Source organism: Arachis stenosperma, chromosome 3 (genome assembly GCF_014773155.1).
Source record: "Arachis stenosperma cultivar V10309 chromosome 3, arast.V10309.gnm1.PFL2, whole genome shotgun sequence".
In the NCBI taxonomy this organism is placed as follows: domain Eukaryota; kingdom Viridiplantae; phylum Streptophyta; class Magnoliopsida; order Fabales; family Fabaceae; genus Arachis; species Arachis stenosperma.
The window spans coordinates 326,330-468,080 of NC_080379.1; the positions used below are offsets into that span (position 1 = coordinate 326,330).

General features: G+C 33.0%; 18 protein-coding genes and 1 non-coding gene across 27 annotated transcripts; 12 read left to right on the forward strand and 7 right to left on the reverse strand.

The window, feature by feature from the left end:
- Positions 1-7,487: 7,487 nt before the first annotated feature.
- LOC130970861 (histone deacetylase 9) lies at positions 7,488-12,120 on the reverse strand. 2 transcript variants are annotated; one of them, XM_057897065.1, is made up of 14 exons: positions 11,894-12,120; positions 11,498-11,610; positions 11,250-11,367; positions 10,652-10,726; positions 10,337-10,556; positions 9,858-9,921; positions 9,600-9,692; positions 9,417-9,525; positions 9,214-9,263; positions 9,042-9,132; positions 8,850-8,920; positions 8,550-8,648; positions 8,046-8,112; positions 7,488-7,960 (listed from the first exon to the last, which is right to left on the reverse strand). In XM_057897065.1, the coding sequence occupies exons 1-14, from the start codon at positions 11,928-11,930 to the stop codon at positions 7,878-7,880; spliced, it is 1,290 nt and encodes a 429-aa protein (XP_057753048.1). In that variant the 5' UTR covers positions 11,931-12,120; the 3' UTR covers positions 7,488-7,877. The 2 variants fall into 2 exon arrangements, with proteins under 2 accessions (XP_057753048.1, XP_057753049.1); XM_057897066.1 differs by having other exon boundaries at positions 11,250-11,296; positions 11,894-12,023.
- Positions 12,121-16,249: 4,129 nt separating this feature from the next.
- LOC130970189 (uncharacterized) lies at positions 16,250-17,682 on the forward strand. Of its 2 annotated transcripts, none has more exons than XM_057896181.1 (3): positions 16,250-16,397; positions 17,119-17,275; positions 17,422-17,682. In XM_057896181.1, exons 2-3 carry the CDS (start codon positions 17,120-17,122, stop codon positions 17,467-17,469), a joined length of 204 nt encoding a protein of 67 aa, XP_057752164.1. In that variant the 5' UTR covers positions 16,250-16,397; position 17,119; the 3' UTR covers positions 17,470-17,682. The 2 variants fall into 2 exon arrangements, with proteins under 2 accessions (XP_057752164.1, XP_057752163.1); XM_057896180.1 differs by having other exon boundaries at positions 16,282-16,405.
- A 1,421-nt stretch (positions 17,683-19,103) lies between these two features.
- On the forward strand, positions 19,104-22,099 carry LOC130969917 (uncharacterized). 2 transcript variants are annotated; one of them, XM_057895837.1, is made up of 5 exons: positions 19,104-19,410; positions 19,965-20,224; positions 20,472-20,582; positions 21,203-21,283; positions 21,826-22,099. In XM_057895837.1, the coding sequence occupies exons 1-5, from the start codon at positions 19,401-19,403 to the stop codon at positions 21,898-21,900; spliced, it is 537 nt and encodes a 178-aa protein (XP_057751820.1). In that variant the 5' UTR covers positions 19,104-19,400; the 3' UTR covers positions 21,901-22,099. The 2 variants fall into 2 exon arrangements, with proteins under 2 accessions (XP_057751820.1, XP_057751821.1); XM_057895838.1 differs by having other exon boundaries at positions 19,106-19,410; positions 19,828-20,224.
- Positions 22,100-23,087: 988 nt separating this feature from the next.
- Positions 23,088-26,670, forward strand: LOC130967660 (tRNA dimethylallyltransferase 2). Of its 2 annotated transcripts, none has more exons than XR_009081403.1 (10): positions 23,088-23,382; positions 23,457-23,536; positions 23,637-23,705; positions 23,966-24,038; positions 24,132-24,253; positions 24,451-24,525; positions 24,829-25,239; positions 25,735-25,810; positions 25,888-26,067; positions 26,423-26,670. XR_009081403.1 is itself a non-coding variant. In XM_057892617.1 (10 exons), the coding sequence occupies exons 1-10, from the start codon at positions 23,166-23,168 to the stop codon at positions 26,552-26,554; spliced, it is 1,419 nt and encodes a 472-aa protein (XP_057748600.1). In that variant the 5' UTR covers positions 23,088-23,165; the 3' UTR covers positions 26,555-26,670. The 2 variants fall into 2 exon arrangements, 1 of the variants encoding a protein (XP_057748600.1); XM_057892617.1 differs by having other exon boundaries at positions 25,904-26,067.
- Positions 26,671-29,298: 2,628 nt separating this feature from the next.
- On the forward strand, positions 29,299-30,369 carry LOC130970001 (stress-response A/B barrel domain-containing protein At5g22580-like). Of its 2 annotated transcripts, none has more exons than XM_057895937.1 (3): positions 29,299-29,394; positions 29,726-29,865; positions 30,009-30,369. In XM_057895937.1, the coding sequence occupies exons 1-3, from the start codon at positions 29,392-29,394 to the stop codon at positions 30,199-30,201; spliced, it is 336 nt and encodes a 111-aa protein (XP_057751920.1). In that variant the 5' UTR covers positions 29,299-29,391; the 3' UTR covers positions 30,202-30,369. The 2 variants fall into 2 exon arrangements, with proteins under 2 accessions (XP_057751920.1, XP_057751919.1); XM_057895936.1 differs by lacking the exon at positions 29,299-29,394 and adding an exon at positions 29,491-29,654.
- An 860-nt stretch (positions 30,370-31,229) lies between these two features.
- LOC130969942 (uncharacterized) lies at positions 31,230-33,327 on the forward strand. The gene is made up of 2 exons (XM_057895865.1): positions 31,230-32,021; positions 32,104-33,327. Exons 1-2 carry the CDS (start codon positions 31,310-31,312, stop codon positions 32,190-32,192), a joined length of 801 nt encoding a protein of 266 aa, XP_057751848.1. The 5' UTR covers positions 31,230-31,309; the 3' UTR covers positions 32,193-33,327.
- A 2,506-nt stretch (positions 33,328-35,833) lies between these two features.
- On the reverse strand, positions 35,834-37,770 carry LOC130967986 (uncharacterized). The gene is made up of 2 exons (XM_057893058.1): positions 37,233-37,770; positions 35,834-37,148 (listed from the first exon to the last, which is right to left on the reverse strand). The coding sequence occupies exons 1-2, from the start codon at positions 37,480-37,482 to the stop codon at positions 36,388-36,390; spliced, it is 1,011 nt and encodes a 336-aa protein (XP_057749041.1). The 5' UTR covers positions 37,483-37,770; the 3' UTR covers positions 35,834-36,387.
- Positions 37,771-46,009: 8,239 nt separating this feature from the next.
- LOC130966583 (probable 2-carboxy-D-arabinitol-1-phosphatase) lies at positions 46,010-49,066 on the reverse strand. Its single transcript, XM_057891396.1, has 9 exons — positions 48,693-49,066; positions 48,256-48,361; positions 47,920-48,136; positions 47,695-47,813; positions 47,459-47,557; positions 47,192-47,245; positions 47,025-47,123; positions 46,737-46,844; positions 46,010-46,609 (listed from the first exon to the last, which is right to left on the reverse strand). Exons 1-9 carry the CDS (start codon positions 49,031-49,033, stop codon positions 46,238-46,240), a joined length of 1,515 nt encoding a protein of 504 aa, XP_057747379.1. The 5' UTR covers positions 49,034-49,066; the 3' UTR covers positions 46,010-46,237.
- A 3,851-nt stretch (positions 49,067-52,917) lies between these two features.
- On the forward strand, positions 52,918-58,626 carry LOC130966584 (nucleobase-ascorbate transporter 12). The gene is made up of 10 exons (XM_057891397.1): positions 52,918-53,691; positions 53,793-53,890; positions 54,052-54,222; positions 54,437-54,537; positions 55,253-55,388; positions 55,515-55,565; positions 55,688-55,975; positions 56,661-56,895; positions 57,203-57,489; positions 58,040-58,626. Exons 1-10 carry the CDS (start codon positions 53,184-53,186, stop codon positions 58,259-58,261), a joined length of 2,097 nt encoding a protein of 698 aa, XP_057747380.1. The 5' UTR covers positions 52,918-53,183; the 3' UTR covers positions 58,262-58,626.
- Positions 58,627-59,191: 565 nt separating this feature from the next.
- On the forward strand, positions 59,192-60,882 carry LOC130966585 (arogenate dehydratase 3-like). The gene has a single exon (XM_057891398.1). It carries the CDS (start codon positions 59,445-59,447, stop codon positions 60,726-60,728), a length of 1,284 nt encoding a protein of 427 aa, XP_057747381.1. The 5' UTR covers positions 59,192-59,444; the 3' UTR covers positions 60,729-60,882.
- Positions 60,883-66,917: 6,035 nt separating this feature from the next.
- Positions 66,918-68,803, forward strand: LOC130969594 (54S ribosomal protein L51, mitochondrial-like). 2 transcript variants are annotated; one of them, XM_057895384.1, is made up of 4 exons: positions 66,918-67,077; positions 67,545-67,707; positions 67,865-67,971; positions 68,088-68,800. In XM_057895384.1, exons 2-4 carry the CDS (start codon positions 67,628-67,630, stop codon positions 68,258-68,260), a joined length of 360 nt encoding a protein of 119 aa, XP_057751367.1. In that variant the 5' UTR covers positions 66,918-67,077; positions 67,545-67,627; the 3' UTR covers positions 68,261-68,800. The 2 variants fall into 2 exon arrangements, with proteins under 2 accessions (XP_057751367.1, XP_057751368.1); XM_057895385.1 differs by having other exon boundaries at positions 66,956-67,077; positions 67,515-67,707; positions 68,088-68,803.
- A 6,932-nt stretch (positions 68,804-75,735) lies between these two features.
- On the forward strand, positions 75,736-76,443 carry LOC130968942 (uncharacterized). Its single transcript, XM_057894462.1, has one exon. It carries the CDS (start codon positions 75,736-75,738, stop codon positions 76,441-76,443), a length of 708 nt encoding a protein of 235 aa, XP_057750445.1.
- Positions 76,444-77,674: 1,231 nt separating this feature from the next.
- LOC130965275 (uncharacterized protein At4g22758) lies at positions 77,675-79,131 on the forward strand. Its single transcript, XM_057890014.1, has 2 exons — positions 77,675-78,373; positions 78,472-79,131. The coding sequence occupies exons 1-2, from the start codon at positions 77,965-77,967 to the stop codon at positions 78,657-78,659; spliced, it is 597 nt and encodes a 198-aa protein (XP_057745997.1). The 5' UTR covers positions 77,675-77,964; the 3' UTR covers positions 78,660-79,131.
- A 1,050-nt stretch (positions 79,132-80,181) lies between these two features.
- On the forward strand, positions 80,182-82,336 carry LOC130967604 (histone deacetylase HDT1-like). Its single transcript, XM_057892537.1, has 9 exons — positions 80,182-80,362; positions 80,502-80,578; positions 80,653-80,861; positions 81,022-81,065; positions 81,158-81,199; positions 81,283-81,461; positions 81,594-81,653; positions 81,749-81,842; positions 81,980-82,336. The coding sequence occupies exons 1-9, from the start codon at positions 80,350-80,352 to the stop codon at positions 82,114-82,116; spliced, it is 855 nt and encodes a 284-aa protein (XP_057748520.1). The 5' UTR covers positions 80,182-80,349; the 3' UTR covers positions 82,117-82,336.
- Positions 82,337-87,840: 5,504 nt separating this feature from the next.
- LOC130966197 (splicing factor U2af small subunit B-like) lies at positions 87,841-90,534 on the reverse strand. Of its 3 annotated transcripts, none has more exons than XM_057890976.1 (3): positions 89,918-90,533; positions 89,172-89,628; positions 87,841-88,084 (listed from the first exon to the last, which is right to left on the reverse strand). In XM_057890976.1, the coding sequence occupies exons 1-2, from the start codon at positions 90,448-90,450 to the stop codon at positions 89,190-89,192; spliced, it is 972 nt and encodes a 323-aa protein (XP_057746959.1). In that variant the 5' UTR covers positions 90,451-90,533; the 3' UTR covers positions 87,841-88,084; positions 89,172-89,189. The 3 variants fall into 3 exon arrangements, with proteins under 3 accessions (XP_057746959.1, XP_057746958.1, XP_057746957.1); XM_057890975.1 differs by having other exon boundaries at positions 87,841-89,044; XM_057890974.1 differs by having other exon boundaries at positions 87,841-89,628; positions 89,918-90,534.
- A 70-nt stretch (positions 90,535-90,604) lies between these two features.
- On the forward strand, positions 90,605-90,687 carry TRNAL-UAA (transfer RNA leucine (anticodon UAA)). The gene has a single exon. It is a non-coding gene; the product is annotated as a tRNA-Leu (tRNA).
- A 1,056-nt stretch (positions 90,688-91,743) lies between these two features.
- LOC130966196 (glucomannan 4-beta-mannosyltransferase 2-like) lies at positions 91,744-95,754 on the reverse strand. The gene is made up of 7 exons (XM_057890973.1): positions 95,184-95,754; positions 94,972-95,070; positions 94,602-94,854; positions 93,282-93,529; positions 93,095-93,208; positions 92,527-92,954; positions 91,744-92,392 (listed from the first exon to the last, which is right to left on the reverse strand). Exons 1-7 carry the CDS (start codon positions 95,517-95,519, stop codon positions 92,239-92,241), a joined length of 1,632 nt encoding a protein of 543 aa, XP_057746956.1. The 5' UTR covers positions 95,520-95,754; the 3' UTR covers positions 91,744-92,238.
- A 16,711-nt stretch (positions 95,755-112,465) lies between these two features.
- LOC130968957 (AT-hook motif nuclear-localized protein 7-like) lies at positions 112,466-121,830 on the reverse strand. Its single transcript, XM_057894482.1, has 5 exons — positions 121,452-121,830; positions 113,978-114,045; positions 113,785-113,907; positions 113,543-113,707; positions 112,466-112,855 (listed from the first exon to the last, which is right to left on the reverse strand). Exons 1-5 carry the CDS (start codon positions 121,828-121,830, stop codon positions 112,466-112,468), a joined length of 1,125 nt encoding a protein of 374 aa, XP_057750465.1.
- Positions 121,831-128,568: 6,738 nt separating this feature from the next.
- On the reverse strand, positions 128,569-136,175 carry LOC130968969 (AT-hook motif nuclear-localized protein 11-like). Its single transcript, XM_057894502.1, has 5 exons — positions 135,797-136,175; positions 130,085-130,152; positions 129,892-130,014; positions 129,652-129,816; positions 128,569-128,958 (listed from the first exon to the last, which is right to left on the reverse strand). Exons 1-5 carry the CDS (start codon positions 136,173-136,175, stop codon positions 128,569-128,571), a joined length of 1,125 nt encoding a protein of 374 aa, XP_057750485.1.
- Between the last annotated feature and the right edge of the window lie 5,576 nt (positions 136,176-141,751).

The window sequence follows — 141,751 nt, forward strand, 5'->3', positions numbered from 1 at the left end:
AAACGTGGTAACGGCAAAGAACACTGCACCAAAATCCCGGTCGGCACACAAGAAAGACGCCAAGGTTCTGGCGATCTCATCTTCACCAGTGCAGAGTACCAAAAAACCCCGTCCATTTCTTTCGGCCCAGAAGATCAATGGTTCAGCGACGCCCCGGAAAACCCTCCCATGGTCATCACGGCCAGAGTGGGAACCGGCCTCGTCAAACGGATCCTTGTCGACACTGGGGCCGACTCAAACATCATGTTCCGAAACGTGTTCGACGCACTGGGCTGAAGGATGCCAACCTGACGACCCACCACACGGGGTTATCGGGTTAGGCGACCACTTCATCAAACCAGACGGAGTCATTTCCCTACCGATCTCGGTAGGACAGATGCAAGGCCGAAGATCGGCGATGGCCGAATTCGTGATCCTCCGAGACTCCACAGCCTACAATATCATCTTGGGAAGGAAGACAATCAATGATTTTGAGGCCATAATCAACACCAAGCTACTAGTTATGAAGTTCGTCACCGATGATGAATCCATAGGGACCATAAGAGGAGACCTCGAGACGGCGGTCGCCTGCGACAACGCCAGCCTTTCCCTCAGAAAGAAGTCCAAGGAAGCATCCGGCGTATTCCTAGCCGACCTCGATGCCAGAGTAGAGGACAACCCGAGGCCAGAACCAGAAGGGGACCTGGAGAAATTTAGCATCGGTGACGAAAGGGAAAGATTCACATTCGTTAACAAGAACCTCCCGCATGAGTTGAAGGAGCCTTTGATTGAAATGATAAGGGCCAACAAGGACTTGTTCGCATGGACGCCAGCCGACATGCCGGGCATTAATCCACAAATCATTACACACCACCTAGCCGTCAAGCCGGAAGCACGCCCAGTGGCTCAACGAAGGAGAAAGATGTCGGCGGAAAGAGCAGAGGAGGTAGCCAAGCAAACGGCCGGCCTCCTAGAAGCAGGCCTCATACGAGAAGTGGACTACTCGACGTGGCTCTCAAACGTGGTATTGGTAAAAAAACACAATGGCAGATGGAGAATGTGCGTGGACTACTCTGACCTCAACAAAGCATGCCCCAAAGATTGCTTCCCCCTCCCCAACATAGATGCACTCGTCGACGCCGCGGCGGGGTACCGGTATCTGAGTTTCATGGACGATTCCACGACCTCATAGGGAAAACGGTCGAAGTCTACGTGGGACGACATCCTGACAAAAACAACACGACCCCGACGATCTCCTAAACGACCTGGCAAGTGTGTTTGCGTCCCTTCGTCAACATGGTATGAGGCTGAACCCCCTCAAGTGCGCCTTCGCCATGGAAGCCGGCAAATTCCTGGGATTATGATAACTCAGAGAGGGGTAGAAGCCAACCCGGAGAAATGCCAGGCAATACTTCAGATGAAGAGCCCAGGCTGTGTCAAGGATGTCCAAGGTGGCAGGGCGATTGATCACTTTCCCGGTTCTCGGAGCCTCGGCGAGCAAGGCCCTGCCATTCTTCAACCTCATGAAGAAAGGGATGGCGTTTGAGTGGACACCGCTGCGAAGAAGCCTTTCAACACTTCAAGGAAATCCTAGCGGCACCTCCCGTTCTCGGGAAGCCAAGGGACGGGGAACCACTGTACCTGTACCTCGCTAGCCCCTACAAGGAGCAGAGTTAAGATATAGCAAATGGAAAAGCTAGCCTTAGCACTCCGACTTCCTCGAGGAGATTAAAACAGTACTTCCAGAGTCACCAAGTGTCGTCAGAACGGACCAAGGGATCCGGCAAGTTCTCCAAAAACCCGACCTGGCGGGAAGAATGATGACTTGGTCCATCGAACTCTCCCAATATGACATACGTACGAGCCCCGGCAAGCCATCAAGGCGCAGGCCATGGCGGATTTTTTGGTTGAAATAACAGGAGACCCAGGCGAAGACATCGGTACACGGTGGAAGCTCCATGTAGACGGAGCCTCCAACCAGACCTTCGGAGGAGCCGGATCATCCTAGAAAGTCCGAACGGGTCGTATACGAACAGTCGTCAGATTCGAGTTTCCCATCTCGAACAACCAAGCAGAATACGAAGCCCTCATAGGAGGCTTGACCCTAGCAGCAGAGGTCGGCGCAAAAAGGCTGGAAGTATGCAGCATTCCCAAGTCGTCACTTCCCAAGTAAACGGCAGCTACCAAGCCAAGGACCCTTGTTGCAGAAGTACTGGAAAAGGTCAAGAGCTTGAGCCAAAAGTTCGACGAGGTCACGGTCCAGCATGTACCCAGAGAAAGGAACACACGAGCAGACCTCCTATCAAAGTTAGCCAGTACGAAGCCAGGGGAGGGAAACCGGTCTCTCATCCAAGGCATGACAAGGGAACCTGCAATTGTACTACACACAACCCTAAGTTCTTCATGGCTAGACCCCATCACAAACTACCTAGAACACGGCCAGTCCCTGCTAACGAAAAGGAAGCGGTGAAATTAAGGAGGAAGCGGCCAAATACCCGTCATCCAAGGACAGCTATTCAGAAAGGGGCTCAGCCAACCCCTACTGAAGTGCCTGCACCCCGACCAAACGGACTACGTCCTCAGGGAAGTCCACGAGGGCTGCTGTGGGCACCACATCGGAGGAAAAGCCCTAGCAAGAAAGTGATCCGAGCTGGGTACTACTGGCCGTCGATGATGGCAGATTCCAAAGAGTTTGTCAAAAGTGCATAAAGTGCCAACAGACGCCAACTTTGCCAAGGCACCGGCAAACGAGTTGAGCTTGCTGACGACCTCCGGCCGTTCACACGTGGGAATCGACCTCTTGGGGCCCTTCCGTCGGCCCTGGGCAGGTCAAATATCTCATAGTGGCAATTGATTACTATACCAAATGGATAGAAGCCGAACCATTGGCTAGCATATCCTCTGCCAATTGCAGAAAATTCATGTGGAGGCAGGTGATAACACGGTTCGGGATACCAGAAGTCGTCATCTCGGACAACGGCACACAATTTGCCGACAAAAAGTTCACAGAATTTCTCAACGGCCTAGGTATAAGGCAAAAGTTCTCTTCGGTAGAACACCCTCGGACGAACGGACAAGTGGAGTCCGCCAACAAGGTTATCCTTTCAGGGCTAAAGAAGAGGTTGGACAACAAAAAAGGGTGCTTGGCGACGAGCTGGCATCAGTTCTCTGGTCTTACCGAACGACCGAGCAGCCCTCCACCAAGGAAACCCTTTCCGGTTAACGTACGGGTGGACGCGGTAATACCCGTAGAAATCGGAGAACCGAGCCCACGACTTCTTTTGAAAGGGGTGGAGGAAGCCGTAGAAAGGACCTGATAGAAGAAGCCCGAGAAATGGCCCACTTGACAGAAACGGCGCTAAAACAAAGAGTTGCGCTCCGCTACAACACCAAAGTGCTCAAAAGGGAATTCGAGCCAAACGACCTCGTCCTGAGGCGAAATGATATCGGCCTGCCGACCCCCGGGGAAGGCAAGCTGGCGGCTAACTGGGAAGGCCCATATAGAGTCAAGAAAGTGATGGGAAAAGGAGCATTCAAACTAGAAAGGCTCGACGGCAAGGAAGTCCCGAGAACTTGGAATGCGGACAACCTTAGAAGATTCTACTCCTAGAGGACGGAGCGACCTGCCGACTAATCTAGCTAAGTAGTTAATTTGTCGTTTGAACTTCATAGTAACTTGCAAGTCTTTTATTGGATACCGAATAAGATACACTTGTGCAAATTCCCATTCTATTTTACCTCCATTTTTTCAGATAAATCACCTTGTCGCGACTGACAACGACGTGCGACCCGGGACTGATCACCCCGGGAAGCCGTCAAACACCGTTGTAACAAACAACTACACGAAAGGCCACGGGCCGCCGGTCTAAGCGACTTCAAACCAAAAACGGTTAATAGGAACGATAACGCGAGCATGCCGGAAAACGACAGATATAAACCAAAACGGTTAAAAATGATAACGCACTCAGATAAGTAAGATTTATATCGACAACACGGGCAAACGACCAAAAGGTCATTGTTCACGAGCCAAAAGTAAAACGGCTAACATCAAATAGTTCAAAAGCCAAAAACGGCAAAGACTAAAATAGTTTACAAGTCAAAAGAAAGCGGCTAAACAGGAACTGAAGGGTCATTTCGTGGAGGCATCAACAACCTTGCCGTCATGGATGACCTTGCGGACACCAATCGCCGACGTATCGAACTCAGGGCAATAATTTTGACTTGTGCTTTAAGGGCTTCCTCGGTAGCCAGGATCGCGCCCCTGCCCTGTTTGACGACGTCCTTGTACTTAGCCTTCCATGTCGACAGTTCGGCCTCCACGGCCTGCTTCTCTTTCTCAACTTCGGCCACGCGCTTTTGCGCCTCGCCGACCTGACCCTCCAGAGCCATTTCGCGCTCGGTTAAACGTTCAACCGTCGCGACCGACTCTTTCAGTTTCTTCTCGGCATCGTTGCCTTCTGTTCGGCGGCAGTAGCTTTCTGCTCGGCAGTGGTGGCCTTCTTCTCGGCAGCATCCAGTTTTTCCGAAGATTGAGTCAATTGCTGCCGGAGAGTTTCAACTTCACCTTTTAGTTCACTATTTGCTCTCCCGGCAGATTCCAACCTTCGGCGGAGGGACTCCATCCCGGTTAGCTCAAACTCGGCCTTCCGGGCTATCACGGCACCGCGCAAAAGGGTACGGTACATCCACCTCGCCTGCGCGGCAAGAGAAGACTCCTGGAAGTACTCCTCGGTACCAGGGATCAATTCACTATTGCTCTCCCGGCAGATTCCAACCTTCGGCGGAGGGACTCCATCCCGGTTAGCTCAAACTCGCCTTCCGGGCTATCACGGCACCGCGCAAAGGGTACGGTACATCCACCTCGCCTGCGCGGCAAGAAGAATCCTGAAGTACTCTCGGTACCAGGGATCAACTGGGAATCTATGAAGTCGCTTGCATTAAAATTCCTCTCCATAACAGTAAGGGCTCCCTCAGGGCTAGACGACGCCGTGGAAGCCTTCTTTCTTTTTCTTGGGTTGGGGACCTCTTCCACCTCAACGTCCGGACCAGGAACAGAACCATCAGTTCCTACCACCTCGTGGACAGGGAGGCATGGACGGCCTTACCACTCTCGACCGCGGCACCCCTGAGACGAGGTACCGATCCCATCGGTTGCGGCTTTTGCTCGGGAACGTCTTTGTCCTCCGGAGCATCAGGTCCCTCGGGGGCAGGTTGCTCGTCACTCTCCTCATCACCGCCGCCGAGGAAAGTCTGGAACAAGTCGGGAAGACCCGTCACGGACGCAGACATATCCACTGCAGGAAAACACGGAAGGTCGGTTAGTCGTCACATAATACCAACAAGAAGGAAAAAGAATAAAGGGTAAAGTAAAAGCTTCTCACAAATGTAATTACGACCGGAATCCCGATCACCCATGAGGAGGTGGGGGTTTACTGGGTTCTTCCCAAAACTGCGTTTAGCACCTCGGCAATCTGCTGATCTTCTGCCGACATGTTTTTATAAACTACCTTAATAAAACTATTGGCTCCTGCCCCGAAGCTCCATAAGTCGGGATGAGCCGTAACCCCTTCCAGGGACAACCAAAAGGGGTGACGACCTTTGGCCGGACGGACCTTAAATACTTGTCCTTAAACCCGTGGTAAGAATCTTCGAACAAGCCGAAAATCTTCCGACCCGAGCAGCCCGGAAGACTGAACCCTTTCCTATGTTTTCCCCTGCTTGGTAGGGTTTGTAAGGGTGAAGAAAAAGAGGAAGACATCTACGGAGACCGGCAGGTCGAGATATTCACAAACCATCTCGAAACAGCGGATCGAAGCCCAACTGTTCGGATGCAACTGCGACGGTGACACAGAAATTCGGTTTAAGAGCGCCATCTGAAAGGCTGAGAACGGAATACGAACTCCGACTTGAGTGAACATGGCCTTGTAGAACCAAATCCAGTCGGCGACCTGGCGGGTTGGAAGTTGATTTCATACAACCGCTCGTGAGCGGCCGGGACGAAGGCGTCATAATTGGCCTCCTCGTCAGTCCCGCCACACAAGTACCCGGCTTGTCGGAACTCGTGAGCTCCTCTTCGCTCATTTGGTTGGGTGAATCCTTACATCTGAGACGACCCAAGCATACTGGTCGTAAGCCGCCGGGTTAACGGATGCTCGGGAGACCGTGCGGGCCATATCTACATGGGGGTACCATCCAGTTAGTCTAAGAGATCGGTTACTCAGGCCGAAACAAACACCACCCCCCACGACTTCCCAACTAACGACAAAAAGACTAAAGGAACGAGAAAAAGCCTACCCTAGAATGGTACTTTCCCCCTAACACGTCTACTCGCAACTAAGGCTATGCAGTAACATCAAAAGAACCAATAACAAGCATGCAGAAGTAATGCATAAAAGGGAGGATGATCAGAAAAAATTACCTGAATTGGTGAGAGGAAGATGGGGTTGAATCTGGTAAAATGCAAGAAACCCGAACGGAGGCACCACAGCAAAGCCTTGTAGCAGGGAGGGAGAAGGGAGAATAGAGGGTGCGGAAAAAGTACATAAAATGAAGAATACCAAACCGCTCGTTTAAAAGCTGCCTCCAGAGCGCGAAACGCCTGGGGGCAAAATGGTCTTTTCAAACGGGGTTTTTCACCCCATTATGAGCATTCAATGCCCGGCGCAGGAAACGAGGCGATGAAACGGTTGTTTGAACAACCAAGAGACGCGCCTTGGGGGCACGTCCTCCCCACGAGCAACCGACTAGACGAGATACGAGACGACACGCCATTGGTAGCTCCCACGACCACCATTGGCGCGTGGGGGCACTGTTACGGCCCGGCCCAGAACCAGCTTTGGGCCGACCCGACCCATGTAACACCCGACCCGGGCACGCGCCCTACAACCGACCCGGACACACTTCCTGTACGGACCGCACACGTGCTGCAGGACAGCGTCCTTGGGAATATGGGCCTGTCACGTAAGGGGCCCACTACTGACATGTATATAAGGGGAAGATTGGCTCTTCCCCCGAGGTACGTCACTTTCTACATCACTCCCCCTGCTTGTACGATTTCTGACTTGAGCGTCGGAGTGTCTTTGCAGGTGGCACCCCCCCTCGTCCGTTCACCAACTCAAGTGCTCGCCAGCTCGGCAAACCCTCGATCAGCGCATCCAGGACTAAGACACCCTCATCTATCCACCTTTGCATCTTCTGTCCACCCGACCTGTTCAGAAGCCGACTAACGAACAGATACATAATCCTCGAGTTCTTTCGAATGCCAAACTTGTTCAATTCTTGATACTCATCATAATGGATCATACACGTATGTGGAACATGCCCACTCCACAAAAAATAGGCCTTCGCTAAAACAACGGAAACAACCCTTTTAATAAACTTTTAGAACATACACAAAAGACAAAGCAAACAACGTAAGGGGAAGGCAAAGTATATTTCATTACAATTATACTCTTAAATTTCATTTCGTTATAATTTTATTCCAAAAATTTTCAATTTATATCAAATATATTCTTAACAACTAAATTAATTTAAGACAAATTCAACAATAATACATGATAATTATATTTGATTTGCTAGTGTTAAAGATTGTTCTTGTGAAATCGTTGAATTAGTCATAAATTTTTTGAAAAATTAGTCGCTGGAAATATATTTGATGCAAATAAAAAATTTCTGGAATAAAATTGAAACAGAATAAAATTTATGAGTATTTTTAAAATTTTTAACTAACTTTAAGAACAAAAAATATACTTTACCCAAAAGAAAATCAATGATTTGGGTAAGTTCAACTATACTGCTTCGTTGATACAGCTAGGGTGTTTCTATCTAATTACATTTTCCTTGTCTAGTGAAGTTGTCACTCTACCAAAAAACGGGGAACCACATAGCTCAGCCCATCTTCATGAAATATCCATGTGATCATTATCATTGTCACCTTCATAGTATTCATCATCACGCTGTATGTGTTTGTCTTGTGTGTGTTCTGGAAAAAGATAAATTATCAAAATCAATAAACAAATGATTTGGCACCAAGTCGTGAGGGAATAGGAATATATTTTTCTGCTTACGGTCAATGCGTTCATCTGGGTTCTGCTCATCTTCATCAAAATCAGGAATGTAGAAGTCAGGTGGAACCTGTGCAACACAAATCGTTTGCATTTTTGAAAAAAATAAATAAATAAAAAAGCAAATAAATATTACTAATTTAGGTAAGGAGAACCAAAAAATTCAAACAAAATAAAGAGTGCCTCCAACATCAAGGATTGACTAGATATTCCAAGTTTACACGCATGCATAAACCTTTGTATTAGATTAGTGTCGTAGGTAATTTAAATGTGAATCAGCCTAGCCATATTTACTGTATAAATTAGAACAGCCTATAAGAAAGGACTTATTTATTTCAATTACTTGAACACTAACCCTCAATCCCAAGAAAAATTAATTCATTTGTAACCACATTCATAAGAACACTGCATCTAAAATCATAAGACAACCAACAGAAAGAAATGAAATATTTTTCAAGAAAATTAGCTCTCAACTAGATGAATGTTCCTGTTTCAGGGGAAACATACCTCCTGCAGTTGTACACTTGGCGCATGTTGGATGCAACGAAGATTTTCCAAGACTTGCATTTTTATGGTGCTGAGATATGACTTGCTATTTAAGTTTTCCTGTTCATTTCAAAGCAAAAGATAATAAGAACAACCAGTTGTATACCAAAAAAACATTTTACTGCACACCATATGCACATAAGTCCAAATTAAATTGGTATGTAAATTGGCAATGTGATGTGCCAAAACAGAGACAGTGCAACCAAAGTCAACGAAAAAATACAGATTAAACTATTTATCAAAGGTTGAGAAAACACATACGATGTGCCCACTAGGAATCTTCAAGGAAAAGTCTGGTGCAAAATATTTAATATAATCATTATCTGGGATCTCTGCATGTCAGATCAAGCAGGTAACTCTATATCAACAGTTTTACAGTGAATAAATAAATTAAAATAAATACGTTTACAAGCTGTATCAATTTAAGAGCAGGATAAGGCTGATTAAGTGTACCATTAGGAAGCTCCGTATCTAGGAGAACTCCAGTTTCGACAGCCCAACACCGAGCAACATTTTCTTTTGTGTATCCCCCACCTCCAGTGACCTGTGGCAGAAGTCCACTCATGTATATGTGAATCAAAATAAGAAGTGAATTTAAGGCAAACATAAAATGATATAAACCCACCAGCAAGGGCAAATTGAATCTCTTTACAAATCTGACGCACTCAGCATGACCTGTAAAGAAGCATCAAAAGTTAATCTTTCAATCAAGCTAAGCCACCAAATAATTGGATGGGTACTAGCATTTGTATAGATGAGCCAACACACAAACCCGGCAACAGCAATGACACTTTCAACAGAAAAGAAAATTTACTGGGAGATATGCACCATCAATAGAGAGATTGAAGCAGCCCAGGCGATCTCCAGCAAGTGAATCAGCTCCACACTGGAGAACTATTGCACCAGGTTGATATGTTTCCACTACTTTAGAGATAATCTACAGCATAGAAATTTCCAGAGTTTCAGATTACACACAATCAAGTAAGAAATAATGCAGAGAGTTGGACTTACAGTCTTGAAAAGTCGAGTGAAGCTAGGGTCATCTATTCCATCCTTGAATGGGACATTTATGGCATAATACTTGCCTTCTTTTTCTCCTATTTCCTTCAATACAGTAATATCAGTTCAAATCATTCAAAAATAGAGCTTCAGAATGTTTCAAAGAATAAAAATATTCAATTTTAACAAATATGCAACTAGCAACGTGCCACTGTCAAGTGGTGCCTGAAACCATACAACTTACAAAAAATAGAGAGTAAAGAAAATTACCTTAGCATCACCAGTACCTGGGAAGAACATATCTCCATACTTGTGAAAACTGACAGTCATCACCCTGTCATTAAAAAATCGACCATTCAACAAAAAATAGAGAAATCCCAAGCAGAAAATTCACATTCCACATAAGGCCAAGCTTATTGAGAAGTGTGCTAGTTGTGACCATAATATGAAGCTTGTATCAAGATTCATGAATACATGCTTGTCTATAGGCAACATAAGAGTAAAGATAAGTGTATAATATTTATAGCCATCATAAGATTAAAGATTGTCTATAGCTATAGTCCAAAAGTCCAAAGACAAACTTAAAGAAAACACATGAGAAGGCTGGCCAGTATTTACCAAGAAACATAAATTCGGCTCACTAATTAACATAAATATTGCCTTGACAACTTTACATTTCTCGATAATAATATCCTCATTTATAACTATCAAATAATCAAATTTGCAAAGACATACAAAAAATAGCTAACCTGTCAGTGAAGTAGAAGGCTTCTTCTACACCATCACCATGGTGGACATCTATATCAATATACAGAACTCGGGCATGGTGTTTGAGAAGCTCCAAGATACCTAAAACTAAGTCATTGATGTAGCAAAATCCAGATGCCTCGCATTTCTTAGCATGGTGTAACCCACCTGCCCAGTTTATAGCTATATCACACAATTGATTGTTTAGTCGACGGGCAGCATCTGCAGGTAGATGTCAACTTGTCAATCATTTTTTATACAACAAAAAATGGCAGGACAACAAAAAATGAAGACAATCACTAGTACAAACATGTTACCTATAGTTCCTCCAGCATAAATCTGACAAAATTCAAACAAGTTGTCAAATACAGGACAGTCTTCTCCAAGATTATCTGAAAGATGAATAACATAGACGAAACTTGTTAATTTTTTTGGTATATGCCACTCAACAACAACAACACCGCCACGCTCCCTTTTTCTCTAAAGCAGCAAACCAAAGGCATAAGCTCATTTGCAAGTCTGGTAGGTATAAAATAAAGAGCAGCAACAACAATGACGACGACAACAATAACAACACAAAAAGCTAAGCTGTTTCCCTACATGTAGGTCTACTTCAGGGATCAGGCAACACTGTAGTATGATAGAACAATAAAATAAAAAAGAAGAGAGAAATAAAGAAAATGGTAACAATATGAAAGAGGCTATCCCCAAATATGTCAGCCTAGTTCTAAAACTTGACTTTTTAACACTTGCTACAAATCAATAAACCTACTACTTCTACCGCGGCTGCTCTCTCATGTAGACAATTCAACAAGCAACAAGAAACTCATTTACTGTTCCCCGCATTAGTTTAATTAAAAAAATTAAATAAATACGCACTCGAACTAGATAGTATATTAATATGGAAAGACATACATTTTGCCAATTCTGTGGAGAACAAAGGCTGAGTGTCAGGTGTAATCCTGTGCAAAAACTCAACATAGTCAGCTGAATGAAACTGGGCAAGCTCAACAGGATATGCTTTGTGTGGGCGCTGCATCATACATTGAGGAAATCATTGTTTACGCAATGAAGCACACAATATTGAACAGATGAGGTAACAATATGGCAACAATAACCCCAAATACATATAAAAATTTGAACAGAAAGTGTATGTAACTAACATAAATTTCCATCTTCTTGTGAAGTTCGTATGAGAGAACAAGATGGTGAGTCATGCATAGCCTGTGAGGCTTCATCGGATGGTTTGGCCCGAAGTAAACACTACCAACATCCCCTGCAATATTAAATTTTAAGCAATCAATTTCCTTATAAACACACAACCAAACATGGTCTTTGGGAGAGGGGAGGGGGGGGGGGGGGAACTACACACGAGAAAGTTAGGGTTTCGTCATGCGATGGATTAGAAAATCGCGTCGTTGCAAAAAAAAAAAATCCTAATCAAAGTTTGGCGAATTCAATTCCACCAAACAATAATTAGGGCAAGCAATAAAAAGAAAAAGCAGAGACGAAGCAGGTGAATTATAAGTTTGTGGAGTTGGGAAGTGAGGAAATGGTACCGTCGTAGAAATAAGCTATTCTGTCCTTGGAGCGCATGTCGTTCTGGTTGCAGAGAGCGTTTTTGAAGAATGAATTTGAGAGGAATGACAATATTATATGGAATTATAGATTTTTAATATTACTGTGCTGCGAACGCCATTGCTATCGAAATCAGAGTTTCAGTTCTGTTGTGTCTCTCGCTTGCTGAGCTGAAAGCCTGAAACAAACCGAACTGGAGAAAACTGTATATAATGCGTCGTCGTTTTACGTTTACCTATAACTTATAGTCCCCACTTTTTGAACTACAGCACTGAAATAACTTGGTTATGAATTAATGATAGTGTTTTTTTTTTTTTTTCATTGGTATGCAAAAGCATTTGGTAATTCGGCTTTTTTTTCATGAAAATAAGTTGAGTGATATAATTAAATATTATAATTTTTTTTATTTTAAAATTATAGAAAGTTCATAAATTAAAATGTCTAATTATTATATTTTAAATTTTTTAATTTTTTCAAAACAAAAATCGAACTATTCAATTTTATAAATTAGAGGGATTGATTTTTATACTCTATAAATCAAATAGTTTAATTTTTATATCTCCTACAAATTAAAAAAAAAAAGTTTATCTCAAATTAAATGATATCACATTTAAAATTAATATTTTAATAATTTGTTTTTTACAAATATTATTATCAATTCAATATCAGCAATAAAAAATGTTAGTGATACACGTTGGAAGAGATTTATATGGAATAATTATATGTATGTGAAAAAACGTAAACTCATATATGTCTAACATTTTTTTGTTTTGTTGCCCAAAAGGATAAGTTAAATTTTGTGTTCTTTCTATTCTATTTTATTCTTTGTAAAATGCAAGTTAAGTTTTTAGGATTCTTTTAAGAAAAACTCAGGTTATAAGTTGCTTCTGCTTTGTCTTCTAATAAGTTTATTTGCATAAATTTTAAGTTGCATTTTAATTGTTTTTAATTTTAAAAATTTTAAGTATAAATATCATTGTCATCTTTTTCTTTTATTTTTGTGAGCTTTTAATAACTATTAGTGGTGTTAAATTTTAAGAGAGTGAGATTGGAGTTTTTAAAAATAATAAAAGGTACTACAAATTTAAAAGTATACTAAAATAGTAAGATTATATCACATGTAAATGAGGGCGTGACATTTGTATATAAATTTTTTTTTCTTAATATTCTGTATATCATGATATTTGTGGAGCTACAAAATGATCTATGTGATTAAATAGAAGTCATATTTTAAAAAGAATGAGCAATATTTTATCTCCAGCATACCTACAACGAGCCATATGTCGTGAGTACTCTTCACCTGCAAATTGCAGCTCTATCATACTAATACATTGTTTGGAAGGAGGGAATTTGAAGAGAAAAAAAATAGAAGAGAAAATGAATAAAAAAGTAAGTTTTTTTGTTGTTTGGATAAGAAGAAAAAATAAAGAGAAAAAAAAATAATGTGAGACCCACTAAATTATTTTCTCCTCACAAATGAAAAGAAAATAAAAAAAAATGTAGTAATATGAATAAAATTACATATTTATTTCTTATCAATAATAAATTATAATTTATATATAATATAGATAAGGATATTGATATAATTTTATACTATTATGATTTTTTTTTCATTTTTTTCAATTCAGATGAAAAAATAAATTCTTTCTATTTTTTTTCTATTTATTTTCTCTTAATCCAAACAACATACAAATAACTCTACTTTTTTTTTTCTCTTATTTTCTTTCTTTTTGTTTTTCCTTCTTATATCCAAACAAAACCTAAAAATACACATATCTGCATATCTTACTATTATTCAATATATTTGCATTACACTAGTTTTCTTTCTATAATAAAACTAATTTTTAACCGAGTCTCTCATTCTACTAATCATGACACGTGTCATTCTAAAAAAAAACACAAATTTGTGTTTTCCAAAACCGTTATCACTTATATGTCAGCACATGCAAAATGTAAGTTTTTTCAGAAAAAAACAACAAAACAAATGGTAAAATTATAGTTGGTCTTGTCTTCTGTATGTCTATAACGAGCTACGTGTTTGTTATTTGAGCGCTTTTTCATCTGCAAAATGCAAATAATCTTTCTGCCAAATTCAAGTTGCATTTTATAATTCTGTCACATTGATAATCCACATATTTACATATCTCCATAAATTATTTTTAAGATAAAATATTAAATTAATTCTCTACATTTCGATGTAATTTTGTTTTAGTTTTTAAAATTTAAAGTGTTTATTTAAATTCAAAAAATTTTATTTAATTTCAATGTAATTCTACCGTGAAGTTAAAATTAAATAATTAATAAAATATCCTACATGACAACGGTAACAAAAAAAAATTGATAATTTGAAGAATAATTATAAATTTTAAAAGTCCAAAATCAATTGTAGATGTATCAATACACTTATTTATCATTTTTCTTGCAATTTAAATGAAATATTTTCTATAAAATTAAGGAGAATGATAAATAAATGTATTAATGCATCTACCATTAATTTTGTACCTTTGGAGTTTGTACTTGTTCTCTAGATTATCGACCTTGTTCTTGTACGGCTGTCATATAAGACATTCCGTTAATTATTTAACTTTGACCTCACGATGGGACTAAATTAAAGGTAAATGAAATTTTTTTGGATTCAAATACGACACTTTAAACCTTTAAAACAAGATTATGTCCAAACATAGGGGACCAATTTAATACTTTGCCCCTATTTTTAACATGGAGATAAAAATAGTGTTTTGGTTTAATATTGATATTTGAAGTGTATTATAGTATTGTGGAAGTGCAAAAAAGTTGTCCAACACGCATCTTGTGTTTTGTTAGGATGATGACATGTGTCGAACACAGCCTACATGTTGCCAAAATGATGACACGTATAGTTGTTAGAAACGAACCGGTGATCAAATCTAGGTCGCTAATTCAACCGGTGGGTTATTGGTTCAACTGATTAACCCGGTGTCACATAAATAAAACACATAGAATAAAAATTTAACAGAAATCAACAAGTTATAAACTTATAATCAACTAAATATAGTCAACATAGATAATCAACATCAGTAATCAATTAATTCTAACAGAAGTACTAAATTATTGAAAATTTTAAAAATTGAATAACTTAAAAAAATTGCATACCTTATGGCTAATGCACCGCTGGCAAGGAAGAGGGAGACCAGAGAAGAAGCACGACGCCAACGCCAACAACAAGGATGATTGGACAACCGAACCAGCAAAAAGAGGACGACAACAGACATACAGTGGCACAGGACAGGAGGCGACGAGTCGAGCTACACTGGGACCATTGAGACGACGACTCTGAGCAGCAGTAGTCGACAATGTCGCACCATTCGGTGGAGGTGGAGCTAGTTGTGGTCGAGACTGTCGAGTGGTACAAGAAGGGTTGAACCTGAACAAGTTTCTCTTAGTCTCAGTCGTTTGGAGTTTGGGACTTTATGTGTGGGAATTGGGAATCGAGTTAGGGTTTCAGGCTTTTAGGCTTTCATTTTTTTTAATAATGAAAATGACGTCGTTTCACTTGAAAGGGGAAAAAAGTTCGAAATCGGTCCAGATTTTCTCAAATCCAACGGTTTGCCAATTTTTGTCAAATTCGGCTGGTTCAAACCGGATCTTGCCAATTCTCTTTCATGTTCGGTCAACTAGTTCATGCCAAACCGGCTTTGTTATTGGTAACGGTTGTTGATCCGACTTGGTGGGTCAGTCCAATTCTAATAACACTGATGACATGTATCTAACACGCATCTTACATGTTGTAATACGCATTTTACATGTTAATTCTCCATCTACAAAATCTACCCACATAAAATTACACTAAATAATTCTATTTTCAACAAAAGTATCAATATTTTTTCTATATATATAAAAAAAATTAGCCACATATCCCACCACTATCCAATTTCTTTGTGATATATTGCTTTTCTTTTTGTAACAAAATTAATTTCTAATTGGGTCTCGATTATAACCCTATTACATTGCTAATCCACATAATAACTCTTATTTATAACTCTATTTAATGAAAGTATTTTTATGAATGTGTTTAATAAAAATATTTTTTTATAATCGTGTTTAATAGAAATATTTTTATAGATATATTTTTTAGATGTATTTCTTTATATATATATTTAAAATATAATAATTAATTATTGTTAACAATAAATTATCAGATAATATATTGGTACCCTATACTTTTTCAATCAATTTTGCAAAAATTGGATAAATTTATCCTCACTCCTAATAAGTTGTTAAAATAATAAAAAATGTTCTTTTTCGTATTTAGAAAAATAAAAAGTAAATTAATAATTCATGTTCGGATCGGGTCAATAGGATTATAGCAGAATCATCAACGGAGCCACTACAATAAAAAAGTTCCACTTGTTCACTTCTCTCAACCCTCCCGCATTTTGAAGTTGTTTCTCCTCCATTTTCTCTGCATCAATCTCAATCCCTAATCACACCTTGCCTTCACTCAGAGTAAGCATGTAACCTATTCCAGATCTCATTGCTTTCTCAATATTAAAATATATAATTAAATTAGTCTAATATTTTCTATCCCGAATCTCTGTTTTTATTCGATTTTATTTTAATTTGTATCCATCCCTTGCATCTAAAACGTTTGCTTTCCCCCATTTTAGTACATTGATTCATTGTCAAAACATTGTTCTGTATTTGATTATGATCTGGTTTTTCTTTGGGGCATTCATTTGTGCTGTGTTTTGCTGAATTATTAAGTAAAGTTGTTATTTTCCCTATGCAATTTGACTCCTTGGATGTTACATGAGATTGGGGCTAGGTTAATGAACTTACGTTTGTTGTTGTATTGTTCATTTTGAAATGCCCTCTTTTGTTCATGGAAATCATCGATTATGGTGGATCATTTTGTAGCTCAATATCATCAAAATATGCCTCCTCGTTTATACATTTATTGTATTTATTTTGTCATGTTTGTTTTATCCCCAATTTGTTATATTCCTCTTATTAGGGCATTATTGTAAGCGTTTCTAGATTCTGTTATGGTTATGAGACACATGGAGAGTGATTGAAAATTTTATTCTTTGTTTGGTAGGGAGGGTGACATTTTCAGATCATGATATGAATTTTATGTTGTTCCACTCCATTTCATGGTGCCATGTTTTCTTCTTTGTTCTGCCCCTTTTGTTTACGTGTAGTTGACGTAAACATTCGCCTTGTGCAGGATGTCGGAAGCACCATTTAGACCACGTGAAAAGCTTTTCGAGCAGCAAAAATATTACCAGAGTGTTCACAAGTACACACACTTGAAAGGATCATATGATAAGATTACATCTGTTGCAATACCGCTTTTTCTGGCAGGAACTTCAATTTTCATGATTGTAAGTTTGCTTTGCGACCAGAATTCACCATATCATATTTATCAGTCTGATTTGTCCAGAGTTGAAGTTGTTTGTGTTGCTTTAACTCTGTATTTTGTTTGTTGCAAGATTATTAATAGACATTGTTCTATGACTAAACTTTTCAGGGACGAGGGATCTATAATATGTCACATGGAATTGGGAAGAAAGCATGACTTTGCAAATTATGATTGAGGAAGTGGGGTGTTTTGCCTCACAAACTTTTAAAGAATTTTTTGGTCAAAATGGACCAGTGATTTTCTTTGCATTCATGATTGTTCTCTTAATAAATTGCTTAGTTGCATACTCTGATCACTATTAAAGGTTTATAACTCAAATGAAAATGTTTCTCTTTGTTTGATATAATCAATTGATTATTCAGATTACAATTTTTTGGATTCTGGGTTAATACTAGTTCTGTCATGATCTGCTCATGTTATTACTACCTAAACATTTCCATTTTGCATTTGCCGTTGGTGTGGTGGATAGAACAGTTTTGGTTCCAAAGCTCTAATGTACAATGGTGACAATGGGCTGGCAAATCTAGCATGTCTAGGATTAAAGCAATCGCAGTGGTAATAAGATGACGAATCCAAGTGCACTTTGGATTTCCAAAGCAGTTGCATTTATTTTCACATCGTTATAATCATGAAATTCAGTACTTCAAATTAGTCATTCGGAAGTAAATTAGTTTATTGGTCTGGTAATGCTTCGAATCTTCCAAATACAGTAAAAAATTTGCATGCAGACAATATAAATCTGAATATTACTAAGGTCAATTTATTTTGGTCAGCAACGCACCTGCTCCTAATTAACGCTAAGGTCAAAGCCTCCCTAGTTGTCCCCTTTATAATATGGTGTATTTATTTGCTTCAGTTGGACCCATTTTACCTGTTGATTTGGAATATTTATGGAGAACTGGAATGTGTTATTTGACAGCTGAATAGATTACGTTCTCGTTTATAGTTGACAAATGCATTAATTCTCTTAATGGTGTTGTTGATATGAGCGGCTGAGAGTAGAAATGACATTAGTACAACGTACTCTCTACCTCCAGTGGTTGGTGATGCTTGACAGTCAACACCTGCAACCACTCAGCTGCAAAACACTAATCTTTTTGGCGTATAATATTCAATTCCACAATGAGCATACCTTTGCTGATCTTTGAATAGACGCACTATGATTGGCAAAACTAGATTAATCTTTTTCTTTCCTGCTAAATACAAGTATTCAAGTGTATCATTAGCTCAAAGATACTAATTATTAGTATACATTCTCCAACATGAACCTATGGTGATTGCTGATTACCAGTTAGTAACCAAAACGGATGGTATGTCAGTTTGGAAAATCGTTGCTAACTCATACATTTTCATGTGTTGTCTTTGTCCCTACTTAAAATCATTACGGTTATGAAAACTTGTTAAAATTAATGTTAAACAACCCCAAATGCTTTTCTTCAAGCAAAAATCAATAAGAGGGCAACACATGTAAATGAATTTGATTTTTATAGATTGTCAGTGTATAAAAAATAACACTATACAATATTCAATCATGAATTAATACTCTGACAAAAGTATTCAAAATTAATCACAATGTAAATAGAATTTTAAAATTGAATTTGATTCTGTGATAAGTGATAACCCTTTTTGTGTTGTCACACCTATGCTCATTGTGGAGTCAATAATGGTTGGTCCAACAATGCAAAAGACCAATAATTTGGAACACAAGTTGGAGGTTCCTTTCTTGCATAGCCAAGCTGTGAAGGGTATCAAAAACTGTGTTCTAAAAAAAATGCAGGCATATGGGCAATCAATGATTTGTCATAAAGGCAACCTCATTAGCTAGCAAGCTAGGTGCTGCCAATTCTCCTACTCTATCTTGTTTTCTAAGTCTCTACTCTTTCTGTCCACTCCTCAACCAAAACTTCTTCTCCAAGCACCTTTCTATCTTAAAGAAAACAACACCTTATGTATTATAATTACAATATTCCTTTCGAAAACTTTCAAACAAATTCACCTATATTTATACTGTATTTCCAACTAAACAAAAACAATAAGCAATTGCCATATTTATGTCAACCATAGGATCTGATTAGCTGGACTAAGGCATGGTGGCAGGTAATATAACTATACATATATGTCATGTACTCATGTGTCTTTGGCAAAAAGTTCTGGTCCATACATAAAAACTATAGATACCATTGTGGAAGCAGTAGTTAGCTGAATTAGCCAATATACCAACTTAAGAAAATAGCTACCTAACCAAAGAATGCTCATCAAGATTATTCTTCACTAAGTCTTCAGTTAAATAAATAAAACAAAATGGTAATAAAGTCTAGGCAAAGATTTAACATTGTTTATACTTTCAATTTCAATGTATAAAACCCATTTAAACTCTATACTAGAATTTTGATGGTGCTATTTTTGAGTAAAGTTGGCAGAGAAATTTAAATTCAGTGTTAATTAACTATTCATAACATAGTTTTGTCACTAGGCACTTTCCATTTGTTTGGGCTTATTCTATGGTTTTGTTAGTAAAATAAGCATAGCCTTAAAAGCAAGTGTTGCTTATAAGCACACATAAGGCAAAGAGAAAGAGAGTTATTATTCCAAAGAAAAGAGAAAGAAGAAAGAAGAGGGAAAGGAGTGAGTGCTGTGGCTTTGTGGTGCAGCAATGGCATCAACACCAAAACAGTCTTATGAACAGCAGCCACTGAATGCGCAGCAGCGAGCTAGGAACTCGGGGATGATCAACTCTAGCCAGAGTCCAACAGGGGATGACAGGGAAGAGGAGATGTCGAGATCAGCCTTGGCAATGTTTCGAGCCAAGGAAGAAGAGATTGAAAGGAAGAAAATGGAGGTGAGGGATAAGGTTCATACTTATCTGGGAAAAGTTGAAGAAGAAACAAAGCGCTTGGCTGAGATTAGAGAAGTAAGTCCTTTGATACATGCATTCTTTAGTTAGTTTTGCTCTTAATTTTGTGTTTGTGTGTTTGCTTAGTTTGAAATTATGCATATTAGTGTGTGTGATAGAACATGTTTAATTAAAAGGCAAAGTGTTGTGCCATGTGGTTGTTCTGAAACAAGTACAAACAAGTGTTTCTAAAATGGAACAAGGTCTGTTTCATCAATGTTAAAGCAGTAACTGCTTCAGAAACTGCATATCATCATTGTTTCAGGAGCTTGAATCTCTCACAGATCCATTGAGGAAAGATGTTGCAGTAATTCGCAAAAGGATAGACATTATTAACAAAGAATTAAAGCCACTGGGTCAGACCTGCCAAAAAAAGGTGACATAGCTTAATGTTGTTCTACTACATTTTCAAACAAATTACAAAAAGACATAATTTCTAAATATGTTATATTTTATGAAAGTTACCGAACAAGTTCTTAATGTTTGCTACTTTTTTCTAAAAATCTTTACTTAAGCCATAGGATTTGGTTCAAGGAGGCAAAGTGATCCACATAACAATAGTTACACAGCTTTTAATACAAAACCACTTAAGCATTGGGTATAGAGTTTAATCAAATTGACCATATTTTGCTGCTTTATTCAAGTGGCCTCATGTTGCTTTCTTGGCCCCATCTTGTCTTATCAATTGGGAGGCAAATGAACATGATTATTTCAGTGGTTATGGTGATAATTCATAATAATTGTGTTCAAATATCCACGTAGAAAATGATAGAATTGGTTCAGTGGGAGATTCCAAAATCTCCATGCAAGCAAGCTTCTTTACCATCATTATTCATTATGACTATACCATTATGTATATTATTCTACTAGTAAAATTGTTTAATTTAATTGAATAATAATAATAATGTAAAAAACCTTGTTACACTTTTGTATAACAATGAAACTCTTAATTTATTTGTTTACTCTTTTCCTTTTGAATATTTTTTGGGGTCACAGGAGAGAGAATACAAGGATGCCCTTGAAGCTTTCAATGAGAAAAACAGAGAAAAGACTCAACTAGTTACAAAATTGATGGAGGTTAGAACTTCTATTTATATTTTCTACTATTATAGGGTGTATTTGGCAAATGCATTACAAAAGAAGAAGCACGTTTAGCCCTTTTTAAAATTTCAATTTTTGGTTTTGGCAAATTTTTTATTCATGAACGCAGAAGTGATTTTGCTTTCAAAACCATGTTTACAAGAAGTTACAATTTTGAGCTTCTGTGTTTCACCAACGGACTTTTAGCCATTAATACTCTATCTTTGTTTACTTTTTACTAAATTTATCCTTTATACATGTTATTATATTATTTATGAAATTCTTATTATTTTTGTTGAATTGAACTCTCTTTTTTTATTATTAATTATTTTTATTTTTTATTAATTATTTATTTGATATTATACACTTTTATAATGGTCATTGTTAGAATATAATTAGGATCAATTAGAATTATTTAGTATATCTGAATTCTAACCGTTACTAAATAAAAGAAAACAGGATAATTTTCTACATATAATTTGATCTAACTAAGCAAGTTACATTCTCATTTTTTTTTCTTTTTCCTTTATTCCTTTCAGCTGGTGACCGAAAGTGAGAAGTTGAGGATGAAGAAGCTTGAAGAGCTAAGCAAAAACGTAGATAGCCTCCATTGAGATGCTAATGAATATAACCTTTTTGTATTTACTTCAGTGTGCTTTTGACTAGAATCATTATTTTTACTCCTTCAATGTGCCATATTTTGTGATTTCGTTTGTTATTTTGCTGACAAAAAATTAGGAAATATTGTCCATGAAAATGTGTGAAATTAGACTCTTGAATTCTGAATTGCTGCAAAAAGTTCTTGTCGTTTTATTATGAGGTGTGCTGATTCTGTCATCAAATACAAATTGAACACTAGAAAGATGCAATTAAACTAATCCATCCATTCAACTTACCTAATTAGTGTCAGCAATACAATATTACTATTGTAAATATTGAGACAGTTGTGATATCCTTGAAAAAGTTACACCTAACTTATAATACTTTGTGTTTACAATGATGTTTATATCATTTAAAAGTGAGAATTTAAATGTTGAAACAGGGTTTATACCAAAATTTAAGAATAATGGAATAAATGTCAAAATGGAATATAATACTTTACTTTGAATATTTAAAAAGTATTTCCCCTGCAGTTAACAAAACATCTTTGAGAAAGAAACATACTACTTTCCAATGTTCAAACATTCTTTTCAACTTGGACAAGTCGAAGGATTAGCTGTAAAATACAAGTTTGGAAAACAATTGAACTCTTTAGAAGACACCATTTACAAAGTTCATTTTATCTTCGTTTATACTTTAGAAATTCATTTTAACATATCGAAAGAAAAAAATTTGCCACGAAATTAACATTTGAAGTTATCCGAACAGTAGCTAAACTAGTTTAGTTTTAGGACATTCTGCTTTGCTTTTCTGGTTAGATAAGAGTATATCTCCTAATAAGTTGCATATTGGAACTCCCCCCCTACTTGTTTAAGCAGAGTAGTGAATTGACTACTGAACCAATCCAACTTTTGTTTTTGTTTTTTTTTTTGGTCAGAGGATCCAGGCCAAAACAGGCCCAGACCCGAAACAGAACCTTAAAAACAAAAAGGGGTTGGCTTAAGTGCCACTGATTTATACATAAGCCCAATTCAATTGAGTTGGTACATATATTGGGTAAAGATTACGAGCTTATTGGGCTTCAACATTTTGGGCTTTTTTGTTTGGCGATGTTAAAATAAACTAGGAAGCAAAGTAAAAAAAAAGGTAAAGTAGTAAACATAGGAGGTGCTTGAAACTTGAGTTGAAAGAATGAATGAAGCAAGTGGTGAGCCACGAAGTTTGAAGTTTGAGGGGCGAAAGGGAGGGTTGTTACTTGTGAGGTTACGAATTACGATCGATGAATAACAGAGACAGTGAAACTTCAAACCCTATCGATGGCGGAACAAAGAAGCCCAAGGTGGTTGTTATTACGGGCCCCACCGCCTCCGGCAAGTCCAAGCTCGCCGTCGATCTCGCCTCACACTTTCCCATTGAAGTCATCAACGCCGACTCCATGCAAGTCTACTGTGGTCTCGACGTCCTCACCAACAAGCTCCCTCTCTCCCAACACAAAGGTCCTCCCATACTCTCTCTCTCTCTCTCTCTCTCTCTCTCCTGAAACTTCCTTCTCTTTTCTGTTTTGTTTTAGGGGTGCCGCACCATCTCTTAGGTACCGTAAATCCAAACGTTGAATTTACAGCTAAAGTGTTTAGGGATTCTGCTATTCCGGTAAGTTTTCGCTGTTGTTTTTAACCATGTTCTTTCAGTGTTTCTAAGCTGACTTTGAAGTGAAGAATGAATATTCATGCATTTTTTAATTAATTTTCAGATCATAGATGAAATACTAGCTCGCAATCACTTGCCTGTTATAGTTGGGGGTACAAATTACTATATCCAGGTTTGTCATTACATGATTGTATTTGTATCTTTATGTATCATGTTGTGCATATTGCATATTTTATGTATGATTATCTAAGTATGCGACCATTGTTGTCTAAATTTACCAGCTCATTGCTTTGGCAAGATAGTAAGTTTGAAATTATCAATTAGAGTTGAGTAGGAAAAATAAATTATATTCCACTAATGCTTGTGTATTCAAGTTAGCGAGTTCCACATTTTGTATCATATTTTTACACTCTTGTCTGGTATATTCTTCAGGCTCTTGTGAGTCCATTTCTCCTAGACGATTTGGCAGATGATATGAACGAAGGCTGTTCTGATGATCCATCTGGTATTTTGACATTCAGTGTCCTAAAATATTTTCTTTTTTCTTTTCCCATTCAGTTCCATATTTTCTTAGGATACTATATCTGTAATTTTTCAGGTGCCACATGGTCTGATACGAGTTTCCCCGCCAATAATGACAATTCAAGTAATGGTTATGACCTGCTTAAAGAGATCGATCCAGTTGCCGCAAATAGAATCCATCCAAATAACCATAGAAAGGTTGGATTGTAATATCAGTGCATGTGGGCCAGTTTATTTTTACAGTGCGGTTACACATTCAACTTTTCCATGTTATTTTATGTTTTGTATGCAATCCTTGAAAATTCCTGTTCAGTACATTTTTTAACTTCATAAATTCTTATTGATTGCCTCACTGCTCATAACACTGCTACACTATGTTTATTTGGTGGTTTCAGATCAATCAATATATTAATTTGTATTCACGTACTGGTGTTGTTCCTAGCAAAGTATTCCAAGGAAAAGCAGCAGAGGTTTGTCATCTTCTTTGACACTCATTGGTTGATTGCAAATTCATATATCCTTTACTTCGTCTATGTTATTATGACATATAATGCCGTTTCTCGATTTATAGTCATCTTGGTTGATTACCCAACACTTCCATAGTCACCCCTCTCTCATATCATACCTTTTTGTTCTATTTCTACTGGTCAGTTGGTGTTAGACATGAAGTGGAAAAAGGACACTTAATTGGTGATGGTTTTTGTTGCAATACATATTTTTATTCTTTCATTGTTTTCTTGTAAATAATATCAGTATTGCTTGTGGCAGGGCAGAAGTGGGGTCAAGTTGATAACTTAAGATATGATTGCTGTTTTATATGTGTGGATGCATCTCTCCCTGTGCTGGACAAATATGTTGAGCAGAGGATAGACTGTATGTTGGATGCTGGATTACTCAATGAAGTCTATGATGTTTACAACGTGAATGCAGATTATACTAGAGGATTGCGGCAAGCCATTGGTATCCGAGAATTTGAGCCACTTCTTAGAAGTTGCCTTGTTGAAGACATCTATAAAAGAGAGAAGGAACTGTTAAACGGTTCCAGAATAGAAAAGGGTTTGAAATTGTTTGATGGTAACCTGATGGAGTGGTTGAAATCTTCCTCTGATACTAATACCATAATTCTTTTAGAAGAAGCAATAGAAAAAGTGAAGGTTAATACCCGGAGACTTGTTCGACGACAGGTAAATATATATTATTATTTTTTCTGTGACTTACTTAAACAAGCATTCTTGACAGGAATATATATATATATATATATATATATATAGGCCTAGTAAGGAAACAAAGGTCATTTTTCTGATTTATCCCACTCCATGCAATTCAAAATTACCCCATGATACTTGAGTGGATTCTTATATAAAAGTTTGATTTTTTCTGATTTGTTTCACATGGCATAAGTTTGTAAAATATCAAGATTTGGTTGTGTTTAAAAGGCTTTAGCAGTTCCAAAAAGCTGCTGTTGATTTTTCTTTCTTGTTGGTACTTGGTTCCATCTAAATTTAATGCATATTGTGGCCAGAAACAATGTTCATTCAAGATAAATTGATATAATGGATCAAATTTCAAATGTTTCGTATGTGACATTTGTCTTTGCCTTTCTACATTGATATGACTGGAATTAAAAGAAAATTGAATTTTGAAGCCTGAGATTGATAAAGCAGCTATGATCATTGCAGAAGAGGATGCTCAATAGGCTGCAAACACTATTTGGTTGGAACATACATTTTGTTGATTCCACAGAGTCAATATCAAGTATGCTGCGTTAATAATATTCCCTCTATCTTTTCTTTGTTTATTGCCATAAAATAACATTTTAAAGTATTGATTAGGTCACTTTTTGTTTAGGCAAATCAGAGGATGTATGGTCTGACCAAGTGGTTGAGTCAGCTACAAAGGTAGTTAGTTCCTTCTTGTGTGAGAATGGAAGCTTGTCATCCACTTGTGGCATGTCAAATGACACCAACTTGAAAATTAATCAAAGGGACCTCTGGACTCAATACATATGCAAGGTCTGTTATGCTTTTTAGAATCCGGCTAGCAATTTTTAATTTTAATTTCTTGAAAACTGCATTCTTTGCTTACTTTTTATATTTCAGTTCTATGTTGCTTCTGTATTCTTGGTGTATACCACAAATTTCAAACATTTACTTACAGAAAAGCTTTTTGGGGAAACAGTTGGTTTTAAACTATTAAGCTACCAGAAAATCCATGTTTGGATGCCGAAAGTATTGCAGTATAAGTTAAACATGTAACTAGTGACGTGCAATGCGTCACTTTTGAAGCACTTGCAAGTGCTGCTTGCAATATAGAATTTTTGTGGTTCATAAAAATTTGCTTCTTGATGATGTACTTGCTTTTTGGCAGGCCTGTGGAGACAGGGTGCTAAGAGGATTACACGAATGGGAACAACACAAAAAGGGTCGTGCCCACAGGAAACGTATTTCTAGTCTCAAGAGCAAGGCACAAAAGTCTTGGTACCTTGGACAAAATGTTTGATTACTATGAATGCAAATAGTTTTATGTATTGTAATTTGCAACCTGCTCCAGTTTTGAAACATATTCACAGTAATATTGCCACTGAATGACTAATAGTCTTTCAGTATATTTCTTTTTGTTTCATTTGTCAAGACCATCATAAAAATCCAAAAGAAAATACACATAAGTCTCTCATTGATTTCGATCATAATCACCTACGAATGAGATATTGAGATGTGTGGTTCTTGTTTACTATATCATTTCATTGTTTTCATAAACAAAATGATAAGCAGCACGTGTATGTTCGAAATATTGACTATTGAGGGTACCACTGTACCAGTCTTTCAGCACCTTCTTGTGAACTCGAATTATTATGAACAATGCACTTATTCTCCTTATAAAGTTGTACTATCTACGAAATAAGTTGTTTCTTTATTAGATAATTAAATATTTATACAAAATCCTCTTATATAAATTACTCAAATTCATTTTGCAATCTGTATGGTATTTCTCTTTCATACTCATGCGTGCACCATAGGTTATTTTCTGATTTCTTCTTAATTCTTTTTAGATTTATAATGAATTTTTTTTATTAATATTTTTTTGAAAAAATTTCTATATCAAACATATAATATTAACTATGAAATGTAAAAGTTGAAACAAACTCATTGGAAAATAATCAACCTTATGAGTTGATCAAGTAGCAATAAAAATAGGTTACAAATAATAAGAGAAAAGAAATTCTAATTCTAAATAAACGGATTTTGTCCTCGTATCAAATTGATATTTAAAAATGAGATTAATTGTCAGTGTACTATTAGTATGAAAGAATTTTATAGACAGACAATCATGCATGACATGATTATAATTAAACTCTTTAAATAATTCAGAATTATAATGAATGCTCATAACCCCTCCATCTATGACATGACATGATTTTTTGGATAGCATGGCTAAGGGTTTGCTTATAACCCCTCCATCTATGATTAGGGCAATGGATTGGGATCATCAACATGGACATTACACTGCTTCTTCTCAAATACACTTCAATCTCTGGACATACTAAATTGCTTACCATTTGCTACATCAATTATTATTCTTATTGCTGATATATTTGGGGATTTTAAATTTCTAGTAGGTACATCACATGCCATATGCATTATATAAGTTTAATTACTATGTTAGTGTTTATATTTTTATTAATTTTATAATTAAATTTTTACAACATTTTTTTTAGTTAAATTTTTATATTATTTTTTATTTTGTAATTAAATTATTTTTAATATAAAAAATATTGGAATTAATTGAATATTAATCCGTTAATTGAAGATATATCACAATTAAAATTCTAATGAGATCTTTCATCGTATATTTTTTAGAAGAAATAAATTAACATTTTTTATATAAAAAAATTAGTTACAAAATTAAAATTAATATAAAAATTTAATTAAAAATAATAGAGATCTAATTACAAATTTAGTAAAATTATAATAGCTAAACTCATTATATATAGTGTTGTTGGAAATGAATTTAAAGGGGGCTATTGGCTATTGCTTGTTTGCTTAGGGTTGGTTATTCTGTATGCTCTAAGGTTAATTTAATGGGTTATGCTAGGTAACCAATGAATTTTTTTAACAATATAAACAATGGACTTTAAAATTGGTCTAATTTAAGTAAAACACACTATACTCTAAATTATCACTTAAATATTAATATTAGAATAACCATCTCTACACCTAATCAATTAAACATCTGATATTTTTATTATCTACCTATACTTTTCTTAATTTAATTACTTTAATTCTAGCTCCGTCAGCAGTCAGCACAAATAATGCATGGTCATAAATGTCTTTTTGCTCAATATATATTATACATCACATATAGTTAGTGACTAAGACATATGATTATTGCCAGTTTCATTATCTTAAAACAATCATTAGTTATTCAATACTGATATTGGAAACGGGACTTAATTACTTAGTAGCTAGGCAACTTTTCTGAAGAAAATTATGAGAAATAAAAAATGGTTGATCATTAATACATGGTTGGTTGAAGGCTTCAAGCTTTGTATACTCCTTTAATTTACTTTTGTTACCATGCTGCTTTGTTGGTTAAAAATGAAAGTTGTCTAAACTCTAAAGCTATATTTCATTTCTTCTTTTTAGTAAAGCTGTTTTAAAGCTTAAAGTAATTAACTCTTTTAATTTATATATTTACATCATGCACTATCCTTTTATTTTGACTTGTAGTTTTTGAAAATTCTCAATCATTACAGTATTGTATATATTTTACTTTCCTCGCAATGTGCAGGACTTATTCTAGTAGTTGTTATAATAATAGATAATATATGAAGATAACTCAGACATCATTATAGTTTAACTTATTCACCTGATAAAGACCCTTGTAGGTTGTAGCTGGTGAGGCCAAGTTTTTATGTTTTTAAATACTTATATTTATTCTTCGTTAAATAATATAAGTAGTTAAGTACGTTACATCATGTGATGGATGGAGAACTCAAATTATTATTTCCATGACATTATGCTTATCTCATCTCATTGTATAATAAATAAGAAAAATGCACATTTTAATTAATATAATCCTTTTTTTTTTCGATTTCCTGTTTCTCATGTCATCATCAATATATATTACAAGTCCAATAATTTCCTCATGCAAGCAAATAGAGAAGAAAGCTAGTATATGAAGCAATAGGCTTTGGCCTTATATTATCATAATGTTCTGTGTATGTCTCGAAACTTGATAGATGGGAAAAAGACATCGAAGGGTCACTGCCATATTCATGTGCAAAGGATTGAAGCATGACAAATTTTACTGTGTGATTGGCAGAAGAAGTTGCTCAAATGGTGGGTCTATAGACATATATGAATTCAGTAGGAGATGTTGTCTCCTAAAAGATTTTATGTTCATTGATTGATATAAAGAAAATGGTGAAATGAGTCACTAGAATCTGACACTGGACAAAAATTTGGAACTGTGATGGTTGACGACCAAATTGTGATAAAATATTAGCTGCATATCTTATTAGCTAACTTTGATATTTTATATCAAGACTTATAAAACTAGTTATTACATCATGGGATTTGAACATGGAAAAAGGACAAAGGTACCAAAAGAAATAATTCATTTTTTGCATATCTATATATTTGGCTACTTGTGACTGGTTTTGCTTCATAGGTGTGGTGTTGCAGAGACATGATGGGGGGATTCAATCACTATGTTGTTGTGAAGTTCAAGGATGGTGTAGCAGTTGAAGAACTCACTGAAGGGTTGGTGAAAATGGTCTCAGGGATTGAGCATGTTAAGTCCTTCCAATGGTATGGTTTTTACTTTTTCTGAAGATTTTTATGATGCCTATGTATAATCCTTTGGGCATCATAGAGAGCATAGAATTCCTATTAATTTTTGTTTTGCGTTTTGGACATAGAATTCTCATGTAATTTTGTTTTTGTCTTAATAGGGGAAAAGATATTGGAGGACCTGATTTTCTGAGACAAGGCTTCACTCATGCTTTCTTGATGACTTTCAATGGGAAAGAGGAGTTTGATGCATTTCAGAGTCACCCAAATCATGTTGAGTTTTCCAAATTATTCTCACCTGCTGTTGAGAATATTTTAGTGCTGGATTTCCCACCTACCATTGTCAAAGCATAAGCATATGATATGATCCTCAAGAATGAAGGTTTTTCAAGCAGTTTTTAGAGTCTCAGCCTTGGAAGTGTATGCTTAATGATAAGCACTTTTTTCATTTCCCTTCTGTTTTAACTTGATGGTAAGAAGGAGTACTTGATAATAACAATGATTCTCTTCCAGTTTCCACTACCTTCTGATGTTGTTCCAGCACTTTTTCTAGGCCTCCATTGTCCATGAATAAAAAGTAAATCAATCACACACACATAAACATATTATTGTAACAGAGAAACTAGTAAAAAATAAAAACAGTCTCTTACTTTAGAACTAATTCTCTTTTTATTTTTCTAGGGAGAGGAGGCCTCAAATTGCAGCTTCCACTTTTCAGTTCTCCACTAGATAATTAATAAAAAAAAATGACATTCTGCATAGATGTTGAATGATTGCAATTCAAAATAGTGTTAATTAAACTGCAATTATCATATAACCATCTAAGTATCTAAATCATTGCTGATAAATTAAAAGAGAATACCATAACAATTTTTGGTCAGGACAATCATTCACTGTGGGGTGGCTAAAAAAGCCTAAACATAAAAGCAACTCTAGGAAGGCAAGAAATGATTATCAATGGTTAAAGAAATTGAATCATGCATGACCTGATTTGAAATAATTAACACTACTTTATGAAGGATATGACCTCAAAAGTTGCACTTCATGTCAAGGAACGGCAAATAACAAAGAAAAAAGAATTTAACTTTGTTGGCCAAAGATATACCAAAGCAGTGTAACCTTTATTTCTGGTACAAACAAAAGAAGGAAAAGCAAAGCCATTAAACCAAACCATTCTGCCACTTGGAAAGCAATTTGGAAGTAGCAAATTGGGAGTTCAGTGTTTTGATTTGCCGACAAAAATTATGATTAGATTGTATTTTGAGTATGCTTTTAGGTATTAGAGCATGATTAGTGAAGGCCAAGAAAATTAAGTAGCTTTTTTATTATTTTACAAGAAATTCTGTACACTATAATCCAAAACATGATATCAGAGCTTCTCTAGTCCTAAACTTTATGCCTACCTATCTAGAAAGAACTCAACACTACATAATTTCATAAGAATCAAGAAAACAATTTTTACATGAACATGAACATGAAGGCATCCAAGGAACTACACCTTCTTTGTTGTTTTCTAGTATTATGCAGTGTCATGTTAGGTTCTTCTATAGCCAACCATGATCAGAAAGACTACTACTGTGGTAATATCAGAAGAGCTCAAACACCTTTCTTGAATCCCAATCCTTCAATATTAAGTAGCATCACCTTGTGCAGATCTCAGAACCTCTACTTCAAAACTTCCCTTGGCCTTTTCCAAGTTTCTTCAGTTGATTTAAATGGTAGCTTACTAACTATCTCTCACTCACCTTGTACTTCTTCTCTCCAATATCTTTCTCCTCTGGCTGTCACAACAGGTTTACCTTCTCCACCAGAACCTAACTCACTTATTCTCTTCAATTGTTCAATCACAAGATACCCCTTTTTGCCACTCTTGAAAAACTGCACACACATACATAAATGTGGAGGTGCTGAAGAGCATGAGAAAAGTCCTTATTCATGCTTAGTTATTGAAGACCTTAAGAAAGTGGGTCTGGGTTTTCATCCTCGAAATTTGAACTGCTCCCATTATACCTGGGCACATAAAAGTTCTTCACATGGTGAAGATCATGGAGAATTGAAGTTTGGAGCAAGGATATCTTTCAACACTCATGTGCCAGATATTTGTAAGGGGTGCCAAAAGCCTAATGACACCTGCGGTGCCGGGTTGAATTGTTTATGCCATGCAAAAGAATGCAGTAAGTCCTACCTTGAATGATCTTTCCCATGTCCAAATATTCTTAATTTTGATTCATTTATTGGTGCTATATGATTTTGCAGAAGACAAGGTCATATCCGAGGTTGGATCCATAACATTTACTGGTACCGTTTATTTGGCTTTGCTAGTTAGCTTTCTCTCATTGGTTTAGTAGCTTTCTTCTTATGGTATGTCTAACCAAGATTATATGTAAGGAGTGAGTAGGGAGTACTTAGGTAGTTAGGTTGGAGTGCTCTGTTCGTATATAATTATTTGCTATATCATACTTTAATCTCATCTATTGAATGTAACTAGTACATAACAGAATTTAAGGGTGACTAGGAGGGCTTCTATTACCTGCAACTGCAGTTTAAAACCATAATAACAGCTCCAGTGCCACTTCCTCTCTTCATCATGCATCATATTGATCCTTTTTTCAGTTAGATGATAATAAGTGGCATAAATGATGCCATTATCTACTTGACCAAATTCACATACATGTAATCTTTGAAGTAAGCCCATCCTTTACATAAATGCAGCAAGGACAGAGTTATTCAGTGTTAATGACAAGTACCGGGAAAAAAGGGGATCAAATTGTTACTTGTAATCCTTTATTAGCAGTGTCTCTTGCTGCCGCAGCATCTCTGATAGAGTTGTTGCATCTTGCAAGGAAAAAGTGACCAAGCCTTGAAGGTGCTTCCACTATGTTTGGTTTAAAAAGATGTTCATTCATTTCAACAAGCATGTGGTGGTCATTTAAGGTCCTTGTAAGTTGTAAGTAGCTTCAACAACACTTTGAAGTTTGAATGAAATGTGCATCGTACCATGAGAAACATCATTGAATATCCCTTGGTCAACATTTTGCATTAAAGCATTCATATCACGTCATAAGTTGCTTGGGCTTGGGCTTTGATCCATTACCCCCATGGAGTCATGGACCCATCACTCTTTTTTCATATCCCTATTTGGCCCAAGCAAAAGCAAGAGTGTGTTATATTGGCCAATAAAAATAAAATTAGGTTGATTGAGTGGTAAGCTTACTTGTCCACCTAAATAAATGTCAAAAGTAGGGGTGAGCATGGTCCGGTCCGGCTCGAAAATCCGGTCCGGTCCCGATCACTTTAGGGACTAATTTGGTGTGATTTCATCGGGTTTAGAGCCGGGTAAGGGTCTCAAAAATAAACCCGGTCATTATTTCGGGTCGAGTTTGGATCATAGTTCGGGTCACTCGAAATCGGCCCGGTGGCCCGGTCACCATACACAATAAATATTTTGTATTATTAGTGATGGATGATGGCTATTATTATGTGGAATTTAAGTATTATAAACCTTAATATTTTGTGTTATTAGTCATTATATATAAGACTACAAGTTAATGTTTTATATTTAAAATGCACAAAACTTTAGACTAATACATAATATTGTGTTATTTGTATTGATTTAAATATTTGATGTTATTATGCAATATTAGTATTTATTATGGTTATGCTTTAATTTTAGAGAAGAGTTGGTTCTTGTTATATTTTTCTAAGTGAATTTTACCATGTCAAATAATGGTTTGAGTCTTGAAAATTTAGATATTTTTACATGTTAACTTACAAGAAGGTATCAAGGTAATATAATATTAACGGTCCGGTTTTCATCCGGTATAGTTATGGCCCGAAAGGGTATAGGTTTCATCGGGTCTATGGTCGGGTTCGGGTCTCAAAAATGGGCCCGATACATATTTTAGGTCGGGTCTGGGTCACATCAAACCCGGTTTCACCCGGCCCATGCACACCCTAGTCAAAAGTTTAACTAAATTGGATTTGTCTAGTGGTTAGCTCACTAGTCCGCTTAAGTAAGTGTCGGGAGTTCGAATTCCGCCTTGTGCATGCAGCAACTCATTGGCTAGTGGTAAAACCTTAAATGAAGCTCAGTATCGTAGCGAATTAGTCTTTAACCTGTCGAATTGGAGGATACAATAATCTATAAATAAGTGACAAACTCTTAAATGAAATTCTCATTCGCGATGAATTAGTTCTTGAGTTTTGGGGTTAAGAGCTATGTGATCGTGAGAGGAAAATAAGAAAAGATAAAAATGAAATGTGAAAATGAAAGATATATATAGATAGTAAGACACAGTCCATGCTCTATTATTGGCATCATTAATAGACTGAAAATCTCACATCACCTTCACATGCCATCTAATTTGAGCTGGAAAACAGATACACAGCCACGCACGCATTCATCCTCTTCCGTACTCTCTCACAAATGCTTTTGCTGCTGCTTCTTCTTCCCATAATTTCCATAATCCATCGCATTAAAAAACAATGTCAAATTAAGTTTTCAATCATACAACATTCATTGATTTCATATATATCATTTAAGAAATATATTCCCCTAATTTAAAATTAAAGCAAGACTTGAGTATAGTTAATCAACATTAATTGGCACCTATGATTTTGACGAATTGATAAGAAAAGACAACGTGAAACATGATTCAAGTCAATCCAAATGATTGTATGCACGTCACTGTTAAACTTTATCATGTTTTTGTCATGTCATACGAGTTCAAATTCAAATACCAACTACTTCAAAATCAAATAACTCGCAAAACTTGCTGGATTTACTTCCTTCATTATTTTTATTGAGATACTATATCCATAATTAGGCCCAGGCTAAGAAAAGGAAATTATTTTAATTGTAAATCATAGAGCCACGTGATTTGAGTAATATTGCGGATCCTTTTCAACTTAAAGGTGATAACAAACCTAACTTAAATAGATTTTCTTCTAAGTCCAGTGGAGTAGCTAAAAAATCAACATTCAAACACTAATAATGATGCAATGTGCATGCTTCACTACTTTACCTATACAATCAAAATTATCAAAATGATTCACCCAACTTAATTAGCGTACACGCTCTTCTTAAGAACATATAAAAATTTTCTCAACTCACGGAAAGAAACATCCACCAACCAAAACATAAATGCTAAAGAAACTAATCCGTCGCAGATTAAAACTCCATTTAAGAATTTGTTGTTAGCAATGGATTGTTGCATGTACAAAGCAAGATTCGAATTCCGACACATAATTAAGCGAACTAATAAGCTAATCAGTGAATCAATCCAATTTAATTAAATTAAGTGTTTTATTTTAAGGTGCATAATGGTTAATTTACCCGTATTTTACCATGTCAGCACAAAAAGTGAGTAGTAATAATTGAGATTGAGAAGAGAATTGGAGGGACCGGAGAGTCATAAACACATGTCAAGGTATCTGAGGACAAAGGAATAGGGCCATCATAATTCATAAGTAATCAAAGGTTCCACCACGCCACTAAAGACAAGACTATTATTTTAATTTGTTGGAGTTTCGTTTCAATGATCTCAATGTGAAAATGACACCCCCCAAAAAGACCAAACCTTAGCTTATTGTTTTTGCTTCTAAGTTTATTCATATCATATCATGGTAAGCGTAAAGGCCCTCTAATTTACCTTATGGATGACCTTCAATTATGGTACTTAAACTATATATGCTATTTGCTATGACTATCACAAGCCAATGACAATGCATTATAATTTATACCCTGTCTTGTACTTGCCTTCTTTAGTGGACAGTAATTATTTAAAAAAGAAAAAAATTAAAAAATCACTCTATCTTTTTAAGGTGAACATTACAGATAATTACAAACAAAATTGCAAACTACATGGTCAAGATATTGTTCATCATGGTGTTTTTAAATTGTTTGACAAATCTTCATAGATATTCATCATGTCATGATCCCCAAATGAAGGTACATTATGCATTCTCTTTTTCTTAAAAACAGAGGTAAAAAGGTAAAATAATATTAAGAATTTGGACATTTTTCTCCAATGACAGAACTCTAATATCTTGCAACATTCAAGGGAATCATTATCTCACATGTCCCAAGGGAAAACAAATTTAGACAAACAGAAGACTTACTGCAGAATAATAGCTAACTGTTCTGAGTTCTGTTGTCATAAACACTAACTAAATTTTCTGTAACTCTTAAAACTGTTGTCTTCCTCTTTCCCATGAAAACATTAATGACTGTGTACCCTTTTAAGATTGAAAGGCAAAACTAGAGTTAAAGCAAGTTCCTCTTTTTCCTTTTCAAACAACTCACTAAGAACTAAGAAGAACTTGATAAAAATTAACAAGGTTAAACAAACAAAAAATCCAACATCACCGGGTAAGTCAAGTGATGAGATTTCAAATTAAAAACCTGTACTAAAAAGTGACTCCAATTTTTGAATTGCATTAGTCGAATTTCTGCTAATAGGATCCGACTAACAAAAATGAAAAGAAACAAAAAAAAAGTTCTAATTAGGATGAAGAAATAATTTAGTGTTTTGCCTTAGCTTATGAGGTCTTACAGGCATAGATCAACAAGGAGAATTCAATTCTGTCTTTATCTTTGTGTGGTGTCTTCTCTTCTAACCACAACCTGCTATCTAAGCCACTTCTTGTTCTGAACATAAACACTGCATAACCAGAACCTGCATTTGCATTCGGATTGAAGAACCAATCATGAACATCCCAAAGCAAATCTACTAGCAACCCATCAACAAAAATTGTTTGGTTCCCTCTGAAATTCCACTGAAGCCTCTTCACGCGGATCACTGTCTTCTTATCAATGCAAACAGAGAGAACAGGGTGAGGGTGAGGGTGGTGGTGGTGGTGGTGGTTCTTACTGTGCACCCCTTCTTCATTCTCCATGGTGCACCTTATCAACACATCATGAAATGTTCCAGTTTCACAGAATTGAGCCTTTGTTGTGTACTGTGTTGTCCCTGAACAATGCTCTCTCCTTGATAGCAGCGATGTTTTTGTTACCATGGAGTTCGATTTGAGCTTCTTTGAGGTGAATTCCTCCGCCGCGTCGCCGCCGAGGACTAGGCCTACTTCTGAGTCAACAACGATCACCAAATAGAATCCTTCAACTGGTTCAGGCCCAGATTCATATCTTGCATTTGACAGGTCCCAAAACACTTCAATCTTTGATGATGATTCATCACATAACTCAATCAATTTGCTTCCTTTCTTCTTCCTAAAGAACCTTGAATTTGTGTTGAGCCTAAACGTTGGTGGTGCTGATGAAGGGTCATGAACCTCATTATTACCTATGTTACACAAATACAAATATAATTACTAAATGAAAAAAAAAAAAAAACACTGAATTTGTATGTGTATGAATAGATGATTACCGAAGCTTATGGTGAGTCCTTGGTTGGAGTGGCTTCTGCACCATGTGACAGTGAACAAGAGCTGCTTCAAGGTGGAGAGGACCAATTTGTAGACACTGGAAACTGAGTTTTGGATTGAAGGTGATGAAGAAGAAAGTGTTGTTTGGTTAATGATGCAAGGGTTGTTGATTGATGCGTAGCTTGAAGAACATGAAGTGTAATTAGACACATTCACTGCGTTTTCACTGAAACAAGATACTATGTCCCTCATACTGTTAATGATGAAAATTTTGTGTGGGAAGGCACAAAGATCTGAACTTTTTTGTGAAGCAAATTATGGGTCTTTCTTGTTTTTTGGATTGTGTGAAGGAATCATGAGCACTAAGAACCATGAAAGTGAGATCAAAGGTACATTTCTCGTTTTTTTCTTTCTGAGAGGGGGGGAACTCAGAGGAAGGTGAATTAGAAGAAGGTGGTTATGAAATGGTTTTGTTTTTTTATTTTATATTTTTTTTTGGTCCTGACAGGTCTAATGCCATTTAACATGACACAAACTCTCTCTCTCCTATCTCTTTCTCTCCCTTGTGTCCATCACTGTGCATCTTATTATTCATTTATTTATGGAAAGGGAAAAAGATTAGGAGATTGTTGAGGCAGATACCTCGGTCTTGTTTTTTTTTTTTTTTTTAATGTGTTATGCCAGTTAATACTACAATTTTAAAAATGTAAAAAAAAGGGAAGCAAAAGCAAAAAGGGATGCCTAAAAAGTTGATCATTTTGTAATGCTATTTGTATATCAAAATTAATTATTAAAATTAATTATTAAAATTAATTATTAATATATTTATTTATAAATATATATAATTTAACTTATTTTTAATATGTATTTATATTTTAATATATATTTATATTAATAATTAATTTTTATATTTTGAATTAACACTATATGTAATACCATATAAATGTTTTACTTTTGGCTTTAATATGGGTTACATTAGGTTTTGCCAGTATTAAGAGCCGAAATTGAAGAGAAACTTTAATTACCATTATCATTAGTGATTAGGTCCTTTAATTTGGTTAGTGGTCAAGATTTGAAAAAAAAAGGAATAGATACAAATTAAAAGGGAAAACACAACTAAAAAGAAAAAAAAAATCCTTTTTATTTCTTACCTTTTCACTACTCAATCTACTTTCTTTCTTATTTTTATATGAGAAACGCATTAATTATTTTTAAATGAAAACAATAAAATCGATGAAAGTGTGAAACAGAAAATAATTTAAATGTGTAGCAAGACTCTTAAATATATATATATATATATTCTTTACTTCATTCAATATTTAAAAAAATGTTTCGGAAGGTTTTTATGATACCATATCATTATTCTTTTTTCAATACGGAATTTTAAATGACAACTATTATAAGTATTTCTTTTGTACGTAACTACAATTATTAGTTTGTTGGGTATTTGTGGACGTTTCTTATTAATACCAAAATTCAGAATAAAATAAAATAAATAAAAAACAAGTGTTTTGAGGATAAGTATATGTACGTCCAAATGTGATTAAAACTCTGTGCTTCCAAGTGTGAGTCTAGCTCACCATCACTTCAACCCTAAACTTCTATACTTGTTTGGTGAAGAATGAAGAAACTAGAAAAAAGAGATATTGAGAAGTTAGATATGCTAAATTTGCCATTACTAGGGGCCCCTCAAGTCATCAACCGTGGATAAAACTCTCTCAAATTTGTTGATATTAAGTTGGGAGGGTTCATTATGGGACCATTGAATTGAAGCTAAAAATGTGATAGGGTATATAGATTTGTCATCCCCTTTTCTTTCTTTCTGGTGGCTAAAAAAAACTTTACCTCTTTCTTGTAATAACCACCAAAACAATGCAATAGGGAAGCCATGAATATGTGATAGTGATTATTGGTCCCACAAAATAAATTTGCTAACTCCCCCCTCCTCCCAATGCAAACTCATATAATATATAGTAATGGGAGCATATTTCACTAATTATAAATTAATAAACTCATTTTATTTATTTGTTTCTATCATTATGTCACACGCCTATGATTGATAAGACTTGATCTAATCTTATATTTATTGAAATCAACAATAATGAAGAAACCAAGGACGAAATATTTAATGTGATGCATTCTAAAGAGGTGTGACTATTTTAATTGGTTTCCGGTCTGCTCTCGTTACACTCTTTAATACATAAAAAGAAAAATCATGTGGTTGCAGTTGGAGAGAAAAAAGATAAAGAAAAGCATTTGGAACAAGACATGCCCATGCATGAATTATTAAAAGCTTAGGTCAACACATCCAAGTCCCCCTCTTTCTCCCTATTTTAAGTAGTTTCTCCAACCAAAACCATATATATAGATCCAACATCATCACTTCTTCGCATAAATAAAAGTTGAGTACTAGACAATTTTATTGGCAAGACTGAATTAATTAAGTAATAATGAAATTTCATCACGTCTATAAAATCTTACTTAAAAATAGTAATACCATTCGAACTCGTAGATACGTATTCATTCGTTTTTATCTGTTTGAGACAAATTTTTAGTGGGACGAATTCTTGAGGGGTCGGAACGGGGTGGAATTTAGATAATATCCGCCCACTATATATATAATATATATAATTTTAATATAGAATATGTCTAATATATGTAAAATAATTAGTAAATGATTAATAATATTATATCACATATTTAAATTTTTACTTTAATTTATGTTATATATGTGATGATAATTATATAAATTTTAAAATTTAATTTTATTTATTGAATTTTTATAATTATAGAATCGAATAGGAGCGGAACGGGTACTCGTAGAAACAAATTAAAGTTTAATATTTTACTATTCGTAAATAGAAGTGGCACAAATTTTATGCAGAAAGTCGAATAGAGAAAAAACCTGTTTCTACCCGACCGATGCCACTCCTAATCTTACTTAACAATCCTTTTTGTTAGAGAGGACTGGTATGTATGTAATTAAGCTGTGTAGTTTAATTAATTAGAGGGAAAAATAAAAAATAATCCAGAGAGACAAGATAGGGATGAAAGAGCAGCACACAAGATGTTATCATTATTATTGATTGAATGCTTTCTCTTTTTGAGGTACAAAGCAGTGTATGAGGGCATATTGTTTAGGTCATGGACCCCATAAAGTAAGGACTTATGGTCCAGTTCATGGGGCATGCATGCTCCTTCCTCATTATTCATTTCTCACCCTTGCTTATGCTAAACGTAACTGCATCTAGTACCAATAATCACACTAACCAAAATTATTAGAGACAAAGAGCGAGGAGGGGTAAATACAAGAAACAAGTGGCTAATAATATTGTGTGCTTATGTTCTAATTATATTTGCACTATTGAGGTTGAAAATTGAAATTAGTCGGTGCTCCTATGCACAAGAAAATTGATTTTTTTTTTTTTATTTTAAGAAAAAAAAACCACATATATATAAAAAAAAGTGAATATGAATGCATGGTGCTTGTGAAACTTCCTGGAGTGTAAAAGAAGGCATATGCTAACAACTTTTCTTTTCATTTCAATATAATTGACAGTTTTTAACTTTCCCCAGACAAAGTGGAATAAATTAGATTCCTTATTCCTTCCCAAGTAGTAACATGTTTCTCTCAAATTAAATTAATAAAAACAAAAAACCATGCATAATCAATTTCATAATTTCATCAGCAGCTTGTGAACCAAGCTAAGCTAATAGCTGAAGCTGATGGCAATGCAAACACATGTATATGTTTTTCACTTCATCAATAAACCATGAATCCATTCCTTCACCCTTTTCATATTACGAAAGTTCGTGGTGGTGCAACTAGCTAGCAACTAATACATTATCGATAGAGACTAAAGATTCATGGTAGGGACTGGGACCTAAACCGCAATCACATCAAATACATCTACCATGCACGATTAACTTAACGTACTATGATCTTAAAATTTTAATTATATATATCATATTAACCTATCTTATAATGGTGGAAATTCAGGTGAAGTCGACTTCACGTGAAGTTGATGCTGAGAGCCGTTAGATAATTTTCCTTATTTAACTAAATTTTCATCAACTTCACGTGAAGACTTCACCTGAGTTTTCATCTCTTATAATATCAATATGAAAAGTTAAGAAATTAAATAGTTATTTGATAATTTACCCTAATTGTAATGTCACATAAATTTATACCGTTACAAAAACAACTTTAATTTGTATGATATAGACCCCAGTAGTCCCTTCACTTTAATTTATTCATCTTTTGAATGTTTTTTTTTTCCTTCTTATTTTCCATCCTCTTGGTGTAGAGAACAAAACTTATAGTTCTAATGGATTAGAATTGAAACGGAAGGTGAGGGTGACAATTCAAAAGGGTAGAATGGAATCCAACTGAAAAGTGAAAGTCTTTGTGTCTTGGCCTTATTATGTAATACCCAAGAAATTCTCCACAACAAAAACTGGGAGCATATTATCTTTTACTGAAAGAGAAAAAAAAAAGGTTGGTTAAATTCTTTTTTGATGTGGCCATGAGAGTTTTAGAATCCTTTTTCCAATTTCATTTGTTGATGAAAGTTGAAGGAAGCTTGGTACTACCGCGAGAATGTGAAATATCACATGTTGGACCAGCCAGCCAGCTAGATAGATAGTTCATCTTCACAATCAATAATAATTAATCTTTTCTTTCTTTTTCTACTTTTTATTAATTCTTTTGTTTTTAATAAGGGACCTATGTTGTTCAATTCAAACTACTTCAAATAAAACGGTGTTCATATCCTTAGCTTGTTCCCAAACCAAATGTATGCTAATATATTTTAGTGTCTAATTTATTAAAAAAAATTAAAAGTTAGACAAATTTGACACTAAAATTATCAAATTGGCCAATATATTTAATTACTACTAAAATTTCAAAACCACAAGTAATTGCGGAAGTAATTTTGAGATGGGTAGAGAACTAGCTAAAAGACTGAATAATCGAGTTTCGTGTTTATTTTGATATTTATGGTTGTTGAATTAATGTAACTAACAATCCTAGACGACTACCAATGAATTCAGTATTAATATTCCATTTAAATGAACTTAGATTATAAATATGCATAGTATTTAATGTCACCACTGTTGCTATATGGACCACATTCTTTTAATTTATGAGACGAAGGTTTCGGTCGCAGGTGGCTAACAATATCCACAGTACATGAAACTAGCTATACTATTATTAATCTACCTGTCTATATATCATGCCTGCTTTTTCCATTGAAGTATATATAAATTCAATAAAGCTAGGCGTTAAAGTTTTTTTTTTTCAAAATTTATTTAACTAAGTCATAGCATGTTTCTTCTTTTCTCTTTATTATTATTCTTCAACGTATTATTTTCGTCTTTTTATTCTTCTTCAACATCTTCTTTTATTTTTTTTCTTTTTCTTTTTCCTTCATATCCTCTATTATTACCATTATTTTCTTTTTCTATATATATTCAAAAAATTAGTACATAAAAATTTTGATTCGCCGTAGCATAGAATTTTTTAATGGACCACATACCCAAACACATTGACATCCAACCAAAAAAATAAGAACAGTAGAAAAATTTTAATGTATAATACAAAAAATTTAATATACAATACACAAATTTTAGTGTACAGAATAAAATTTTTAAAAAATTACATATTCAAAACATGGATATTCACAATTCAACCAATAAAATACATGCAAAAAATTCTGGTGCACAGTATAAAATTTTTTTACGCACAACATATAAATTTTTGTATGCACAGTACAAAAATTTTTAAAGAATTATATGTCCAAATAAAGTATTGACTCACCTGACTAACAAATCATATTCGTAACAAAAAATTATGTGTTATATGCAAAAATTTGAGTGTTATGTATAAAAAATTTTATACTATATTAATAAGTTTATACTTTATGCAAAAATTTATATATTAGGTCAATAAACTTGTGTATTCTCCAATAAAAATTTGTGTTAAAAAATACAAAAAAAGTGATAATATATACACACTTTTTTTTAAACTTATACCAACTTAATTAAATTTGATTAAAAAATTTGTAAATTTAATATCATCTATATAAATAATAGGTTGGCAATTTTATTATTAGGGTAAAGCTATACTTTTAAAATCTTTATACAAACTTTTATCCCAAAACAATTACTACATAAAACTTTTAGAAATATATTTGCCTGTTATTTACCAGAATAACTCGCATACTACTACTAATAATTAAAACCAAACTCTCATCCTTTTAGAATATAAGATTTCTTACCGATCATATATACCAATCATTTTTGTCTAATCATGAGTGTATATGGAATATATAAAAGTAAAACTTGAAGGAAACTAACTCTTTATTTGTGCTGTGTCAATAATAATGCTAACTGCTAAGTGTTTTCTTGATTTCATTCTTCTATTATACGCTTGTCAGAAGGATATTACCGACATAATTTGGATACTATAGCCAACAGCTTATGAATATGATTTCTCAGAGAGAAAACATGTGATTAATAAATAAACAATTAAATTAAATGGATGTGGGTGAACAAAAGAAGCCAGAGCAATTTCTTTTGATTATTTATTTTTATTAAATTTAATGCATGTTTGTTTGCATATGGACACATATGGCTATTTGACAATTACATTATTCTAATCCTGCTTGCAATTGGTGATCCTGACAAGAGATTTTGCTGAATTCATTATTTATGGATATACATAAGCCTTTTGACCTTATAGCCAACTAAGGAGTGACAAATAATTTCTTTTTGTCTTTTAAATTTTCTTTTCCCAAAATATTAAGTCCAGACAAAGGAACAGATAGAGTAAAGATATATGGTAATAAAAAAATTATATATATAAAGTCAATTGACCTGAATCTCTTGAACTAATTTTTCTATTTTCTTTATATGTATTTTCTTAACTGTAATTACTAAATTGTTAAACTAAAAAAATCAAATAAACTCATAGAATTTAATTAACTAAGTGTGAATTAAAAAACTTTACAAATAATTAAAAGCAAAAGCACACCGCATAGCATGTACAATACAACGACTACGAAAACTCAGATGAAGTCGACTTCACGTGAAGTTGATACCTCAGAACTATTTGATGAAAATTTACTCAAATCAGTCAAATCATATAACGACTATCAGGTATCAACTTTACGTGAAGTCGACTGCACCTGAGTTTCCACCACTACTTCGTCTTCTAATTCAATCTCTTACAAAGACGAGTAGAAAACTGCTATATGCACTAACATTGTACTAGGATAATCTATAAATATGAAAATTTAAGAAACATAATCTTTAAAACTATGACATGAGATTTGGCATGGCTTCTTGGAAGTTTGTTGAAGAGTTCAATTTCAGCATTAGAGGGAAAATTTTAATTTTGAGTTTGAATTGATATATCTTCTACAAATTCTTGTGTCAGCACAAAAAGAAATAAAAAATCTACATGTAATAAGAAGCTGACAATGTCGGCAAGTTCAGCAACCAGTTCCGTGTGATGGGATAGATCAAATGATAGACATACTTGATCATTGATTTTCTTTCTGAGTTTGTGTGAACTTGCCAACCATATATATAGTTGAAGTGAATTCCTCTGAAATTCTAAGTTTACCAGTTAAAATTGAAAGAACAATTGTACCGTAAGTAAATGAAGATGTTTCACGTCTAATAATAATAATAGAAGATGCGCAATTTTCGCATCATGTCTACTCTGCCACACTCACATGCAGCATCAATGGCAAATAATTCCATTATTTTATATAAATGGTTGGTTAGTAAATCCTATGGCTACCACTATTATCCAAAGTCCAAACCTTATTATTAGAAATTTAATTAATTGAAGATTCATGCTGGTAAGAAAATTCACCATCTAATTGCTGTAGCACTGTGTATAGTACATGATAAACAGATGAAGAGCTAGTGGATAAGATGGTCAGATGCCTTATCAGCTTTGCTTTAATTAAAAGAGTGCATGGAATTGCTAATATAACTATGCCACCATAAAAGAGCAACAATATCATATCTTAAAATGAAAGGGGGAAAACAGTGCCATAAAGTTCTTCAAGACTTCAACTATGGGATTATATGTCAGTATGTCACCTTGTTAATGCTTAGTATCTTTGCAGATTTCAAGTCATTATGCAAATTTTTATTATTGGATGGGGATGTAAAGGAGCTCAATTGACACAATCACTAAACTACTTTTTCATTTTTTTATTTTGAGCTCCTTTTCAAGTTTCTGGATTTAATCCAACAGCTGTTTGTTTTCAGCACCAAAAACAAAATAGCAGTTTGTTTTGACCTGGAACACTGAGCACTCATCGTGCAAACTTTGTACTAATATTTTGCAGACAAAAACTCAGATATAATTCTTCAGATATGGTATTCTTTTTATTCAAAACATATGTACTATTTTTAATCAATCAATTTTCTTTTTATAAAATAGTGCATATCTTATGTTTTTATTGGAAACCAAAACTTACAATAAGTATAAAATAGATGACACAGCCATCATGAAGTGATGATACGTATTAATATGGAAGTAGTTTTTTTTTACAAGAAAAGAATGTGTAAAATAGACTATATGATTATTAAAACAAAATAATGTAAGTAATTATATTCATAGAAATAAGTATATAGAAATTAATTAAAAAAAGTATCAAGACTTGAATGTATGATATAAAATTGATTAAGTAAAAATATCAGTGAAAAAAATAATTAAAATTTAAACCTATCACATTATTAAAAATAATTACATATAAATTTATTAAATATTTTTTATTTTATCAATCACATATCTCATATATCTACTTCTTTAATTACATACAAAATCATCCAAGGGCTTAAATATTATTTCCTGTTCAGAGATGATGAAGAGTCTTTACATTATTTTGAATATTTAACCATCTTTAATGCTTGAAAATTTGGATGCTGGGGACATGGGGTCACTTCAGCTTGATAAATGGAATGATGCATTTGCAATATTATACAGTTAAAACTCTTCACCATCCTCTGTTGATCTTGTAATAGGGATGGACCATCTCCCCAAATGTGCAGTATAATTTATGCACCGTATGACACCTCTTCCTTTAGGGCCATCAGGGAAGTCAAGGACACTAACACTCCCTTCGTCAAGATGAAATGACCCTAACCATTCCTTGGTCAAGTTAAGGCAGTGCCCCATTAGTGCTATGTGGATTGCTGGATGAGCAACCGCGACCAAGACTCCTTCGCTCGATTCATTGGATATTTCATCCAACAAGGATTGCCATGCCTTTCCAGATTGATCCCATAATGTTGTTCTCAACCCATCATCAATCCTATTTAACCATCCAGGCTGAATTGGGGGGAAGTTGGATAGATCCTGCAATAATGAAGCATAGTTACTAATTATGTACATCAAGATTAGAAGCAACCATCAGTACCATACATTTGGTAAAATACTTTGCTAGTTCAACACTTGGTATTTTGGTGAGGTTTATATTGCTTACCATTTTGGATTGCTGAAAGATTGTTTCAACATCTAGGCTACCGATTTGCTTCAACTCAACATAGCGTGGCACACAGTCAGCACCCAAGCAATCTGCAGCTTCTTGTACCTAAAGTTGTATCAAACGAATTAATAATGGAAATCGAGATCGACTAGTTCAGGAATGCAATGAAATATACATATTATAACTAAAGTCGGTTCATAAGTAGATATATATATACTTTCAATAAATCAATTTAAACAGGAAATAGGCATATGGTTGATCAAATAGGAAAAAACCGTAGCATACCTTGGAGATGGTCATGGCAGTCTCAAAACAAGCCTTGTTAGGACTGCTAATTATGGAACTCACTTTCAAATCAAGAAGTAGCTCTGCAGATTTCTGGGACTGTTAAATATTTGAAAGGTCAGACAAGTAACTTTTTAACACCTAGTTCTGATGATTAAATATAGTACCTGTATAACACCAAGCATGTTCATTGGATGATCACCAGCAAAAGGAAAACTATTCTGTTCAAAATAAGCTAGTTTGTTACAAAACCTGACACGAAAAACGTACTTAAAATAAAGTTTATTGCAAAGTTTTAAAGTTTATTTCTCTGCATATCACCTGCAGCTTTCATAGAAATTGGAACAAATACCAAAATCAAAGTTTTGGGATATTCACTGATAACATTTGGCCAGCTACCTCTATCAAGATAAATTTTAGCCTACGGTTCATACCTCCGTATTTCCCTGCGTAGATCCATTACAAACGAGTATGATCCGCTTATTTGTATCTCTGCCTCCAGATTTTCCACCAGCCACTGGTGAACCAGGGGTCTGCATTAATAAAATAGTTTGATAACAATCCTAAATACAATCTCAAATGTGAAGAAATTCACATTTTCTCTAGTTTAAAGCTTTGTCACAACCCACAACCACAACCACAACCAAAGCCAGTCAAGACTCGGACATACCTGATTTAAGCGATCGAGGCAAATGTCCGGAGATCCGCCCTCAGGCCTGGGAATGAAATCCAGCACACTTACACCACAATTGCTCTGAAGTAAACATCTAAAATACTCCACCCCTAAACCTAATTGTTTGGAACAAAAGAGAAAAGGTGAGAATAATGTTCCAGTTGATAAGATTCCTTTTTTTTCCAATCATCAGAATTTTCTTAGAAGGAGAAAAACAGGTACCAATTGCTGTAGCAACAAGAGCCTGATTAACGGCATTGTGAGCAACCACAAGAACAGACCTGCTATCATGTGCTAAGATTTTAGTCCAGCAGTTCCTAGCACGTTCCCATAGCTCTCTCACCGGATAATGACCATCGATGATGAAATTCGCAGCATCCAGCTGCCATTGACGATAAGCAGAACCATATCTCTCTTTCCCCTCATTCTTCAACAGACCCTAAATCACAATAACAACACAAGCTGACCTAGATCAATCTACAATGGACTAAATAACAATCAGATAATGGATAATTGAATATGTCTTTCAATACAAAATTATATTATTCTAAACCATACTTGAAATGAGTACAAGTCAATCTCCCTCAATTCATACTCTGGAATTATTGATTCTTTACGTCCTCCCCAAATGATCTCCGCTGTTCTCTTGGACCGTTCCAAAGGACTACAAAAACGAAAAACCACTCTAAACCTTTTATCACAGCTCTCAACAAATGATGATCGCTAAATTGTTCACAGTTCATGTTGAGAAATACATCCAATATCAAGTGAGCTGAAAAAATTGAGGACCAAACAACAAATCTTAAGTTTACTCAGAGATCACCTATAAAAAAAATTCAATGCTCAAAATTCGACTACACTATATTTATATACATACAACTTTGCCAGGAATCAACCACTACTTCAGTGGCTAGTAATAACTATATGAACTAACTACAGAATCTGAACTAACCTCTAACAAATTGAAGGAATCCGTAACCGTAACTAAGTGATACCTTGCAAAGCAAGCGTCGAAGTTGTCATCAATGAGCATCTGGCGGGAAGTCTCGGCCTGAGACTCGCCCTTTTTGGTGAGCACAGAGAAGTTAGAGCTCCCTTGGATCCTCCCCTCTGCATTCCACGTGCTCTGCCCGTGCCTCACCAGAACAACCCTCTTCGCTACCTTTAACGGAGGCAACGGCTCCGATGCCCGGAGATCCGAGCTGAGCCCTTCTCCGGGAGGCTTCTGTATCTCCTGCACGCTGGAGGAGCATCGAACGGCGCCGTACCTTGGGGGACTGCGACGGAGAAGACAAATAGAGGAAGAAGAAGAAGAAGGAGTTAGAACCAAAACCATTTGAGTTTTCAGTACCGTTAAGACTGTTACTGCGTCTTTTTTTCATTCTATGGTTTAGGTTCTTTCTAATATTGCTCTATTTCCAGGAACCCGCAATCGGAATGACACGTGGCCCAACAACCAACAAAGCTCTATCTCTAACATAATAACCATGTCTTTAAAATATGTAATTGATAAAATGAAAAATATTTAGTGATTGTATGTAATTATTTTTAACAATGGGATAGATTTAAGTTTTAATTATTTTTTATTAATATTTTTATTTAATCAATTTTATATCATACACTTAAGTTTTTATATTTTCAAATTAATTTTTATATATTAATTTCTATGAATATAATTATTTATATTATTTTATTTTAATAATTATATCGTTTTGTAAAAAATATAAGTTTTCTCTAAACTTATATGATTAAGAAAAAAATTTATCTTATTTTTTAATGATAATTTATTTTAAATATAATTTTATTTTGAGGGTTGTATTTTATATTCTATAAGAGTACTATTATTTTTGAAATAATTATAATTTATAAATTATTTTTAAAATTTTTAAACTTTTAAAAGATTTTATCTTAATTAAAAGATATGTAACAATTTCTTAACAAAATATACTATAAAAATATTGATATCTTATAATTTTATAGAGTACTATAGAGTACTATGAAATTCTTATATAAAAAAATTATTGAAAAAAAATCTATATTTTTTTTATATATATTGATAAAATTTTTAAAAAAGAACTATTTTTATATTAAAATAAATAACTAATTTTTATTATTAGAATTTAATTTTTATTCATTGTGAATGTAAAAGAGTTTTCTCATGCATTTTTATATTAATATAAATAACTAATTTTTAAAATTAATACTTAAAAAATTATATAAATATATAAACGTAATCACATATTTTTGTTCTGATATAATGGGCTTTCTTCGGTAAAAAAAAAATGTAGCGGGCTACTAAGCTGCAAACAACTTAAGGCTAGCCTCCTCTCTAATCCTCTATCATTGGCCCATAAAGGGATGTCAGAGAAGCTCAGAAAGACCAAAAAAAAAACTAAAAAGCTCGGAAAATAAGGCGTATAGAATTTCATGGCTCAGATTGAGTGTGTAAGATTCATATAAGTAGATTCATTTATTTGAATTTTGTGAAACGACATGAGATAAATTTGTTTGAAGAATATTCACTTAGTGAGATTGATGGATGATTATTCCAATTTTGTTAAAGAACAATGCATGGTGTTGATCAATAATTGTGGTGAAAAGCACTAGTGCGGAAAATGTCATGTTTATAGATGCTCCCCATTCTTGATTCGCGGTTACAATGACCAAATACCAATCCATGACCCCTTTGAATATATGTATATAATACTGGTTTTAATGGCAATCTGGCTTGCTACTTCTCCGATTTCTGCTCTTCTTTTCTTAAGCATATCAATGGATAAGTCAATTTTATAAGCCTGAATCTTATTGCAAGCTAAGCTTTAGCAGAAAACCAGAAACTGCATCATTTCATTTGAGCTAATACATTTTTCTTTAATTTGTTGTTAACTAATAATGAAGTTCCAACCCATCTACAATGACTGGACGCTGACTCATCATAATGCACAAAAATCAAACCTTAAGCAAGGTTCAAAAATATTTTAGTCACATTTATTTAACAACAAAAAACAACCGAAATCCTCATGAAATGTTAATTCCGATTATATCCAAAATAATAATTATTATGTGGGTTTGGAGGATGTCATTGTTAGACAGATAGACTTAAACACAGTCCCACAGATGTTGCTTTCATTCTTCAAACGGCTACTTGTGCTGTAGTTTTGGGTCATATCCATAACACTCTCTCTCCAAAAACCTCCAAAATTAGCCGTTCCTTTCTTCTAATCCTTTGCTATTTGCTTTGCACCATTGTTTACAGCTAGCATTTTCTATTTTCTATTTTCTATTTCTTTCATCATTATTATTAATATTATTGTTTACTGTCTTATTTATTTGGGTGCCCCTTTTATCTACTTTTCTTAATAATTAATTATGGTGCCTGATGCATGTCTTGTGAAGGGAACCCCCACACCATTATACATATCAGCCTTTCATTTTCAACATGTGTCACTTGTGACTCATCACACATTAGGGAACCCCCCCCCCCCCTCCTCTTTCTTTTCTAAAATCTTCTTAATCAACCACAATTGAAATTACGATGTGTTAGTTTGTGAACTAAAATTTAAAGAGTAATGATAATGATAATATCTATTTTTGAAAACCAAATAAATGGAGTAATACAATGTCATATATACTAGATAGGGGGATAATAATTCTGTTTGAATTTCAGTCAACTATATTAAACTAAATACTATGTCACCAAAAAATAAAAAACTACATACTTTTTCTCATCAGGCTGTGCGTGCAAATCAACAAGCAAGGAAATATATATAATATAATTCTCTCTCTCTTTAAGTTAGAGAAATTATATTGCAAGATTGTGGGGAAAATGTAGGTTAAACTAAACAATAGAGTGACATTTCAACTCAATAAAAAAAAAGAAAAGAAACAATGACATTACAATTTTAGTTCTACATAGGATTATTTATGTTTTTTTTTTTTTGAATAATCACTATGTTATTGTATAGAGTTGTAATTTAATCCATTTATTACTCTATGATCACGTAATAATTTTTTCTAAGTTGTGGAGCAACGTAACTAGCTGTGGAGTAAAGGTAAACCTTATTTAACACAGGTGAAGTAACCCATTCCCATCAATTCTCATCCTGTGTGTATATATATAATATATAGTAGTCAAGAATAATTCATATAATATAGTTTTTCATTAAACCAATTTAATTTGAGCTTATTAGTTATATCATTCCTTAACCTATGCAGTTGTTGCATGAGAGTGATTTTTGGTACAAAGTATTACGTAATGAACAATTGCTACCAGTTGAACTAATACTATAGTTATAGAAAATTATATGTACAGATAGTATAAGCACAAACTAAAAAATGTAGTTAGTGATGTTAAAAGAGTTAGTTATCAGTTTGTGGCTAATATTTATTCTCATGTCTTAATGACATGTATATAAGGCAAAATTACCTCTACTTTTGAGTTTTGTGACTTTTGTCATTAAATACATTAGGTCTCTCTTGCACTCTTCTTTTCTCTTCCTCTCTCTCGCTCTGAATTCACACTCTAGCTATTCTCGTTGCACCTTCAACCCAAATAATTCTTTATAAAGCAAGTGGTAATTCTCAAATGACATACTCATTTTCATTCACCACTATGCCTAGTAATTTCTACCTAAATGTGAATATGTGTATGCGAAAATATTTGGTAACTAAAGAAAATTAACAAAAAAACAATCATAACTTACTTTATTTAGACAATTAATAAATATTAAATAAAGCAAGTTCTGCCTGTTTTTTTTTGTCTTTCTAACATTATCCTTTTCTCCTCATATTAAAAATGAATACAGTCTCAATGTTTATTGCTTGAAAAATACAATAAAATAGTAACTTTTTTCCAAGTCAAGCTATATTGATTACATTTAATTAAATGAGTTGCTGAAAACTCCATTTTAGCTTACTCTTGAGTCTTGAGAAAAGGTAGTAGAACCTAAACATGTAACCGACTATCAAAACTTTTTTCTGTACTTTTGCATATTTCTTCAATTTCAATTGATCTATTTTTAACATATAATATAAACAAATTAGCTAATGAAATGTTGAGAAATTTATGTATTTTGAGTTAATTTATTAAGTAGTTAATTAATATAATAATCTTCCCCAAAGTGACTCTGGGAGCTGGGGCAGCAGGAATTTAAATGAATTTGTTGAATTCCAGCTTATACTTTTGAGGTTCCACCGTTTCCCCCGTGAGATACAAGACTACCAAACACGAAACAAAATTAAAACACTTAATCATAACGCGCTTTTCAGCTCCAACTAAAAAAATCTCACCACACACACTCACTTCACTTCACTTGGCAGCTCAAACATACTCTCATTTCATCGCCATAACTTTCATTGGCGCGGAAAACAAAAAACCCTAAAACAACAACAAGAAAACCACTTCTTGTTCTTCTTCTTGCTCTGCATTGCACCTCCGCTCCCAGATCTGCAAGCTATGCTTCACTGACCTTCTTCTGCTTCCCAACATGTCCAATTCTGATCCCAACCACCGCAACCGTCCTCCCTCGCCGGACGCCAAGCCATTGCCCCCCTCTTCGTGGGCCAAGAAGACGGGATTCAGGCCTAAATTCTCCGGCGAGACCAATGCCACCGACTCCGCCCAGCTCGCGCTCCCTCCCAGGCCCTCACAGCCCGCACCCGCTATCGCGGATCTAGAAGCGGGCCGGCCTCGGGCTCCGGCAAACGGTGTAGCGCCGGCCACCGATAAGGTACCTCCAGCGGCTCCTGTTCCGGTTCCTCCGAAGGATCAGACTGCGAAGAAGCGGAGAGATTCCGACGGCGGAACCAAGGGGTCAGTGCCAAGCACCAACGGCCAAGCTCCGCCACCGGCGACGGCGGCTGCTGCGCCGGTGGACCAGCCACAGCATGCTAGGAGAGCGTCGAGGCATGAAGAAGTAGTGGATGTTGAAGACGACGGGTTTGTGCCTCGGCACTCTCACATGAAGTACGAGCTCAGAGATTCACCTGGTCTTGGTAAATTCTTGTTTTGTTTACTCTGTGGAATTATTAGTTTTTTTTAGGGTTGATAATTTGATATATTTTGACGATGATGTTAATTGTTCTTCTGTGTGTAGTTCCAATTGGTGTGTACGGTATTCAGCATTACGTTTCGATATTGGGTTCGTTGATTCTGATTCCACTTGTAATAGTTCCTGCAATGGGTGGCAGTCATGTGAGTGTGATTTGATTTCAGCTTTCAACTTTAGACTTAGTTGAATTCTTTACTTATTTGTTTATGTTTTTTTCTAAAAAAGAAAAAATGTTGAAGTCTATTTATTTTGCGGCGAAGTTGTTATATAGGGTACTGTTATTCTGATGTGTTAGTGGTTATAGGAGGAAACTGCTATGGTGGTATCGACTGTGCTCTTCGTTTCTGGTGTCACTACACTCCTGCATATTACTTTTGGGTCCAGATTGCCATTGATACAGGGCCCTTCTTTTGTATACTTGGCTCCGGCTCTTGCTATCATCAACTCGCCAGAGTTTCAAGGATTAAATGGAAATGTATGTATCCTTTGTCCATTTCTTTATGTTTTAAGATAATTGTGTCTGTTTTGTTTTGTACAATTGTTCGTCCAATGAAATTGAGTAGTTTCTACTTTATAGTTATATATAGTTATTGAGGAATTTGAGTTGTCTTAAAGATTTTCTGATGGAATAGTTGAAACAAGTTAAAAATAGCAGCTGATAAGGTTTCTATTTCTATCTCGGTTTGCAGAAGTTCAAACACATAATGAAGGAGCTTCAGGGGGCTATAATCATTGGATCAGCTTTTCAAGCTCTACTGGGATATACAGGGCTTATGTCGCTTTTAGTAAGGTATGCATGTGTTTGTGTATTCTTTTGCGTGTGTGTGTGTGTTTGGGGAAAAGGGGGGGGGGGGGGGGGTCTGTTTGTCTTTTTATGAATACATGCTTCATCGTCTGACCAAGCAGTATGCATTGTTGTGGATTAGGGCTGTGTGCTATTTAGTTCTTAGTTCTAAAGCCTATAGATTTATGAAATTTGAGTAGAAGCAATTATAGAGGATAATCTGTGACGAAGAATGCTGTAAGAATAAGCAAAAACATTTAGATTTAGTGATATCATATATATAGTTGATAGTATTCTCGCGGGGGATATTTGAATTGGGATTTATGTTGCAGTTGCAGACCTAAAATTATTTGTCGCCTTCCCCAAAAAATGTTGGGTTGGTTCAATATCATAAATCTGGTTGTCATAAAGGTGGATAAGTTATTTCTTAGGTTGGTTGTCATTAATTAAGGTTTATAATTGATTTCTTAGGTTAACAATACATTCTAATCCAAAATCAACAAGCTGTGATTAATTTAGCTTATCTGATTAATTTTTCCACTTGGTTCCTTCCCAGCTACATGCATCACTCTTCCTAATTTTTATATTTTTAAATAAAAAATATGGAGCTATGACCTGTTACTTTCCTAAGAACTTCAATCACTCTTCCTAATCGTTTTATGTCTTAGATTTTCTGTTCTGTGTAGCTGATAATGAACCTCATTTTATGATCTCCTTTCAGATTGATCAATCCTGTAGTTGTATCCCCCACTATTGCTGCTGTTGGACTTTCATTTTTCAGTTATGGTTTCCCAATAGTTGGTACATGTCTTGAGATTGGTGCAGTACAGATATTGGTGGTGGTTGTTTTTTCTCTTGTAAGTTGTTGAGTTCATCTTGAATTTTTATATCATTTATTTTATTATTACTTCAGAATTCCCTGTGTGTATGTTCATGGTATTGCTTGAGCATTTTGCTAATATATTATTTCTTGTTCTCTGCAGTACCTTCGTAAAATATCTATTCTTGGACATCGCATATTTCTAATATACGCGGTAAGCTCAATGTTAAAATATCTTTCTGTTACTCTTCAGTAGTTGAAACAAAAGTTTGTGCGACTGCAACTGACTTATTCTAAACATGATGCCTGTTTGCTATTTCTCCCTTTATCTGCCAGGTTCCTTTGGGTCTGGCAATTACATGGGCATTCGCTTTCATGTTGACTGAGGCAGGGTTGTACAACTACAAAGGGTGTGATATAAATATACCTGCATCAAATATGGTTTCACAGCACTGCAGAAAGAATTTTTCAAGGATGAAACATTGCCGGGTTGATACTTCTCATGCACTGAGATCCTCTCCATGGTTTAGATTTCCTTATCCACTACAATGGGGTACACCTGTCTTCCACTGGAAAATGGCTCTTGTGATGTGTGTGGTTTCTGTAATCTCATCTGTGGATTCGGTTAGTTTCTTGTCTCGTTTTAGCTCTGGTTCCTGGTCTGTATTTTGTTATCTTGATTTAGATTAACAATGATTACAATGCCTTTAACCTTTTATTGGGGTTGTCTATATGAATCAAAGGATACTGTCCTATCTTAACTTTGAACATGTCAATAATTTAACTTTCTTGTGTTAAGTTAGAAAAACTAACCATCCACTAGGTTCTATTACCGCAGTGTACTAGCAGGTGATGAAAGTTGCAATTGCTATTCAATTATGTGTCATTTCATTTTAGCTGCAAGCTTTTACAACAATGAATGTAAATGGGGAGGGGAAAAATAGAAAGACCAAAAGAGCCTGGTGGTAGGCTTATAATTTATCAGATTGAAACTAGAAAACAGGGGTTGTCAATTTGTAAGGCATTTTTTCAGTCAGTCTCTATTAATTCCTTATTTCGTTCTCATTTGTTTAAACTATACTGAAGAGTAATGTAGTGCTTTCATGGTATGAAGTGTTAGAATTCTTTTGATTGCAAATATTCACAATGTGATCAGTCAAATAATAAGGTGGTACTGATGTATCAGATTAACAATACAGTATATCAAAATTTTACTGTTCTTTTACTTTTTTTCCCCCTTTTCCCTGTATACAGGATTAATAAATCATTATACTGTGGTGTTGATATTCATTTGCTTTAAACTTTGTAGGTTGGATCATACCATGCATCTTCTTTACTGGTGGCATCCAGACCTCCAACTCCTGGAGTTCTAAGTCGAGGAATTGGTTTGGAAGGTCTTACAAGTGTCTTGGCTGGTCTCTGGGGAACTGGAACTGGGTCGACAACTATAACTGAAAATGTCCACACAATTGCTGTGACTAAAATGGGAAGCCGCAGGGCAGTTCAACTGGGCGCTTGCTTTTTAATAGTGTTGTCTCTTGTGGGTAAGTCTTTTATCATATTGTTCTTAGATCTAACCTTCACGAAATGTACATTAAGCCATCTCAGAGGCTATTGGTTCTGCACATAAATAGCCTTTTCAGAATAATGTTCTTTGAGAAGCTAATCTTTGAGACTGTAACTATATATATTTTACTCTGGAAAGCAGTTTGTTTTAGTTTGAAATATTCAATGTATCATGTTTGAAATGATGTGCATATAAATATATAATATATATATTTTTTTGTTCTGTCACTTGTAGAAGAACTTTTCATGCAATCTGTGTTTACCTATGCTTATGCTATACAACAGGTAAGGTTGGAGGTTTCATTGCTTCAATTCCTGATGTCATTGTTGCTGGTCTACTCTGCTTTATGTGGGCAATGCTTACCGCATTGGGCTTGTCAAACCTACGGTATAGTGAGGCTGGAAGCTCTCGGAATATCATCATTGTTGGGTTATCATTGTTTTTCTCTCTTTCCATACCTGCCTACTTTCAACAATATGGTCTCTCTCCAAACTCCAACATGTCAGTGCCGAATTATTTCCAGCCTTATGTTGTGGCTTCTCATGGACCTATACAGAGCAAGAATGGAGGGGTATGTCTTTCTCATGTTTTAACGAACCTTATGCTTGCATTCTTGGTGTCAAATTTTGTGAAAAAGATATTCAGAAGTGTCATTGTCTATTTCATCTGTTGGGGTTACTGCAGTAGATAAAATTGTTTCACTGCCTAAATATCTGAGTGATTTGGTGAATGGAAGTAAACTAAAATAATTTTCAATAGGGAATAGTTATTTGCAGTTTTCTGTTATTTGGTTTTGACTGTATATTCCGCATCATTGACATTCTCCTGCCTGCTCTTATTTAATTAGTAATTGCGGCATAATCATCTTTTCTTTTTTCCTTTTTTATTTCATTTTTATTTTACTGGTACTGCATTACATCTTGTTAATGTGTGTGTATATGTTTATATTTTAATATGTGGGTTCATGTGACTTGTGAATTCAAGATGCGTGAAAGCTATATATATATATAGTTTTGCAATGGGCCTGTTCGTTTTGCACTTGAATGCTTTCTCTAAACTACTATGTTCCAGTTCTTCAGGGTCATGTTCCTAAAATAACACGATATTGGTTCATTTTGCAGCTGAACTATGTCTTGAACACGTTGTTTTCACTACACATGGTGATAGCGTTTCTTGTTGCTTTTATCCTGGACAACACTGTTCCTGGCAGTAAGCAGGAACGTGGGGTATATGTTTGGTCCGAGGCCGAGGTTGCTAGAAGGGAACCTGCTGTTGCGAGTGACTACGAGTTGCCCTTGAGAGTTGGTCGGATTTTCAGATGGGTGAAGTGGGTTGGCCTCTGAAGAACGATGATTTCATGGGCTGAGATTTTCAGTCTTTCAAATGGCTCAACCGAGTCTAAGATTCACATGGTTCTGTTGGGCTAGTGATGGATATTAGTATAGGTCATGTTACAAAAATCAATTTGTGTACATTGGAGATCTCCAGAGGGATCTATCCGTGTTGTAATTTATTAGATTAATCATTGTATCTAGTTTTGATTCATCAAAATCTCCAGCTGGGTAACTTTTTTGTTTTGTTCTTGAAGCGGACTATAACAAATCATTTTGAATGTATATATACACATTTTTTTTTTTGCCGGTTTCATCCAGCTTCATTGTAATTCCTACAGGAAGCAAGGTTAATATTATTGTTGGGTTATCGTCTCTAGTGGAATCTGGTATATTTGAGGTTCATTCATGGAGCATCGAATGCTGTCTTATTGGATGAAAAGTCACTAAAATCCTCTGTTCTATCTCTTATTTATTGTTCGAAGAATGTGATAGAGGAAAATGTTGACCACACATTCAAATCATAAGCGTTCACTTTACCATTCTTGAATTTTGGTGTAGTTTCTATTTTGTTAGGTGTCAATGGAATACTGGCTTTCAAATGTTCAAATAATACTGATAATAATACTGCTCCAATCTCCAAGTGATATATGTGACATCACACTAATCACCAAGATTTCATGTCATCAATAAGCACCCACAAGCCACGTGAAATCCCTTCATTTGTAGAAGAGCCATGTGTGTTTTTATGCTATCAATTCCTAAGAGTTTTACACAACTATGATTGAAATCCTGGAATATTTCACCAAAACATTTTGCTTTTTCGTTTCCCCTTTTTTTCCTGGCAAAAGAGGAAACATCCAAGCTTGAAAGCAAATATAAACTTCCCATTATAAGTCAATATAAAATACTTTAAAAAATTAACAACGAAGGGGACCTATTAGTAGTAACAAGGAATAGAAAAGAGAGAAGAGGGGGGTAGGTGTGAGATTGACCAAACCACCTTCACACGCACACACCATACCCTCAAAATTTGTCACGCACCAATATTTAAACCCTCAACTCCGCATCCATTCTTTTCTCAGCTTGAAGTTCCCTTCTCAGCTAAAGCTACCTTATTCATAAGATTATCACCTACGTTAGATTTTTCATTTCACCCCTACTCTTTCTTCTTTAGTATCAAATTGGAACAAAAATGCACACTCTCTCACCGCCGTATTGGTCCAACGCACTCAGCTACCTCCACCGGGGGAGTGAGCCCACATTTCGAGCCGTTCCAACCCGAGTAACGGTTAAATGCGGTTACGGGTTCGAATCATCAAGCTTCTCGCAGGGAGTCGGGTCAACCCGAACAGACTGGCAGAGCGCATGCGCCATCCTATCCAGCAAGGTCGACTCTCAGAACGAGGACTCAAACCCCGCAGCTGCCGGAGAGAACATAGCCGCCGTGAACGGCCACAAATCCGCCGTAACAGACCTGAACCTAGTCCACGTCAGCGGCGAAAAAACGCTTCCTCCAAAGCCGCTCACCATCTCCGACCTATCGCCAGCACCGATGCACGGATCACAGCTGCGCGTGGCATACCAGGGAGTCCCCGGTGCGTACTCCGAGGCTGCCGCTGGCAAAGCCTACCCTAACGGAGAAGCCATACCTTGCGATCAGTTCGAGGTTGCTTTCCAAGCCGTTGAGCTCTGGATAGCCGATCGCGCCGTTCTACCCGTCGAAAACTCCCTCGGCGGCTCGATCCACCGGAACTACGACCTCCTCCTCCGCCACCGCCTCCACATCGTGGGCGAGGTCCAGCTCCCCGTTCACCACTGCCTCCTTGCCCTTCCCGGCGTCCGATCGGAGTACCTGACGCGCGTGATCTCTCACCCTCAGGCCCTCGCACAGTGCGAGCATACTCTCACCAAGCTCGGCCTCAACGTGGCTCGCGAAGCCGTAGACGACACCGCCGGCGCCGCGGAGTTCGTGGCCACCAACAACCTCCGAGACACGGCGGCAATCGCTAGCGCACGCGCGGCAGATCTGTACGGTCTTCAGATCCTGGCGGATGGGATCCAGGATGACCCGAATAACGTGACCCGGTTCGTGATGTTGGCCCGAGAACCAATCATTCCTCGCACGGACCGGCCTTTTAAGACGAGTATCGTGTTCGCGCACGATAAAGGGACCTCCGTGCTCTTTAAGGTGCTCTCGGCGTTTGCGTTTAGGAACATCAGTTTGACTAAGATCGAGTCAAGGCCGCATCGTAACCGTCCGATCCGGATTGTTGACGATGACAAGAATGAAGGGACGGCAAAGCACTTTGAGTACATGTTTTATGTTGATTTCGAGGCATCCATGGCTGAGGTCAGAGCACAGAATGCCCTGGCTGAGGTTCAAGAATTCACCTCCTTTTTGAGGGTTTTGGGTAGTTATCCCATGGATATGACACCGTGGAGCCCTTCTGCTTCTCCTTCCTCTCGGGGAGAGTAGAATTTAGCAATGTCTCTATTATTATTTTTTTCTTAATTGTGCCATATGATTATATATTTGATCATTGTCAAAATTGTGCAGATAATCCTTTAATATTTTGGTTCAATTCGATTTTACAGTATATATTTTTGAATTATATTTGACTTTTGTGTTTCTTTGTTTGAGCAAACAATCTTAGAATTTGGGATCTGAATTTCTTAGTAGAGCTTTTAAAAAGTGGGTTGTTGAAGGATTTAGGAGAGAGTCATTGTAGATTTTCACAAATAATAGGTGTTAGGTGAGGTTGTGCCCTCCTTATATGATTTTCATGAAAAAATGCACTTGTCAACTAAAACAACCTACATTTTAGGTGGTTGATTATGTTTGGGATGAATACTCAATATTTTATGTTTGGACATTATTGAAGAACAAAATGCAAGTCTAACCGAGTTGTTCTAATATAATTAAAATTAATTATAGATAATATTATTTTAAATTTTATTGTTTAAATTGGTTAGACTAAGTTTATAAAAAGACGTAATATTACTCATATTATATATACATAAACTAACGTAAAAGTTTTATGTTTAGGTTAGGGACAGTATTTGTTTGAAATTTTTTAAGGCCTAAATTAATTGCTAATATATTTTCTTTTGGTAGAGAAGAATTATTGACTAATATCTAAGCCAACATGAAACCTCATATAGTCATATGGTATTGCTTTGGCTGCGTCATTTCAAATTAGACACTTATTTTAAAGAACAACGTAGCACACCATAAACAGGTAGTGATTTTTTTATAAACTGTGGTTTCACATGTTGATATGCCATTTTTTTTCCATTTCCACATGATACATGTTAGTTGTTAGTACATGGTAGGTCCTCTGAAGATACAGCTAGATTATATATATTGTTTACATCCATTCAATTTATCAAATCCTACCCCACCACGAACAAATTCAAATTAAAAGCACATTGAAATAAGAAAAAGAAAATGAAAATGAAAAGAACGTATCATAAATCTTTTGTCTTTTGTTACAATAATTGTTTAGAAAGCCATAACATCAAACACTACCCTCTAGTTTCATTTAATTTTCAAGTCAATTCATTCTTGACTCTTGTGTGTGTGTGTGTATACACTCTAGACTAAGCTTCTATTTCTAAGCACAGACTACTCTCTTCTCAGTTATTATTGTAACTGTTGTTGTTATAGGCTTGTAGGTTGTAGTCAGTTATTATAACTATTATTGATTATTAATCACATTGATTTGGTGCATGAAGATAACTGGTATAAAATTGTCACACTCAAGTTAATTAGTACGGTTAATTGTCACACTCAACTTACACACATGAAAGCAACTTGTATGTTGTATAGTTTATTATTATGGAACGTCATTAAGCGTCTAATTAATAAACAGTGCATATAGTTGTAGAACCATTAATAACTTTTGTATTCATTATGTATTGCAGAACCATTAATTATTCATATACATGTCCAAAGTTTCTGCATTACTAATAACTTTTTTTTTTCATTATGTATGTAGTCAATTTTTTTACACAAATGAGAATAGGTTTGTCTCGTTTTTCTTTTTAATGTTCGTCGTGTAGTGTGACTCTTTATCCGATTTACAAATTAGTTAGGTGAAGGTAACCATGCTTTATTTAAGTGCGCTTGTGTTTAGTTTTGTAAACCGTCTGAACTTGACCTTATGATTTGTCAATTTGTGAAAACTTTGCCTCACCTAAAAGCTTAATGTATATAGAGACTATAATTAATATATATAAAGTTTAATTAACAATATCTTTTTAACAAAAGAATTTTTAAAACCAGGCTCTTTCAGTAGTTTCGTATGAAGTATAGTATATATAAATTATTATACTAAGAGTTTGATCTAGTAATATTCTTGGGAAATGTTACTGAATTTTAAACTTTCGGGGCAAGTCATGTCTAATTATAAAATGAAACAAAATATTTTTGTTTTTGAATTTATGTTAACTAGTTACCTTTGATAAAGAGAATATTTTGTAAATAATAGTAATAAATTAATAATAGTAATAAATTATAAGTACTAAATTATCTACCTAGCTAGCACATGCACGATTTTAATCTAAATAATACTCGAAAATAGGACAAACCTATATACTAAGTTTATAAATTTCAGAGATCAGCTAATATCAACTTAATGCATGTAAATGAAAGACCAACTAAGTGACTAACGTATACGTAAATATATTCTTGTAAATAGTTATAAGGTGAATGCTATCCAACCCCCTCTAAAATAATATGTAAGTTACCCTTCATTATGTGTCACATTGTAACTGATCCTTATCTTAACTATAGTTGGGTTATTTTATAATTTATTATTCTTAAAATATCAAAGCTCAACTCCCGTTAATTGAAGCACATTCCACTCCTCCATTTTTTGTTCTATCACTTCATCACCTAGATTCGGTCCTTCCAAGCACCGTTGCGTTCGTGACAAGAAGCACCAACATCATCGCCATCTACTGCCTTCCCACACAACCTCTATTTTTTTAGTGCATCATCCCTTAGTCACGTCGTTGAATTCTGTCGCCCATAACTTGTCATTCCCAGTATAACAAGCGCTTCTTTTTACCATGTATCACTGCTTATCCATATAATTAATGGTTAATTTTAGTTATTAAATTTTTTATTAAGAAAATATATATTTATTTAATTATGTGACGGAACATATATTTATATGTAAAATATAATATAATAAAATAAATATATTTAAAGTATTTAAAGGTATAATTAAAATTATGAACATATAAATATAATAATAAAATTTGTACTCCAAACAAATAAACATATTTTTTTTATCATACATATATTATTTAAAAAATAAATATATTATTAAAATTAATAACAGAAATTTAAAATAATAAAATTTAACTTTCTTACCGTATTTTTTATAGTATTTTTATTTTTTTAATTTTTAATTTATTAATACTTTATTATTTAATTAAAAATTAAACAAATTATTTTTATAAAAAATTATTTTTTGTATTATATTAGAGAAGAGACTAATATAGCAGTTTAAAAAATAAATTGTATAAATATTTAAGAGATAAATATGAAATACATACCTAAAATAAATAAAACAGACAAAATGAGAGTACTATTGAGAAATAGAGAATTATTTTTGTCTATTTTATTTATTTTAGGCATGTATTTCATATTTATCTCTTAAATATCTATCTATATAATTTACTTTTGTATTTAAAAATTTTAATATTATCTATTTTTTATTTAAAAATCATTTTTACGTTATTTTTTAGACTGTTATATTGATCTCTTCCTTAAAATAATACAAAAAATAATTTATCATAAAGATAATTTATTTAATCATTAATTAAATAATAAAGTACGAATAAATTAAAAATTAAAAGAATAAAAATGCTATAAAAAATACTTGTAAGAAAGTTAGATTTTATCATTTTAAACTTGTGTTATTAAGTTTAACAATTTATTACTTTTTAAAATAATTTATGTACAATAAAAAATATATTTTTTCTGATTTTAATTATACCTTTAAGTACTCTAAATAGAGTTATTATATTATATTTTACATATGAATATATGTTCTATCGTGTAATTAAATAAATATTTATTTTAATAAAAAAATTTAATAACCAAACTAAACATTATTTAGGTATGTATTTCATATTTATCTCTTAAATATTTATACAATTTATTTTTTAAACTGTTAAATTGGTCTCTTCTCTAATATAATATAAAAAATAATTTTTCATAAAAATAATTTGTTTAATTATTAATTAAATAATAAAGTACTAATAAATTAAAAATTAAAAAATAAAAATACTATAAAAAATACGGTAAAAAGTTAAATTTTATCATTTTAAATTTCTGTTATTAATTTTAATAATATATTTATTTTTAAATAATATATGTATGATAAAAAAATATGTTTATTTTTTTTGAGTACAAATTTTATTATTATATTTGTATGTTTATGATTTTAATTATACTTTTAAATACTTTGAATAGATTTATTTTATTATATTTTACATATAAATATATGTTCCATCACGTAATTAAATAAAGATATGTTTTTTTAATAAAAAAAGTTAATAACCAAATTAACCATTAATTATGTGGGTAAGCAGTGATTCACGCCAAAAAGAGGCACTGGCTATACTATACTGGGAAGAGAGGTTGTGTGGGAGGGCATGACGATGAAGTTAGCGCTTCTTGTTACGAACGCAACGGTACTTGGAAGGACCAAATTTAGGTGATGAAGTAATAAACAAAGAATGAAGGAGTGGAATGTGCTTCAATTAACGGGAGTGGAGTTTTAATATTTTAAGAATAATAAATTATAAAATAACCCAACTATGGTTAAGATAAGGACCAATTACAATGTGACACATAATGAAGGGTAACTTACATGTTATTTGAGAGGGGTTGGGTCGGAATAAAAAATAAATCAATCCCACTACGTTCTAACAGTATATCTGCCAACTTCTATTAACTCTTATTTATGATTATATTTAATAAAAGTGTCTAATAAAAATATCTTTTATATAACTGTGTCTAATGGAAGTGTCTTTATAGATATATTTTCTCGATATATCTCTTTATACATGTATTTAAAATATAATTAATTATTATTGACAATAAATTAATAGATAATATATTGGTACTCTATACTTTTCCAAAATCATATTAACTCCTTCAATAGAAATTCTAAAGAAGATCTCGGGTGTTCACCAACCCAAGGTGATAGATGTTCACATTTCAATTCTAACAATTCAAAATTGATTGCTGAAGAGAAGTAGCATAATAAGTCGAAACCTAAAATGCTTTAAGGACTTGTCTTTCGTGAGTTGATCATCATCATCGTTAATTTCTTACCTTTGTACCAACCAAATGCACTTTTTCTAATTCACGCTTCCAAACTATTTTTTAAATCTCACTATAATATATGTTTGAAATGTTAATTACTCTATTTGAAAACATTTTACGACATCATTTCTCATGCTTTAATTTACTGCTGTGAAAATTTTATATATGAAGACTTTGTTTAATAGCTAGGGATATATTTTAATTTTAATAAATAATTTATTGGATCTATTAATGCTTGAAATTGAAATATCAACCCATATATAATTAATCTTTTTATACCATTTTTTTGTTGGGAACTCATGATTTAAATATGTGTATTCTATTTTAATTGGTGGGGGCGGCAGGGTGGGTCGAGAAAGAGGGTTTGGTGAGCATGATGATGAAAATGGTGGTAGGTGAGGACATATGTGTTTTTGTTATTTTCATTAATGAGCACGATTAAACTCTTAAATCTTAATTAATTATGTGACGGACACGCTCCCATTACCTTCCGCTTACGTATATGCAGGTATCTCCACTCTTTAATTTTCCCTTATTTCTAATTTTCTATGTACTAATTCGCATTGTATATAAATTGGGTGGATGATCTTTCATAAATAGCAGCAAGTGAAGTTATTATTGTTTATGATGGGACAACGATATCTTATGATTCTTCATGGGTTGTTGTAAGTGTTCAATCCGCAGAAGATGACCAATAAAGAACTCATGATAGTTCAGTTGGATTCGGTGTAATGTATAGTTTATAAGATATGCCAAGGTTATATTACGATGATGTTTCAAGCTGAATGTTAAATTCTTAATTGGATCACCCAATCATTTAGTATCATATATATTAATAAATCTAGACAATTGTACTACCCTTGACACAAATAAGAATTGAAAAGAATATATCAACTAAATATAATATGCTATAAAGAATATACAATATACGTCCTAAAATAAATATATATAATATCTTAGAATTGTACACATATTCTTGGACCATAAAATAATATATATTACCTACTAATTAGTTTTTCTTATAATATTATCTTCCAAATATATTTTATCATTATATTGCACTTCAAAACATTTGGTGACAATGACAAAATATGTGGTAGTCATTATATCATAACTAATCTCTTATAAATTAAAACTATTACGTAAATTACAGATAAATAATTTCATGTCTAGTACATCATAAGTATTGGCTAATAATAATGCCCAACATAATTATTGAAAAGTCATAATGGCAAAAGTTTTAACCTTAAGCCCACCATCACAAGTAATGGGCCCAGCCCAAGACATTTTGAATATGTGGAAACAAACCCAAAGACTTGACCAAAAACATAGAAAAAAGAGAAACCCAGCCCAAAGACCAAAAAACGTAAACCTAATTCATGAATGAAATCCCGCACTGCCTCTCCTCAGTCCTGTCTCCTCTGCCTCTTCTCCTTTGCCGTCGCCGTCGCCGTCGCCGTCGCCTTCCCGTGTTCCCGAGGTAGGTCCTCTACTCCTCTTTGATCCCTTGCTGAGTTGATGGCTTTTTAATTTGAGTTTTTGGCACAATGATATGTTACTACTTACTTTCAGCTAGAAATGCTACTAAATAATTGGTGCGTGAATCATTACTTGTATGTTGATTGCTGCCTCTCATCTCAACAATTAACTTAAAATTAGTATTATTTAAATTATCAGATTATTTTGTGACTGATTTATACGAGATGTAATTTATATAAATATCATCTAAATATTATTCAATATCTAAGTGAAATTTTGCTATGCTGTTATTGTTGCTGTGCTAGTTGTTCTTGTTGTTGGTTATTAGAATTAGGTTTAGTTATGATTTTCATTTTCAGTTATGGACAATATTAATAATCAAGAAAGCACATGTGGATAGCAATGCATCTTGTAATAATTTGGTTGATAATTCTCCAGATTCCAATATTGGCTATTTCCACTTTTCAGAATATTCATCCCTCGCACAGGAAGAGACACACTAGGACTAAGCTCTGATAATCTCATAGCTGTGTTCATTCCAGTTTTGTGTGATGGCTCTGAGAGGAGTATGGCAACTTCAGAAGCTCATTGTTAGTTATTGCAATTGGGGCGGAAGCAGTAGAGGTATAAGGTACCCTCCATTTCGTCCTCCTTCTTCTTCTTTCTATGCTGCATTTACTAACATGCTGCTTTCTTTCGTTGTTCCTAATCGAAAATCCCTGATTCCTGTCACTGTATAACTGTTAGGTTACAGAGCCGATTCTTACTTTTGTTTTAAATAATAATAGGGCTTTTATGGAGTCGGAATTGCCTGTGTTTAAGGAGAAGAATCCTCAATTAGAGGTTGTTACTGAACTCATTCGTGGTCAGCATCCACATTTGAAGGCCTTTTACAGTAAGATTTCTTCTTTGTTAATTAATTAACAATAGTTGGATTGTACAACTCACTCTGGGGATCCTATCATAGCTAATTACTAAAAGTTGAATGAGTGATTGTGATGGGAATTACAGAGAACAAAAACGAGCGAGTTATATGCGTGAAGAACATGGATCCAGAAGATGTACTTCACCACGCAACGAGGCTAAGGAATGCGTTGGGAAGAAAGGTGATCAAACTGAGGACAAGGCATGTAACCAAGCGCCCTAGTGTGCAAGGTACATGGACAACCGCTCTTCGATTTTAATTTTTAAAAATAATAACAAGTCCAGAGTGTAGTGTTCCATTTCTTTCTGATGAATTTACCAATGTTGTGTAAACCATATTTGAGTATAAGTCCTCATGCTGTTTGTGGCACAATTTTTATTTTCTTCTTCTTCCTTGTTTGCTGCCTCATGAAGAAGCTAATGAGCAAAGTCATGTTCATAGTTCATAGTTGTTAATAGTGGCAATGGATCGTGTTATAGATACAGATCCTGTTCGAGTTGTTATCTTTTTTTCTTCTTTATCTAAAAATAAGATAGGATTAATGATCAAAATAGTCTCTGAAAGACAACTATCAATTTGGTTATCGAAGAAATTGGTCAGATATAACAGTCAGTCTATGCAAAGACCAATAGGTGGTATCATTTTTTAGGGTTCAATTTGAGGTTCTTGATCTTTCCATGTGAATCAAGACAAAGCATGTATGATTTTTTAGGGATTATTTTAACTATTAACCATCCAAATGATATGAATTAGCGTTATGTGTCATCATGGAAGAAAAATGGCATAGGTGCAATAATTTAATTATGTTTAGTGTCCTGTTTACAGTTGAATACGAGATTGTTTCACAGCATTGGTAAGAATATGCTACACTAGAGATCTTAGACGATGCAGAGAAATCTCTTAATACTAGTAGTACTAGTAGTGCGTTGTAAACGTATTAGGACTAAGAACAAGAAATGATAAAGGAAAAGGTTTTATAAACTGAAGCAACATCTCTGCTTATTTACATCTTGCACCTTTTTTTTTCTTTTGGGCCAAGTTACATTTGGATACTAATATCTCTTGCATTGTTTTTTCAAATACATTATTTATTTTATTCATAATTTGGATATTAGACTGAAACGGGAAATCATTTCTAGAACCCTAAACAAATAAACGGTATATTCGGGGAAGGCCTTAACTTATTTATCACTTTATTTTTAATGGCCTATTTGATAACACTCGTTAAAAGGCCACGAAATGGCATCCAATGAGGTTAAGGCAATTAAAAGGGGATTGAGTTTTAATCAAATTTTAATAGTGAAGTTAGGAGTTCAAAACTTAGAGGATTTACACTTTGTTTCCTAAACTTTATTATTTAATAATTAATTAATAGATACACAATTAATGAATATGCAAGAGGTAGTAATAAACTAACAATAATCAACCTCCATCAGTAGACGGTGGACTGTCCTTTCCTGTGATGATTATCAGCAAAGTTTTCTTGACCTCTATCCTCACTTCATCCATGTGTCTCCATTCTCCTCCTAAAATCAAACCATATATCACAAACAATTTCAATGTAAATACGCAAGGATGTGATCAAACTCCAAATGATATCCCTTATTATTGGTATTATTTCTAGCCATCCAAAAAGAAGAGTCAAACCGACTAAACAGAATTGGTTTTGACGATTAGCATCATCTTTTTGAGAGTAAGTGGTATGTCCATATAATAAATAGTACAAGTGTAAGACACCAAGACATTAAGGTCCACTGATTATATCCAACATTCTGTCCACATATGTTGTTGGGGTCCCAAAGCACAGAGAAAGCATCACTGCAAGAGAAGAATATTCAATGGCCATGAATCATTGCATGTAGTTAGTGTTATATGCTTATTATAGCAAGCACCCCATGTTCCCAGTATTGTAGGAGTAATAAGGATTCAATGCATCCAACTACACTAAAACTGAAGAGAGTGACCTCTTCAAACATAATTACATGGTTGTATAGCAAGTAGCAACTCGCAATGTGAGTTTGAGAATTTTAGGAAACCAAAATTTTTAGTAAAAATTAAAAAAAAAAAAAAAGAGTGATTGACTAATAATAACTCAAACATAAGACAAATTTAAAGATAAAATATTGATTAATTACCCAAGAGTTGTGAAAGCAAATTAGGGCATCATATGTGATGTGATGGTATATATATAATGGCACATAAATATTTTTAACCAGCTCATTAAAAACACTAATTTGGATAACTTGGAGCAAGTTTTATCCTTCACATAATCCCAACTTTTTTCCCCTTCGGATCAAAACTAGTGCCCTTTGAAATTTTGTCTTTAAAACTATGACACGTGGCATATTTTTCTTAAACCAAACAAAATACTGAATAATGACGAATAGTAATGCTTGACTTCCTTGTTATATATTATTTATTTATTTGTTACTTGCATACATGAGAAGGATGATGTAAAATTATAGGTGACATGATCATATAAAGAAGCATGCAATATGCCAATATATTCAAATCCGAAGAGCCATTTGATAAAAGATTAAATATTACTAGCTATAACGCAAGCAAATAAATATAAATAATTGTTTATATGACTGACCTTTCATCATGATATTAAGAGACGGATGTAACGCAAATTGCATACCACATTCGTTAATACGCCCGAAGGCATATTAGTTATTATTTAATTAAGTTCCTTGTTAAGCTTCAATTATTGAGATATCATAAATGAAGATTCTCATAAGCTTATAACTAAAAAAAGTCTAACAACGATATTTTTTACTACGAATAATGCATGCAAAGCTAACCTAATGTTATAATCATACATTTTAAACAATAAGTTATGAAAAAGTATAGGGAATTAACTTTTTTTTTAACAACGAAAATAATAAGTTAAAAAATAAAATATAATTTTAATTTTAAAATTTAAATTAATTAAATTTATTTATATTTAGTAAACCTAAAATATAATTTATTATTCACATTGTTCACCATTTCTATCATCTGTCTAGCAGAATTGTAAGTTAATAATAGTATGGTATTTTGAATTTGCGAAAAAACCAAGTTTATAATGACCCTACTCATATAATAGAGGCAAATAGGCAATTGAATGTTAATTGAATATGTCTCTTGCATTTTGCATGCGTCTTTTTCATAGACCCTACGTAACAGATGCCGTCACTTCAATATTGCGTTTTAATTTAGTTTAAAGCCTATGATTGGCTACTGCGTTTACTTAATTATTCAAATGCTCATGGATCGATTCGAAGAACATTACAACAACGATGGGAAAGACACACTTTATAATTTATAGAGTAATGTATATAAATAGAGGAAGTATAAGAACCCAATAGAGTATCTGTACAATGTGTACAATAAAAGTTTAGGGATATTCGATTTAATAGGATATCGGATGGTTATGGTTATTATTGCCTGGTACTCGGATGGTTATTTTGGATAGTATGGGTGTATTGTATATGTTTATTTTTTAATTTATATTGGGCCAAATAAATAGCCAATTGTACACATTGTACAAATACTCCATTGACTTTTTAACGGAATTCATATAAATATTATTTCACTTTCTTTAAAATAATTCAATTTACGGTTTAATTTAAAATATGAATAAATGTATATATATCTTTTAACATTTTATTTCACAATAAATTCTTTAGATAATTCCAAGATAATTATATATAGCATGTGTAAAAACTATAATTATACTGCTTACATATTATTTAACTATTGAATTATAATTATTTTTGTGTTTATTGTGCCAAAATATAAAGCAAAAATAGTTAATGTTCATTCGGATGTTAATTACTATAATAAAGAGTATTATAGATTATTAATTCAATATTATTATAATGTATAAATGGAAAATATATGAAAAGAGTTAACGAAAAAATTATTCGATTGCTTTGCCCATTATTTACGCACATATTAAGAGATCTAAACTCATTATATTTAAAACACAAAGCAAATTAAACCAAGAGTTTCACAGTAAGAAAATAAAAGCATCGCTTTAGAAGCACACTTGCTTATATATACAAATAAAGCCTTGATTTAACGAATGGCTCTCCATGCATATATCATATATGATAAGGTTGCGGTGATTCTTTCTAAAAAAATTAATCAGAATTCATAAGTTATTGTGATAGTATATATAAAAATTTTAACGACTTTGGAATATTCATTTATTATATGATTGATTTAGACCATTCTGGATTAGGCCACTGTATTTAATTTATATATAGAAGCCCTACACAGTGACATCTTTGTCTCATTTATAACCGTCGCTACAGCAACATTTGAATAAACTACGCATTCATTTAGAATTGTGTTTTTTGTTTTTATGTATAAATATATAGGAAAAAATTAAAATCATATTGCCTCGCATATTATTTTTTGTTCGATAAAATATAAATTAATTTAAATCAATATTCGCACCTAATAACATATGTACATAACAATTTTCCACTTAATCAATCACCTTGCACAGCTTGTCTATCTGAAATAGTCATTTATCATAAATAGAGTACACGATACCATAAGCCCCACCAATAATTGAGGCTAAGCTTCTTTTTTTTTTAATGTTGATTAAATTAGTCATTGTGATGAGATACACGGCAAGTTCAATTTTAGTAAACAAACCTATTTATCAAAGTAGCATAACTTATAATCAATTAATCAAGTCCCCAAAAGACATAGTAATTACGAGAATATGGTTAAGTTAGGTAAATTATATATCTCACACACGTGATATGAGAGAATCCAAAGTTTGAGACCCTTGCCAAACATTAATATCTTAAAAATAAATAAATAAATAAATAAATTATGGCGAATACGTATCACATATTTTTCCAAAGTCCCAAATAATGCTGCACAAGATATCTCGGTAGCTGGGAGGATATGATTGTATAAAGCATGTAGAATTCTGTATGCTTCCGAAAAAGATATCCAACCAAAGTAAGAACGAAGTTGTTTTCTAATGAGTGTGCATGATAGATAAAGAAATAGGTTATTTTTTAAAAGTATAATAATAGGTGGAAATTCAGGTGTAATCGACTTCATGTAAAGCTGATAGCTAAAAGCCGTTATATAAAAATTTAGTCAAATCAGTCAAACCATCTAACGATTCTCAGTTATCAACTTCACGTGAATTCCACTACACCTGAGTTTCTACCGTAATATTAACCTAAATGAATTTAGGATATACTAAAATAATATGTACTTTTAACATACATAGAATTCAGATAAATAGAGGTACCAAAACCAATTAAAAGCATTGGGAAGTGATAGGATTTGAAGAAAGGGAACAAAATATGAGCATATTTGGATTGTATATTATTAGTGTGGGACAAATTAAACAGTGTGTGGTTGTGCAAGTTGTTTTTCTTTTCTTTGCTATTATGCATGCCTTGTATTTTGCTCTGCTCAATGCTCAACGTTCAACACTTGGAGCACCTCACAAATTTTAGTTGTAGCCTCCCCTATAACAGACAAATAGGCATGGAACTTATGTTTATATTTTTTGTGTTATATATACTATTATTTTACAGCTATTTATTTATTTATTTATTTATTTTTAAGAGGATATATCTTTTTATCTAATAAGTGAAGTGGAGCTACGTATTTGGTGTTAAAACCCAAGAATTTTGGTTAAGCTAAATTTGTTCTTGTAAGTGACTTCGAGTGCTTATTAATTAGTTTCTTAGGTTTATCAAAATGGAAAAGTATATGAACCAACTAATAATCAGCCAAGGATAGAACAACATAATTAATTATAATTAGTTTTATTAATTTATAATTTAATTTGTTTTTTAAATTATTGTTGACCACGTTCAAAACATAAGAGAAGATACGCTAGTGATAGGAGAGAATCACGTAACAGATGCTTTTATCATTAATTAGTTGGTTCTATATAATTAATTATGTTTTATTAATGCGTAACACATGAAATATAGAAATCATATCCAAAACCATTCAATTTACAAGAAAAAGAAACATCCGTGTGTCTATCAGTAGCAACATCTGGTTAAAATTATCGATGCCTCTGATTTATCAGTTGGCTGATTTTTGGCTTATATAGAGTTGGTTCCTAGCATTGTATCAAAATAAATAAATAAATGAGAGCATGCAAATGGTTGTATATTTAATCTTCAACTACCAATTAAGTAAGGTAAGATAGCATGTGAATCTTTTCCGTTCACCAATCATGTTGTTTTGTTTATTAAAAGCAGAAACGTAAGAAAAATCATTGAAGTTACTTCTCGTATAAAACTTACAATCCTTGTGGATTTGTTTATCCGAAATTTTGTGATTTGAAAATATTACATGTGCCACATAGTATCCTTGAAGTGTAGTACTATCCAACCGGATGGCTAATAACTCTGATTAAGAATAATGCTATAAATTTAAGTCATTTTATTAATTAATTTAATTTAATATAAAAAATTAATTATAATTAATATTATTTTAAGTTATATTATTTAATTTGGTTGAATTTGATTTATTAAAAAATTTGATATATAATATTATTTGTTAAACTGTTGTAAAGAGTTCTCAATTATCAAAGAATTAAAAAAAAATAAATGAAAATATAAAATAAAAATACATTATATCTAACTAAAAAATTTTAAAATAGTAAATTAATGAATCTCTTATTTTATAAAATTTTTTAATCTTCTTTTTTTTGGATGTAGAAGATACACTCATCACATCACTTGCAACATTAACATTATTCAACCCTAACTTTTCTTTTTTTTTTTAATATATATTTACTTTTTTTAGGGTTAATAACTTAATATATAGTTTGGTACTTCGATCCCTCTATTCTGCTCTTTTCTTGGTAAGTAGTCTGGACCCATCAATCATCACGAAGCATCCTCATTTTTTGTTTTATTTTTTTTATTTAACAAACAAAAATCCACGTGTTCTAATCCAAAAATTTCACTCCACATAAATAAACACGTTTTTCTTTTGTAAGAATATATTCCTTTCTTTTGTAATTAACAAACGAATCAAAATTAAGTAATTAACAATGATGTAATCGATAAATTAAATATGTATTTGTAAAAATAAAACTATATAATTAATATTAATATAAATTTTTTTATTTAAATATCTCCTTATCATTAACGCACAAAAGAATTTCGCTATCTTAAATGTTGTAACAATGTATAATTTTCAACTAAAAGGTATATTCTTGTTATTTATTAATTTAAGTAGCACAATCTTGCACAACATTAAAATTTAGCAATTAAGTATTTAAGGTTTTAAGATTTAAAAGGTTAAAGATTATGATTTTTTTCCTGAGGATACCTAAATTTTAGGGTAAATCACTTTATTAAACCAAACAATAAATTATGTTACGCTATTCACTCAAAATAAAAATGGATACGTGAATTATTCAGGCCATCCTTTTTATATAAATCGAAACATGAAGGCCAGATTTACGTTCCTTTATAAATCGAAATAGATCTTGTCGAATTAAGCGTACTACTAATAAATCTAATGGACTGTTTCGATTTATGTAGAATGGAATACATCCTTACTAAATCTAAACAGAGTATTTCGATTTATATGCAATGGTATGATACTAAATCTAAGTATGTTGTTTCGATTTATGTACGGATAGTGTCATAGTGTAATTTGAATGGGACTGATTAGATTTAAGAGGAAGCCAAGGCCTATAAATATGGAATCAAGGTCAATTCTAAATGAGACTAAACTACAATGGCTAATGAGAAGAGATTTATAGTATTAGTGCACTATAGAGGGTCGATTAAGAAAAAAACACGGTTAGGAATTAAGTTCATTGATAAAAATCCCTTTAGTCTTTTTTTGAAATCTTCAACTAGTTTCAATGAGTTCCTGAATTTTATAATCCAAAAGTTGGGGTTGCAAGGCGTGAAATGGGTTGAGAAATTGTTTTACAGAATTCCAATATCAATGTTGCGGGATGATGTGAAGTACGATTCGTTAATAATAGGTAGTGACGAAGATTTGGAAGTTCTATTCCATTGTAGCCGGCAGTTCCCCGAGGTGAAGACCCCTGAGTTGTTGGCCAAACTCGTGGATGTGGTTTCTAACTCAGACAGTTCGAACCGAAATCCCCAAGCTGTTGCAATGACCACCTGTTCTACTTCGAGGCCAAGTGGTGCCTCGTCATCGATGCCTGCGATTGCTCCTGAGGTAATGTTGGTTGCATCTCCATCATTCGCAGCGGATCTAAACCGCAGTGGTGACGGAGAAGTATGTATTGTTGATACGGCACCGATTTCATTATTTGGTTTCGCACCGGATGATGTAGATGATGTATTGCAGAATGATGATGAGGATGACGATGTGGAGCCAAACATGATTGCCGATAAGAGTGGCAAAGATATAGTAGGGAGCAATCCAGTTGGAGGTGCTAGAGGGTCTAATTCAGGGATGCATTAGTACCCCCCTCACTTTTTCCCCTGACCTGGACTACTTCTGGAGCGCTATCCGGCATCCAAGTAAGCTGCGCAAAGTAATATGTTTACCACGTATTAGTTGACAATACATTGTTAACAAGCTGATATTATATCTTAACTACTCAGCTTTGGAAAAATACTCACATCACCAGTCTGAAGGAGATCTATCCTGAGCCTCCAACGAACAACTCGAAGTCCCCTCTCACTCGCAGTCGGATTGTAACCTTACCACCTGAAAGACCATCCAAAGGTATTAACAGAAAATTACTCCAAAATTTAAAACATAAACGTAGCACATGAATATAACATCACCTCGAGGTCAAAGGCCAGCGGACACTATCATATCCAGCGGCCCTGAAGTCAGAAAACCGCCAAAAGATCTATGACTAAAACAGCTACAATGGATCGACTAATTTGATAACGTTTCTGTTCGCCACGCGGCTAATTTATGTTTTATGTTTTTTTAAAAGATTTTTTTTCTTTCTCTTTCTTTTTGTTTTCATAATTCTTTTTATTTTACACTCACATAATTCTTATTGTTTTATTTAAAAAAATTAATTAATTAATTAAATTAAATAATTTTTTGTTTATTCTTTTTGACAATAAATACACAATTTTTTTAAGAAAAAACATATTACTTTATAAATAAAAATACAAAAATTATGTACGAAAAAAGAAAAATAAAAAAGAATAAGAAGGAAAAAAAATATAACATCAAAACTACAATTTAAAAAATTTCAGTGTCAAAATAAAAAATATTTATATCAAAATTAAAAACTTTGTGCTCACAATTAAAAAATTTTAGTATTAATTTTTTTGGTAAGAAAACAAAACATATAATTTCATACGTATGTCTATAAGCCTTTTTTTTTATAAAAATATTTACGCATGGAATAAGACTTAAAAAAAGACAATTGAAATGATTAACTATAAAATTTATTATTATTATTATTATTATTTAATTTACATTGGTTCATACTACATAATATTTAGTATTTTTAAACTTATAAGATAAATAAAAGTAGTCAATTGATAGGTTATAAAGTGGGTAATAATGATAATAATAATAATAATAATAATAATTTGTAAGAAAAATAAAATCTGATCCATACAGGTGTAGCAGGGTTGCCTAACCCAAGAGTGTACCCAACCTAAACTGGCAACACACGATACTTTCTTATCTTTTCTTAATTTAAAAAGAAACTCAACTCTTCCATAATTCCTCATCTTCTCTCTCTCTAATCTATCTTATAAAAACCCACAGAATCTATCTTAAAGCCCGCAAAACTGTACCTCACTCTTCTTCCATCCTTCTTTCAAGCTCACTCTGGCGTATTTACGGTTCTACCCTTCTGGTTATGATAGCTCCCAACCCCGCGCCCCCTTCTCCCTCCCTGGGCTTCCCCCGCCCCAGATTCGTTAGGTACCGCCGATTGAGGTAACTGCTAACCAACTCCAACCAATTAACCACAGTCGAAGAAAAAACAAGCTCTTGTATTCCATCATGAAGAACCAGCGGAGTGCCCACGTCGACTCTCACCGCCGTGGAAGGTTGTTATCGGAGAAATCTTCTTCTTTTCACGTTGCGGCCACCGCGGCCCCGGCTACCATGTCCGCTGGGGGACAGATTCGGAGGCCGAAGACGATGCCGGACTTAGTGTCACACAGGAAACGCGCCGAGGCGACGGCGACGGTGCCTGAATTTGTTCGAAGAGAGCCACCGAAGATGCTGGTGAAGGTGACGATGATGGGGAGCCTTGGCCCCGTGCAGGTGGTCATGCCTCCGGAATCCACGGTGGCGGATTTGGTTGCGGTGGCGGTCCGACAATACGTGAAGGAAGGCCGCCGCCCAATCTTGCCATCCCACGACCCGTCCCACTTTGATCTCCATTATTCTCAGTTTAGCTTAGAAAGTAAGCAAATTATATATTCCTCTTTTTATTTTCATTTTTTTTGGAGTCCATACTAAAAAGTGAATATAGTATTTATTTATGATTATTTTGTGGTTTAGGTTTGGAGAGGGATGATAAGTTGAGGGAGCTTGGATCTAGAAACTTCTTCCTTTGTCCCAGGAGGTGCGGTTCTGGCATCACCGTGGAAACCGGAGGGAAAACGGCGTCGTTTGGTTCGTGTTCGAAAGAGGTTCAAAAAGGAGGAAAGGGGGGTGGTTGGCTTAGGTTCATTGATTTCTTGTTCTGAAACCGTTTCCTTTTTTTGGTTGGTTGGCTCAGAACTTGAGGAATGCTGTTCATTTGGATTTTTTGCAATAAAAAATCTTTTTTTCCCTTGCATAATAGAAAGTATCATATATCATTGGCTGGTTGCTTTGTAAAAATTATTAAAAAATTAGGTCGGCGTTTTAGTGGGGTGCTAGTTTTAGATATGTTGGCATGGGCATGCCTTTATGCATTAGCACAAGTGAGGGAATGCATTATACCTATTTAGTTCATTAGATTCTTTTCCCTTTTGAGTCACTCTTTCTACTTTGTTATCTTCTTTGAATATTTTTGTTTTCTGTTCTTTTCCTTGGTGCCAAGTAAAGCCCATCTTGTAAGTCTTTGTATTATACCATCTACTACTTTGGTGTATTTCACTGGGATTGTAGTAAATAGTTGACAATCGCACTTGAACATATTAAGGTCTATTTTGCAATGGTAAAAGTTTATTATTATTGTGAGAATTCGTACCCAGACTATATGTAACCTCCGTTGGGATGTGTGGATCTAATTTCAAGAGGAATAATGCTTCACAAACAACTCTAAAACATACAATTACCTAAACAATTACGGTTTTTAATTTGTATTTCACCTACTTCCAATTACAATAATTCAATGATAAAAATTTACATATAATTATTTTCATGTGAAATTGATAGTCAATAATTATTAAATAATTTGACAAATTTGATTAAATTATTATCTAATCATTATCAATTATCAACTTTAGTGTATGCTTGTGAATTTTCACTTAATTCAATACCTCTCTATACTTTTCAACTGTTTTTTTATTATAAAAAAATTTCTATAATAGTTATTGAGACTGAAAAGAAAGTCGACATAAAAAAGAACCCAGTGAAGGCATATGCTAATTCGAAAGATAAGAGGCCCTCAACTTCATATATTTATCATAGTTGTTTACCTGCATAGCTAATATAAATTTATAACGAGCAGAACTATAACCGCCATAAGAAATACCATAAAAAATACTAGATTATCTATAACAAGAGTTGTTGTAAACTAAAAGAGTAAGAGATAAACGATGATTTGAAGAGATATATATCACCAATAAATTTGTTTACACAAAAATCGTGTACACCCTACTAAGTGTAGAATATGTATTAAAATATAAAATACATATTAAAAATAAATTAAACTACATATGTATTTATATAAAAATACACTTAGTGTATAAATAATATTTTTTTATTAAAAATACAATCAAACCATCTTTTTTTTTTTTGGTCATGAAACCATCTTTGTTATAAGACAAGTTTTTAATTTTTATACTTCATACACATCCAAAATACACGAACAAAAAACCTTTTTTGTTGGTTTTTGGGCTATGGAAGAGTATTCCCTCTAATTTTTGTAAGCCCACTTATTGGTATCACCAGCTTGCAATGACGAACAAACTCACCCGGTATTCAACAAGGCCCAACTACGGAACAGAAAGAGAAAAAAAAAAGGCAATTGATGTATTTTTGAAAAGAACAAAGAAAAAGGAAAGAGGCGGGGGGAGGAATAGAATGAGAAAAACCCTAGTAGCTAGCAAGACACTATAAATACTAAACCCTTAACTCCATTTCTTGTCTCAATTTTTCAACCATCACATATTGCCGCTCCCCCCTCACACTCGCTCCTCTTTATCACGCGTTTCAATTTCAATTTCAATGGAGTTCTGGGGTAAACTTCTCTCTTTCAATGTTTTGTGCTATGATTTTACTTCAAAGCCAACCAAAATTCATTTATAAACTCTCATAGTTGAAACATTTTATGTTTATGGCACTGTAATCTTTGTTCTAATTTGAATAAAATAAAATAGGTGTTGAGGTTAAGCCAGGGGATTGCGTTAAAATAGAGGAGTTGGAAGTAGCTAATGCCTACATCCACATCTCTCAGGTTCGCTTCTTTTCATGGTTATTGTTTTCTCGTGTTTTTTTGGAATAAATCTTCTAAAGCGTTTCCCCTTTCAGGTTGCGCTGGGAGAGGCCTCAAAGAATGAGAAATCTAAGGAACCTGTGGTTGTCTACCTCAAAGTTGGAGTGCAGAAGCTTGTTTTGGGAACTTTGAACAGGGAGGAAATCCCCCAAATACCCTTGGATTTGGTTCTCGACCAAGGGGCTGAGCTTTCCCACACTTGCAAGAGTGCCAGTGTCTATTTCTGTGGATATAGGGCTGATCGATATCCTTTACACCACTAGTATATGTTAATTTATTCGTTGTTTTTGAATTGGTCTTGGTCCCCTTAGAAAATTTTGAATATGAAAAGTGCATGTTTGAATGGTGTGTGTTGTTACTTGTGAATGTTTTTTCCTTGACTTTTGATGTGTTCCCCGTGGCACTGATGAGGACGTACCTGGTGATTTTGGTTCTGATGACTATTCAGGTATGGCACAGACCTATCTCTTGAATTTGATGAATTGTTATTGATTTATGATTCACTTGCTCAAGCATTGTTGCATTGTTTGATTTGTACAGAGAGTGATGAGGAAGAGGCTGCATTGAATCTCAAAGATAATGGTTGATAGTTCTGATCAATCCAAATTGTACTATTTACTTGTGCATTCTATGATGTGAGTAACTAATTATTAATCTTCATTCAGGAAAAGTTGAAACCAAGTCTGAAAAGGTAAAGATTGCTGAAGCAAAAAAGGATGTGAGTGGTGCCCCAGCAAAGAAAGTCAATGTTGCTGTTCCAAAGAAAGATGAAGAGGACGAGGACTCTGATGATGATGACGATGATGACGATGAGTCTGATGATGAGGATGAATCTGGAAGTGAGGTAACACAATGACTTTGTCATCTACTCTCTGTTGCAATTACTTTTTAATTGTATTTGAAACTATGTTAAAATAAAAACACTGTGCTTCTTTTCAAGTATTAATTTTGTGGAAACCTTTATTGATAATTGTAGATGGATGCTGATAGTGATGAGGACGGGAGTGATGAAGATGAAGAGACACCTGTGAAGAAGGTAACATTACTGTGTGGTCCTGTTTCCTCATATATTGTCTTGTGTTTATTATTATTGGACATTAAAAACTAAATGCATACCTTTATGTCTTGAAGGTCGACCAGGGAAAGAAGAGACCAAATGTGTCTGCAACAAAAACTCCAGTTTCTGCCGCTAAGAAAGCTAAGAATGTAACTCCTGAAAAGTCTGGTGAGACTATTAGCTATCTTTACAATGCGATATTGCATAACTTTGTAGTGTTGAGGAAAATAGTCGATACATGTCATGCATGCTCACTTGATAGCATTCCAAGTGCACCATCATATTTAACGTACTTTGTGTTGTAGGTGGCAAGAAAATTGCACATGCACCAACCCCTCACCCCGTGAAGAAAGGTGGAAATCCGAACAGCGCAGGGAAGTTCCAGTCACCTAAAACTGGTTCACAGCAGCAGAAAAAGGGTGGAAAGAAGGGTGGTCGTTGATCATGAAGTTTCTAATATGTACTAATTTTTGCTTTTATTGCATTGGAATATCGTAATCGGTGTAATGGTTATAAGGTGAACGCTTGGATAGGAGGTTTACTAAATTTTGTTTGCTAGAAGCTACTAGTTCGATGAGTTGAGTTCTCAGAAATTTTGTTGGACAACTATTTTGTATTAGTTGAGTTAAAATATATTAATAGTCTTTATTATTCAAATTTGAGCTACTCTCTAATGCTGAGAACGTCCATGGCGCACCACTAGTTTTGACTATTTTCTGATTCCCCTTGATTTTCATAAGGCAAACTACATGATTTCTATTTGTTTTCTTGGTATTTCTGAAGACATTGTTAAGGCTATTTTATGTATTGAACAATGAAAGATGCTTAGTGTGTCAGGATCAAAAACTTCGTTTTAAATTTGAGCCTTAATGCTAGAATTGGGATTTGGAACTCATCCTTCGTTGTTTAAAACGATATGAACTTGTCTCGCTCATTTGCAAACGATATTTTGGGACTCGCATGGTAGTGAACCCAATTCTACACCATTCAACTCCAATATTCTGAATACTCAAACTTAAACTACGCAACCATGGTTAGATTCATATTTACCTAATTACGTTCATTGTCTTCCTTTGGCTCCCTCCTTCAATATCCTAGTTTTTTTTCCCTTAAAATCTTTTCGTTTTGTAAACTACTCACATGGACTAATCTTCATGCATGGGGACTTGACCTTGCATTGAATCATCATCACCATCATTAACGAATGGCACATAAACTCGCAAGCTCTTCCTAAACTTGCGAGTTTAACCTAGTTTGACCAAGTCTACTTAGTCTAGGTTATATCTGTTGTTGTTTCACTCAATCCTCACACACTTTCACTCACTGTTCTGCAATGTATTGCAGATCTCACACTCGAACTGTTGTATGTTCAGAGAAAAAGAGAGAGAGAGTTGAACACTAGAGAACTGAAGAAGCAAAAAACTACACACTGACACTATTCAATAAACTGTTAAATACAATAACAGAAAGAAAAAGAAACTAACCACTCACTCCACTACCTTAAGAATAGGACTCCACTTCCTTAAAACTAGAAACTAGCTGAATAAAAAAAAACTAACTTGCCTCTGAGGCCACTAATAACTTTGACCCTATTAACTGAATCATACACATAAGCATAAAACAGAAATAAATAAATATCAGGTCCTAATACATTATCTAACATTTCTCCTCCTTGGATTAGAGACCTGGACACATTCCAACTTCATGAATCAATTGACTAAATCGACTAATAGCAAGAGGCTTGGTGAAGACATCAGCTATCTGATTATCTGTCTTGCAATACTTCAGCTCCACCTCTTCCTCCTGTTGTGCTTCACGCAGATAATAGAATCTCAGCTTGAAGTGTTTAGTCTTGCCATGAAAGACTGGATTCTGAGCAATTGCAATTGCAGCTTGATTGTCCACATACAACACAGTTGATCTTTTCTCTTGCAGCCCCAAATCACAGAGTAACTTCCTGAGCCATACTGCATGCTTTGCAGCTGCAGTTGCAGCCACAAATTCAGCTTCAGCTGTAGACTGTGCTACAACTTCCTGCTTCTTTGAGCTCCAGGAAAAACAACCTGATCCAAGTGAAAAACAGAAACCCGTTGTGCTTTTCATGTCTTCCACCGAACCACCCCAGTCACTATCTACAAAACCAACCAGCTTCATCTCAGGAACTGCTTTGAATTTCACACCATAACTTTGAGTCCCCTTTAGATATCTCAACACCCTTTTTGCTGCAGTAAGATGTTCCTTAGCTGCACAATGAAGGAACCTCGATAGAATACTCACTGCATACTGAATGTCAGGCCTAGTAGCTGTTAAATACATTAGACAGCCTACTAGACTTCTGTACTCATTCTCATGCTCAGAATTCTGCACATTACTCTTGCTTAACTTCTCTTTCTGATTAACAGGAGTAGTGACTGTCTTGCATTCTCCCATTTCAAACCTCTTTAGGACCTCTCTGATGTACTTTTTCTGACAGATGAATATCTCACCTTCTTTTTGCTGAATCTCCATGCCAAGAAAGTAAGACATTCTCCCCAAATCTGTCATCTCAAACTGCTTCATCAGTCCTACCTTCAGCTTCACTATCTCACTCTCCTCCTCTCCTGTAACAAGCAGATCATCGACATAGATAGACACCACCACAAGGCCTCTCTCACTCTGTTTGTAGTACAGAGTGACTTCACTTAGACTCTTTTGGAACCCAAGCTGATGCAGATAACAATCAATTTTGCTATACCAAGCCCTGGGAGCTTGTTTCAGCCCATACAAGGCTTTCCTCAGCTTATACACTTTGTCTTCATGGCCTTTAACAACAAATCCTTCTGGTTGGTCTACATAGATGTCCTCAGATAGGTCACCATTTAGGAAAGCTGATTTCACATCCAGCTGATAGATGGTCCACCTTTTCTGTGCAGCAACAGCTAGTAGCAATCTGATGGTATCCATGCGAGCAACCGGAGCAAAAGTTTCAGAGTAGTCCACCCCACTCACTTGAGCATATCCCTTCACAACCAACCTGGCTTTATACTTGTTCACAGTGCCATTTGGGTTCAATTTTGTCTTAAAAACCCATTTGACACCTATAGTCTTCTTGTGATCAGGCTTAGATACAAGTTGCCATGTGTTGTTCTTGTTGATCATGCTCAGTTCTTCTTTCATAGCTGAGGCCCACTCCACACTTCCTTTTGCTTCCTCAACTGTTCCTGGTTCTAGGAGAGCCACATTACATCTGGCATAGACCTCTGCCAGTGGTCTTGTACCTCGCATAGGCAAATGATCAATCAATTCATCTTCAATCAGCTCACACTCATTCTGTAGATCTGCTTCCTCATTTAACTCATCCTCATTCTGCACATTAGCTTCAACTACAATATTGTCAGCCATTTTCTTTTCAAATACTGCCCTCTCCCAATTTTTATCTTCACAAAAAATCACATCTCTACTCACAGTAATCTTTTGTGCATCAGGACAATACACTCTATAGGCTTTAGACTGAGAACTATACCCTACAAAGATACCAGCCTCACCTCTATGATCAAGCTTGTCTCTACTGACTGAAGGAGTCAAGTAATAGCATAGACAACCAAATGTTCTTAGTCCACTAACCTTTGGTTTGTACCCGTGCCATGCCTCGAATGATGTCTGCTTGTTGAGAGCTTTGGTTGGTAACCTATTCAACAAGAAGACAACAGTATTTACTGCTTCTGCCCAGAAGCTCTTGGGTAGTTGTTTGCCTTGTAGCATACATCTTCCCATCTCCACAATGCTTCTATTTTTCCTTTCACTCACCCCATTTTGTTGGGGAGTGTAAGGAACTGTAAACTGCTGCTTTATGCCAGAGTCCTCACAGATGGCTTTGAACCTTTTTGAGGTATACTCACCACCATTATCACTCCTCACTGTCTTTATTTTACAATTTGCTTCATTCTCCACCTCTTGTTTGAACCTCAGAAATACTTCATCAACTTCTGACTTTTGTTTGAGAAAGTAGACCCAGCAAAATCTTGTGCAGTCATCAATGAAGGTCACAAAGTACTTGCTTTTGTTCAGTGACTCCTCAGGCATAGGCCCACAAACATCTGAGTGAACCAGTTGAAGCTTCTTCTTGGCCCTCCATCTTGTTTTCTGGAATGGCTTCCTTACTAGCTTCCCTTGCAGACATACTTCACAATCAGACACTTCACTTCCCAACTGAGGCAAGTCTTCAACTAAACCATGCCTCTGCATAAACTGCAATCCCTTATAGTGAAAGTGACCCAACCTTCTATGCCACAACTCCTCCTGACCCTGCACACATGCTATAGCTTTGTTCTCTTTGCTTGCAGGATCGAATGCAAATGTTTTGTTCTGCATAGGGATCCTAAACAAGAGTTTGCCCTCCTCATCTGCAATAGCACATTCATTCTTATCAAACACAATCTTCATGCCCTTCTCAACTAACTGTCCCACACTCAGAAGATTCTGATCTATCTTGGGAACATAGTAGACATCAGACATCAGCTTTATTCCTCCAGGGCCTTCAAGTAACACATTGCCTCTTCCTTCAACCTCTAGATGATCACCATTCGCAATTCTCACTCTAGTATTGACTGATCTGTCAATATTAGTGAAAATTGCCTCATTTCCTGACATGTGATTGGAACAGCCACTGTCCACCAGCCATCCATCACGTGAGACTTGAGACACAAAGCCTGAAGCAGCAAACAATTGCTCCACTTCACCTGCAGCTGCTTGAGCCTCTCCTTGTTGAGAGCTCGTTTCTTTGCAGATTCTCTCTATGTGCCCCATCTTCCCACACTTCCTGCAGACTACATTTGGTCTTCTCCAACACCTAAAGAAAGGATGACCTTTCTTTCCACAGTGTTTGCAGGCTTCATCACTCCCTTTCCTCACTTGTGCATCACTTGAACTAAAACTGGTCTGTTGAGCACCAAACTGCTTGCCTTGCTTCTTCTTCTCACCACTTCCATGCTTCACCCTAGCCTGCATTGCACCTTCAACTGGCTCATCTCCTCTCCTCAGTACCCTCCTTTGTTCTTGTGCTTGAAGAGCACTAACTGCTTCAGCAAATGGCATCTCTGAGATTTCTCTTGTGTTCTCAAGAGATGCTATAGTAGCTTCAAATCTTTCAGGTACAGAACACAGGAGTTTCTCGACAAGTCTTTCCTCTCCAAGATCAGTACCCAACAGTGCCAATTTATTGGTTAAGTCTAGGAGTTTATTAGCAAATTCTTGAACTGATTCATTTTCCTTCATCTGCACTCTTTCTAGCTCCCTTTTAAGGTTCATTGCTTTCATTCCTTTAATCTTCTTATTGCCCTCATATTCTTTCTTCAAAAAATCCCAAATATCTTTTGCAGATTCTAGACTCATAATCCTATTAAAAATAATAGGAGTAACAGCAGCATAGAGACTAGATCTTGCTTTGGCTTTTCTAGTCACACGTTCTTTGTAGAGCTTTTGTTGATTTGCAGTTGGATTGGCAACCAATGGAGGCACCACGTAGTCATCCTCCACTGCCTCCCACAGATCAGCTCCTTCAAGGAATGCTTTCATCCTCACTTGCCAGACATGATAATTGCTCCCATCAAGGATTGGAGGAGCAATGCCTGCTAGCCCAATAGTTGTTGATGAAGCTTCCATCACCACAGCCCTTAAGATACTTAAGGCTCTTGATACCAATTTGTTGTTGTTTCACTCAATCCTCACACACTTTCACTCACTGTTCTGCAATGTATTGCAGATCTCACACTCGAACTGTTGTATGTTCAGAGAAAAAGAGAGAGAGAGTTGAACACTAGAGAACTGAAGAAGCAAAAAACTACACACTGACACTATTCAATAAACTGTTAAATACAATAACAGAAAGAAAAAGAAACTAACCACTCACTCCACTACCTTAAGAATAGGACTCCACTTCCTTAAAACTAGAAACTAGCTGAATAAAAAAAAACTAACTTGCCTCTGAGGCCACTAATAACTTTGACCCTATTAACTGAATCATACACATAAGCATAAAACAGAAATAAATAAATATCAGGTCCTAATACATTATCTAACAATATCCGAATTAACTCAATTCCACCACCTAATACGAGTACAAGTTTACAAATTAACTCACTGAGTTTGACAACAATGCCTCTCTACCAATGCAAAAACAAATAAAACGGAAGCTAATCATACATTTTAACCATCCACGGTAATTTACAGTCACAACATAACGAAATAATTAAAGTTCGAAATCCAGCCTCCAATTGAACTCTGAACCATATATATCCTAATAAGCTAGGAAAATAAAAAGCCATTTCAAATAGCCTGCCATTACAAGAAACCAACATGCCAGTAACGGCTTCACCCGAGATTGCTTGTTGAAAAGATCACCAAACCAGGAACCTGCAGCGCACTCCAAGAACCTGTACACAATTCCACGGTAAAATTGCATTAAATCAATGGTTCGGTTCATAGAAGGAAGGATACCCTGAACCTGCAAAACTTGTAAATAATGTAAGAAAGTGACTTTTTAGAGAAAAATAAAGCTTTATAGAATACAAAATCCATACAGAACCATTGAATTGGTCGTTCACTAGCCCTTCATGTATGATGGAGATCAGTCCCTGACTGTAAAATAAAAGAATTCATGCACACATGCAAATCAACCATAATAACAAGCATACATGATCAACTGAATGGTAAAACTAATAACCGATCCCTTGTAAAAAAGATATTTAGGTTGAAAGAAAGAAAGGAATCTGGTTTTGTAATGAAAGGTTTTTAAAAAATAAAGAGGATATATCTTTAACATGACAAAGTATGTTTCCATTTTACACTAACAGGATCCAAGGCTTAACAAGAACTTGTGTTTGTTGGGAGATGGGACTGAGGGGTGTCTGCTTAATTCTTGTGAATATGGATTAGGAAAGTAACTCTAAGCACATTGGACAAAATGAACCAAAACGAAATAATTGAAATTTGAGACAAAGGTAAAAACAAAAAGGGGGCCAATAATTTGCGACAATCTTGGACAGAGTGTATGAAAATTTGTAGGAACACAGGGGAAACAGGAAATGTTTACACATCATTACCTATAGAGCTACCGAGTACATACAAGCAGTGTAAACAAGAAATAGGGGGCTCCCTATGCAACAAAAAGCAGCTTTGATAATGTTTTTGGGAGATTAAAAGACAAAAAAAGAAAAAACACTTCAAAAAGAATTGTGCTGAATCAAGGAGTTAGTAGAAGTTCCTGAAAAACCTAGCATGAAATAGAACAAGCAAACATGCAATCAAATCAAGCATCATGTATACAAAATGAAAAAGGGTGGGGGATGAGAAGAGAACACATTCCATATCACAGAACAGTGCACCTGTACCACCTGCACAGTGGAAAATGGGTGATAAGCTACATTTATTTTGTGGGTGGTCTAGTTTCGAATTAATATTTTTTCCCTACTGCTAGGGCAAGAGAACATGCATAAGTGAATTGAGAGAGACGACACAAACCATAATAGCATCAAAAGTTCAGTATCCATATCCTTCGTCATGGGGCTGTTGCTCATGCTGCTGATGTTCATTACTACCATTCTGAATGTGGCCACCATTATTTTCTTCAGAATTAACCTTCCTAGGATTCTCTTTCTGTTCCTTCTCCCTGTTCCATTGCTCAATTCTAGCACGCCTCTCTTCACTACAATCTCTAACTGGACTGCGCTTCCTCCTTCCTCCAGGACTTCGGCTTCGAGTGTGGCTTCTCCCCCTCCTATGTCCAGGGCTGTTGCTCCGGTGTCTCCTGCTACGGCTCTCATAATAGTGATCCCTTTCATCATACTTCCTGCTGTGGCTACGGTGGGACCGCTCCTCATGGCTCCGATGCCTAATAGGGCTCCTGCTTCTGCTTCTGCTTCTGCTTCTGCTGTGCCTGCTGCGGTGGCTCTTACCAAACAATTGACGCCTCAAGTCCCTGATGGAAACAAAATCTCAACAGAGTTGAGTGGACTAACTCACTAACCCAATCCCAAAAAGCTTCAGTAATAGTTCAAAATAACAGATACCAACTAACTTATCTGTCGTCCTTGAAGGACCTAATTGACCTATGTGCAATCTTTGAAAGGAGCATTCTGATCATTAACCTTATTTTACATAAAACTAATAAGATTATTCTGATCAAGGGTATGTATCATAGTCATGGCAGGCTATGTCCTAAGCAATGTTAAACTTGATAGATAGCAAAGGCAAACACAACGAAGTACCTGCTGATTCGTTTCAAGTGCATGAAGTTGCAATAACCGCCGCGGTTGCAAGTGTTCTCCTCATACTGCCTGCAAGTGGCCTCACGGAAGTCGGTGACAGGAGAGAAATCGACGATAATGGGGCGGCCGGCATAGAACCTTCCGGTGAGGTTGCGGAGGGCATTAGCGGCATGCTCTTCCTCGCGAAACTGAACGTAGACGTTGCCAACCATGTGATCGGCGAGGTTATCACAGACGTTGAGACTCTCGATGTCGCCGTACTTGGAGAGCTCGTCGAAGAGATCCTCGTAAAACTCCTCAAAGTGCTCCTGGATCTTGCGGGGGTCGATGGGCTGGCCCTGGGCGTCAACGCCGGGGGTAATCATGTCGGGCCTCTGGTACATGTTGGAGAGCAGCAACGTCGGGCTTATGCTGGGCTTTGTGTGCAAACGGGAGCACCTGTCGCCGTGCCTGCAGGCCCCTATCTTGAAGTAGAAGGGGCAGTTTACTCTGTCCTTCTCTGTCCCGAATATCGATGCCAGATGCTCCGCCATTTCGATCTAGGGTTTCTGCTGCTTTCTTCCCTGGCTTCGGTTAAGAAGACATCGCTGCATGCACCTTCTAGAGCCTTCGAGTTCTAGTTCATTTAGCAGATTCTCATTTCATCTCAATGAAAAATAAGTTTATGTTAAAAACACTTATCAGTCAGCTGGTTTGCCCGAGAGGTTAAGGGGGAAGACTTAAGATCTTCTGCACATAAGTGCGCGTGGGTTCGAACCCCACAGCCAGCATTTTACATTTACCCCATATTGTGGATCAAGCTTTATTATGTTTATTGATTTATTCATGGCCCAAGAACATGCCTTTGTGGGTCAAGCCTCATTATGGGAACATATTGAAAATATGAAGCAAAAGAAAAGAAAAGAAAAGAAAAGAAATGTAATCAAATTTATTTTCAAGTTATCGACCAAAAAAAAAATAATTATTTTCAAGTTGATAATATAACCTTACCTCGTATGTTTTATTTAGCATAATAAGCTTTTTAACCAATGGGCAATGGCTAAAAATCATGTTCTTCTTCCAATCCTCTTAAGAAATTTATTTTTATGACATCCATCTTGTTATACTAATGTTATGATCCAACTTTCAAACTGGACATTAAAGAGTAGTGATTGGCTCAAGCACGTTTTTACTAGGGTCACACTGTCCTGTAAGACGAAATTTGAGGATACAAAACTAACATCAAGAATGTTTGGATTAGTATTGCATGTGGGGACAAATATTTTTCTTCTTATTAACAGAAAGTTAAAGCTACCTAAAGAGAAAATGAAAGGTAAAGTTGATCATACAAAACTTTTGTCTTAAGTAACCAAAAATTGACAATTCATGATACCGGGATCACAAGTGTCATATGATTGGGCACAAGGCATGCTAAGATACGCAAGAATGTCGCCAAAAGGTACTATTTTTACCCTTAATTAGCTTAGCTGTAAAAATTAATACCATGCCTTGATTAAAAAACAAAAAGGGGTGTTTTGTGATTTTGAAACAAGGTTGTGATGGAGTTATGATTGAGCCTTTTGCATTGATAATATTGGTCAGTTGATGCATAAGTCTAATGATGATAGGAAAATATGATTGATAGTAAGGTTTAAACAACAAAACAAAGCAGCACATGCTCTAGTTGCATCTCATCCCTTATCTTAGTGTTCACTTTTCTAAGGAACAAAAATTTAAAATATAGTATCCCATGCTATTCCTTCACAAGAAGAAAGTAAATAAATAAAAGAGAGAAAAGGTAATCTAAGTAAATATTACCAGATTATAGCATATATAACAATAAAATTTCATTTCTTAGGGAATCAGCAATGACAAATAGAGAATAACAAGTGCAACCCCTCTTTTTTTTTTCCCTATTAGATTATGAACCTCAATCAAACTAAGGAAAATTTAAAAAAAGAGGATCCCTCTTCAACTATATAATAACTGTAAAATTTCACAAAACAACCTATGAAATGAAAATCACACTATCTATTTCTTGTCTAATACTAAGACTATTAATTTAAGAGCTTTTTGACTAAACTTCTTGTGTTTCCTCAAGACACTCTAATGCAAATTCTATTAATCACATCACTTTTTCCCTGTGATTTCTCTGGATCTTCTTTGACAGTGAAATCATGGGAAGAATTTGTCTTTTACAAAGTGAAAAATGACTTTCCTCTAGAACTAGCTCCAGCTCTGGTACGCCTCTTTGTTTTAAATCAACCCTCGCTTTATGCAATTCTTTTTAAGGAGCAAAACTAAGTAACTAACAGAGATGTGGACACAACAGTGTACATTTTTTACACAATGGTGCCAACATAGCCAAATCCTACAATGGAGAATGTTATGGTCTGAAGGAAGAGGTATATGAAGTAATTGTTTTTGCCATGCACAAAATCATAGCATCCACAGATGAAGAGGAATGCTGCAAATCCCAGCTCCAATGTATTAAGTCTGCTCATGTTCAAACAAGATTACAAAAAAGATATTAGATGAGGAAACTTTTCTAACCAAGACAAAAACAGAAATTGATACAATTATTTTTGCAATGAATATGGATAAAGTTAAATAATAATAATAAAAAAAACCTTTCGACAAATTTGGATCTAGTTCTTTTGGGGGATTTGGCATTAGTCTTCTTAGCAGCATCTCCTGCTGTTTTGTTCTTGTTGTTGTTGACAGAATCTCCAAGTTTTTCAGTGACAACCCATTCATTGGCTCTGCCAGCTTCAAGCAAACCAATAAATGTAGCCTTGGTTCGGTGCAAAGACATGACATTCTCAAAAAGGATCCAATAGAACAACAAGTGAATGGACCTCGGTGTTCCTACTGAATTGAGGATGGTGATGATGGAAGGAATATAAACAGCACCCCAAATTGGAACATGAACCTCAGGGACCAGAATTGTCAGGGGAAGCACCACACAGTAGAAGAAGAATGTCACCATGTGAGCTATGATCTTACGTACAAAGAAGAAGCTGTATATCACGTACACTTTCTTCCAAAACTTCACTCTCTGCATAAATATTTAACTAAATTATCATCTAACGATTCTCAACTGAATAGTAGGTATGACTCAAATGAAGATATCGGTATATATGGAATTATGGATGGAAAGAGAAAAGTTGAGTACAGGTGAATGGAAAAAAAGGCAACCTTGTTTCTTACTATCTCCATGACCATTTTGCGGAAGAGATTAGCAGGACCACAAGACCAACGGTGCTGCTGGAATCTAAAGGCTCTCAAAGTACTTGGAAGCTCACTTTTGGCCTGAATGAGTGTAACATACGTGTGATGTAAGAGACAGAATGAAATTGGTTACAAGAGAAATGAAGGCAGGTACCTGAAGGTCACCAAGGTACAAGAATTTCCAGCCCCTAAGACTAGCACGAACAGCAAGGTCCATATCTTCCACAGTGGTCCTATCTTTCCAGCCACCAGCCTCATTAATTGCTGCTATTCTCCATACACCCGCTGTCCCATTGAAACCAAAGAAAGCATGTGTTGCTGACCCAACTTCTTGCTCCACCGTGAAATGGTAATCCAACGACATCTCTTGCATTCTTGTTAACAAACACTCGTCCGCATTCACTGTCACACATTTTCATCACCCTTACTATACTTCTTATTATTGAATTATAAAATGTAAAAGAAGACAAATAGTCAAGTGTAGCAAAGTTTATTAGTCATAAGAATTTTTGAGTTATGGTTACTGGTTAGCGTGCATGTGACGTAACAGTGATCATCCACATGCTACTACCGTCTCTTGTTCTTCTTCTGAGAAAGCACGTGGGAAGTGAGCTTTTTGGATTTGTAGCTACGAAATTTAGCATCATTTTATTACTATTTTTGAAAGTTGAAACGACCAAGTTGCCACTTGCCGCTGCCATAAAGTCTTGGTTTTTCTTCTTTTTCTTTTTTCACTTTTTATTTTACTTGTTTTGGGGGTGGTCCCTACCCGTGATTGAAGGGTTTGTCTCCGTGGGTCCCACTTTTCTTCTTTTCTATGCTAAGTCAGGTCAACCCATCATAGATGAAAAATGGCTATTTTTTTATATAAAAAAAATATTTGTGTTTTTGTTGAAAATGTGAGTATTTGGTGCAATTACATATGAGTAGATTTTTTAGGTGGGAAGTCAACACATAGGGAATATGGCGTGTTGGACATATGGCAGCATTCTAGCTAACACGTGGGGGCATATTGGACACGTGGCAGCATCTTAGCCACCACGTGGAAGCGTGTTGCACAATATTCATAGTATTGTAAAACACTTCAAATGTCAATATTCAACTAAAACACTATCTCTCTTTTCATATTAAAAATAATTTCTGTGAAAAACAAGTCCACACTACTTGAAATTCCACAAAATTATTATTTCATTCAAACCACTTTACATAATGATATGCCACCGACACTATCAATACAAGGATTTCATAAAAGAAAAAATTGTGTAAGAGAATAATCTGAGAATATTACTAGTTAGTAAAAAGAATAGTGAAGTCTTTAAGTCAAAGTGAAAATCAAGGGAAGTAAAAAATGAACCATGTGACCTTTTAACTTTATCACCAGAACAATAAGTACGTTCAGGTAGTTATTAACTTTTGACCAACTTAATTTACTAAGCAGCTCATTCCAAAAAGTAATTGAAGAAAGAAAGCTTACCAAATCTCCAACGAGCTTGAACAAGAGCCATGTCAGGATTGCCAACCAAGAAGGGAATGGCTCTTCTCAAGAAATCAGGTTCAGGCCTGAAATCAGCATCGAATATTGCAACGTATTCACAGTGTTTGACATAGCTACGCTTTAAACCTTCTTTAAGTGCACCTGCTTTGTATCCTGTTCTGTTCTCTCTTATTTGGTATGTTATGTTTATGCCTTTACTTCCCCATCTCTGGCATTCCATCTCCACCATTTGCTGCATTATTTTTCATTTCTTATTAGCAACACATGTTTTCTAAGACTCATATTAATTTCTACTAAAAAATCATACAATTTCTAATAAAAGTTTTTACTATATCAATAATAAGAGTACCTTGATTGCAGGGTCAGTAGAATCATCAAGAACTTGGATGACAAGACGATCAGCAGGCCATGAAAGATTACAAGCTGCACCAATTGACACCTTGTATACCTATATATACACACAGAAAAAGAACTCACCAACCAAATTTCACAGAAATAAAACAGAGGAGGCAGAGGAAAACAGAGAATAGAGATAAGCAAATGCAAGCAAATTAAGAAGACCTCTTTTTCATTAAACATTGGAATCTGGATGAGAACTACAGGGAAATTGGAGCTTCCAAGTTCAAGATCATCTTGGATGGGTTCATACTTGTAACGCTGCTCTGGTTTCTTCCAGAAGAGCTTGACCAAGATGATGACAATTCCCATGTACAGTCTCTCCATGAACAGCATCAGCGACATTGCAAGGCAAATGTACACTCCAAGCTTCAGCATTGGCACTATCAATGGCGCTTTCATCACTTCCCATATCATCTTTATCTGCCCAGCTATGTCATAACTCACCCCCTGGATTCTCTCTGGGATCATGAACTTCGGCTGCAAATCAAACTCACCCATTCTTAAAACTACTTTTATGCTGCAGAGTGCACACCCCTCTCTCTCTCTCTCTCTCTGGTCTCTAAATCTATATATGGAAAGAAGAAAATGATTTTGGTTCTTCCTCTTTCTTTGTAATCTGGTGTGTGAATTGGAGTAACTTTTTTTCAGAATTGGTGCAGATGAATAAATGCCATTCTCTTTGTTGAAACAGAGAAAAACAGAGGCAGTCACTCTGAGACAGAGAGAGTGAGAAAGAGGGGGGGGGGGGGGGGGGGGGGGGGGGTTGTGATTTGTGAAGAAGGGCAATAAATGAAGAGACAAAGGCCTTTCTTTATAGTCCCATCTTGGTTACACATCTTCCTTTCTTATAGGTGAAAACTATATAGTTAAGAATACCTGATAATTAAGAATGGTTCGACGATAATTTAATTAAATTTGTCAAATTATTAATATTTTTTAATTATTAATTTTATGTAAAAAAATCATGTGAAATTGGAGTATTTATGAGTCTTTCTTTCTATAACGAGAAAGAAATTGCCAAGCTTTTTTTTCTAAATAAAAGAGTTAGAGAGTTTTATTTTAAGTCTTCCAGCCAATAAATTTAAATACTTTTTAGCAAAATTTTTATATGACAAGTATAATAATACATAAACTGAGTTTATGTAGTTATCCAAAATAGTTTGTTTGCTTGAGTTGGTAGTGCATTACTGTTACTTTTATTTTCATTTGTAATTTTGGTTAGATGCACAATTATAACAGAGATGAAATATTGAAATAAAGTATAATTTAAAAAAATTTCTACACAATAGACTAGTAGAATAGTTTTTTTAAGACTATTGTAGTAAATTTCTCCAATCATATTTCATAGTCTTCAGGATTGTAAAAGCTACTTAGAACACAAACTTTCATAGCATGCATATTATGTTCATTACTTTACACTGAGCTGAAATCCTGCACATTACTAATATGATTATTGTCGTTTTAATATTTGGATAATGTGGTAGCAATTATGAGTTCAATTAAGGAATATTTATTCCTATACTCTTCGGTCTTCACTATGTGTCTAGCTAGTCACACTGACCAATGGCAATCTGTCATAAGAGTTAATGTCTGACACAAAACACTACTTTAGTACATTATTCTTTTAAATTAACTTTCAACTATGTACTAAATTCGTTTTTCTATGGGAGTAAAAATAGCGAAATATTTTAATATTGTAATTTTTGGTATTTTTTAAAATTATAAAAATTTTACAAATTAAAAGATTTAATTTAATTTCTGTATCTTTAATAAATTGGACTTGTTTAATTTCATATTTAAAAATAATATTTAATAGTCCACAATTCAAAAAATAATATTACCATTCTAATATTAAAAACAAAAGATTTACTAAATTTAATGTATAAAGACAACTAACTATTATGTTTTTTTATTTAAATACATACTTATCTATTGTTATATTATATATGGTCCTAGTGTGAAAAATTAAGGGTGTGCTAGGATTGTGTTTTTATTTTTAATGTTTTATAAGAATTTTGTAAAAGAAAAAAAAAGATAACAATAAAAAATACCATTTATTATTTTGTAATAGTTTTATTAGTGGCGGAGTCAGTTAGTGGGAAGGGAACAAAGCCTTCCAAATTAATAATGTGTACATACTAATTACTAAGTCTCTAATTTTCCGTTTGGTCCCTTTTAAATTTTCAATTTTTTTTTTAATTTATATTTTCATGTTAGTCTTTTCTAAAAAAAATTCTAGTTCTACCCGAGTTTTACGTTTTTCTCGTAAAATTTTAAAAATAAAAAACTCTAAAATAAAATTTAAAAATTAAATTATAAACCAAAGAAAGTATAAAGATATATGTATTTGCTTTGGAATTTCATGTAGGTATGGTTATTTACTTATTTTAGATTTGTAGTTGCATGGAAAGGGAAGAAATTCATGTAGATGCAATCACTCCGCGTGTAGTGCCACTCTATGAGGCAATTTTCCCATATTTTATGCGTTATAATAATTCCAAAAAAATCAGTAAACTTGAAACTATATAATTGATAAATTCTCATCTTAAAACCAGGGAGGAAAAAAGTAGCTTGATTCAACAGTGAAAAAAAGAAGGTCCTGTTATGTGATTGTGGACGCTTATCGTAATTTGACTTCACACTTGAGACTTGATATATGTTATTTCAATAGAAGTAACAATGGAATATTCCCAAACATTATTCTACCTAGGTCCCTATTTTTTTTTTTATATATATACAAATAATAACTCTCAATTTATTAGATTGCAATCAATATTATATTCTTTTTGTTCATTCTGGCTTTTCATTAGAACATACACAATTCTAACTTTGGGATTAAATCATCATTAACTCTTCGCATGTTATCTTATCCGAACTGGTTTTGTTTTGCACAACTTAGATGTTACATACGACGATGATGTTCTGAAATTAAAGCCAATTTTGTGCACTTTAGCATATAGTCGTATGTACACAAAGTAATTTTAATTAGCTCATCTCATTTTTCTAATTACTATATATATATATAACGAGTCATAGATATCAGGCCCATGCACAATGCGGGTGTTAACTCGATCTTAATTATTAAATATATGCATATTATATATAGCTAGCATGATGAGTCAATTACTACTAGTACTTGTTTATTAGTTTAACTCGGTCATTTTAAAGGGAATAATACTTACCTACTTCACAAATGCAAGTTAAAAGAACTAATTAATCACGTGAGGTTATTAATGAGTGACATGAAATTTAGCGCTTTAGAAGATTAATGCTAAGTAAATTATTCCGTACTGAAGTATTAATTTTTTAAATTATGGACCTCTCTATCTAATTAGATAGACATATTCACCTCACAATTAATAATAACCCTTTGATTAAGGAATTATGTCTGTCATCTTGTCAAAGTAACTAGTTTTGTGCTTCTTTAATTTTTTTTATGATTATTATTGTCTCTTTTTAGCAATATAAGACAATCATTGATTGGAAGACATATAAAATGCTCGTTGGTATGTCGTTTTGTGGCAGTTTAAATTCGCCACAAATTTATAAAAAAATTATCGCAAATTTTCAATCTCTTTGCAATGCTAAAAAAGAAGAAAAAATTACTTTCATTGCAAAACTAATGAAAAATAATGGCCAAATTATAATTTTAGTGAAAAGTATATTTTAGTGAAAAATAAATATTATTGTTCTTTTTACAGTAAAAAAATAAAAACATCATATATAATACACAATATTTTAAACATTTTAATTATAATTTTACTTTTCACTTAATTTTACCTTTAAAATAATTCCTAAAATTTAAGCTTATTTTGCACAATATACCAAGGTTAATCATGCCCTATTTTTTTCCTTCTAGAGGTGGTAGGGAATTTCTAAATAACTTATTATTATTATTATTATTATTATTATTATTATTATTATTTAACCGAGTCCCAAATTTGGGGGCGGGCAGGCATTTGAGCTTAGTGAAAATTATTTATAATTTTATACATTTTGAGTTTGTAGATTCTAATAACCTAGAAACTATAAAAGTATCACTTCTATGTGGTTATTTAACCTTTTATTTGGCATCTTAATTTTCAGCTCTATTATTGTTCATCACAGATGATAACCATATATAACTAATTCATGTGAAAAGAAAGATTAAAAATGTGACCTAGCTATCGCATTGAGTGTGGACTACACTATACACATCTATGGATCTACCCTACCTTCTTTTAATTTGTTTCTTGCATTCTTTTCCTTAATTGGAGTAGTAGTCATCTTCTTCTTTTTTCCTCCCCATGATATAAGGGGGAAAAGAGTATATATATTAAAGCTAAGAATTAGTCGAATTCACTCTTAAAAATTATTAACTCATCAAGTTGAAGATAAAAAAAATAAAAAATTATAATAAAAGAATTATTTAGCCTTTATCTATAAGAAATATGAGATTCTAATACATTACCAAATAGATTAAATAATATCATATTAATTAGAATTAAGTAAACAACAATACTTTATGATTGCCAAATATTATCATTTTTAGGTTAGTACTTAATCAACAATAATATATATATATATATATTTACAAAAATTTGCACACATCAAATATATAATTTACACATATATTTATCAGAATTTACACATATGAATTAACATAATTTGCATTCTACATTTATCAAAATCTACACGTATAAATAAAAAATATTTATTTATTGAAGATAATTTAGTATTTATACTGATTAATTACTGATCAAAATTACTAAAAATTATTGTTCTCTAAGATTTTCTATTAAGTAAATATAATATAATTTTAAAAAATCGTTCATAATTAATTTTTAGGATCGGAGACTCTAAACTTATAAGACAAATAAGCTAACTTTCTAATATGAAAATTGAAAAATGTGAATGAAACAAAGTTAGTCAAGGAATACATGAAACAAAGTCGTCTAAATCATGGGTTTATGTCCCCAAAGTTAACACTCAAAACAAATATCGAAATGAGTTAAACCCTACATACAACCCTTCTTGAGTTCTGATCCTTTGAACTAGATCAATTTATAATCCTACCTTTTTTAGACCCCAAACTTTGCTTCTTCTTTTTTTCCATATATTCTTATATAACCTTTCGGCTTAATGACCACGTTTACCATAAATATCCAAAGTTTGACGAATATCAAGAAAATTTGGAACAAGAACAACTTTTGCAGTCAAATTGGACAATTCCATTCTTCTTTTTTCTAATAATGCTCTTTTCTTTTTCTTCTCATAAAAACTAGTAATTAAGAAATATAAATGAGACACACAAGTTATGGCTACAGAGTAACTAGTCATAATGCACCAAAATACAAAGAAAGGCATCGCTTTCAAAACAACAAAAAACTTAGAAAAATCTTCATTTGATTGGTTATGGGTATTGTTGTATGTATCTCCATTTTCCCAGTAACATGCGCATTATTTTGCGCCAAGCTCTGATTTTGCACTCTCTCATGCACCCTGATGACCTCGTGTATTGCCTCCAAATGTAGTTGCTATGATTTCGATATTTCACCCAAAACCAACAATAATCAATAATATTCAATTGGTTAGTTGTAGAAACTATTATTAATTTTGTCATATATATACATACTTAGTCACAACCCACTTTCACAGAGTCTTTACTATCTTAATTCTACAATAATCAATCACATATAGAAACAAGACTTTAATTGTTACAATGCTATTTAATTAAATATTAGTATTTATAAGACTTTAGTATGTTGTTATATAATTAAGTCAAATATTTTAATTGATGTGATAGTATATATTGATTACATGTTTATATAAAATGTTTTCATTTAGCGAATTTCTTATATAAAAAATTCACCATTCTGAGGTCTTTTTTTTTTTTGCCGTTAATAACGGTCAATTAACCAACTACCACCTCTTCAACAACATGTAGTATATAACTATATAATATATGATGTAGGCCCTTTTCTTTCTCATCACTTGGCCCTTTAATACAAGAAAAATGGGCTTAAGGATGTAGATAGATAAATAAATAAATGAAGCATGAAAATACACCCTACATATATTTTTTCACAATATGTAGTTTAATTATTAATAATCAAAGAAGAAAGAAATGAGTAACCAAATCTGATTACATGGACCTACTATGTCTGTTGAAGAAACACAGCTTACATTAAACTATATATTGTATCTGATTATTACTTGGTCCTACAATATAGCTTCATATTTATTTATTTTTAGGTGTAGTTTGAATTGATTTTTTTTTTTAAAAGTATTCTTTTAAATAAAATATTTTTATTTAATTTAAAATTTATTTAAATACGTCTTTTAAAAAAGTACTTTTATTAAAAAAATATTTGTTTTTTTTTTAAAACTAGCAAAACCTTGTTTTTAAAAAAAGAAAAAGTAAAAGACATTTTTAATACTTAATTTTTTTTAAAAAATTCTATTTAAATGTAAAATAATTTATGTCTATTAAATTTTTTTTTAAATAAATATTTTTTTGGAAAGCGAATCCAAATTAACCCATAGTGTTACGTGCTTCTATATAGTCTTGGAAACCATGTCCAAGTAACCACATTAATGAAAGTGTCGGTAGCCAATAGAGCCGTAGCTTCTATGTAGTAACTGTGTGCTTCAATTGATGACTTAACATGCAGTTATAATTAACAGTGCAATTTATCGAAGAATGCTTTAAAATTATACTGATTATATAGTATAATAGTAGCTGATTAGTAATAAAAAATATAGATATAATAAAACTCAAAAAAATCTAGATGCATGTATGTCTTTTTTATTATTTTTTAAAAATTAATATAAAATAAGAAACACTCAAATTAATCCTTGATATTTGGCATAAATAATGTTTCAGAAATTTAGACCGTGATTTAAGATAAGTGCGCTAGTCTAACGAAAAATATGTGTAGACAAGGACATTAAACTGTCAAGGGATTTTGTGGAGTAGGATATATGGTTGCGCATGCTAATAATTAATAAAAACAATGTGATAATGGTGGTCATATTTATCGATTTTGAAGGTGATAATTGTCGGAGAAAGAACATACATACATGTCCATGAGAAAATGGAGGGATTATTATTCGGCAGCGGAAGATCATTGAGACAAGAGTTTGAAAAAAGATATATACTATAATTTATGCCTATTAATTACATACGTAGAATTCATTGCATAAGCTATTGAAATAAATAACATGACATTTATTTTATTGGTTGTCTTCTTTTGAATAATAATGTTGTTTCAATTGAAGGAGAGGAAAAAAAGGAAGAAAAATAGAGATCATGGGCTGATAGTGGAATCCAAATGGAAAATCTGTATGCCCTAAATTTGAGGCTTTATTTAGAGGAAAACCAAAGTATAATTAACCTCAATTGTAGGACAAAATTCTTTAATATTAGTGAAGGGAATGCATGCCTCTCTGTAAATTGTAATATTAGGACAAAATAATATTATGATATGATATTAAAATTTTTATAATTTAAAAAATTTAAATTTTTGTCTAAAAAATTTAAAAGTAAAAATATAATTATTTATACGTATTTTTTATTAATTTAAATTTATGATTTCATCACACAAATAAGCCCTGAATCCCTCTAAGATTCTTTACTATCATTTACAAATTATTAGACCAACATGGTTATAGTTCTATCCGGTATGCAAATTTTGTAGTCAAGTAATCATAATAAGCTATGGAGCATTCAGCACATGCCCATGCCCATTCCCATGTGGGAGCAAACTCAAATAGTTTAGCATGTTATTTGCCAAACTTTGTATTGTAATACTATAATATATGGTTTCTAATTTTGTATGTATGGGTCATCTGCTAGTTGTCAACGTTTGGTTAGAAATTAGAAATATCTAAGCGACAATCACAATTCACAAGTGACACAAACATTTTACATCCTGTCAGAACTCTTCAGTGCAGCTTTTTGCATGATCTTTCTAGTAATAATGCATCACTAGATAAAGTTGTAAACTTGAATTAGATTATGAGTTGGAGCGAAAGCTTTGATGGAGTGGTAAAATATAATGTCTTTTAATATTTTGCACTTAAATTGAAATTTTAGTGATAGCCAAGGAGCGAATAAAACTCTTAAATATGCGTGTAAATATGAATTATAAATGAGTTTGTGATATTTAGAATTGAAAGTGTTGAGTTTAAAATATAATTAATTTAATGATGATGACAAATATTAAGTTATTGAATTAAACATTCAATTAGGTTTAAATTATTTTATTTGAGTGATATCGGCTTAAATGATTATGTAGCAGTCTAAAGTAATGAAGCTTAACGGACTCAAATATGCTTAATGGAATATTGATCCACAAACTAAGTCCAATCATTATCAAGTATCATTGAATCAAATCTCAGCAAGAGTTCACAAGTGCAGTTCGGGCATCCTCAAGTTCATACACCAGAGAAAACAGAAAGAAAAATGTTAACCAAGTAAGCAAGGTCCAATCACATAAATCAGAGGTTAAAGATAAATAATTTTCATCTGCATGCAATTTGATTTCTTCACTTCATCTCCTATTCTCTGCAATGCCATTTAAAGGAAAATGAAGAAAATGGTGGTTGATAATCTCTGCTGTGAATCAATGGTTGAAATGATTACTTAGAGCCAAAGCACATTTTCAAGGGTTTGGATTTGGAATTATCACTGAGCAAACTCAATCTTTGCTGCTCTGTACTCCTCGATCAAAACAAGAACCAGATTTAAAATCCCTAATTTTGGGGGTTGATTGAAGAAAGAGAATGGATGAATTCTGAAAGCTCAAGGTCTAAGAAGTTGACTTGTGAGAAATCCTAATCTTGGCTCAGAACAAGGTATAAAAAGAAAAATTGAATCTGTTTGGAAAGAAAAGAGAGAGAACCCGAGAAAGAGAGCAAAGAGTAAATCTTCACTACTGAGTTTGAAGTCTTAGAAGCATTGCACCTACACTATATGGAGTACTCCGCCAAGATGAAGAATAAGGTTATGAGTTCAGATGCTGGGTTCAGTGCATAGAGTCAAAGCTGATATTCATCATCTCTTTCGTGTTTTACTGTTTTGTATTTCTGTTTCAATGTATATCTTTCTTAGTTTTCTTTGAGAGGTAAAAGGCAAGAAAGAGAGGTATTGAGAAAAAGTCATAGAGTGAAAAAGGCAGAGAGATACAATTGAGAGAAAAGCCAAGAGCGATTTCAGATTTTTTTTGGTTGTATTTTCTGTCTTGTGTCATGTACATGAGAGGTATCTCTTGCTAAGTTGGGTAAGCACTTAGTGTGGTGAGTCTAGGTATTAGCATAACCAAGTCAAGTTTATGTTGAAGCTTGTGTGCCCAGATAGGATTGTGTTGAGTCCTAGGAAATTGGTGTATGTAATACTTGGATCATAGTGAAAATTCCACAAAACTTGTGGTGGAGACTGGATATAGGTTGCATTGCACAAGGTAACTGAATCAGGATACATGGCCGTGTCATCTTCTTCCTCTCTACTTAAGTTCTGTTTTCTGGTTTTTATGAGATAAAATGAATTTGTCTCCTGAATTATCCGTTGCACAAACTTAACAGAAATCAAGTTCAAAGATCTGTGTTTAAGGCTTAATTATTCAAAGTTAAAGAAAGCCATAGATTCAACCCCTCTTCTCTAAGCCTTCTGGAATCTTCAATTGGTATCAAGAGTCTAGGTCTCAAGAATCAAGCTTAATAGATTAGAGCAAAGGTCCAATGGAAAATAACTTGGGCACAACCACTGTGGCCTACACGCTAACAGAGGGTCAATCAAACAACAGGTCTCCCTTCTTCAACGGGAAGAACTATGCCTACTAGAAAGAGAGGATGAGGATCTTCATTCAATCAATAGATTACAATATATGGAAGATAGTGTTGAATGGTCCCAAAATCCCAACAAAGACTAGTGCTGATGGAGTGGTGACTCCAAAGGAGGAAGCCGAATGGAATGATGATGACAAAAAGAAGGTGGAACTGAATGCCAAAGCTATTAACCTGCTGCATTGTGCTATCAGCTTCGAGGAGTGTCGAAAGGTGTCTAGATGCAAGACTGCCAAATAAATCTGGAAGAAACTCCAGGTTACACACGAAGGCACCAAACAAGTCAAAGAAACAAGGATTGATATGCTGCGAAAAGAATATGAGATGTTTACCATGAAGGATGGAGAAAATATTGATGAGATATTTGAGAGATACTCAATCATCATCAATAGCCTTGATGCTACATGCTTAACACACACTGAACAAACTCTAGTGAAAAAAGTCCTTAGAAGCCTCACAAAAGAATAGAAAACAAAAGCCACTGTCCTATTTGAGAGTAAAAACTTGAGTCCAAAAACCTATGATGAGCTAAGAGGAAAACTTCTTACTTATGAAACCACACACACAAGCCAATACTAAAAGAAAAAGGGAATAGTCTTAAAATCAAAAGTAGAACTAAATGAGAGTGAGTCTAGTGATAGTTTTTCAGATGACAAATTTGTGTTTTTTGCTAGGAGGCTATGGAGGCTAATGAGGAACAAAGTCAGGTACAAGGGCTCAAGTTCAAAAGAATACAAGAAAAATTTCAGCAAAGTGATATGCCATAACTGCAAGGAAGCTGGACACTTTAAGTACAACTGTCCAAAGCTCAAGAATGAAGAAAAAGGGAAGAAAGAAAAGAAAAGAGTGCTCATGGCCTCTTGGGAGGATCTTGAAAATAATTCGGATGAGGAAGAGGACTCCGAATACTAAGCTCAAGTCTGCTTCATGGCTGGTGAAGATCAACTAGATGAAGTAAATCACTATGACTTATCCATGGATGATTTACATGTTATTGTTGATGATATCATCCACTACTCTGAGAAACTGTTGAATAAATATAATAAATGCAAAACTGAAAATGAAAGATTGAAAGCTAAAAATGATTTCTTGAAAGAAAAAATGAAAGAGACCGAATGGGCTATCGATATCATTGAAGAAAATTGATTTTTGAAATCTGAAATAAAAAACTTAAAGGAAAGCACATTGTTGATCCTTCACAAAGCCTTGTTGCTGAAAATGAAAGATTAAATAAAATGATTAAAAGGTTGAACAGTGACTTAGCAAAGCTTGCTCATAGTTCAAGTAATTTGGACAAATTACTTGCAAGTCAAAAACCGTTGTTTGAAAAATCAGGTTGGGTTATGTGACAAAAGAGGATGCAGTTTTTGAAAAACAAATTGCTAAATTCATGTCCTCTTCTTCAAACAGAAAAACCTCTTTTGATAAATCTGGTCTTGGATATTTTTTCAATGATGATGTCTCTTTTGAACAGCCATATTTTGGTGAAGCTACATCATCTTCTAAAACCAAACCAGTTCGAAACAATTCTGGTCAGGGGCGCTTCTCAAATAATGAGGCTGCTTTCAAACAGCCACATTTTTACAAAAAAGCCTCTTATTCAAGTAGACCATTTGCTTTCACTAATTTTGGTTTGAGGTCTTTTGAAATAGGGGGTGTAAATACAAAAATGAATTTATCAAAAGAAACACACCTTTTTTAAGAACCAGAAAATTTCAACATCTTAATCATTACCAACATCAAAGTTTCAATAAATTTCAGCAACATGCACACAGAAATCATTGTTTTAATTATAAGAAATCTGGTCACTCTTACTCCCAATGCTTTATTGACAAAAAAGAGTAGAAAACCAAACTTATAATATTGTTTGTGACTTTAATGCTCTTGTACAACCAAGATGGGTTAACTTCAAAGGATCTAAATTGGTTTGGATACCTAAAATCATTTAAGAGTGTTCGCAGATTTGCCTAGCATCCAAGAAGAAAAAAGACATGTACTACTTGGATAGCGGATGCCCTAGACACATGACGGAAAGGTCAACATTCTTCATCAAACTCAAAAAGTATGATGGAGGATTTGTGACCTATGGAGATGATAGAAAATGTAAAATCATAGCTATTGGAAAAGTAGGTAAAAATTACTCTACCTTCATTGATGATGTCTTTTTGGTTGATGGATTGAGGCACAATCTTTTGAGTATTAGTCAACTATGTGATTTGGCTTACTTGGTGATATTCAAAAGATTGGAATACCGAATTGTGAGTGAAAAGTCTAATGAGGTATTGTTGGTTGCAAATCGTTGTGATAATGTGTATGACCTCACTCTTGATGAACTAAATAATCAAAATGTAACTTGTTTCTATTCTAAAAAATCTGAAAAGTGGTTATGGCACAAAAGATTTAAAGATTGTTTCTATTAGAAGTGATCATGGTAAAGAATTTAAAAATCAATCTTTTGAATTATTTTGTGAGAAATTTGGAATATCACAAAATTTCTCTTGCCCAAGAACACCATAACAAAATGGTGTTATGGAAAGAAGAAATAGAATCATACAAAAAATGGCAAGAGCTATGCTGTGTGAAAGTAACGTTCCAAAATTTATTTGGGCTGAAGCTGTTAATATTGCTTGCTACATTTTAAACAGAACAATCATTAGAAAGTTTTTAAAGAAAATCCCTTATGAACTTTGGAAAGGTCACCCACCAAATTTGAATTATCTTCATATCTTTGGATGCAAGTGTTTTATTTTAAATAACAAAAAAAATTGGAGAAATTTTAATCCAAAGGTATATAAGTATTTGTTTGTAGGTTATTCCACAACTAGCAAAGCTTATAGAGTTTACCATCAAGATGCTAGGCTTATTGAGGAGTTCATACATGTTACTTTTTGTGATACTAGCATGGTTCAAAGTATTTTAGAATATTGTGATGCAGGAAATCAGGTAAAAAATAATGCCAATGAATACCAAAGCCATGAAAAAGAAAATTCTGGACAAACTGATTCTGAACCTATTGTTGCAGAAGATTCTGCCAGGAGATAATCCCATTTTATCTCCTGAAGCTAGTGAAATCTCTGGGAATACCAACTCCTTAGATCCCGTTGTAACTGAATTTATTCCTAAGTCCACTAGATCCCGTGAGAGGAGATTTTTGAAAAATTATCTACAAGAATTTGTTATAGGGGATGTGTCTCAAAGTGTCAAAATTTGGTCCTCCACTAGGAAGGATTCAGAAGAAGCAATGGCCACAGACTCAGAGGAACCACTTTTTTATGAGGAGGATGGCTCTTGGATGCTTAAGGACGTCTCTAGCTGCTGCTTAATGTTCTTTTAAACTCTATGTTTTTGAACTATTATGTTTCTTTTGGTTTTTGGACTGTTTGTGTTTTGGCTTTTGTTTCAGTAGGTTTCGTATGACTGTAAACATTAACTACTTTTCTAGACTTGGTTTAATCAAGATTATGTGGTCTTTGTGAACTAACCATTTTCTACAGGTCGCAATGTGCCTATGTTCCTCCCTTGATGACAAAAAGGGGAGTAGTAGAAAGAATAGTAAAAGAATAGTAGTAATATGGTTGAAAATAAATGTAGGCTCTGTTTTGAAATTTCTGTTGATGGCTCTAATACCTTGATTAGTTTTGCCAAATGAGATATTGGTTTGACAAAAACAAGGTTTTTGAAGGAAAAGTTGAATTAGTGTTGATATATCACTCAAATATTGATCTGATGCTTGAGTTCATTGCTTCTATTTTGTTTAATGCATGAAGGATTTATCAAGCTGTTGAAAATATTGCATTACAAAACTTTTGTACAGCTCAATTTCTTCTTGTATTGTTCGGTTCTCTGTGTGCACATTAACAGAAATTGGAAGATGAGATGAGTTCACATTCAGGGAGAGCAACACTTGTAAAAGAAAAGGGGAGCACATCAAAACCATTTGGGGTCATCAAAGGGAAGTATTTTAATTTCATCTAATTCAATTCCTTTGATTACTTCTTTTGAAACTATGTTTGTCATCAAAGGGGAGATTGTTGAGTTTAGAATACAATTAATTTAATGATCATGACAAACATTGAGTTATTGGGTTAAACACCCAATTGGGTTTGGATTATTTCATTTGAGTGATGCAGGCCCAAATAATTATGTAGCAGCCCAAAGTAATAAAGCTTAATGGACTCAAGTATGCTGAATGGAATATTGATTCACAAACCAAGCTCAATCATTACCAAGCATCATTGAATCAAATCTCAGCAAGAGTTCACAAGTGCACTTCGGGTAAACACATGAGAGAGTGAGAGAGAGAGAGAGAGAGAGAGAGAGAGAGAGAGAAAGAGTGAGAGAGAGAGAGAGAGAGAAAGAGAGAGAGATAGCTTCATCCTCAAGTTCATACACCAGAGAAGAAAGAAAGAGAAAGGTTAACCAAGAAAACAAGGTCCAATCACACAAATCAAAGCATGTTAAGCGAAGTCAGAGGTTAAAGGTAAATAATTTTTATATGCATGCAAGTTGATTTCTTCACTTCATCTCCTATTCTCTGCAATGCCATTTAAAGGAAAATGAAGAAAATAGTGGTTGATAATCTCTGCCGTGAATCAATAGTTAAAATTATTACTTGGAGCTAAAGCACATTTTCAAGGGTTTAGATTTGGGATTATCACTTAGCAAACTCAATCTCTGCTGCTCTGCACTCCTCGGTCAAAATAAGAACCAGATTTGAAATCTCTAATTTTGGGGGTTGATTAAAGAAAGAGAATGGATGAATTCTAAAAGCTCAAGATCCAAGAAGTTGACTTGGGAGAAACCCTAATCTTGGCTCAGAACAAGGTACAAAAAGAAAAATTGAATCTATTTGGAAAGAAAGGAGAGAGAACACGAGAAAGAAAGAAAAGAGTGAATCCTCACTATTGAATTTGAAGTCTTGGAAGCATTGCACCTACACTAACGGGAGCACTCCGCCAAGATGTAGAACAAGGTTATGAGTTCAGATGATGGGTTCAGTGCATAGAGTCAAAGCTGTTATTCATCATCTCCTTTATGTTTTACTGTTTTGTATTTTTGTTTCAATGATATCTTTCTTAGTTTTCTTTGAGAGGTAAAAGGCAAGAAAGAGAGGCATTGAGAAAAAAAGTCATAGAGTGAAAAAGACTGAGAGATACACTTGACAAAAAATCCAAGAGAGATTTCAGTTTTCTTTTAGTTGTATTTTCTATCTTGTGTCATGTACATGAGAGGTATCCCTTGCTAAGTTGGGTAAGCACTTAGTGTGGTGATTCTAGGTATTAGCATAACCAGGTCAAGTTTATGTTGAAGCTTGTGTACCCAGATAGGATTGTGATGAGTCCTAGGGAATTGGTGTATGTAATACTTGGATCATAATGAAAATTCCACTAACTTTGTGGTGGAGACTAGATGTAGGTTGCATTGCACAAGGCAACTGAATCAGGATACATGGCTGTGTCATCTTCTTCCTCTCTACTTAAGTTCTATTTTCTGGGTTTTATGAGACAAAACAAAATTGTCTCCTGAATTATCTGCTGCATAAACTTAACTTAAATCAAGTTCAAAGATCTGTGTCTAAGGCTTAATTATTCAAAGTTAAAGAAAGCCATAGATTTAACCATCCCTTCTATAAGCCTTCTGGAACCTTCAAAAAGTTATGAAATTATTTGACAAATAAGAAAATAAACTAGATGATGAATTCAGACGTCTTTGTCAGCACCATCTATCTCCTTTTCATGTTGATACTGCTGCCACCGTCTATCTCTTTTGTATGCTGCTGTCATCGCTACCATCTATCTCCTTTGCATGTTGTGCCGCCGCCTCCGACTATCTTCTTTACACGTCGCAAGATCTGCAGCTGTTTGCCAATATTTTCCGCCGTTGCTGCCTCTACAAGAATCGTTGCAGCCTCCTTTGCTTAATGTCATGTCTGTCGTCCTCTCTATCTTCTCCGCTATCTTCTAGATGTACATTTCTTCCTTTCTTTATCTGGATGTACATTTGTTTTTGCTTCTCTTTGATGACATTGTATTCTTCTTCCTCCACCTCTATTTCCTACTACATCTTCCTCCTTTGGTTCTCTATTTTTTTAATGTATATTTTATCGTTTATTTATATGAATTTTTATTAGTGTTTGTTAGATTGATCAATTATACTATAAAGACTAAAGAGCCTATTAGATATTGTGTTGTCTTATTTGATTGATTTTTTTATTAGTTGAATGGCTGTAGGAAAGTAGTGGTAATAGTAGTGGTTGTAGAAAAGAAGGGGACAATGGTCTTTTTGTTATGTGTACATAGTATTTTTGTTGTTTTTTATTAGGTCTTATTAATAAAAGACTCGAATCCACGAATTTTTAAGAATAAACTTTTTCACCTGTATCAGTTATTCTTGATTCACAACTTTCAGAAGTTTCAATGTAAATGCGTTTATGTATTAACGGTAGTCTTTGTCTTGTTGTTTTATGTCATTATTGTATATAATCTTGTGAAAACAAATAACATGAATTATTATTTGACTTTTGTTGGCTCTATCTTCCTTCGTTTTGCCACCGTCTATCTCCTTCGCTTTGCCACCGTCTATCTCCTTCGCACGTTATGCTGCTGCCGCCGACTATCTTCTTCGCACGTCGCAAGATCTGCAGCTGTTCATCAGTCTTTTCCACCATTGCTACCTCTACAAGAATTGATGCAGCCTCCATTGCTCAATGTGGTGTCTGGCGTCCAAATCTCTGTCTTCGCTGCCATCTTCTAGATATACCTTTCTTCCTCTTCTTCTCTAAATGTACATTTATCTTTGCCTCTTTTTCATGACATCGTGTTCTTCCTCCACCTCTATTTCCCACTACATTTTCTTCCTTTGGTTCTTTACATTTTTTATGTATATTTTATCGTTTATTTATATGAATTTTGATTAATGTTTTTTAGATTGATCAATTATACTATAAAGAGCCTATTAGATATTGTGTTGTTTTATTTAATTGATTTTTTTATTAGTTGAATGACGGTAGGAAAGCAGTGGTGATGGTAGTGGCTGTAGAGAATAAGGGGGCAATGATATTTTTGTTACGTATACATAGTATTTTTGTTGTTTTTTATTAGGTCTTACTAATAAAAGACTCGAATCCACGTCTTTTTAAGAACCAAATTGTAGCCTAATCAGATCAAGCTCCAAAGTTGTTAACTTGAACTAGACGATGAGTTGGATCTAAAGCTTTTAATATTCTACACCTAATTTGGAACTTTAGTAATGGACAAACAGTGGATAAAACTCTTTAATGTGCGTGTAAATTCAAATTATGCATGAGCTTATAATATTTAGGATTGAAAATTGATCAATTTATCTTAAATAAAAAAATAAACTAGATGATGAGTTCCGCCGAAGAAAATAAAAAACAGAGCCGTATTTTTTTTCCTGAAAGAAAAGAATAAATTTTACTTACCCTAAAAGAGTACGAGAAATATCATTAACAATCATAAAAAGAGTTGATAAAATAAAACGAATTACAACATTTGTAATTATTAAATTTATTTATATCCCATAAATAGTTCTCTGTTACCTACAAAAACTAGATAAACAACTCAACTTTTCAGACTCTATAAAGTTTTTGGCAGATAACATTAATTAGTATCCACATCTGCTGGTGAGGCTGTTTGGTCAAGGTCAATAGCATCCTCGATTGAGGAAGAATGCATGTTGAGATCTTCAGCAATGACATTATTTGACACCACATTTGTTGTTGTAGGAATCACATTATCTGCTATGTCATTAGTTGTTACAGTTGTGACACCATCTTGAATTGCATTTGTTGTTCCTGGTGGTGAAGGGAAACTCTGTTCTTGTAATGATAACTTAAGAACTTTGTGGCTACCCCTTGAGGAATCCGGAATATCCGGCACGACAGCGATGGCAGCAGCAGCAGCATAGGGGACACCATTAGAAGAAGGGTCAGATGAGTACCTCTTCTTGATTTGGTTGCTGATATTTTGCTTGAAAGTGGCCAAAACAAGCTGCAAGGTTACATTAATAATTAATAATGACTCAAAGTATATAGTTTATGCTTTGAACAATATGGTACATCATTAAGTTAACAAGTAATAAAATGTTTTTGGATATAATGTATGTATTTTGGACAATAATGGTATATTGAGAATCCGATTAAATGAGAATAGTACGCTACCAACTCTATTAATGGATAATAGATATATCAATAAAATAAGTAGAATCATTATCTTGGAAAGCTGTTATGACATCGAAATATAATTTAAGGTTGTAAATGCCTAACGGTTACGGGCCGTTCGAATGAACTGGACAGCCCTGGCTGTCCGGGTAGTCCGAAAGGTATAATATAAGAAAAAGGGAAACTCATGAGGTAAGGAATAATTCACTACAATCTTACTAAGTGCACTACTGACTTAAGCATCAAAGTGCTATGCAGGTTGCCCTTCTGACCTGGTGTAGACATAACTCAAGTTAGGATCTCAGAATCTCGTAAGCTCGTAACCATACCAAAAGGTACGAACAATATACAAACACCACAAATCCAAGTTGCTTCTATATATGGAAAGCTTATTACTACTAGACATTGGCATAAAGCATTCTTTGAATCCTATATTTGATTGAAAATTAATAACATCACTTTAAACATAAGGAACAGTAGTGACAAAATATGAACATGTTTATATGAAATGGTTTACTTGAATAGGGGCAGCAGCAATCAAAGAGTTCTCAATGCCGCCACCAAAAACCCTTCCATCAGGTTTAGCAAGAGAAACACTCAACATGCCATCTTTGCGATATGCATTACCATTGCCATTGGTGTAGGTGCATGATCCAGATAAAGATAAAATCTCAAACCTACCCTGTATATATATATGTAACACAAAATCAATTGGGAAAGAATAAGAAAAACAATGTCTTTTTTATTGTTGATAGTTACCTCATATCTCAATAGACCACCAGGTTGGCGAATTACAACACTAGACACAGAACCAGTAGCTGAAAGTATGCAAACAGCACGAGAGCCTTTTTGGAAAAATGACAATATCCTACTTACCACATCCTGAAATATCATAAATTAAATATCAACAATTAATCATTTTACAGTGTCTAATTTTTGTATTACCACTTACCTCTCCAGTACCAACAATCATCACATGAGGTGTGAAGCTTCCACCAGCTGTTTCTACAACAAACCCACCTACATCACAAATGACATTGTAAATGCACTTACATATTGACAGTATTCTTTGTCTTGTTTTTTATATCATTATTGTACATAATCTCATGAAACAAATAAAATTAATTAGTATCAAGAAAGTAGTGGTGATGGTGTCATAGTGGTGGTTGCAGAGTAGAAGGGAGACGGTGATGTTTTTGTTATGTGTACGTAGATAGTATTTTTGTTTTTTATTATGTCTTGTTAATAAAAGACTCAAATCCATGCCTTTTTAAGAAGAAATTTTATCACTTGTGTTAGTTATTCTCAATTCACAATTTTTAGAAGTTTCAATATAACCACGCTTACATATTGATGGTAGTTTTTATCTTGATATTTTATATCATTATTGTATACAATCTCATAAAATAAATAACATTAATTAGTATTAGAAACATAGTGGTAATGGTGTCATGGTGGTGGTTGCAGTGAAAAAGGGGACAATGATATTTTTGCTTTGTATACAAAGTATTTTTTACAATTTTATATTATTTATTACGTTATTCTTGTTTGCTTGTGTGACATGAGGCTGCGTTTGTTTATAGAGACAGAACACTGAGACAGGGACACTGAGCCACAAAATCGTGTTTGACAGTAGAGACATGGACAGAGACAATGTGTCTAAGGACACTAAATTGAATTAGTGTATTTTGTATTTATCCTGATAGGAATGACACAGAGATACTAATAAAGAACACAACTTATATTTTATTTTTTCTTTCATTATTCTTGCTAATTTTTTATAATTATATTTTTATTATTATATTTTTTGTCTGAAATTTTTTGAATGAAAAAACGAGAATAAATTAGATTTTCATAATTTGTTCTAATTTATCACCAAACAGAATACAAGAACACAAAATTTTGTGTCTCTATCCTTTATGTCTTGTTCTCAGTGTCTTGTCTTGTCCTGTTCTCAGAAACAAACGCAGCCTGAATGTCCTCTCCAACTTTGACTTTTGAGGTTAAAAGGACAAAATAATATGGGAATGGATTCTCTCAATTTTTTTCTCTTAATTGTTTGGTAAAGTGTGATCTCTCACTTTTCATTCTTCAAGTGGGACTAAAAAAAATATCTGAGATCACACTTTATCAAATAATTAAAATAAAAAATTGAGAAGATCTACACCCAAAATAATATTATTATTGATATTAATTATTATTTAGTGGTATGCCAGTAAATCTTATTTCCTATTAGTTATTATTACTATTATCCAAGCAGGTTGGTCAAAATGGCGGAGTGCATCTGGTTTTATATGCGACAAAAAAGTGCCTTTAAAACTTAAAGGTAAATTCTATCGCACCGCTATAAGACCGGCTATGCTGTATGGTACGGAGTGTTGGGCGGCTAAAGGGGAGCACGAACATAAGCTGAGTGTGGCAGAGATAAAGATGTTGAGATGGATGAGTGGTCATACGCGATTGGATAAAATAAGGAATGAAGATATAAGGGAGAGAGTTGGAGTAGCACCCATTGTGGAAAAGATGGTTGAATCGCGTCTCAAGTGGTTTGGACATGTGGGAAGAAGACCGATAGAACATCCAGTCAGGAGGGTGGATGAGATGGAAGATGGACAAAGAGCGAAAGGCAGAGGAAGACCTAAGAAGACCATCCGTGAGGTGGTCAAACGAGATCTACATGTAAACGGTCTCTCTGTAGACATGATACATGACAAAGCACAATGGCATCGTTTGATTCATGTAACCGACCCCACTTAGTGGGACAAGGCTTTGTTGTTGTTTGTTGTATCATATGTAAAAGACGGTATGTGTGGATTTTGATACTGTCAATTAAAATTTAATTTATTGTGATTAAAAAATTTAATAATTTTAAATATTTTTTATACATTATTCTAAATTTTATTTGCCACCTAAATATTGATTAGATTTTAATATAACATTCGTTTTTATATTACGAAAAATAATTCTCCTCGACTATATGCATCAATTAAAAATTTTAAGAAAATATATGTTATTTTATATCATTATTGTACATAATCTCGTGAAATAAATAACATTAATTAGTATCAGGAAGGTAGTCATGATGGTGTTATGGTGGTAATTGCAAGGAAGAAGGGAGACAATGATATTTTTGTTATGTGTACATAGTATTTTTTGTTTTTTTTATTATGTCTTATTAATAAAAGACTCGAATTCACATCTTTTTAAAAAGAAACTTTATCACCTGTGTCAATTATTCTCGGTTCACAACTTTTAGAAGTTTCAATATAAATACACTTACATATTGACGATAGTCTTTGTCTTGTTATTTTATATCATTATTGTACATAATATCATGAAACAAATAACATTAATTAGTATCAGGTAGTGGTGATGGTGCCATAGTGGTGGTTGCAGAGAAGAAAGGAGACAATGATGTTATTGTTATGTGTACATAGATAGTATTTTTGTTGCTTGTTATTATGTCTTGTTAATAAAAGACTCGAACCTACGTCTTTTTAAAAAAAAAACTTTATCACATGTGTTAATTGTTTTCGATCCATAATTTTTAGAAGTTTCAATATAATATAAATGCACTTACGTATTGACGATAGTCTTTGTCTTGTTTTATATCATTATTGTACATTATCTCGTGAAAACAAGTATTTGATTTTTGTTGGGTCTATCTTCCTTCATTCTACCACCACTGTCTATCTCCTTCGCATGTTGCTGCCGCTGCCACTGTCTATCTCCTTCGCATGTTGTGTCGCTGGCTCACCATTGCCGACTATCTCCTTCGCACATCGCAAGATCTACAGCTATTCGCCATTGCAGTGGCCCTCCCCTGCTCCTTTGCTCCCTCCCTTTAAACATCCTTCCTTTCTACTCTTCCTCTTTTTTTTCCCTATCGTCCATGCCCTCCCACTACTTTTTCTTCCTCTCACTCGTCTTTCTTTTCTCATCCTTGCTCTTTTTCTTCAATTGTTGTTTCTGGTTTTTCTATTTTTTTAGATCTGATATGAGATCCTGATCTAGATAAAAAATATCTCTTCTGTGATTATTCTCTCCCTTTTGTACTCCTTCTCTTTTTTTCTTTTCTCCTTCTACGGTTCTCACCGCAGATAATGTTTTGGACCTGGACTTAGCTCTGTGTTCTTTTTTTAATAACCCATCTGTGGTGTTTTCATTTCATTTTTGTGGTGGTGTTTTTGGTTTTCTTTTATGGTTGCTGACGGTAGTTGAATGTTACAGATTTTTTCAAATCTAAAAGAAAATACTTTGAGAAGATGTTGTTGTTCATAAAAAAATATTCTGATCTTAAAAATATTTAGACTGATATGGAGAAAAAGAAGATATATCCTACTGTCTTGTAGCACATATGTGTAGATTTAAAAACAAAAGAGATTTAATTTTGTCTTTGTTTTTATCTTTTAAGATTTTTAATAATCAAATATTGTATTTTCTATCAATTTATAGTTCAATATATAGGATATTTATTTTTTTGTATCAATAAAGAATTAATGGTATCAGGTAGCGCTAATGGTACCATGGTGGTGGTTGCAGAGAAGAAAGAAAATAGTGATGTTTTTGTTATGTGTACATAGATAGTATTTTTGTTGTTTTTTATTATGTCTTGTTAATAAAAGACTCGAATCCACATATTTTTAAGAAAAACTTTATCATCTGTGTTAATTATTTTCGATCCATAACTTTTAGAAGTTTCAATGTAAATGCACTTACGTATTGACGGTAGTCTTTATCTTGTTTTATATCGCTATTGTACATAATCTCGTGAAAACAATAACATTAATTAGTATTTGATTTTTGTTGGGTCTAACTTCCTTCATTCTGCCACAGTCTATTTCCTTCGCATGTTGTTACCGCTGCCACTGTCTATCTCCTTCGCATGTTGTGTCGCTGGCTCGCCGTTGCCAACTATCTCCTTCACACATCGCAAGATCTGCAACTGTTCACCATTGCAGTGGCCCTCCTCTGCTCCTTTGCACCCTCCCTTTAAACCTCCTTCTTTTCTTCTCTTCCTCTTTTTTTTCTTATCGTCCATACCCTCCTACTACTCTTTCTTCCTCTCACTCGTCTTTCTTCTCTCATCCGTGCTCCTTTTCTTCAATTGTTGCTTCTTGTTTTTCTGCTTTTGTTTTTTTGAGATCTTGATTTGGATCTCTCAGATCTAAAATAGCTCTTTTGTGATTGTTCTCACCCCTTTGTACTCCTTCTCTTTTTTTTTCTTTTCTCCTTCTACAGTTCTCACTGCAGACCGTGTTTCGAACTTGAGCTTAGCTCTGTGTTCCTGTTTTAATAACCCATCTGTGGTGTTTTCATTCATTTTTGTGGTGGTGTTTTTTATTTTCTTTTATGGTTGCTGACGGTAGTTGAATGTTACACATTTTTTTCAGATCTAAAAGAAAAATACTTTGAAAATATGTTGCGGTTCATAGAAAAATTTTCAAATCTAAAAAATATCTAGACCGATATGGAGAAGAAGAAAACATATATTACTGTCTTGTAGCACATATGTGTAGATTTTAAAACAAAAAAGATTTAATTTTGTCTTTGTTTTTATCTTTTAAGATTTTTAATAATCAAATATTGTATTTTCTATTAAATTATAGTTCAATATATAGGAAATTTATTTTTTTTTTGGTATCAATATAGAATTAATGTTTCTATGATCTTTGTAAATGTTGTTTGATTTTTCTATGAATGAAAAATGGTTTTTCTTTTGTCAAAAAAGATGTGAGATTACACTTTACCAAATAATTAAAAAAAATAAGAGGATCTACACACAAAATAATATTATTACTAATACTAATTATTATTTCGTAGTATGTTAGTAAATCTGATATCTTATTAGTTATTATTACTATTATCATATATAAAAGATAATATGTGTGGATTTTGATATTGTCAATTAAAATTTAATTTATTGTGATTAAAAATTTTAATAATTTTAAATAATTTTTTAGATATTATTCCAATTTTTATTTATCACCTAAATATTGATTTGATTTTAATATGGCATTAATTTTTTATATTAGAAAAATAATTCTACTCGACTATATTTAAATTAAAATATTTAAGAAAATATGTTATTTTATATCATTATTATACATAATTTCGTGAAATAAACAATGTTAATTAGTATCAAGAAGGCAGTGGTGATGGTGCTATAGTGGTGGTTGCAAAAAAGAAGGGGGACAATGATGTTTTCGTTACGTGTACATAGTATTTTTTTTTTGTTTTTTATTATGTCTTATTAATAAAAGACTAGAATTCACGTCTTTTTAAAAAGAAACTTTATCATCTGTATCAATTATTTTGGATTCACAACTTTTAGAAATTTTAATATAAATACACTTACGTATTGATGGTAGTCTATCTTGTTATTTTATACCATTATTGTACATAATCTCATGAAACAAATAATATTAATTACTATTAGGTAGTGGTAATAGTGCCTTGGCGGTGGTTGCAGAGAAGAAAGGGGACATTGATGTTTTTGTTATGTATACGTAGATAGTATTTTTGTTATTTTTTATTATGTCTTGTTAATAAAAGACTCAAATTCCCGTCTTTTTAAGTAAAAAACTTTATCATCTGTGTCAATTATTCTCGATACATAACTTGTAGAAATTTCAATATAAATGCACTTACGTATTGACGGTAGTCTTTGTCTTATTTTATATAATTATTATACATAATCTCGTGAAAACAATTAACAATTAACAATTAACATTAATTAGTATTTGATTTTTGTTGGGTCTATCTTCCTTTATTCTGCCATTGTCTATCTCCTTCGCATGTTGCTGCCGCTGCCACTTTCTATCTCCTTCGCATGTTGTGTCGCTGGCTCACCGTTGCCGACTATCTCCTTCGCACGTCGTAAGAATTGTAACTGTTCACCATTACAGTGGCCCTCCTCTGCTCCCTCTCATTAAACTTCCTTCCTTTCTTCTCTTACTCTTTTCTTTCCTACCGTCCATACCCTTCCACCACTCACTACAACAATATAGATTATTTTTTATGGTTATAATGTGTAAAAGAAAATTAAAATTTGTCAAAAAACAAATCTTGACACTATTTTAACTATGAAAATATGTTAATAAAAGTTTTGTCAAAAATAGTATTTTTAACATATAAGCGATTGTGAAAAAAAATTTAAATCTTATTTTGATAAATATTGGCTGTTAAAAATAATTTGTTAGAAAATTCTGAGAACATATTTTCTGTGATATTTATTAATTGTCAAAAATACTATTTATTTTGACACTTATTGACTATAAAATATTCTCAACAAAAAATTTTAACAAAGAATAAGATGTGATCTTGAAACTAAAGAATAAATTGAGATTTTGAAGATAAAGAATAAGTAGTATAATCCTAAACTGAGAGCAGTGTGATGTCAAAATTAACAGAGCCCAAAGAAAAAAAAATAGTAGAGTAAATTGAAAACAAATAAGTGTCAAAATTGAGGAGTAATTTTCTACGATCAAATTTTTCGTCAAGAAAATATAGAAAATTTGACATTTGTGATATTTGTCAAAAATATATATTAATTTTGACATTTAATTATGGTGTTAAAAAATAAAGTGTCAAAATAACTCTATTTTCTTGTAGTGACTCTTTCTTCTTCTCACTCTTTCTTCTCTCATCCTTGCTCCTTTTCTTCGATTGTTATTTCTAGTTTTTCTATTTTCCTGAGATCTATGAGATCTAGATCTAGATCTATGATAACTCTTTTGTGATTGTTCTCTTCCCTTCGTACTCCTTTTCTTTTTTTTTCTCCTTCTACGATTTTCACCGCAGATCGTGTTTCGGACCTGAGCTTAATTCTGTGTTCCTGTTTTAATAACCTATCTGTGGTGTTTTCATTTCATTTTTGTGGTGGTATTTTTGGTTTTTTTTTATGGTTGCTGACGATAATTGGATGGTACAGATTTTTTCAGATCTAAAAGAAAAATACTTTCAGAAGACATTGCTGTTCTGAAAAAAACTTTCAGATCTAAAAAATATTTAGACCGAAATAGAGAAAAAGAAGATATATCTTATTATCTTGTAATACATATATGTAGATCTAGAAACACAAAAAAATTTAATTTTGTCTTTGTTTTTATCTTTTAACATTTTCAATAATCTAATATTATATTTTTTTATCAAATTATAATTCAATATATAGGATATTTATTTTTTTGGTATCAATATAGAATTAATGTTTCTATCATCTTTGTAAATGTTAGTTAGCTTTTCTATGAATGAAAAATGGTTTTTTTTTTCTCTCAAAAAATATATATATTTTACATTCATGATTTCGACCACTTGACTACCCTCCTTCAATAAAGTCAAACCAAAAAATCATGCAAAGCCGATTTTTAAAGGAAAAAACTAATGAAATAGTAGTAATAAGTAGTAACAGAAAGAAACACACTCACCAATGGAGGCCAGAATCTGCAGTTTTCCGGAACCACGTGGCCTTCCTCTTCCCCTCTTTACCGCAGGGCTCTCAAGTGGGGACGCTACCGCTTCCGCAAACCCCGAAGGCGGCGGCTCTGACGTCAGAGACGTCATCATCCCTCCCCCGCTGCCGTCTGTGTCGAAGTACTTTCGAGGTCTTCCTCTCCCCCTCTTCACAACCACCACTCCATGATGCTGCTCCCAACCTCCAGCTTCGGGTCTTGACACCGAGTCCGAGCCTCCAGAATCAGGCATCGCCGCCACCTTTGCTTCGTTCGGCACGATAGTGTTGTTGTTGAAAGAGCTAGTGTGGTCCAAAATGGGGTTAGAGGGTTGTTGAGGGTTTTGTTGCTCCATAAATGAGACACCCTTTTAGATTTTGATCTTGTTTCTACGACAAAAGTGTTAGCTTTTTTTATATAGCTTGTGTTTGAAGAGAAGGAAGAATATTTAAGAAGAAGGAGATAATGGAGGTGCTTGAAGGAACAGTAGTATGCAGAAAGCGCCAGAAGAAAAAGAAGAAAACACTGCTTTTTATTGCGTCTTTTTAGCATAGAAAGGAAATAAAAAATAAAATCAAATATTATTTGCTCTCTTTCTCCCTCTGCAAGAAAAAACTGGAATTTCTGAATTATGATGCTGTATGAATAATAAAACTTATTATTCATTTATTATAATTTAATTTTATTTAGAGTAATAATACATGTATACTAAAATCAGTCACTAAAATTAGCAATCAGTATAAATACATATTAAAATATAAATACATGTGTGGCTTAATTTATTTTCAATGTGTCTTTTATATTTCAGCATGTATTTTATACTTGTAGCTGACTTTGATAGTTGATTTTAGTATACACATAACATAACTCATATAACATAAATTAAAGTTCTAACAATAAACATTTATAATTCATTATTTTGCGGAATAAATATTTAATACACATAAATACCATTTATTCCATTAAATATATACATTAGAATATCTCTAACGGAGTGTTTTTAGAAAATTACTTTTGATATTTTCAAAAAATAAATTGAATAATTGAAATTTGTATTGAAATTGATCGATGAAATGACACCGGTATTAATTTAGAGATACAATATCATCCTGATAAAAAAATCTAATAAATTTTTGCTACTCATATAATTATGTTGATGAAATAATTAAAAGTAACATAAAATTCTAACTAAATTAAGACTAAGCATTGGAAAATAAATTTTATTTTTAAGTTTAGATAATTATTTATGATATATAGTTTCTATTTTATAAAATTTAAATAAAATTAAAATTAAATCTAGTATTAAAAATGCTCTTAATATTAATATAAAAAAAATGTTATCTGCTATTATGCAGCAGGAAACAAATCAAGTTAGATAGAAAATAATTTGGTAATCAATATTGTTTTTTGTTATATTTGTTTTGTATTTATTAGGAAAATACTGTCCAAATTTTCCCCTAAATGTTGGCTAATAAGTTATAATAAATGGAGTAATATTATATGTACACTAAAATCAACCATCATAATTAGTTACCAATATAAAATATATATATATATTAGAATACAAATAAACATTAAAAATAAATTAAGTCACACATGTATTTATACACAAATACATTGATAGTTAATTTTAATTTAACGTACAAGTAACATTTTTCTTTCATTTATGTTATATGTGTTAGAACTTTATGTTATATGAGTTATGCTATGTGTACACTAAAATCAGCCACAACTATAAAATCATTTATGTTGTATGTGTTAGAACTTTATGTTATATGAGTTATGGAGGTGCTTGAAGGAACAGCAGTATGCAAAAAGTGCGAGAAGAAGAAGAAGAAAACACTACTTTTTATTGCGTCTTTTTAGCATAGGAAGGAAATAAAAAATAAGATCAAATGTTTTTTGCGCGCTCTCTCTCTGCAAGAAAAAACTGGAATTTTTGAATTATGAGGTTGTATGAATAATAAAATTTATTATTCATTTATTATAATTTAATTTCATTTAGAATAACACAAATACCATTTATTACGTTAAATATATAAAATAGAGCATTTCTAATAAAGTGTTTTTCGAGTATTATTTTTGATATTTTTAAAAACTAAATTGAAGGAATAAGTACTTTTTTGTGCCCAAGGTCTGGGGTCGAAATCAAAATCGTCCTCAACCTTTTTTTCTTATTAAAATCATCTTCAACGTTACAAAACGTTATAAAATTGTTCTTTTTTACTTCAATTTTATTTTTTTTACCAAATTACCCTTTATTATTAAAAAATTATAAAATAAAATAGATATAAAATAAATAAATAAAAAAAGAAGAAAAGGGGGTGGGGACTGGGGAGAGAAAGAAAGGGGGGAGGCCGCGAGAAAAAGGGGGCAGGGAGAGAGAAGGCGGACCGCCGCCCTGTCCTGCTGCTTTGCTGTCCTGCCGCACCACACCGCACCGCCGCCCTGCCGCACCACACCGCACCGCACCACCGCACGACCTTCTTCTTCTTCTGTGAACTAGATTTTTGATGAACTTTGTTGTTATTGATGAAATTTGTTGTTGCTGAAATTTGAATTTCTGGATTTTTGATGAAATTTGTTGTTGTTAATGAAATCTGTTGATGATGATGATGATGACCATGAAGAGAGGGGCATGAGAAAGGGGGTGGGGGTTACGGTGAGGGAGCGGGGTGAGGGGGTAGGGGGTTACGGTGAGGGGGTGAGGGAGTGAGGGGATGAGGGGTGGGGGGGTTACGGTGAGGGGGTGAGGGGTGGGGGGTTACGGTCAGGGGCTTGATGCTGGTGGTGGTGGTGGTGGTGTTGGTGTTGATGGTGGTTGTGGTGGTATGGTGTTGGTTGCTGTTGATGGTGGCTGTGGTGGTATGGTGTTGTTGCTGTTTGGTGGCAGTGGAGGTGGTGGGGTGAGGATGGTGAAGAGGAGAATGATGATGATAAGGGTATTTTAGTCCGAAAATTCGAGAAAGGATGATTTTAAAGCGTTTTTTAACGTTGAGCGTGATTTTAATAAAAAAAAAGGTCGGGGACGATTTTGATTTCGACCCCAGACCTTGGGGACGAAAAAAGTACTTATCCCTAAATTGAATAATTGAAATTTGTATTAGAGTTGATTGATAAAATGACATCAGTATTAACTTAGAGATACGATATAATCTTAATAGAGAGAACTAATAAAATTTTGTTACTAATATATTTATGTTGATGAATAATTAAAAATAACATAAAATTTTAACACATATTTAAGTAATTATTTTTTATATACACAATAAATTTTGAATAAACTTTTATAACTCATTATTATGTGGAATAAATATTTAATACACATAAATTTCATTTATTACTTTAAATATATATATATTAGAGCATCTTCAATAAAGTGTGTTTAGAGTATTATTTTTTATATTTTCAACAAATAAATTGAATAATTGAAACTTGCATTAAAGTTGATGATAATAAAATTTTTCTACTCATATAATTTTGTTGATAAAATAATTAAAAATAACATAAAATTCTAACACATATATTTAAGTAATTAATTTTTTGTGTACACATCAAGTTTTGAATAAACTTTTATAACTCATTATTCTGTGGAATAAATATTTAATACACATAAATACCATTTATTCTGTTAAATTTTTACATTAGAGTATTTTTAATGGAGTGTTTTTAGAGTATTATTTTTTATATGTTTAATAAATAAATTGAATAATTGAAATTTGTATTAGAATTAATTGATAAAATGACACTGGTATTAACTTAGTGATACAATATTATTTTGATAAAGAACCAATAAAATTTTTCTGCTCATATAATATGTTGATCAAATAATTTAAGATAACCTAAAATTCTAACACATATATTTAAGTAATTGATATTTTGTGTACACATCCAGTTTTGAATAAACTTTTATAATTCATTATTTTGCGGAATAAATATTTAATACACATAAATGCCATTTATTCCATTAAATATATATATATATATATATATATATATATATATATATATATATATATATATATATATTAGAGTATCTCAAATTAGGTGTTTTTAGAATATTACTTTTAATATTTTCAAAAAATAAATTAAATAATTGAAATTTATATTGGAATTGATCGATGGAATAGTATTAGTTTAGAGATACAAACTTGATAGAAAACTAATAAAATGTTGCTACTCATATAATTATGTTGATGAAATAATTAAAAGTAACATAAAATTCTAACTAAAGTAAGACTAAGCAATGGAAGAATAAATTTCACTTTTAGTTTTAAATCATTATTTATGATATATAATTTCACAAATATTTATATGATATTTTATAAAATTTAAAATAAAATTAAAATTAAATCTAGTATTAAAAATGCTCTTAATATTATTATAAAAAAATGTTATCTGCTATTATGCAGCAGGAAACAAATCAAGTTAGATAGAAAATAATTTGGTAGTCAATATTGTTTTTTGTTATATTTGTTTTGTATTTATTAGGAAAATACTAACCAAATTTTCCCCTAATGTTTGCTAATAAGTTATATTAAATAGAGTAATACATGTACACTAAAATCAACCACCAAAATATGTATTTAGTTAATTTTAATTTAACGTACAAGTAACATTTTTCTTTCATTTATGTTATATGTGTTAGAACTTTATGTCGTATGAATTATGTTATGTGTACACTAAAATCAGCCACTAAAGTCAGCCACAAGTATAAAATTATTTATGTTATATGTGTTAGAACTTTATGTTATATGAGTTATGGAGGTGCTTGAAGGAACAGTAGTATGCAGAAAGCGCGAGAAGAAGAAGAAGAAAACACTGCTTTTTATTGCGTCTTTTTAGTAGAGGAAGGAAATAAAAAATAAAATCAAATGTTCTTTGCTGTCCTTCTCTCTCTGTAAGAAAAAATTGGAATCTCTGCAATAATAATAATATTTATTATTCATTTATTTTAATTTAATTTCATTTAGAAAATACTAAAATTAGCCACCAAAATCAATTACTAGTATAAAATACATATTAGAATACAAATATACATTAAAAATAAATCAAGTCACGCATATATTTATACACAAATATATTAATAGTTGATTTTAGTAGCTAATTTTAATTTAATGTGCAAATAACATTTTTCTTTCATTTAATATAACTTATTACTTATTAGCAAACATTAGGGGAAATTTTGGTTAGTATTATCCTAAATACAAAACAAATATAACAAAAAACAATATTGATTACCAAATATTTTTCTATCTAACTTCTCTTGATTTGTTTCCTGCTGCATAATACCAGATAACATTTTTTATAATAATATTAAGAGCATTTTTAATACTAGATTTAATTTTAATTTTAATTTTATTTTATCTTTTATAAAATATCATATAAATATTTGTGAAACTATATATCATAAATAATGATTTAAAATTAAAATTAAAATTTATTCCTCCAATACTTAGTCTTAATTTAGTTAGAATTTTATGTTATTTTTAATTATTTTATCAACATAATTATATGAGTAGCAAAATTTTATTAGTTTTCTATGAAGGCGATATTGTATCTCTAAGTTAATACCCATGTCATTTCATCAATCAATTCCAATACAAATTTCAATTATTTAATTTATTTTTTGAAAATAGTAAAAGTTATATTCTAAAATCACTCAATTAGAGATACTCTAATATATATATATATATATATATATATATATATATATATATATATATATATAATGAAATAAATGGTATTTATGTGTATTAAATATTTATTCCGCAAAATAATGAATTATAAAAGTTTATTCAAAACTTTATGTGTACACAAAAAATCAATTAATTAAATATGTGTTAGAAATTTATGTTATTTTTAATTATTTCATTAACATATTATATGAGTAGCAAAATTTTATTGGTTCTCTATCAAGGTGATATTATATCTCTAAGTTAATACCAGTATCATTTTATCAATTAATTCTAACACAAATTTCAATTATTCAATTTATTTCTTGAAAATGTAAAAAATAATACTCTAAAAACACTCAATTAGAGATACTGTAATATAAAAATTTAACGAACTAAATGGTATTTATGTGTATTAAATATTTATTCCGCAGAATAATGAGTTATAAAAGTTAATTCAAAACTTGATGCGTACACAAAAAATTAATTACTTAAATATATGTGTTAGAATTTTATATGTGTCTGGCGTCCATATCTCTGTCTTCGCTGCCATCTTCTAGATGTACCTTTCTTCCTCTTCTTCTCTGGATGTACATTTATCTTTGCCTCTTTTTCATGACATCGTGTTCTTCCTCTACTTGTATTTCCCACTACATTTTCTTCCTTTGGTTCTTTACATTTTTTAAAGTATATTTTATTGTTTGTTTATATAAATTTTGATTAATGTTTGTTAGGTTGATCAATTATACTATAAAGAGCCTATTAGATATTGTGTTGTTTTATTTAATTCTTTTTTTTATTAGTTGAATGATTGTAAGAAAGTAGTGGTGATGGTAGTGGAAGGGGGCAATGATACTTTTGTTATGTATACATAGTATTTTAGTTATTTTTCATTAGGTCTTACTAATAAAAGACTTGAATCCACATCTTTTTAAGAACCAAATTGTAGCCTAATCAGATCAAGCTCCAAAGTTGTTAACTGGAACTAGATAATGAATTGGATCTAAAGCTTTTAATATTCTACATCTAATTTGGAACTTTAGTAATGGACAAATAGTGGATAAAACCCTTAAATGTGCGTGTAAATGCAAATTATGCTTGAGTTTATAATATTTAGGATTGAAAAATGTCTAATTTATCTCAAATAAAAAAAATAAACAAGATGATGAGTTTCACAAGAGAAAATAGAAAATAGAGCTGTATTTTTTTTTCCTAAAAGAAAACAATAAATTTTACTTACACTAAAAGAGTACGAGAAATATCATTAACAATCATAAAAAGAGTTGATAAAATAAAATTAATTACAACATTTGTAATTTTTAAATTTATTTATATCACATAAATAGTTCTCTGTTACCTACAAAAACTAGATAAACAACTCAACTTTTCAGACTCTATAAAGCATTTAGCAGATAACATTAATTAGTATCCACATCGGCTGGTGAGGTCGTTTGGTCAAGGTCAATAGCATCCTCAATTGAGGAAGAATGCATGTTGAGATCTTCATGAATGATATTATTTGATACCCCATTTGTTGTTGTAGGAATCACATTATCCGATATGTCATTAGTTGTTACAATTGTGACACCATCTTGAACTGCATTTGTTCTTCCTGGTGATGAAGGGAAACTCTGTTCTTGCAATGACAACTTAAGAACTTTATGGCTACCCCTTGAGGAATCCGGAATATTCAGCTCGACAGCAACGCCTGCCGCAGCAGCATAGGGGACACCATCAGAAGAAGGGTCAGATGAGTACCTCTTCTTGATTTGGTTGCTAATGTTTTGCTTGAAAGTGGCCAAAACAAGCTGCAAGGTTACATTAATAATTAATAATGACTCAAAGTATATAGTTTATGCTTTGAAGAATATGGTACATCATTAAGCTAACAAGTAATAAAATGTGTTTGGATATAATGTATGTATTTTAGACAAGAATAGTATACTGAGAATCCGATTAAATGAGAATAGTACGTTACCAACACTATTAATGGATAACAGATATATCATTAAAATAAATAGAATCATTATCTTGGAAAGCTGTTATGACATCGAAACATACATTTTAAGGTCATAAATGCCTAACGATTACGAACGGACTGGGCCGTCCGAACGAACCGGACCGCCCTGGCTGTCCGGGCAGTCCGAAAGGTATAATATAGGAAAAAGGGAAACTCATGAGGTAAGGAATAATTCACTACAATCATACTAGGTGCACTACTGACTTAAGCATTGAAGTGCTTTGCAGGTTGCTCTCCCGACCTGGTGTAGACATAACTCAAGTTAGGATCCCAAAATCTCATAAGCTCGTAACCACACCAAAAGGTACGAATAGTATACAAACACTACAACTCCAAGTTGCTTATATATGGAAAGCTTACTACTAGCCATTGGCATAAAACATTCTTTGAATCCTATCTATGATTGAAAATTAATAACATTACTTTAAACATAAGGAACAGTAGTAATGAAATATGAACATGTTTATATGAAATGGTTTACTTGAATAGGGGCAGCAGCAATCAAAGAGTTCTCAATGCCACCACCAAAAACCCTGCCATCAGGTTTAGCAAGAGAAACACTCAACATGCCATCTTTGCGATATGCATTACCATTGCCATTGATGTAGGTGCATGATCCAGATAAAGATAAAATCTCAAACCTACCCTGTATATATATGTAACACAAAATCAATTGGGAAAGAATAAGAAAAACAATGTCTTTTTTATTGTTGATAGTTACCTCATATCTCAATAGACCACCAGGTTGGCGAATCACAACACTAGACACAGAACCAGTTGCTGAAAGTATGCAAACAGCACGAGGGCCTTTTTGGAAAAATGACAATATCCTACTTACCACATCCTGAAATATCATAAATTAAATATCAACAATTAATCATTTTGCAGTGTCTAATTTTTGTGTTACCACTTACCTCTCCAGTACCAACAATCATCACATGAGGTGTGAAGCTTCCACCAGCTGTTTCTGCAACAAACCCACCTGCATCACAAATGACATTGTAAATGAACTTACGTATTGACGATAGTCTTTGTCTTGTTGTTTTATATCATTATTGTACATAATCTCATGAAACAAATAACATTAATTAGTATCAAGAAGATAGTGGTAATGGTGTCATAGTGGTGGTTGCAGAGTAGAAAGGAGACAGTGATGTTTTTGTTATGTGTACATAGATAGTATTTTTGTTTTTTATTATGTCTTGTTAATAAAAGACTCGAATCCACGTATTTTTAAGAAGAAATTTTATCACCTGTGTGTGTTAATGATTCTGGTTCACAATTTTTAGAAGTTTCAATATAAATACGCTTATGTATTTACGGTTGTTTTTATCTTGTTATTTTATATCATTATTGTACATAATCTCATAAAATAAATAACATTAATTAGTATCAGAAACATAGTGGTGATGGTGTCATGGTAGTGGTTGCAGTGAAGAAGGAGACAATGATATTTTTGCTTTGTGTACATAGTATTTTTTACAATTTTATATTATTTATTACGTTACTCTTGTTTGCTTGTGTGACGTGAATGTCCACCCTAACTTTGACTTTTGAGGTTAAAATGACAAAATAATATAAGAATGGATCCTTTCAATTTTTTTCTCTTAATTGTTTGGTAAAGTGTGATCTGTCACTTTTCATTCTTTAATTGTTTCGTGGTATGCCAATAAATCTAATTTCTTATTAGTTATTATTACTATTATCATATAAAAAAGACAATATGTGTGGATTTTGATATTGTCAATTAAAATTTAATTTATTGTTATTAAAAAATTTAATAATTTTAAATAATTTTTAGATATTATTCTAAATTTTATTTACCACCTAAATATTGATTAGATTTTAATATAGCATTAATTTTTATATTAGGAAAATAATTATCCTCGGTTATATGCATCAATTAAAAATTTTAACAAAATATGTTATTTTATATCATCATTGTACATAATCTAGTGAAATAAGTAACATTAATAACATTAATTAGTATCAGGAAGGTAGCGGTGATGGTGTTATGGTGGTGGTTGCAGAGAAGAAGGGGGACAATGATATTTTTGTTATGTGTACATAGTATTTTTTGTTGTTTTTTATTATGTCTTGTTAATAAAAGACTCGAATTCACGTCTTTTTTAAAAAAACTTTATCACCTGTGTCAATTATTCTCGATTCACAACTTTTAGAAGTTTCAATATAAATGCACTTACGTATTGAAGGTAGTCTTTGTCTTGTTATTTTATACCATTATTGTACATAATCTCATGAAACAAATAACATTAATTAGTATGAGGTAGTGGTAATGGTGCCATGGTGGTAGTTGCAGAGAAGAAAGGAGACAGTGATGTTTTTGTTATGTGTACATAGATAGTATTTTTGTTGTTTTTTATTATGTCTTGATAATAAAAGACTCGAATCCACGTCTTTTTAAGAAAAATCTTTATCATGTGTGTTAATTATTTTCAATTCATAACTTTTAGAAGTTTCAATGTAAATGCACTTACGTATTGACAGTAGTCTTTGTCTTGTTTTATATTGTTATTGTACATAATCTCGTGAAAACAAATAAGATTAATTAGTATGACTTTTGTTGCGTCTATCTTCCTTCATTTTGTCATTGTCTATCTCCTTCGCAAATTGCAAGATCTACAACTATTGTCCATTGCAATGGCCATCCTTTGCTCCTTTGCTCCCTCCTTTTAAACCTCCTCACTTTCTTCTCTTCCTCTTTTTTTCTTATCGTCCATACCTTCTCACTACTCTTTCTTCCTCTCACTCGTCTTTCTTCTCTCATCCTTACTCCTTTTCTTCGATTATTGTTTCTAGCTTTTCTATTTTTTTTAGATCTAGATCTGATATTCAAATCTAGATCTAAAATAGCTCTTCTATGATTGTTCTTTCCCCTTTGTACTCCTTTTTTTTTCTTTTCTCCTTTTACGGTTCTCACCGCATACCGTGTTTTAGACCTAAGCTCAGTGTTCCTATTTTAATAACCTATATGTGGTGTTTTCATTTTATTTTTGTGGCAATAATGCTAGGGAACCAAGATGGTTCTAGCAAAAAATCAGCCAAATGCTTCTGGGTGAATTCAAAGTCTCTACGTGGATGGTGCTTATGGTAGGCATTAGGATGTTTCTTTTCTTTATAAATTGGATGGTTCTGAATCTGTTTTCTCATTTATCATGTTTTAGGCATTTAGAAAGGGAAGGAGGGTGAAGAGACAGAAGCTAATTGAATCAGTTTCCGTAATTCACGTTGCAATGATACTGAACATCCCCCTAATTTGAATGTGGTGAAACATTTAATAACCAATATTTTAAATCATAAATAAATAAAATTAATTACTATATTTATAATTAATTAAATTGTTCCATTCTTGACTGATTTGAAGTTGGTTTCATATATTTTTCTTTTTTGTGGTGGTATTTTTGGTTTTCTTTTATGGTTGCTGACGGTAGTTGAATGTTATAGATTTGTTCAGATATAAAAGAAAAATACTTTGAGAAGATGTTGCTATTCATAGAAAAATTTTCAGATCTAAAAAATATCTAGACCAATATAAAGAAGAAGAAGATATATCTTACTGTCTTATAGCACATATGTGTAGATTTAGAAACAAAAGAGATTTAATTGTCTTTATTTTTATCTTTTAAAATTTTTAATAATTGAATATTGTATTTTCTATCAAATTATAGTTCAATATATAGGATTATTTTTTGTATCAATATAGAATTAATGTTTCTATGATCTTTGTAAATGTTGTTTGATTTTTCTATGAATGAAAAGTGGTTTTTCTTTTGTGAAAAAATATGTGAGATCACACTTTATCAAATAATTAAAAGAAAAAAAATTGAGAAAATCTACACCAAAAATAATATTATTACTGATACTAAGTATTGTTTCGTAGTATGTCAGTAAATTTGATATCTTATTAGTTATTATTACTATTATCATATATAAAAGATAATATGTGTGGATTTTGATATTGTCAATTAAAATTTAATTTATTGTGATTAAAAAATTTAATACTTTTAAATAATTTTTTAGATATTATTTCAATTTTTATTTATCACCTGAATATTGATTAGATTTTAATATGGCATTAATTTTTATATCAGGAAAATAATTCTCCTTGACTATATGCATCAATTAAAAATTTTAAGAAAATATATGTTATTTTATATCATTATCATACATAATCTCGTGAAATAAATAACGTTAATTAGTATCAGGAAATTAGTGGTGATGGTGTTATGGTGGTGGTTGCAGAAAAGAAGGGGGATAATGATGTTTTTGTTATGTGTACATCAAGCTAGTCAAAATTGCGACTTTACTCGCGAAATCGCACACTTTTGCGATTGTGCACCCCCTCTCCATTCCGATTTTATTGTTCGAGTGACAGGAGTGTTGTTTACGTGGAATCGCCGAGCAAAGTCGTAAAATCGCTAGAATCATGATTTTGTTGGCGACCCCGTGTAAGAGGAAGAAGACTGATCTATAAGCGGTGTTCCATTGTTCCCTAACCTAGTTTGAAATTTGTCCGAATCCAGGCCCAGCACGTACAGAAGAAAGCTGAAAAGGAACCCTAGATTGGAGTAAAGTTCTTGCAGCAGGGGCATTCTTCAAACCAAAACAAAAAAAAAGCAGAGGCATCACATACAGTGCGACTGACGCTGTCTTCCTCCTCCGCGGAGAAGGGCTAATTGGGAGCTTGAACAGAAAAGCGAGGAAGGCGAAAGAAAATGCAACACCAACATCTCCTTTATGCAGCAGTTTTGCGGTGTCTCTTCATGGAAATTGAGTGACCAAAAACCTAGGAGGGGAGTGTGGAGAAGATATTCCAAAGAAATTTTATGGACAATATGCTCCAACACGCCAAAGGAGATGAGTTTGCCATTTGAAGGAGCTTTGTAAGCGCGTTCATGGAGTATTTGGGTTGCAATGAGTGTTGGGGATCTAGGTTGGGGGAAAACGGGTTGGAAAAGGGTGTCTGATGGTCATGGGGATGGGTAGCTTATGTTGGGTTGGGTCCAATTGTGGACTTGGACCTATGTCAAAAAAAAAAGAAAGAAAAAGGAACACTAGTGAATTTGCTTGTTCTCAAACATTTAAATTAGTGAATTTGCTAATGTGTGGTTTGAATGTGTAATTCTTTTTTTTTTTTTGAATATATACTCTATTGTAATATTCTGAATATGATTATATTTTTAAATTGTTAAATAAATATCTTTTTTGAATTGTTTAATGAAGCTTCTTTAGTTAGGGTTATATTCAATTATGTGTAATTTTGTTGTATTTCTTATATTTTTCAGATTTTATGATTTATGAATTAGATTTACGTTTTGTCAAACGATTTTACAAATTACGATTTTGCATTAGTTTTTCGAGTCGAAGTAAAAACTATGATTTTATTACCTTGGTGTACATAGTATTTTTTGTTGTTTTTTATTATGTCTTATTAATAAAAGACTCGAATTCATATCTTTTTTAAAAAAAAAAAAAACTTTATCACCTGTGTCAATTATTCTGGATTCACAACTTCTAGAAGTTTCAATGTAATTGTACTTACATAATGACGGTAGTCTTTGTCTTATTTTATATAATTATTGTACATAATCTCGTGAAAATAATTAACAATTAACATTAATTAGTATTTGATTTTTGTTGGGTCTACTTTTATTCTGCCACTGTTCATCTCCTTCGCATGTTGCTCACCGCTGCCGACTATCTCCTTTGCACGTCGCAAGATTTGTAACTGTTCACCATTGCAGTGGCCCTCCTCTACTCCCTCTCATTAAACTTCCTTCTTTTCTTCTCTTCCTCTTTTCTTTCCTACTGTCCATACCCTTCCACCACTCTTTCTTCTTCTCACTCTTTTTTTTTCTCTCATCCTTGCTCCTTTTCTTCGATTGTTATTTCTAATTTTTCTATTTTTTTGAGATCTAGACATGAGATCTATAATAACTCTTTTGTGATTGTTCTCTTCCCTTCGTACTCCTTTTCTTTTTTTTTTCTCCTTCTACGATTTTCACCGTAGATCGTATTTTGGACCTGAGCTTAACTCTGTGTTTCTGTTTTAATAACCTATCTGTGGTGTTTTCATTTCATTTTTATGGTGGTATTTTTGGTTTTTTTATGGTTGCTGACGGTAGTTGGATGATATAGATTTTTTCAGATCTAAAAGAAAAATATTTTCAAAAGACATTGCTGTTCTTAAAAAAACTTTCAGATCTAAAAAAATATTTAGACCGAAATAGAGAAGAAGAAGATATATCTTATTATCTTACAATACATATGTATAGATCTAGAAACACAAAAAATTTAATTTTGTCTTTGTTTTTATCTTTTAACATTTTTAATAATCTAATATTATATTTTTTATCAAATTATAATTCAATATATAGGATATTTATTTTTTTGTATCAATATAGAATTAATGTTTCTATCATCTTTGTAAATGTTATTTAGTTTTTCTATGAATGAAAAATGGTTTTTTTTTTCTCTGATGATTTCAACCACTTGACTACCCCTCCTTCAATAAAGTCAAACCAAAAAATCATGCAAAGCCATTTTTAAAGGAAAAAACTAATGAAACAGTAGTAATAATTAGTAACAGAAAGAAACACACTCACCAATGGAGGCCAGAATCTGCAGTTTTCCAGAACCACGTGGCCTTCCTCTTCCCTTCTTTACCGCAGGGCTCTCAAGTGGAGACGCTACCGCTTCCGCGAACCCCGAAGGCGGCGGCTCTGACGTCGGAGACGTCATCATCCCTCCCCCGCTGCCGTCTTTGTCGACATACTTTCGAGGTCTCCCTCTCCCCCTCTTCACAACCACCACTCCATGATGCTGCTCCCAACCTCCAGCTTCGGGTCTTGACACCCAGTCCGAGCCTCCAGAATCAGGCACCGCCGCCACCTTTGCTTCGTTCGGCACGATAGTGTTGTTGTTGAAAGAGCTAGTGTGGTCCAAAATGGGGTTAGAGGGTTGTTGAGGCTTTTGTTGCTCCATAAATGAGACACCCTTTTAGATTTTGATCTTGTTTCTGCGACAAAGGTGTTAGCTTTTTTTATATAGCTTGTGTTTGAAGAGGAGGAAGAATATTTAAGAAGAATGAGAGAATGGAGGTGCTTGAAGGAACAGTAGTATGCAGAAAGCGTTAGAAGAAAAAGAAAAAAACACTGCTTTTTATTGCGTCTTTTTAGCAGAGAAAGGAAATAAAAAATAAAATCAAATGTTCTTTGCTCTCTTTCTCCCTCTACAAGAAAAAACTGGAATTTCTGAATTATGATGCTGTATGAATAATAACTTATTATTCATATATTATAATTTAATTTCATTTAGAGTAATATCATATGTATACTAAAATTAGTCACTGAAATCAACTATCGGTATAAATACATATTAAAATATAAATACATGTGTGCCTTAATTTATTTTTAATATGTTTTTTGTATTTTAACATGTATTTTATACTTATAGCTGACTTTAGTTGTTGATTTTAGTGTACACATAATATAACTCATATAATATAAGGTTCTAACACATATATTCAAGTAATTGATTTGTTGTGTACACATCATGTTTTGAAGAAACTTTTATAATTCATTATTTTGCAGAATAAATATTTAATACATATAGATATCATTTATTCTGTTAAATATATATATTAGAGTATTTTTTATTGAGTGTTTTTAGAGTATTATTTTTTATATTTTTAAAAAATAAATTAAATAATTGAAATTTATATTAGAATTAATTGATGAAATGACACTGGTATTAACTTAGAGATACAATATCAACTTGATAAAAAATCAATAAAATTTTGCTACTCATATAATTATGTTGATGAAATAATTAAAAATAACATAAAGTTCTAACACATATTTAAGTAATTAATTTTTTGGGTACACATCAAGTTTTGAATAAATATTTTTAACTCAGTATTCTGCGGAATAAATATTTAATACACATAATACCATTTATTACGTTAAATATATACAATAGAGCATTTTTAATAAAGTATTTTTCGAGTATTATTTTTTATATTTTTAAAAAATAAATTGAATAATTGAAATTTGTATTAGAGTTGATTGATAAAATGACATTAGTATTAACTTAGAGATACGATATTACCTTAATAGAAAGAACTAATAAAATTTTGTTACTAATATATTTATGTTGATGAATAATTAAAAATAACATAAAATTCTAACACAAATTTAAGTAATTGATTTTTTATATATACAATAAATTTTGAATAAACTTTTATAACTCATTATTATGTGGAATAAATATTTAAGACACATAAACTTCATTTATTACTTTAAATATATATATTAGAGCATCTCTAATAACGTGTGTTTAGAGTATTATTTTTGATATTTTTAACAAATAAATTGAATAATTGAAACTTGTATTAGAGTTGATGATGAAATGATACCGCGAGTATTAAATTAGAGATACGATATTACTTTGATAGAGAATCAATAAAATATTTCTACTCATATAATTTTGTTGATAAAATAATTAAAAATAACATAAAATTCTAACACATATATTTAAGTAATTAATTTTTTTTGTACACATCCACTTTTAAATAAACTTTTATAACTCATTATTCTACAGAATAAATATTTACTACACATAAATACCATTTATTCTATTAAATTTTTACATTAGAATATCTCTAATTGAGTGTTTTTAGAGTATTATTTTTTATATTTTCAAAAAATAAATTGAATAATTGAAATTTGCATTGGAAATAATTGATCAAATGACACCAGTATTAACTTAGAGATACAACATCACTTTGATAGAGAACCAATAAAATTTTGCTACTCATATAATATGTTGATGAAATAATTAAAAATAACATAAAATTCTAACACATATATTTAAGTAATTGATTTTTTGTGTGCACATCAAATTTTGAATAAACATTTATAATTCATTATTTTGCGGAATAAATATTTAATACACATAAATATCATTTATTCCGTTAAATATATACATTAGAATATCTCTAATCGAGTGTTTTTAGAATACTACTTTTAATATTTTCAAAAAATAAATTGAATATTTGAAATTTGTATTGAAATTGATCGATGAAATGACACCGGTATTAATTTAGAGATACAATATCACCTTGATAAAAAAACTAATAAAATTTTGCTACTCACATAATTATGTTGATATAATAATTAAAAGTAACATAAAATTCTAACTAAATTAAGACTAAGCATTAGAAAAATAAATTTTGTTTTTAATTTTAAATCATTATTTATGATATATAGTTTCACAAATATTTATATGATATTTTATAAAATTTAAAATTAAATATAGTATTAAAAATGCTCTTAATATTATTATAAAAAAATGTTATCTGGTATTATGCAGCAGGAAACAAATCAAGAGAAGTTAGATAGAAAACAATTTGGTAATCAATATTGTTTTTTGTTATATTTGTTTTGTATTTAGGAAAATACTAACCAAAATTTCCCCTAATGTTTGCTAATAAGTTATATTAAATGGAGTAATGTCAAATGTACATTAAAATCAGTCACTAAAATTAGTTATAAGTATAAAATACATATATATTAGAATATAAATATACATTAAAAAAAAATCAAATCACATATGTATTTATACACAAATATAATGATAGCTAATTTTAATTTAATGTACAAATAACATTTTTCTTTCATTTATGTTATATGACATATGTGTTAGAACTTTATGTTATATGATTTATGCTATGTGTACACTAAAATCAGCCACTAAAGTCAGTCACAAGTATAAAATACATGCTGAAATATAAATACACGTTAAAAATAAATTAAATCACACATGTATTTATACACAAATACATTGGTGACTAATTTTAGTGACAGATTTTGGTGTAAAAATAGCATTTTTGTATTTTTAATTATTTCATCAACATATTATGTGAGTAGCAAAATTTTATTGATTCTCTATCAAGGTGATATTGTATCTCTAAGTTAATACCGGTGTCATTTTATCAATCAATTCCCAAATTCAATTATTTAATTTATTTCTTGAAAATATAAAAAATAATACTCTAAAACACTTAATTAGAGATACTCTAATGTAAATTTTTAACGGGAATAAATGATATTTATGTGTATTAAATATTTATTACACAAAACAATAAGTTAAATTAATTACTTAAATATATGAGTTAGACTTTTATGTTATTTTTAATTATTTCATCAACATAGTTATAAGAGTAGTAAAATTTTATTGGTTCTTTATTAAGGTAATATCGTATCTCTAAGTTAATACGGATGTCATTTTATCAATCAACTATAATGTAAGTTTCAATTATTCAATTTATTCGTTGAAAATATTAAAAATAATACTCTAAAAATATTCAATTAGAGATATTTTAATGTAAATATTTAACGGAATAAATAGTATTTATGTGTATTAAATATTTATTCTGCAGAATAATGAGTTATAAAAGTTTATTCAAAACTTTATGTTCACACAAAAAATTAATTACTTAAATATGTGTGTTAGAATTTTATATTATTTTTAATTATTCATCAACATAATTATATGAGTAGCAAAATTTTATAGGTTCTTTATCAAGGTGATATCGTATCTCTAAGTTAATATTGGTGTCATTTCATCAATCAACTCTAATGTAAATTTTAACTATTTAATTTATTTCTTAAAAATATAAAAAAATAATACTAAAATAAAATACTTTATTAAAGATGCTCTAATATATATATATTTAACGTAATAAATGATATTTATGTGTATTAAATATTTATTATGCAGAATAATGAATTATAAAAATTTATTCAAAACTTGATGTGTACACAAAAAAATTATTACTTAAATATATGTGTTAGAATTTTATGTTATTTTTTATTATTCATCAACATAATTATATGAGTAGCAAAATTTTATTAGTTCTCTATCAAGGAGATATCGTATCTCTAAGTTAATACTCGTGTCATTTCATCAATAAATTATAGTGTAAATTTCAATTATTCAATTTATTTTTTAAAAATATAAAAAATAATACTCTAAAAATATTTTATTGGAGATACTCTAATATTTATATTTAACAGAATAAATGATATTTATGTGTATTAAATATTTATTCCGCAAAATAATGAATTATAAAAGTTTATTCAAAATTTGACGTGTACATAAAAAATTAATTACTTAAATATATGTGTTAGAATTTTATGTTATTTTTAATTATTTTATCAACATATTATGAGTAGCAAAATTTTATTAGTTCTCTGTTAAAGTGATATCATATCTCTAAGTTAATATCAGTGTCATTTTATCAATAAATTTCAATACAAATTTTAATTATTCAATTTATTTTTTGAAAATATAAAAAATAATACTCTAAAAACGTTCAATTAGAGATACTCTAATGTAAATATTTAACGGAATAAATGGTATTATTTGTATTAAATATTCATTACGCAGAATAATGAGTTATAAAAGTTTATTCAAAACTTGATGTGTACACAAAAAATTAATTACTTAAATATATGTGTTAGAATTTTATGCTATTTTTAATTATTTTATCAATACAATTATATGAGTAGTAAAATTTTATTTATTCTATATTAAGATGATATTGTATCTCTAAGTTGATATCTATGTCATTTTATCAATCAACTCTAATACAAATTTCAATTATTCAATTTATTTGTTAAAAATATTAAAAGTAATACTCTAAACACACTCTATTGGAGATGTTCTAGTATATATATTTAAAGTAATAGGTGATATTTATGTGTATTAAATATTTATTCTGCATAATAATGAGTTATAAAAGTTTCTTCAAAATTTGTTATGTATATAGAAAATCAATTACTTAAATATGTATTAAAATTTTATGTTATTTTTTATAATTCATCAACATAATTATATGAGTAACAAAATTTTATTAGTACTCTATCAAGATGATATTATATCTCTAAGTTAATACTGGTGTGTGATATTATTTTATCAATCAACTCTAATGAAAATTTCAATCATTCAATTTATTTTTAGAAATATCAAAAATAATAGTAAAAAAATATTTTATTGGAGATGCTCTAATGTATATATTTAACGTAATAAATGGTATTTATGTGTATTAAATATTTATTCAGTAGAATAATGAGTTATAAAAGTTTATTCAAAACTTGTTGTGTATACAAAAAATCAATTACTCAAATATATGTGTTAAAATTTTATGTTATTTTTAATTATTTCATCAACATAATTATATAGTAACAAAATTTTATTGGTTCTCTATTAAAGTGATATCGTATCTCTAAGTTAATATCTGTGTCATTTCATCAATTAACTCCAATGCAAATTTCAGTTATTCAATTTATTTCTCAAAAAATATGAAAAAATAATACTCTAAACATTTTTTTATTGGAGATGCTCTAATGTATATATTTAACAGAATCAATGGTATTTATGGGTATTAAATATTTATTCCGCAGAATAATAAATTATAAAAGTTTATTCAAAACTTGATGTATACACAAAAAATCAATTACTTAAATATATGTGTTAGAGTTTTATGTTATTTTTAA

Coding starts and splice junctions, on each gene's coding strand:
- LOC130970861 (XM_057897065.1), bottom strand. CDS start 11,930: ATGCGCTCCAAGGACAGAATAGCTTATTTCTACGACG. Junction 10,557..10,651: donor TTATGCTGGAGGAACTATAG/GTAACATGTTTG, acceptor ATCTACCTGCAG/ATGCTGCCCGTCGACTAAAC. Junction 9,264..9,416: donor CTTCAATCTCTCTATTGATG/GTGCATATCTCC, acceptor GCTTCTTTACAG/GTCATGCTGAGTGCGTCAGA.
- LOC130970189 (XM_057896180.1), top strand. Junction 17,276..17,421: donor GAACTTCAATTTTCATGATT/GTAAGTTTGCTT, acceptor TAAACTTTTCAG/GGACGAGGGATCTATAATAT.
- LOC130969917 (XM_057895837.1), top strand. Junction 20,225..20,471: donor GCTTGGCTGAGATTAGAGAA/GTAAGTCCTTTG, acceptor TCATTGTTTCAG/GAGCTTGAATCTCTCACAGA. Junction 20,583..21,202: donor GTCAGACCTGCCAAAAAAAG/GTGACATAGCTT, acceptor TTGGGGTCACAG/GAGAGAGAATACAAGGATGC.
- LOC130967660 (XM_057892617.1), top strand. CDS start 23,166: ATGAATAACAGAGACAGTGAAACTTCAAACCCTATCGATGGCGGAACA. Junction 23,383..23,456: donor CCCTCTCTCCCAACACAAAG/GTCCTCCCATAC, acceptor GTTTTGTTTTAG/GGGTGCCGCACCATCTCTTA. Junction 26,068..26,422: donor GGACTCAATACATATGCAAG/GTCTGTTATGCT, acceptor GCTTTTTGGCAG/GCCTGTGGAGACAGGGTGCT.
- LOC130970001 (XM_057895936.1), top strand. CDS start 29,625: ATGGGATTTGAACATGGAAAAAGGACAAAG. Junction 29,655..29,725: donor AACATGGAAAAAGGACAAAG/GTACCAAAAGAA, acceptor TTTGCTTCATAG/GTGTGGTGTTGCAGAGACAT. Junction 29,866..30,008: donor CATGTTAAGTCCTTCCAATG/GTATGGTTTTTA, acceptor TTGTCTTAATAG/GGGAAAAGATATTGGAGGAC.
- LOC130969942 (XM_057895865.1), top strand. CDS start 31,310: ATGAACATGAACATGAAGGCATCCAAGGAACTACACCTTCTTTGTTGT. Junction 32,022..32,103: donor ATGCCATGCAAAAGAATGCA/GTAAGTCCTACC, acceptor ATGATTTTGCAG/AAGACAAGGTCATATCCGAG.
- LOC130967986 (XM_057893058.1), bottom strand. CDS start 37,482: ATGAGGGACATAGTATCTTGTTTCAGTGAAAACGCAGTGAATGTGTCT. Junction 37,149..37,232: donor AGGACTCACCATAAGCTTCG/GTAATCATCTAT, acceptor TGTGTAACATAG/GTAATAATGAGGTTCATGAC.
- LOC130966583 (XM_057891396.1), bottom strand. CDS start 49,033: ATGGTTTTGGTTCTAACTCCTTCTTCTTCTTCTTCCTCTATTTGTCTT. Junction 48,137..48,255: donor TTGACTTGTACTCATTTCAA/GTATGGTTTAGA, acceptor ATTGTGATTTAG/GGTCTGTTGAAGAATGAGGG. Junction 47,558..47,694: donor GCCTCGATCGCTTAAATCAG/GTATGTCCGAGT, acceptor TTATTAATGCAG/ACCCCTGGTTCACCAGTGGC.
- LOC130966584 (XM_057891397.1), top strand. CDS start 53,184: ATGTCCAATTCTGATCCCAACCACCGCAACCGTCCTCCCTCGCCGGAC. Junction 53,891..54,051: donor CTGCAATGGGTGGCAGTCAT/GTGAGTGTGATT, acceptor TAGTGGTTATAG/GAGGAAACTGCTATGGTGGT. Junction 54,538..55,252: donor CTTATGTCGCTTTTAGTAAG/GTATGCATGTGT, acceptor ATCTCCTTTCAG/ATTGATCAATCCTGTAGTTG.
- LOC130966585 (XM_057891398.1), top strand. CDS start 59,445: ATGCACACTCTCTCACCGCCGTATTGGTCCAACGCACTCAGCTACCTC.
- LOC130969594 (XM_057895384.1), top strand. CDS start 67,628: ATGGCTCTGAGAGGAGTATGGCAACTTCAGAAGCTCATTGTTAGTTAT. Junction 67,708..67,864: donor GGAAGCAGTAGAGGTATAAG/GTACCCTCCATT, acceptor AAATAATAATAG/GGCTTTTATGGAGTCGGAAT. Junction 67,972..68,087: donor ACATTTGAAGGCCTTTTACA/GTAAGATTTCTT, acceptor TGGGAATTACAG/AGAACAAAAACGAGCGAGTT.
- LOC130968942 (XM_057894462.1), top strand. CDS start 75,736: ATGGCTAATGAGAAGAGATTTATAGTATTAGTGCACTATAGAGGGTCG.
- LOC130965275 (XM_057890014.1), top strand. CDS start 77,965: ATGAAGAACCAGCGGAGTGCCCACGTCGACTCTCACCGCCGTGGAAGG. Junction 78,374..78,471: donor TTCTCAGTTTAGCTTAGAAA/GTAAGCAAATTA, acceptor TTTGTGGTTTAG/GTTTGGAGAGGGATGATAAG.
- LOC130967604 (XM_057892537.1), top strand. Junction 80,579..80,652: donor CCTACATCCACATCTCTCAG/GTTCGCTTCTTT, acceptor TTCCCCTTTCAG/GTTGCGCTGGGAGAGGCCTC. Junction 81,462..81,593: donor AGGATGAATCTGGAAGTGAG/GTAACACAATGA, acceptor TGATAATTGTAG/ATGGATGCTGATAGTGATGA.
- LOC130966197 (XM_057890974.1), bottom strand. CDS start 90,450: ATGGCGGAGCATCTGGCATCGATATTCGGGACAGAGAAGGACAGAGTA. Junction 89,629..89,917: donor CACTTGAAACGAATCAGCAG/GTACTTCGTTGT, acceptor TGTTTCCATCAG/GGACTTGAGGCGTCAATTGT.
- LOC130966196 (XM_057890973.1), bottom strand. CDS start 95,519: ATGGGTGAGTTTGATTTGCAGCCGAAGTTCATGATCCCAGAGAGAATC. Junction 94,855..94,971: donor CTACTGACCCTGCAATCAAG/GTACTCTTATTA, acceptor AAAATAATGCAG/CAAATGGTGGAGATGGAATG. Junction 93,209..93,281: donor TGTACCTTGGTGACCTTCAG/GTACCTGCCTTC, acceptor ACACTCATTCAG/GCCAAAAGTGAGCTTCCAAG.
- LOC130968957 (XM_057894482.1), bottom strand. CDS start 121,830: ATGGAGCAACAAAACCCTCAACAACCCTCTAACCCCATTTTGGACCAC. Junction 114,046..121,451: donor GCAGATTCTGGCCTCCATTG/GTGAGTGTGTTT, acceptor TTTGTGATGTAG/GTGGGTTTGTTGTAGAAACA. Junction 112,856..113,542: donor TTGCTGCTGCCCCTATTCAA/GTAAACCATTTC, acceptor GTAACCTTGCAG/CTTGTTTTGGCCACTTTCAA.
- LOC130968969 (XM_057894502.1), bottom strand. CDS start 136,175: ATGGAGCAACAAAAGCCTCAACAACCCTCTAACCCCATTTTGGACCAC. Junction 130,153..135,796: donor GCAGATTCTGGCCTCCATTG/GTGAGTGTGTTT, acceptor TTTGTGATGCAG/GTGGGTTTGTTGCAGAAACA. Junction 130,015..130,084: donor TGATTGTTGGTACTGGAGAG/GTAAGTGGTAAC, acceptor ATGATATTTCAG/GATGTGGTAAGTAGGATATT.